Consider the following 123,958-nt stretch of genomic DNA (forward strand, 5'->3'; position numbering starts at 1 on the left):
TACTCTTCCTGGATTAAGAACATAATGGAAGCCAACTGATCCTGGGAATGGACTGCCCTCTTCTGGAAAGCCATACGCATATTTGAAATATGAGACTCCAAGTACTACATCAAAATTATATTAAAATTTAAGAATCAAAAATAAATGCCATCCATTAAAAATTACTGTAAATTAACACTCTGATAAGTAATCAAACTCTCATTTTGTTACCTTTTTTCTGTATGTTCTGTATTTCAGTGTATTCTACAATACATGCATGTGAAGCACACATTCAGAACATGCTGTTCTGTGTAGCTGAACCTCATACATTACTTGTTCTCATGGAAACCTATAGAAAGGTCTCATTGTTCTGGGTCTTTGCATTCTCAATGTTTTCACTGACCTCCTGCATTTTCACATTTTCTCCCAGGGCCTCCATAGGTCATGAAGGCATCAGGCTGAATTGTGGGAGGCAGAGTTTCTTCATAGGTGGGCCTGGGACTTTTGAATGCCTCTTTCAGACAGCAGTACGTGGCTCTGGTAGTCTACATTCCTTGGAATTTACCTAACAGCCACCACGGGGATTGCTAGGCAGCTGCCTATCAGTATGAGGATTATTGTCTCCTCCAGATGCTATGCAGGCAGAGGAAAAGAGTCAGCAAAGAACCCTCCTGTTTGAGAAGTTCCTCATGCTTGATGGTTGGCAGTAGGCAGGATTTTCTCAGCGTATGGTTTGGTGCAAAGGAAAGAGACTTTGTGTGTGTGTGTGTGTGTGTATTCAGAACTGTTAATGACTCTCAGCACTAGAGTACACATGATACAATAAAATACTTGGCTCAAAAACTTTTCCATAAGGCAGGTTGATGCAAGTCTTCAGAGCACTTCAGCACTGTTGCTGACAACCCATTACAGTAAAAAGTGAAAATGACTTCAGATCCTTAGTACCCACCTTCCGTTAGTGTGTAAATATCAGAGGTGGGATTTAACTGTCTAAAAATAGATGCCTGTGGTCATTCAAAAACCTACAGATGCTTGAGATTTGTGGATGGGCTGGCAGAAAAATTACAGGGAGAATCAGTCCTTTCTGAAGTGGCAACTGTAGTCCAGGCAAGATTCCTTAAGAAGTCTAAACTGGCATTACATGCTTTGCTTAAATAAGTCTCAGTTGAGCTGTAAATCTTCTGTCTTAGTTGGGAAGGATTTATATAATAAAGAGGCTAATGAGTTGTTGTTGTTTTTTTTTCCCATTACCTGTTAAGATACATAGATATGTTTACTGCTTGCTCATAATTTAAGCTGTACAACAGAAGAAAACAAATAATATGTAATCTATTGTAGAACAACCCTCTCTATACCATGCTTTATAATATTAAAGTGGTGAACTATCAGATCTCAGTGTGGCTATTTTAATGTTTCATTTTGCACTGGTAGTAGTTCATTCTTCAGTAGCTCATTCTATCATGGTCATCCCTGCATCCAGACAATACTATTTCTCCCTGTGTGTGTCATAGCATTACTTTTCTTTCTGACAATATAATGAAGTTCAATCTTTAAGAAAAAGACTGTCAAGCTATCTAGAAATGTCAATACACTCAAAAAATCATCTGCCATTCATAGCCCGAGGAATAATTTTCACCCTGTTCTTAAATAACAAGCACCCTGGACTAGATTCAAATATCCATTGCACAAGACTTTCATCATCCTGCTCTTCTCCTTGGAGAGCAGAGAATAGACAGGAATCAGTTTTTAAGGACTTCAGGCTGTCTGAGCTGTGAATTTTGCTGCCTGTGGTTTGGTCATGTTAATTCCATTAACTCCATTAACTCTCATATATATATATATATATATATATATATGCTTTTTTTAATTTTAAAAATTTTTTTTTAATAAACTTTGTTTATTTGCCTGCAGAGTCAATACAGGTATCAAAGGCTAACCTGACTTTTATCTTTCCTCTTCAGCATCTGTCTTCTAAATTCCAGTTTAAAAAATATCTGTCTGGAAGAGTACTGTCCTAAAGCCAGTTTGAAGATACATTATCAGTTAAAATGTTATTGTGTCTTTTATTCCATATCCTCATTTACTACCGTTGCTGGTTCAGTAGAGCTGAGAAAGCTTTGGAGCAAATAACCCAGTTATTTCCCACACTAAACATTCTGTACAGACAACGTCAATTGAATATCTACTGCCTAAAAAATTGTGTAGAAGTTACTAGAGTTGTTATAATAAATGCACAATTATGCAGTAGAAAGAGAATAATGGCATAAGACAGGTATTACTATTGAATAAGTTTTCTAACAAAGCAAAAACCTAAGAGTTGAAATCATGCCCTTTATCTTGGCAAGAGCTAAGCAGATGATATATAACAGAAAACATTACAGCAACAGTTCTTTTTCGATCTCACCTATGTGTATCTCTTGATTCCCCTGCTACGACCTTAACTGTTTAGAATTAGAGGTAATACAATTTTTAGTTTTTAAAGATAACATATTTTACCAGCCCAACTGGCATGGCTGGAAAAATGAGATGACATTTTGGGCAAAAAGAAGGGCTCATATGCACAAAAGCTTGACTGATTTTTCCCAATATATTAGTTGACCTAACAGAAAGTATTAACTTTACCTATAAAGCTTATCTTGCCTACGTCCTTAGATCACCATCACAGCAAAAGCAAACAACCAAAAAGCCTTTTCCACCTTTATTTGCTTGGAGTGGAACTTTGTTCCAAAGGATTCTCAGTCTACAAAATGATTTCCACCTCTTTAGAAGATAACTGGACTGACAAATTTTTCCACCTTAATTATTCTGATGTAGTTAAACTGACAAAAATATCCCAAAGTAACCATAGCTACAGATGAGTTCATGCTACTGCAGATTCTGGCTGTGCCCTGTCCAGTGTGAGCTGTACTTCTATGTATATTTTTACTCCTATGTCTGTATCTTTATTAGGGTTTTTACTGGTGTGACTTTGCTAGCTAAGCTTTCTAAAGGAGACCTAGTCATAGCTTACCTGTGACTTTTTGCTTAAGATGCACATAGGTAAATCACTATTCTGACCACTAAAAATAGATCCTCTAAAAGTGGATGAAAAATCCAAATCTTTGCCCAGTACCATGAACAATTTGTTGAAGAAGTCACACAGGTGAGCTGTTGAATTTTGAATAGTTTTTCAGTCCAGCTGTATGCTCTATTTGCAAAGAATATTATGACAGCAATACCCAATACCCTTGACTGTGAACAAAAGCCTGGTTGCTGCTTTAGTAGTAACCCTCCTCCCTTCCTTCCTTCTCTTTTTAGCAGTAGTTAAGTTCATTGAAAGAAAAGCCATTTTTTGAACATAAATAATAGTTCATCTCTCTGTGTGAAGGGTGATTAAACCTAATATGCTTTCTGGAAGAATTCACTAGATGGACAACTAAAACCATTGCTATCCTAATACATCAAGTGGGCTTGTTTTGCATTGTTAATGTGTGGGCCAGGTTCAGAATAGGAATTGCACTTGTGCAACATCTCTGAACATCAAGGCCTCTTTCCCAGGGTACCTAAGTATGCATTTAATTTGCAAATGTAGGGCTAAACCTTAAAAAAAAAAATTAAAAAAAAAAAGTATTTGCAAGCTCACAAATCTGCAAGTTCAATGTTGTATCATGGTCAAATATCTGCAGATTTGCAGATGATTAAGGGATCACACTGTAGAGCTTCTGCTTTCTTCTGCACTTCTGCCTGAGTACTCTTTTCTCCAGGTTTGCTCTCACACCTGGAGGTGAGAGTGCAAGATAAGAGAAGGGGGACATTTTCTGCAACTATCCTACCTTTAGAGAGCCACCTCCCTTTCACTTCAGGCAGACAAATTAGATCCTTCTTTACACAAGTACCTCTAATGCCTCTGTCAAGTAGCAGCAAAGCCAGTGATTTTATTGTTTCAGTATCCTCCAGGAAAAACAAAGCAAAACAAAACAAAACATGATCTCTTCATGGAAATCTGCATAACCTGACAGTCTGAAACTCTACAAGCATGGGAGAGGCCAGAGGAGAACCTGAATGATGGCTGCACAGAGGATAGAAAATCATGATGCTGGGAAGCTGTTTGCTAACTCACCAGGGAAAAACGTGGCATGACCTCACATCAGAAAAGAGAGGAAAATAAAAATAGCTCATTACAGCATGTGTTGGCTAGCATGTCCTAATATAAACGCAAGTAGCTTCTGCCTGTAGGAATTTAGTGTCAAGTTCTTTCCAAGGAAAATAAAATTGTGATTAAAAGGGACTTCATCCAAAAGCACATATTCTAAAGTGGTTTTAGAGATGGAAGAGTTACAGCTCTTTTGATCTCCTAAAAACAGGTCCTTTACAGGAAAGAAGAGTAATTAGGTTTTTTCTTTTTTCTTTTCTTTTCTTTTCTTTTCTTTTCTTTTCTTTTCTTTTCTTTTCTTTTCTTTTCTTTTCTTTTCTTTTCTTTTCTTTTCTTTTCTTTTCTTTTCTTTTCTTTCTTTTCTTTTCTTCTCTTCTCTTCTCTTCTCTCTTCTCTTCTCTTCTCTTCTCTTCTCTTCTCTTCTCTTCTCTTCTCTTCTCTTCTCTTCTCTTCTCTTTTCTTTTCTTTTCTTTTCTTTTCTTTTCTTTTCTTTTCTTTTCTTTTCTTTTCTTTTCTTTTCTTTTCTTTTCTTTTCTTTTCTTTTCTTTTCTTTTCTTTTCTTTTCTTTTCTTTTCTCTCTCCTCTCCTCTCCTCCCCTCCCCCTCCCCTCCCCTCCCCTCCCCTCCCCTCCCCTCCCCTCCCCTCCCCTCCCCTCCCCTCCCCTCCCCTCCCCTCCCCTCTCCTCTCCTCTCCTCTCCTCTCCTCTCCTCTCCTCTCCTCTCCTCTCCTCTCCTCTCCTCTCCTCTCCTCTCCTCTCCTCTCCTCTCCTCTCCTCTCCTCTCCTCTCCTCTCCTCTCCTCCTCTCCTCCTCTCCTTCCCTTTCCTTTTCTGTTTTCATTTCCTTCTTTTCCTTTTCCTTTTCCTTTCTTTTTCTTTTTCTTTTTCTTTTTCTTTTTCTTTTTCTTTTTCTTTTTCTTTTTCTTTTTCTTTTTCTTTTTCTTTTTCTTTTTCTTTTTCTTTTTCTTTTTCTTTTTCTTTTTCTTTTTCTTTTTCTTTTTCTTTTTTTTTCTTTTTCTTTTTCTTTTCTTTTTTTTCTTTTTCTTTTTCTTTTTCTTTTTCTTTTTCTTTTTCTTTTTCTTTTTCTTTTTCTTTTTCTTTTTCTTTTTCTTTTTCTTTTCTTTTTCTTTTTCTTTTTCTTTTTCTTTTTCTTTTTCTTTTTCTTTTTCTTTTTCTTTTTCTTTTTCTTTTTCTTTTTCTTTTTTTTCTTTCACTAGATATCCCAGTTGCCAATAACACTAAGTTTTGAATTTGCTGAAGAGCAGGAGCTGAGGTTGTCTGAGATCATTTCAGGCTTTATGTTACAACTGAAAAAACAATATATTGCTTTCATTTTAATTTACAATGTTAGCTCCTACCTGTGTTCTGAGCTGACTGTTGACAGTGCATTTAAGTTTAATGTATGTAGTCATCACAGTTGTTTGGCATTTATTTTATGCTAGTGAATTTCAGTGATGGATAAATGGCCTGTGACTAGATATGCAGCTGATCACTGTCACTTCTATCAGGGAGAAAGGAGAGGTATGGGTAGGAAATGTTTCCCTCAGAAGAGAAAGAACAAGATTCTCTTTAAAGGGAGGCCATTCTTAGGACAGAAAACTGAATTTCAACACAATACATGAAGAGGCAGGTAGGGGGAAACAAAACAAATGTAGGGCTAAATAGTCCAGACATTGTAGATGTAAGATATTGGCCAGCACTGTAGGTTGCTGTGGTCTAATGTATAGTTTTGACATTTACTTTAAACCCAATAAAACGTACTAATAAATGTCATAGTAGATTATTATCTCCATGGTTAATGAAATGTCCAAGAGAAATGAGTAAGTTTGTCCAAAAGTTTCACGAGGTGATTGTGACAATCTGCCCTGTGCTAGCCCAGTTCCCAGGCCAGAGACATATAGGAAAGGACTTGGTGGACATAAGCATGGAAAAAAATCATGGGAAAGGTCCTTATTGATGCTACATTTGTATATCTGCAGGTGCAGAGATAGCAGGCAGTCAATTGTCCTAAACATTCAACTTCTCCATTGAAAGAAACTGTTTTCACAGACTTTTTCTTTCCAGAAATGCCTCAATTCTTGGATCATTCTCTGCTGTCAATGCTGAAAGCTAGCTTGGTCTGGGAAGAACAGAAAGGCATTTAAAAGATGTGAAATTAGATAGGCTTCTTCTACACAGAAGACATTTATAACAAAAGAAACTGTATTGTGTGGAGAAGTGGGACTTTTAGGTGCAATACAGGTGCAAGACAGAGAAAAAAGCTATTACTTCAGTTCCTTGGACTGTGGTTGTCAGCACCCTGGGGACACTGCCAGCCCTGCCCCAGCCCCAGTGAAGCCACAGCAACACTGGGCTCCAGCTCCCCACAGCCCTGCCCCACCACAGGCCCAAATCCCAGCCCCATGGGTGTGCCTGGAGCTGGGGCTGGGGCTGCCGTGGTGCCCCCTGTGCCCTGCTCCTGGTGGGGCAGGGGCACAGGACAGGCTGCCAGGCCCTGCCCTTACAGACACATGGGCAGCCGCTGCTGAGCCCAGCCCCAGTTTCTTAGGGAGCAGAATGGTTTTCTCCATCGTCTTTGCCATCAGGAAAGTGTTTGTGCCTGTCTCCACACAGTGATTCCCTCCATGGGCAAGGTTTGAGTCCAAGCCAGTACAGGAGAGGATGTACAAGAAGTGGTTGTCTGTACAAGAAGGGCAGGTAGCACGGCTGGCTCGGGTCTTCTGCAAAGCACCCTCCAAGCTGGCTGAGCAGAGCTGCTTCGCGTACTTCAGGAGCCATCTCTCCACATTCACCCCGGTAGTACTTTGTCTCCAGCCCTGTCTGAGCTTGTTTCACAGCAGGAGCAGGTTAGAACCCCACTTGTGAAGTTGTCCTGAGCCAGGTTTTTCTCTGAACCAAAGATCTGGAAGTGTGCCCTTAGCCCAAGGCTTCCCGTCTGTCAGGAGGGTATTTATCACCTGAGGTGTTAGAGCAGGTGCAGAGTACCAGCAGGTCTAGCTTTGGCTGCAGCTATGATGACGGCCCTCTAGGACTGCTTATAGAAGAATAAACATGAACAATATGGGAAACAACAGGGATGTAGCCCTTCTTGCATTGCCTGTGTGCAAACTTTGCTCAGGCAACGAGCAGCCTGACTGGTTCAACTGGACCACAAATGGAGGAGTGGAGTATGGGGACACATGGCATAAGGGTGGCAATAAGACTGTGACTCGGCAGAGGGCTATGAGACATGGTAATCTCAAAAAGGTCAGCTCAGATATTTGCTCTCAAACAGCAGTTTAAGACGTAATTGTTATAGACATAGCTGCTATAGCAATGCTGAAATTTATCATGAATATCTTATGAATATGTAATATGTAGTATGCATAGTTATATGTGTTTTGCTTGAGGTATTCTGTATGTAGTTCAAATCTAACATTGCATCAAGTTGTTTGATTCCACTTCAAAAAACCCACCATTGTATTTGTGTATTGGGCTTATGTGGCAAGGCTTTGGTGGTGGAGAGCTGCAGGGGTGGCCTCTGTGAGCAGAGCCCAGCAGCTGCCCTGTGTCAGATCAGAGCCAGCTCCAGACAGCTCCAAAAGGGACCTGCCGCTGGCCAGAGCTGAGCCCATCAGCAATGCTGGTTGGGCCTCTGGGAGATCAGATTTAAGAAAGGGAAAAAAACTGCTGTGCAACAGCAGCTGGGAGAGAGGAGTGACAACCAGCCCTGCACACACCAAGGTCAGGGCAGGAGGTGCTCCAGGCAGGCAGCAGCAGTTCCCCTTTCCCCTGCGGCCTGTGGAGAGGCCCCTGGTGGAGCAGGCTGTCCCCCTGCAGCCCATGGGTCCCACAGGGAGCAGATCTCCACGCTGCAGCCCGTGGAGGAGCCCCCGGTGGAGCAGGTGGATGTGGCCTGGAGGAGGCTGCAGGGCTGCCAGGAAGGACTTTGTACAGCTGATCCCATTTGAGGGAGGGCAGATGGACTAGGTGGCTCCTGGGGACCCATTTCCAGCCCTTGTATTGTTATAGTAAAGGGCACAAATTCACATTTTGGATGTATGCAGTGCATTTCAAGTTAAACGTTCAGTTGTTTATATCCACATACAGTAGAAGGGAAGATGGTACCAAACAACTGCAGGAGGAAATGTACTCTAGATCTGTGCCTCAAAGGCAGCAAGCTAAAAAGACATATTATTTTGGAAGGAGTTAGACCTAGATAACCAACTGTTTCTGACTATTAACAGGGGCATCATTCTGCTGAGTATGCTCCATCAGAGTGCTCTGTCTTTCAGGTGGGTCTCAATTGTCTAGTAAAATGATTGCAGCTCATGCAGGCTCAAGTGAGTGTCAGCTTCTTATTTAGTGAGGCCATTTTTGTCAAGATATTTTTCTGAAGTCTTTTATTATCTGGTAGTTCATTATCTGGCTGTTCCAGGTGAAGAGTTCTGAGCAGGAGTGGCACTGAGAGCGTGCAGATAACACCCGTGGTGCTGATGCTGAGAGAGGCTGGCTACATGGGAGCCTGAGGCAGGAGAGCAGTGACTGGGTGGGAGCCAGAGCCCCAGTTTGGTGGGTGCTGGGAGGAAAGAAACTCTCCCTCACCAGCTGCGGGAGACCTGGCAAAGGCCAGGAGATCAGGCCTCAACAAGTCTGACTTGCATGTATTTCTCGTCATAGCTGGGGGGCACTCCTGCTAAAAACAATTGAACTATCAAGGTGAGGCAAAACCAGCAGTCAAAATTATGTTGTGAAAAGCAGGGGCAAACCAACTGTGCCCTGCGTGCCCTGGGGCAGGGGGAGCTGTTACTTGAATGGAAAGATGCTCAAAGTTTTATGCTGGAGACATTTTGAGAAAGGAGATTTCTGGACGTTCCCTGGGCAGTCTGGAAAAGAAGAGATCTTCTTACTTTAAAGAGAGTTATTCTGCTCAGGAAGTCTTCCTCAGGCAGGGATTCTGTGTATTGTACTCTTTCTGAAGGAAACTAAAATGCTCTAACAGGTGAGCTGCAGCACTGAACTGCAGCCTGCGAACTGAGCAAGGCATGTGGAAATAACAGGGGTGGTTAACGGGGACAGTGGCAGCAGGAACTTAAGTATGTAAATCTAGGAATTTCTGTGGACTCCTGGAATTTAATTTCCTCTTTTCATGTCTTCAATCTGTGACAGAAGAGCAGTGGAGAAAAAAGGCAGTGAGCAAGTGCAAAGACATCCTACAGAAAAAAAGAGAAGGATTACTGCCACTGGCTTGTAGAGAGTGGTATCACAGCTGTTTTGAGGATTTTTGGGGTCCTAAATCTGATTCACAGAATTAGAGGAATTAGAGGAAAAGGACAACAAAAAGGATTACTTAGTTCAACCATAGTGGGGTAGGAACATGGGGAGATTTGAAATGTCTGTCAACTGTTTATCAAACCTGTTCTTGAAACTTCCAGTGACAAATATACCACAACCTTCCCAGGCAAAATTTCAATGCTTTACTCTCCATAGTGTCAAAGAGATTTATTTTTTTTTCAAATCTTGATCTTAAATTTCTTTTGTATATTTAAATCCATACTGCTTGCCTTATTCTCCGCATTTATGATGAATTGACTAACTACACTTCTTTGCAGTATTCATGTTATATATAAGTATACATATGTTAAAATAGATGTATATTTATACATCTGTATTTGAAGGTTCTTCTGTATTCCTCTTGTGATATAAACTCTGGCCAAAACAACTAACTCTTTTTTATCCTTTTTCCTTTTCTCCAATTTACCCCACACAGCTTCCCAGCAAGTTCCGTTTAATTTGAAGAGTTGTTTAAGTTGGGATGAGGAAGGTGTTGCTGTGACACTCATTTGATTTTTCAGGTGTATAGATCAGGCCTCGTGTCAGACTTATTTACACAACATAAATATTTATACAATCTGTAGATTTTGAACCTTACGTAACTTCTAGCCTGGTAAAAGGATTATGCTTACCACTTATGCAATTTTTTCCTTTTGTCTCCAAAATAAGCCTGGATTTACCTGTCCTCACAACAGAGAGGCAGTGAAGCATGTCTCTGTTTTACAAATAGGAAACTTGCTGCAGTGTTTTGTCCAGGAGACATCATCGATGGGACAGGCGTTAACATGCAGGTGCCTCAGAAACATTCTTGAGCTCCTGGTACACATTAAGCAGAACCATTTCCCCTGGCAGGGAAAACTAGCTTCTTGCCTTCTCCTCATCTCCTTTCTCACAGCCACTCCCTCCTTTAGTTAGAAAGGCAAGCAACAGGCCGTTGTGTCTGGAGCCAAGAGCTTACATCCAACAATTACTGTGGCAGGCAGCATCAGTGTGGATTTCTGACCATGCCACTGCCTGTTCCATGACATTACATTTATTCACCCCTTGCCTGCTTATGGAGTAAACTCTCCAGGGCTGAGACACTCTCATATCTATCTGTAGCACTTAGTGTTTTGACTTTGATTTCAGGTGGAGGCTCTGATATTAATAACAATCACCATCATCACTAATATCCTCTAGCAAAAGTGTTAAGTATCCACTAGAACAAACAAATGATTAGCAATAGACCTCTCCAAAAATAAGGTACCAACATTATAAAGATGTCTTTCACGTGTAGTTGATGAATGGAGCTAGGTCCTGCTTTGTGTTTAGTTTATCTGAACAGTGCCCTGATAGCCCCCTTGATTCAGTTTTGTGTCAATGGAAAAGATTGCTATCAAGCAGGAAACCACTAAAGAAAGTTAGACGATGCTGCATTAGCTCCCCTTGGAAACACGACAGGGGTTGAGAATGCTGCTGCTGTGACTAAACAGCTGAATATAAAACTGAAAAACAACAACAAAAAAATGGCCAATAAATACAAAAGCTGTGCCCACCACTCACTATCCACTCAATGACTTCTTGTAGCTGATTTTTCGCTTGCTGCTCCAGTTAATGCATCTTTACCAGGAAAGAACAACTAGCGATTAGGGAAAGTACAAAGCAGTTTAGAAACTGGTTCTTCAAAATGTATTTGCATCTGATGGGAAAACCATAACTTATCCATATTTCGTGGAGGTCATGACACATGTAATTTGGTTCAAGAAAGTATAAAGAGATGGGTTTCAGAGAAATTACTCTGTTATTATTTCCTTGTAGAAGGAACTGTCCTTGATGATGGATGCTTGATTTCTCACTCACTTGTTGGGAGATGCATTCGTTCTCTTTCTGTTCCTGGATTTGTTTTCCTATGAAAGTCTTTAACTTAATTTTAACATTTACAAATCCCACAGGGCCTCTTGAAAAGCCCTCTGAAGTTAGCAGAAATATTTTTATGTCACTGACAAAGTTTACTGAATCAGTGCCTGGAAGTGTGTCTGGTAAATGGACAAGTCTGCTGTGCATCACTTAAGAAAATGTAAACTGGAAGCCAGTGCAGCAGAGCTGCATGATGTTCTTAGTGAAGGTATAAAACGAACAAGCATGCGCAAATCTCTCTCTTTCTTGAAGCTGAAAGCCTTATAAAAGGATTTTACAATTTGACACTAAGCATTCATTTTTTTCTGTTTTTATTACTATGTAGCTTTATAGTGCTGTTTTACCAAATTAATCTAAAAACATTAGTCTCAACTCACAATCCACTTGTTCATTTTATCCATATTTATTTTCCTTTTCAAGGAAATCTTCCTTCTCCTTCTGATTTTTCAAATTTAGGTAAAATCTGCTACACTACCTCATTTTTTGTTGTTGTTGTTCCAAATAGGTGCCTTTATTTTTCACCACATCTTAATCTTTGTTATGTTTTTTAATATTTTACAGTGATAATGTTACATTTGGCTTTTTTTCCCCACTGTTCTTTCTTACTCATTTTTTTCTCTGTTTTTCATGCTTGCATGCTGTCTTTGTTAGAGGGAATATAGCATTGAGAAAATGAAGCTTTTGAGCCTATTAATATTAAATATTCAAACCAATCAACTTTAAGCCTCTTTTATTTCAACAATCAATATCTTTTTCAAAAACACAGAAAATGCAATACTGAAATTGTGTGTTTTGTAGTCTGCAGGAAAAAAAAAAAAAAGCAAACCTTATCAATACTGTTATCTTCCTTTTGTTGGCATCCAGACTAGTGCTGAAGGCTTGTAAAAGCCAGCATGAGATCCTCAGTCTCCTTGGAGGGAGGGACACAGCTGTGGAGGTGGTGGAAAAGGACAAATTTGCCTGCAGAGTTTCTGTGATATGGTGGGGTTGAAGGCAGACATGTTTGCAAGTCTCTCCCTGGGCTGTACAGTTAAATCTTATGACAAACTTTCATGCTCTTCTTCTATCAGCAACTGAACTTTCAGTCTTGAATCATCTATTCCTCTTTTCCTTATCATTCCTTTTCATTGTCTTGGTATTCTACTGATACATTGTGATGGCAAGGGAGGGGGAAAGAACTGAAAATGCAAATAAGAGCATATTTGCATTAGACAGATTTCCTTATGAGTTCTATGAGATAAACAAGGAAATAATAAATCCCTTGAGAATTTTTCAGTTGTATGGACAAACATCTGACACCTTTGCCTGCGCGTTTAGTGTCACCCACTTTTCCAAAAAAGTATCATCTGCTGCACCCTTCTGGACATTACCAGGACAGCACATTCTTCAGAAAATCCCAAACAAAATCAGGTAAAATTACATCATAGCTTTCGTGAGCAGTTATGTGGCTTCCATTGCTTCTAACAGAAAATGTGCACAAAATCACAGAATGGTTTGGATGGGAAGGCGCCTTAAAGACCATCTAATTTCGGCCCCCCTGCCATGGGCAGGGACACCTCCCACCAGACCAGGTTGCTCAAAGCCCCATCCAGCCTGGCCTTGAACACTTCCAAGGGTGGGACATCCACAACCTCTCTGGGCAAAATCTCTCTCTGGTTTTGATTGACCCAAGGTTTAAATTAAATCCAAGAGAAAAGGCTTTGCCGGTATATTTGCCAGCAGATCTAGAGTGGCTTCAGACTTCCTCATTTACAGTCTGTAGCAATTGCTATTTGAGAGAACAGCAAGTAACACTGTTGGTGGGAGAATAAACAAGGTTTGGTTCTGCATAGTTCATATCCCTGCTCATTGTCTCCCCTCTATTTCTTGGTAAGCCCAGATCTCTCCTATATCAAACCGGAAAAACGTTTAGGTCCTCCATGCCTTCCTCACCTACAAATGGTCCCCTAATCCTTCTTCCCATCCCTGTCCCCATACTTCTCTGTGATGCATTCTCACCAGCCGTTAGGACAGCCTATTCTTCCACATGCCTGCCTACAAGGCAGATGTTCCCAGGACTCACCTATGCAGGTACTGTCCTGCTGGTTGGGCACAGACCTTCTGACTGGCCAAGCAGAAATGAATGGTCTTTGTTTCCATGATGAGCCTCCTTGTGGAGAACTAATTTGCGTTTCTTTTCTCTGTGCAACCATTGATTTTTCTGAAGCCTTGTAGAAATGTCAGATTTCTGCCAGGTGTGGTGGAAGCTGAATGATGTACTTAAAACCTGCCAGTGGAGGAAGGGATGTGGATGAACCACAGGCATGCTGGTACATGGACACAACTGTCCATAAAATGGCTAACCAATAACAACCGTTTTCCTACTGATGTCTCTTCTGCCCATCCTGGCTGCAGGCTACACACAGGCTCCTTACTGAGAGCCCCTTGCACTGTCTCAGAACTGAGGAAAAAATGCCACCTCCCCACTCCCTTCCCACCTGTGCTCACCTTTTGACCACTGCTTTTACCCCAGGTGGCCAGTCTAGTCAGCAGTGCTCACAGGGGTGCGGCTGCTGCATGTGCCATTTCCAAAAATGTCATTCTTCCAGCACAGAGGTGAATAGGAAGGATTCTTGCCTTGCTCCTAACTTTGCTTTGTTCTGCCCCTGACATGCCACCCTCAGCTGAAGGCTTTATCCACTCGGCAAACCAGTTGAAACTCCCAAGGGCACGCAGGATGGGATTGTCTGGCTTGACTTGGCTGAGCCCTGTGGGGTGGATGTGTTGCTGAATTGTGTGGGACATCCTGCATGCACCTTGAGGTCTAAGAAGTCTTAAGATTTCAGGAGCTTTACCTGGGGAATAAAAATACATGATACACTGCACCAAAGCAAACCCTGCCTCCCAAGTCACAAACAATCAACAACAAAAACAACCCATAAATGTGAAACAACTGAGGGAAAGAAACTTCTTCCTTTCAGGAAGGAAACTGAAGATTGTTGAAATAAATTCTGAGAAAAAGTTAACATTATCTGTGTCTGGTTTTAGGATGTGGCTTACGAACCAGTGTAAATCAGAAGCAGTTCCAACCTGACCTGTGCAAGTTTGTGACTGAAAATGGCATTGCAACCTGAGGCAGAATACACAGGACTGTGCAGAATTAAAGTATGCCAGGAGATAGTTCCCATACTTTCGACCACCATCACCTCCATCTCTGCTTTAGCAAAGTGAGACCTAACAATTTGAGAACAAAAACATGCCTCACAAAACAGGAAAGTGCCTTCACATTTCCCAGCATCCAATAATACAAATGTCTGAGCCTGATTTGGTAATATATCCAATTCAAGGTTGTTTGAACGTCCACTCCACGGCAAAGGGGGTCACAGCATGGGAGAATGATTAACTTAATCTGCCTGCCTTGTTTGTTTGATGCCGCCTCACTCCAGTGCAAGTCAATAAAACTTTGTGCACTGACACACACAACTTCCAGCACCTTCCAGCTGGGCCAAAATGGGAATTAGCAAAGCTGCCTTGCTCTTTCTTTTTGTGCTCAGCTCAGGTAAGAGTCCTTTGCCTTCCACTTGTGTGGGTGAGATGGGGGCCAAATGCTTGCAAGCTCCGTGTTGTGGAGACGGGTCCCCAAATCCACGTGTCACCACTTACCTGGATGATGGTGGGTTTGGGGCTTGCTGGCCGGCAAGAATTGCTGTTGAACGAAGTGAGAGCTGTGGTTGCTCTGTTGTGTTTGTGAGAGGCACGAGAAGACCAACAACCTTGGTGTATGCATGGGAACAAATGGCCTGTGAGAATGCCATACTAAGTATCAGCATAAGGAGAAAATGGATGTAAGTGGGGAAAAGCCCCTTTGCTGATGCAGGGGCTGGGGTTCCCCAGAGAAAACACTTACGAATTTCCTGTGTCTATAACCGATCTTGAAAAATGAAATAATTTAATCACATCTCTTATATAACTCTGTAGCCTAATGCTGGATATGGAAATAAACTATTGTTAAAATTAGGAACAGAAACATAGAATCTTTACAGGCATAAAAAGAAAAAAAATGATTACGTGGCAAACTTCTTTATGAGCATAAACGTTTTAGAGTTAAACATTAAATCTATAAGCACGTATTTCTACACATCTTATGCATATGTGGCTTTCAGATATAATCATACTAATTGATTTACTAATTTATAACCTCGGATTACTTTGTTGCAACATAGATGCAGCATTACAGATTCATTATTAAGTCTAGCCGAGCCATTGCAACAAAAAACATGGTGACCATTGTAAAAAGGCTATGCAGTCATCTTATGATTGAGATTTCTTGCTCCAGGGCAAGATGGCTGAGGGCAAGCAGCTATTTGGTGACCAGTAAAACTGTAGTGATTGTGGGTTCCATATAGGAGGTCATAATCTCACATCATCCTAATTCATGCTTCTCCAAAACTTTAATATCGATACCTCTTCCCATCGTTCTCTGACTGGTCCCTCTCTCTGCTTCCCGTTACTCTGTTTTTTCACATTTCTTTTTCTCAGTTTCAAACCCATACATAACTCCATTCAGAGCTTCATTTCTGTATCTTCCTTCTGCTGTGGTTTTTTTTTTGTTTGTTTGTTTTGTTTTGTTTCCTATGATGTGTTCCATACAGCTGTGTTCGTGTCTGGAAACAGAAATTTCCTCAGAGTTTATGGCCTTTAACCCAGAATCACGCAAAATAAATAACGACTTCACCTGTCAATGCTATGTGGAAAAGGGGACTTGAAGTCACAGATATTAACTGCAGCATTCTCATTTTTAATGCCTGATTCCTTTTCATCCCTTGTAGTGAAAGGAGATGTACTGGATGACTATTTAAGAACGGATGGTGTTTGGATCCTTACTAGAAATAAGCAGTTTTATGAGACAAATAATGAAATAGAATGCGCAGAGAAATGTGAAGCTGAAAGAAATTTTAATTGCAGGTAATTTCTGTTGAATCTTTAAGCTATGCCTTTGTGGATGACTAATTGATCAATGACATCTTCCCACTGTTGTTCAGAAGTAAGCATGCACACTCAAATTTGGATGGAAAGCAAAACCAAACCAAACCAAAAAAAGCCAACAACAACAAACACACACAGACACAAGCTAAGAAGGTGAATAACTGGGACATGTAGTTGGAAAGAGAAGATTTGGAAGAGGCAAATGAATATTTATTTTATTTTATTTTATTTTATTTTATTTTATTTTATTTTATTTTATTTTATTTTACTTTACTTATTTTATTTTATTATTTTTAATTTCAGCACTTATAGGGAAGTGGGGCATATTTTTGCCAAGAAACATTGTAGTACAATAATACTGAGTCTTCTTCAGCCTTTTTGCTCTACACATCCAACTCAGAAACATGCTACTCAGAAACCAGGATGGGAACTTCAGCATGCGATTTACATGAACACATTTGTGTAAAACAAGTCCAGAGTGCCTGGGGAACACAAGACACTGTCACCTGGGTGTCAGGTCATGGGAAGCTGCTCCTGGAAAGCCACCTTTTTCCTCCATAGGTCAGGACAGGTGACTGTCCAGGCAACAGGAGCTGCCCGAAAAGCTGACGGCACCATCTGCACCCCTTGGTGACCCAGGACAAAGTTAGGAGCCAGGTGCTGCAGCTCTGCCTACAGCAGCATTGCCCATGCCTGTGCCTTTGGCTTGCGGCTTTTCTCCACCCATAAATTACCACAAGGTCAAATAAAGGGTGGATTTACAGTGCATCAGTCTTTCTGTAGTAAATGCCCAATTTCCCGCTCCTATTCAATGCTAACTGGAGAGCTGTTTATGCCTCTTTAGCTGTATGCTGCCTTGTTTCACAAAAGAGTGGAGAGATGTTTTCAATTCATTCCAAGGAAAGGCACTAACCTGAGCAGCTAGAATGCCATTGGTAATATTTTGCCAATGCAGTAGCTAGCTTCCACACAATGACTTATTCACATAATTTACATCCTGAAAAAGTCAGACGCTTCAGAGCAGCAGAAAATGTCACTGTCCCTTAGTGTCTCAAGTACTGAATACAGTCTCTGAAAGATGTAAGTGGATATAAGAAGGTGTTATTAAAATAATAATTTCTAGAAAATGACTTACCAATTGCACAATTGGAAATGAATTAAAAACATTGCTTCCTATGTTCTGTGTTCTTCTCAATTTCAACAGGGCCTTCCTATTCACCAGGAAAAAGCTACAGTGTTTAACATTGGCTGAAAATACCAAAACAACACTAACATTCAGCAGCACAGATTCAGTTCTCTATGAGAAGAGAAGTAAGTATGTAATATAACATTATACATTTACACATTAAGCCTGTTTTAACTGCATCCTTGCATTCTCTGGTTCAGTGCTGGAGCAAACAGTTGCAGGCAGTGACAGTTTCAGTGAGGTGGGCTTGCACTCATTATGAACTGGGTTAATCTGCCAGAGAATTTCCCATACAGCATCAAGGATTCTTACATTCGACTTGGACTGGACTCACTCCAATCTCCTTTAGTCACATGTTACTGAGACCAGGCAAAATAAACATGTTCCAAAGCAAAGATAATGCCTTTTTCTTACCATTAAGTATTTAAAGTCCTCTGCTTCATTGAGCTAGCAGAGTCCTTGGTCATACAAAATTTCAAGGCCATGGGATTATCTGCGTACCCACCTGCCTAATTTTTGTGTAATAATTCAGCTGAGACTTGTTTGACTGAAATATTGCATCCATTGTATCTATCAGACAGATCCTATTTTCTGTTGGCACCCAGTGCAGCAGATACTGCAGGCAGCTCTGTCTCAGCTGCAGTTCCCTTCAAACATCCTGGTCTCAGTCATGGAGAACCACAAAGGAGACATAGAAGGCAGCAAAGGATTTGAGATGTCGCTCTCGGCTTGTGTGCATATCTCGTGAACTTCCTTATGAGCCCAGTGTGTCTGTGCACACCTGATATCTTCATAATGGAATAAAAATAAAAAAAAATAAAAAAATAAAAAACTTATCAGGTGATGTTACCATAGCATAGCCTGATATATTTAACTTTTCTGCCAGCTTATCTTTGAAGATAAACCCAAGTAGCTCTGATTCATACTCTTATCTTCATGTCCTGACTTCTGTAATCTTCTGAAAATCACTGCCACCATCTTTGTGAAGTATCTGGATAGTCGTGCTGGAACCTGCTAATGGAGTATCAGTGTTGAAGTGGCAGTGACAAGACTTGTGGGCATTCCAGGGGTACACAGACAACCAGGCAGCAGTTCTCACAAGTGGCACAGTTGGCAAGACATGCAGCATAGATGATGCAAGATGTGTGACGAGTGGCTGAAGTCACTTGGTTTGTTCAGCTTGGAAAAGAGAAGGTCGAGGGATGATTTCATTACAGCCTTCAGCTTCCTCAGGAAGGGGAGTGGAGGGGAAGGGACTGATCTCTTCTCCCTGGAAGGGAGAAGGAAAGATCTCTTGTGGACCCATGGGAATGTCGTGAAGTTGCATCAGGGGAAGTTCAGATTAGATATTAGGGAAAGGTTCTCCACTGAGAGGGTGGTTGGGCACTGGAACAGGCTCCCCAGAGCAGTGGTCATGGAACCAAGCCTGCTGGATTTCGAGAAGCATTTGGACAATGCTCTGAGACATACGGTTTGATTTTTAGGTGGTCCTGCGTGGAGCCAGGAGTTGGACTGAATGGTTATTGGGGGTGCCTTCCACCTTGGAATCTTCTATGATTCCATCATTTGTAGGCCCAGCCACACACTGTGATGGTGATAACCATTGCAAGGTGCCCAAACAAGGCTCAGCTTTCCCTATTATGTTGATCTCATATTATTGTTCCATCATCTCTGTTTTTCATTTGGGGATTTAGGGGGATCCTCCATGTGCAAACAAATTACAGGAAAGGGAAAATGAGGGTCAGTCCCAATGACTGGAGATATTTCAGTAACTTGTCAATAAAAGCATCATCAATGGTCTTTGCATTCTCCCTCTCACGGAATTCCACCAGAAAACATCTGGGGTCTGAGTCTAAGAGGAATCAAAGGTGTCACTTCTGTGACAAACATATTCAGATAACTAAAAATTCTCTGGCTTGAAGGGATGGTTGCATGATACCCATAATGTGAATGTCCTTATGAACAATAAATTTCTATTAATCCTCAGCTGTTGGTGAAAGACCTTTTTTATCCCCGTAATATGATAATATAAAATGTATTTCATACATATAATATATATATATAGTAACTTGTTATATCTGCTTTCCTAACTTGATTTTATTAGCTTCATAATATTCTTCAAGAACTTTCCTCTCTAGTTGCTCAGTCATTTCTAACTATTTAGTTTTAAGATATCTTATGGAATCACATCTCTGTGTTTGAATGAACAAGAGGTTCAAAACATGGGTAAATCTAATCTGATTAATTTCAGAGTTAATTCTGCAAACTCTCAGATTCAAGAGATGCAATGTTGTAACACCACTGAATTAACAAAGCCAATTCCATTTCAGTTTACCTTCTACAATGTAAAAGAGGAATTGGGAAAGACTACAGAGGGACAGAAGCCAAAACTTGGAGAGGTATTCCATGCCAGAAGTGGGCAGAAAAAACACCCCACAATCCAAAGTATGGCCTTATTTATATTTGTCTTCATGTTGTTCTGAATCTTTTACAAGCCTCTCCAACTTCATGTGCATAAACAACTTTATAGCACGTTATTAAAGCCGAATGTCAGGTGACTTTTTAAGACAATTTTCTCTTCATCTGTCTTGTTTCTTCTCATTCTTTTCATTCCACTGTCAGAGAACTGCAATGGTCTGGATAAAGAAAGGCTGCATTTTCAGCTAGAGAAGTGTTGTCTATGTGCTGGGGCTCTTAAGAAGGTGAAATGCTGCTTCCACCAATTCATGATAAAAAATTTTATATTGGTGACAGTGGGGCCAGAATTTCTCTCTTTTGTATGAGGTGTGAAAAATATGAGCAGTGGTGTCTATCCAGCTTTATGACTCCCCTGCTAGCCTTCATTCTAATGAAACTTGGAAGCGCTTATTTAAGTCTGTTGTTTAAAAACCTTTTAGTCTTCTTTGGGAGGACTGCTATAGGTAAAACCATAGGGTCACTTGCTTCAAAGTCTCTGAAAGTTTGAGTCCACTTGCATTTGGTCAATAGACTCCCTTTACTCCACTTTTAAAGTAGTAGCCTTAGGAAAAATAATACATCACAGATCCCCAGGATGCAACTAGCTGACTAATCAGCTGGGTGCATGTATTAAAGACAATAATTTTCTTTGAGATTGGCATAGTTCTTACAAGATCATTCATTAGTGGCAGCTGGGGTCTAGGAAGAGGCTACTAGTAATGGTAGTTACAAAATGGTGATCAGATTTCATTTATGTGTTAGAACAGAGAATCTTTCTCTCATTTTCACTACGAATGAATAGAGCCCAAAGATAGCTGAGAAAGCTGGGTGTTTACCTTCTGTTCTTCTGACTGGATTGAATTAAAATGTAATTTTAATACTATTACAGTATTACACCTGAAAAATACCCCAGTGCAGGGTTGGAGGAAAACTACTGTAGAAATCCTGATGACGATGTAAATGGACCCTGGTGTTATACAGCAGATCCCGCGATCAGATTTGATTACTGCAACATCCCAGAGTGTGAGGGCCAGGTCATGCACACAGCAGAAGCTGCAGAAGGTGCGTTTATTTTTCAGGGAAGGGGCTTTCAAGTAGGTAATATTATTCCTGCTATTTACTCCTACTTTATTCTTGTCAATTGGTTTCAAATGTGAATTTAGATCAAGCTGGAATGTAAAAATTTCTCAACACAAAGGTTGTTTTCCTAACTGGCTCCAGTTTCAAAAAAATTTATAAATATAGGAGAAATTAGCAATTTTAATAATTTGCTGGTTTTGTTCTGCTCTTAACCCTAATAATTTTTTAAATTTTAAAAACAGTAAAGATTGACCCAAGTTCTGTGTTACATATTGAACCCCTGCTGCTATCAGTACGCAGAGATACATGACAAAGCTCCCCCCTGATATATAGATACATATATCCCTAAAGCTTTTAGGGATATATATATATCCCTAAAGTTTAATTCATTTGGATAGGGTGTAACTCATGGTCTTCTGGATTCCTTTCATCATCACCTGGAGCAAAACCCTCTAAGAGAACAGCAAATATTTATTATTTCTCTTTTCCTTTTGATGTAGTCTTTCATGAGTGGATCAGGGTCAGAGTTCAAGGGCTGGTGCAAACCTTGCTTTGTTTTCATTCTGCCTAGGTCCCACAGTGGAGTGCATGATGTGTAATGGTGAAGACTACCATGGAAATGTTTCCAGAACAGAGTCTGGGCTTGAGTGCCAGCGCTGGGATGCCCAAGAACCTCATATGCATGGATATACACTGAAACAGTGAGTCATATCCAGTGGTGAGCTGCCCCCGCTCATTTCCACAGAGACCCTGCCTGCAGACAGCCTAGTTGCTACAGCTAGGCTGACTCACAAACCTATCCTCCATTTTCGATGTGCAGCTTTCCAGGGAAGGATCTGAAGATGAATTATTGCCGTAATCCTGATGGTGAACTTCGGCCTTGGTGTTTCACCACCAGCCCCACTAAACGCTGGGAGTATTGCAACATTCCTCGTTGCAGTGAGTCTGACTTCTTGAGATCACTCCACAGGGTAGCTCTTCTAATTAAAATTATGCAGGGAGGGGAAAGGCAAGAAATGACAGCTGTGAGTATCCTGAGGAAATCCATGTGAATCAGGCAAATTATACATTAATGAGCAGAACCACTCACTGTGTTTCTGTTGCATAAAATCATGTAAGGTCACTGAGAGTGCAGGTGTCACAAAGTGCAACAATGCCAGAGGTGTTATGGAAAAGAGAATTTGTCTTCAACCACCTTATTTTTCAATTTATCTGAGAAGGCAGAGCATTCAGCTTAAATCTCAGGTGGTAGTTTTCAGTTGAATTGCTGACTCATGGAAAATACATAAGCCACCATGGCCATACTGTGATATTTTACCTGGATTTGTCCAGCACAGCCAACACTGTCTTTTTCTTAGTGAGAGATAAATCCTGAGAAAAAAGTTCAGACCTCAGGAGAAAATCTGATTTATCACTGAGCTAGCTTAACGTATTAAGTTGAACACACTAGATCTGGACATTTCCAAGGACTGAATAATGAGATTAGCACTGCCATTAGTAGAACTGTACGGCACTTTGAGAAAAAAAAAATGTGTTTCTATCTCTAGAGCTTGCTTTCTTAACATCTGCTCTTGACAGTGCTCTAAGCAGCAGCATGTGTTTGCTAGAAGTAGTTCACTTCGGCATAAACAATTATAGATGGAAGAATAATTATATAGACTTCTGCATGATGAAGTAGATTGTGAAAGATACCATAGCATCTCCATTTTGTGCTTAAAACATAAAGTTTAAATAGGAGCTATTAGAGTCTTATTTGTCTGCTCTGGAAATTACACATACAATGTATATGCAATAGGCATGCATTGTAAGTTAATTTTCTCTTTGGCTTCTGCAGGTTCTGTGGCTGTAATCATTACTCTTACTTTGATGTTCCCCACATACCAGACAAATTCATTTTCTTTCACACTTTCTTCTGCCTCACTTTCCCAATCCACTGATACTGGAGCCTTACCTCTGAAGACTGTTGTGCTTTCTCTCAGCATTTCTTCTTAGTCCTCATCTTTATCCTTTCTGCCCTTCTACCCTACCTATACATATACTAATGTGCTCCCTTCATCCCATTTTTTTTACAAGACCATAAAGGACTGCTTATTGCCTTTCTAGCTCTGCTCTCAAGGGACTGCAGGCACAGCGTCTGACTTGTCTCAGCAAACTTATTTACTGACTGATGTAAAGGGGCAGACACAAGACACCCATTTGGCAGCCTGAGTTCTTGTGATAACATACACTTCGGCTTTGCAATGGCTTTTCACCAATGTCATCTCTGCTAAAAGAAAAAAATACATGTTCACAATTACAGAAATGAAAGGTGTTTTGATATATTTGAAAGCATTAATTAGCTGTTGTTTTTGTTTGTTTGTTTGTTTGTTTGTTTGTTTGTTTAAATCCTGTTACAGCTATGCGCCGACCAGTTTCTGGCCTGAGCTCCCAGTGTATTTCAGGGCATGGAGAAGACTATCGAGGCAGGATAGCTATCACAGAATCAGGAAACATTTGCCAGCACTGGAACATGCAGTTTCCTCACAAACATGGCTGGATTCCTGACAGATATCCCTGCAAGTATGCTGAGACTCCTCATTTTAATGAATACCCAAGAACATAGTTAGCCCTTAGCCCCTTAGCGAACCAGATGCAGAGGCAAGAGGAGCACAGGTTTTCTGAGTTATGATGATATTTTCTCTCCTTTTGTGACCTTTCATATTGCTGTTCAGGTCTTGCTCCTCTTTTTTTTTTTTTCTTTTTTTTTTCTACGTTCCTTTTTTATTTTTAACCAACAGCTTTGATCTCATGTACTTGTCTCACCTGTACTTGCACTCCTCCTCATCCCACTGCACAGTTATAGGTATTTACTGCTTTTATATTAACAATGTGCTTTTATATTGACTCTGTGCTCTAACACACTTTCAGTGTATTACTCTTCTGAGGAGCATTGCTCCAAAGCCCAAGATGCTCCTAGGTCAGAGGAGCTGGGTCTACAGAGAATTGTCAATAGGCATGGGTAGCTGGGAATGACCAGGCTTTTAGCTTTTAGCTCTGTATTTGGATCCTGCGGGTTGTGAAATGGATTCTGTAAGCTTTCCTGGGCATATGAAACCCTGTCCATCATCACTGCAGAAGGCTGCTGAGAGCAGAGAGAAGCATGCACCATGTGACATCCAGACTTGCCTGGTTCATGCAGTAAGGATCAGGTACACTGTGACTTGTGTTTCAGTATCAGCTTTTACTGCCCTACGTTGGCCTCAAAAACAAGAGCAGAAAGTGTGAGCATTGTAAAAGCTCTTCACATAACATCAGCATTTAAACAGGAAATTCAAAGGCTGTTGGCTGGCCCCAGAACAGTGGTGAGGTAATACATCTGTAGAAAGAATAAATGTAACCTCTGAGTTGAGTTCTGCTTGCAGTAATTGTTAAGACTTGCACATAACCCTTCTTGATTTCCATGAGTAATTTAAAGCCAGTGTTTCTGTTTCAGGGGCTTAGAGGAAAACTACTGCAGAAACCCTGATGGAGAGAAGAGGCCTTGGTGCTACACCAGCAACAGCAGTGTTCGGTGGGAATACTGTTCAATTCCCCGTTGTGATGGGACAGAGCAAGAGAGCGCTGGTATGAGTACTGGAGTGTGCTTGAGATAAAGACTTCAAAGCTCTGAGACACTTCTTGTTTCTCATTGTAATTTCAGTTCTTGTTTCTCCTGGCAAATCTTTTTCAGTCACTTTTTCACAGTTGTTAATGCAGTTGCTCTGCTTGGTATGTTAGAAAACCTGCCAGATATTGGACTTTCAATGGTTAGGAAGTGCAGTGAAGGCTCTAAGTCATCAGCTGACCCAGCAGAAGAATTACAGTATCAAAAAAAATATTATTTTTTATTCCTTTTATTCCTATTTTTTTCCCCCAAAGGCGGGGCATTTCTTGCAAGTTCACTGAAGAATGAAAAAGAGTATTAAATGGATTTTTTAAAGTGTTAAATGAAAGGGAGCCCTATCTTTGGAAAGTAACCATGGAAGAGAGGACAGTAGCTTCCAAAATCCAACAATAATAAAAATCTCATCTGAAACATCCATCCATTCAAGCACAGAAAATAACAAGTGTTAGTGCAATCAAAAGAATAATAGAAGAATAGGAGTTTAATATCATCTATATTTTCGAATTATTTCAGAGACAAAATAGCTAACATCTCTAACCTTTGAGGATTTTTCATTTTCAACTCAAACATTTCCACAAATGCCAAAATGAAACTGAGGAATGCGCCTTCCACCGGCCAGCATCTGACATATAAGGGTAATCTGTGAAATCTCTAAATATCTTTAGAAATGCCCTTCTGTTTTTCACACTGGCCAAGATGTTCTCACTGGAAGCCCTCTGTATGAATGGGTCAATCCTTTTTGTCTTCTTGTGTGTTTGATGTTTTCTTGTGCCTATTCAATATGAACATAAAATCATGATGCAAGGGACCGGTTTCTGCTGTTTGCTGCAGATGTGCCTGCACAGATTCCCCAGGTGGAGGAGTGCTATCGAGGCAAAGGCCTAAGTTATCGTGGCACAACTTCCATCACTGAATCAGGAAGGAAATGCCAAGCCTGGAACTCCAAGTCCCCACACAATCTTGAAAAGATCCTGGAAAAATTCCCAAACGCGTATGTTTATCTTACTTTTTTTTTTTCTCTGACAGTGACCATTGCTGAAAAATTTGCTATCTTTGCACATTTATGCTTTAAAAAACTGATAGGGAATGTACATATAAAAGAGAATTTCTTTCACTATCATTTTACCAAGACACAGAAACATTTTCTGTTAGTCTCATTTTTAAAAGCTTTGTTTAGCTGTAATTTAAATTCTTAGTAAAATACCACTGTAACCCTTTATTCATAGACCTGAGCTGGTGTAACCAAATCTGGGGGGCCTGTAACCAGAGTTTGGGCATCTACTGAATGCCTTCTGATAAGAATTTGAGATGTTCATGGGGAAAACACAGTATTTGTGTTGCAAAATACACAGACAAGTGCATTATGATTAGAATTATCATTTTAGATATTCTTTGTGGTTGTAACTGGGCATCCAGAATTTCATTTAGAGAATCGTTGCACTTGATTTATTTACTTTCTTATTCAGAGTAAAAATATTGGATAAGTAACAACTTAGAGATCTAACCATAACTACTAATGTGCCAGTTGTTAATAAGCATACAAAAGCAACAAGACAATTGCTATGAAATCCATTACTGCTTGGTGGATTACAAGTATGGGCAGGAACTTTAGTACTTTTCTATTTTTTTGCCCTTTTTTTTTTTTAATAATGTCACACTAACTAATTTTATTCGGAGTTTTTCTGTCCTTTGTTGTCATAAAAATAACAACATATTGAAATATACTCAGAGGAGGCATATTTTTTCACAGACATTTAAAAAAAATGAAAAATTGAAATGAAAAAAAATGAAATTTACGTGTGAAAATGTGGAACTTGTGTATTCTGGCATATTTGAAAACAAACAAACAAAAATCATTTCAGCTTTTTTTCAAGATGCGGAAATACCGCAACTCTGCAAATTGTTGGAGAAAAGAACTCTAATTCCCTCTGCCTCAGCAAGCTCAGTCATGGGAGTGTTCTCACTGAATTAAGTGTTGTGGGGTTTGTGTGGTTTTGGTTTTTTTTTGTTTGTTTATTTGTTTTGAAAAAAAAAGAACAAAGAAAAAGTTAATAATAATAATTTGCATGAGTATTTAATTTCCATTCTTCTTCATATGAGAAAGAACCCTCCAGCATTAAAATATATATATATAATCTTCCAGCTTATTTATTGCTAATTTGCACATTCACACAATTGTGTACGCTCATACATATGTGCTTTGAAATAAATTTATTGTCATATCAGGCATTTATGTAACTACTCAGCACATTGACATATTGCAGCCAGAATTTAAACCAGTGGTTGAATTACATTTCCTTATGTATAAATATATTCATGAGTCTGATGTACATGGGAAATATAACTCTCCAGTTGTATCACAGCCATTAATGTTTTTGGTGGTAATAGGGTACCTGGCAATAGTAAAAGAATTAATAAATGTATTTATCTCTGTGTAGTACATATTCTTCTTGGCAAGGTATTCCTATGATTACTTTCAGTCTCATGCGGCATGAATATTTGTACCTATTTTTGCAGGGATTTGAGGGAGAACTATTGTAGGAACCCAGATGGTGATGACCGCCCATGGTGTTTCACCACAGACCCCAACAAGATATGGGAGTACTGCAATCTCAGGAGATGTGATGATCATACAGAAGAGGCCACATCAAATGACCAGAAGGCACAAAGTGTTGGCCTGACTACACCCACCACGTCTGGTAACAGATGGCTATAGCTATCACCTCCCGTAGAGTCTGTGGATAGAACAAATAGCAATCTTCCAGAGTTATTCTTGAGTAGTACTAGAACATAGGAGTTATATCCCTCCTCCAGCTTTCAGAACCGTACTGCTGTCAGATTACACCCTGTAGCTTGTATCATTTTACAGTACTTTCTGTGGGGTATCTTTTTCATTTAGGGGATTGAGAAGAAAATAGACGACAATTTCTGTAGTTGTGTACTATTGAAATAAAATGACACTAAATGTTGTTACGAGAATTTTACTTGTGCTGTGCTTTACGTTTTTGGATGTTGCCCTTATCTTGCTGTATTTTTCATAGGCAACCATGTTATTCAAAATGTATACACCAGCAGAGGAAGGCTTTTGCCCTGTCTTTCATCAACTCTTCCTTAATTAATAGCCCCTGTTGGTCAAAGCAGTGTGACTTTTCAGAATGTTTGGTAGAGCTTTGCATTGAATATTTATTTTGCAAGGGAATTTGGTGGGGTTGGATAAAAGATTCACTCCTAAATGGCACTGTGTACTCTTACTCACATGCAACAGGAGAAAGTAGCTGAAGCAATGCCCTTGGAAGCAGCAACCGCTCTCTCAATGTAATGGGCTGATGATGACCCTTAAACATGCTTTTCTCTTGAAAAGTGTTTACCGATCCTAGGTTAGCAAGTATCTTTGAGTCTTTTCAGATATTTGCAGTATGTTACAGAAAATATTTAGCCTGAAGTTCCTTGATTTTTTTTGCAGTTGAATTACTCTGTATGTCCAGGAAGACATCTGTCTTGACAAACTAAGAGATCACATCCCAGGGTACATTTTTGTCTTTCTACTATAGACAGTAAAGAGCGTGTAAATCTGAAAGTACTTAATCTGGCTTAGTTCTGCTTACCACCACCATATATAGATTCAACAGGTAACAATCATTTCTTTTTTATTTCTTTTATTATTTTTTTTTCCACAGACTGCATTAATGGCAATGGTAAAGACTATCGTGGCACAGTAGCAAAAACTGGAAACGGCAGGACTTGTCAAGAGTGGAGTTCTCAGAGCCCTCATAGCCACAAATACTTCACTCCTCTGACTCATCCAAGAGCAGGCCTGGATAAAAATGTAAACAGCTGCTAATTCACCTGATGTCATTGAACCTTGTCTCCTTTCTCCATGACCCCTCAGTAAACACTTCATATTGAGTCTCTATAGACCAAGCTAAGTGTACCTGGAAGTCATCATGTTGATATCCTAGACCTATAGCAGTGCTGGAGAGGGAATGATGCATTCAACATTACCTAGGATGTTGTTATTTCAAGCACAGATGTACAGCATAAGGCTGATGATGACATGCAAACAATGCAGAAAAAATCATGCAGGGCTTTCCTTATTTCTGCAAGCACCAGAGCAATGCGTTTTGCTGTTTGTCACCAACTGAGTAGGTTTCTGGCATACTCTCAGGGCTGACCTAATTTGCTCTCACTGACTTCAGTAGAAGGATTAAGCCAACAATAGGTGTTTTAGTGCAAAGCACTTAATCATCCCATTTCAAACTTTACTTATCAGAAGACCTTAAAAAGCACTAGAACTAGGCTGACTCTTGGTGGATGAAGAAAATTATAGCAGCTTTGTCATATTTATATAATTTTACTATTGGTTTTGAGATACAGAAAATTAGAATTTTGTGGTTTTTAGTGGCAATAGAAAGCACATAACATCTAATGAAGGAATGGTTGGGGGAAATAACTGAAAAATTTTGATTAACACTTTTTAGAAAGCATGCACACATAAATTTTTTATTCTGTGGCTAACATTTGGAGTCTTCATTCTTTGTTTTTGTAATCATTACAGTATTGCAGGAATCCAGATGGAGATGTAAATGGTCTTTGGTGCTTCACAACAGACCCAGAAAAAAAATGGGAGTACTGTGAAATTCCGCGCTGCTGTAATTATCCGTAAAGACTTCTCTGTTTTCCCTTTCTATAATCTATCATGGTAGTTACAAAAAGTTTTCAGTCCAACAACAAACAACTATAGTAGGCAGTAGCTTTAGATTTGAATTTAGATATGGCATTTTGACAAAACCAGATGCCTGTAATATTCAGCCAAATTTTAGATAGCGTGTGCCAAAATTCGTCAATAAGATTTCATGGATAACAATTCATATGCTCTTTATTATCAGTGAAGCTAAGCACTCAGAGTTGCTAGATGAATTTGAAATATCCAGTGAAGCTGTGGAAAGAGGTGTTCCTTCCCTGGAGTCCTCAAACACAGGAGAGGGTTTCCTTGTTGTGCATGTTAGTCTTTCCATGCACTTTGTGGCAGGACTAATGCCTTGAGAACCTACTAAAACAATTATCTGTTAGTTGAGAGTCTGGTTGTTTCTTTATTCTTAGTTCCTATTAAAGAACATAAACAGTGAAAGCCTAAAGAAGATATAAAACTGCCTTCTCTCTTTCTCTTTCATCAGATTGCACCGTGAATGGCATTACATATGTGCATTAAAACCTTTCATTGTAGCTTTTCTTTTTTTTTTTTTTTCTCAATGCTGTAGCTTCTTCTGATCATGACTGCGGAAAATTTCCAATGAGAAGTGGGCGAATCTGTGAGCAATATGGCATGTGTGATGCATCTCCAGGGTCTTGGCCTTGGCACATCAGTCTCAGGACAAGGTATTGATGTTCCAGACTCTATCACCATTAGTGAGCACCAGGGTTTCACAAGAAACAGGTATCAGGAAGAGACTGGTATGAAACAATGTATATGCTTCTGGAGACTGGACTTGGTTTCTACATAAAATAACTTTAAATTTAAAATTAACTTTTTTTTTTTTTTGGTCATAATGTTGACAGGTACTTATTATTATGTTATTAGCCCCAAACTCTCCCCTTTCTCACTAATCTCTAGAGAGCAAGTTTGAACCACAAACGTTGAACATGCTTTGATTTACTGAAATGGGGAAGGAATAATTCCCACTGAGGATAATGACAGTTATTTGCATTCTGCAATGGGGGACGTAAGCCCAAGAGTGTTCAAATGTAAATTGCTGTTGTGACTTTGCTAGTTGTGCAAAAAGTCATGTGAAGATCACTCTCTCTCTGTATAAAAAAAAAAAAAAAAAAAAAAAAAAAGATTATGCATTTCCACAGCTACAGCGTGACTGGTGACTGAACTGGTGACTGAACTGGTGACTGGTGACTGAACAGGACATGAAGAAGTCCATGCAGAAAGGCTAATTAGAATTTCTATAGAATTGTTGACAATCACCATAAAAAATAATAGCCCAAGAAAAGTTGAGAGTCCATAGCAAGACTTATATAAAGAAGTAATCTAAGACATCCCCACAGATAAGCAGGATGTAGCCTTTTCTTAATTGCTTATCAGGACAAACCCATTACATCACAAGTAAAATTTTTAGGCAATGCAATTACTTGTATTAAATTCCTGCAAGCAAGAGTACACATTTAAACTGGAACATTGTTGCAAAAATGTCACCTGGGTATCAAATTTCTGTCCTTATCTCTCATGTTCTGAAGCAGATGAAGTTTGTCCTTTGAAAATCTGCATTTGATTTCTCTTGCGATTGGCAGGAGACAATCTCTGAGTGTTAAGATTTCAATATGGAGCATATTGCTTGTTTGCCATTGTGCACAGCACAGGTGGTAGAGAATTGACCATGCAGTCTTAGATTAATGTGATTATTGTCTTCTCTATTCTAGTACCAACACACACCATTGTTCTGGCACTCTGATACATCCACAGTGGGTCCTAACTGCAGCTCAGTGCTTGCAAGAGTGAGTATCCACTAGAATGAGTGACAGGCATTCCTTACAGCTGGATGAGAAAATCAACAGAGGTGCAAGATATACCTGAAAAGGCACTTTACTTGCTGACCTTGGAGGACAGTTCCTTGGCCTGTGCAACATCTGCACAGTCTCTGCACGTTAAAACAAGCAAGGAGCATCTCTAATGTCTGAAGTGAGCAACTGTGTGTCTTGGGGAATCACTTAATAAGTTAAAGCCTTAATAACACTGATGACTGATAAAGACAATACATTCTACTGAGGCATGAGAAGTTTATAGAGTAGCAAAGCCACATTCAAAGTAGTAAGTTACCTGATAGCACAGTTAATGTCATTGCAAGCACTGTAGTACGGTCATTTTGGTTTTCACCCTACAGTATGCAGGGTCCTTGTTTTGTTTCCTTTTCTTTTTACTACTTTTAAAAGCTGTGGTTTAACTGCTCCCATCATTCTTTTGGTGATGCAAAGAGAAATAAGCCTTTCCCTCCAAGGCTGGCTAGAGCAGAACCAGGGCTTGTGTCAAGAAATTTCCAGCTGCTTGCTACAGCCTCCCAACCTATATGCCTTACTTCCTGTCTTTTCTTGCCAGCAGGTAGATTTGTCTGCTGCTTCTGTCTCAGTCAAATAGACACAGAGCACTACAGAGGTTACCTCCTCTGTCTGCTGCCTCCCTCACCCCAAAGCATGCTGAAAGTCAGCTGTGATGGTGCTAATTGCACTTGGAAAAATTGTGGCTAGCAGCTGACCCTCAGGGCTTCAGCAGTTATGAACACTGCAAGAAGGTGCCACATTGTTTACAGCTCATGGGATTTTTCATTACTATAAAAATCAAACTGTTAAAAAGATCTCTTTTTTCTCCTCCCTAAGAGTAAATGTGGACATCCATGGTTACAAACAGCAGCCTAGCCATCTTGTTTATTGCAATTCTCCTGGGAAATCAGCAAATTTTATGAGTGACATTCCTGATTCTATGCATGGGTGTATAACCTTGCCACTGTCATTTCTTCCAGGTCAACAGATCCCTCTTCCTATATGGTCTTTCTTGGGATACAGAATCTAAATGCAGTAGAGCCATCCCTTCAAATCCGGAGTGTTCAGAAATTGTTAAAGGAACCAAGCGGAGCTGACATTGCCCTGCTAAAGCTTCACAGGTGCCATTTCAACCCAAGTTTTCCTTTCTTTTCTACATCTTTACTCTGAAGTCATGAGTTACCTTAGCCTAGATTTGTGTGAGAGTCCCTTTGAGTATTAGCTTACACATCTGTTCAAGGGCAAATACTGAGCATCTGTCCTCCTCAAAGACCCCCCTGGCAGAACCTGTGTGAGCTACTTGCACAGTTTAGGAAAGACAACCCCAGTTAGGATGGGAGGGATTGCCATGGGGGATTCCACTCACCACCTTCTAAGTGGTGTCTCCACTGAAACAGGGAGTGTGGAGGTAAACGAAAGCAAAGTTGTGGCTGGAGGACCTTCTCCTTGGAGCCTTTTTCTGCTCGGCCATGAGGGCTGTGAGCACCATCTGAAGTTTTGGCCAAGAAGCACCACGGCTTCTTCACGGAGCAAGTAGAAAGGTCCAGTTTCCCTGCCAGTGCTGCAGGCCAGGTCATATGAATGTTTCATGAGCACCAGATGTGGGCAAAAACCCAGTAAAACCAGGCCCAACTTGTGATATAGTGAAAATTCCTGTGCATAACTGTAATTTCCTGATGCCCTCTTTTGTGTCTCGCTTAGGCATTTGAGCAGTCTGCTCTGAAATCTGTGCAGTTATTTCAGTGTTATTAGTTTCTTTTTGGAATGCTCCCGCAAATTTTCTTCTTAGTCATTAGCTTTCCTCTTGTTCTTATGCTCACCACACATAGATTAAAGAGCATGAAAAGCTTGTGTTTGACCCGAGAGGACATTTCTCTTTAAAACATTCACCATAACATTTTCAGCTTTAATGAATTTAGAACAATTTCACTAAAAATTCAACTCAGGTTCTCTGGTGCTTGATTAATGAAAATTCCACTAATTTCAGGTGAGAATAAGAAACTTGCGCTCCATCAGTTTTCTTCTTGTCCTTGCTTGTAGTTAGTTCATCCATTTCCTCTTCCATTGTGTGCTCTGTGCATGTTTTCACTGTAGATCCATGCATGCTATAGCACTGCAGTCAGTTTTGCATCAGCAGCACTCACCATCTGAACACATTCTGCATGTGAGATGCCATAAATAGCTGATATGGATATGGACACAGATCCATCAATTTCTGGCTTTGGATCAACTTTGCTTATTTTCAACTGCATTAAATCCTCCCTTTACATTTTTCTTCACCTTTCTTTGTGGGTCTCGTTATTTCCAAATCATATGGACCATACCTACAGTGGAATTAGACCTGAGGTGTTAAATACAACCTTGAAGATAAAGGTACTGGACAAAGAGTGATAGAAAACTGGGGGGAGAAGCCACCAAGCTGAGCTTTCTCACTTTATTCTCCTCTTGCCTATCTTGCCTACCAATTTTCAGGATTATTTTTTTTTTTTTGACAAAAATGGGATTTATTGAGAAGTGAATGAACAAGTTTTGGAAACTACAGAACTGAATATCATTCCTAAAAGAATAAGGAATTATGCAGGATTAATTTATGGAACTATGAGAGAGTGGTGGTTAGAAATTCCCATCTTGAACTTCAGAGATCTGGAGGATATAGTTCAAAATGGTCATAATGGCATTGGAACAACTGTAGCTTCAGCACAGGAGCTGGTGAACATCTCCTACCCTTCTGGACTGTTTCATTCAGATCATTGTTTTGAATAAATTTTTACTTTCAAATGGGTCAGAGTCAGTTCCATTTAGTATCTGTTCTCCTGTATCTTCATGGGGTTCATGGCCTTGGCACGGCCTGATTAGGAACAGGGGGATTTATTAGTTCCTTTTAACTGGACATTGGAGATCTCGTCAGCTGTCATGTCACATACTTTGAAAATCATTCTGGGCCTGAAAAGAGGCCATATAAATAAAGGCTCATTTTACTCTGACCCAACATTTGGAGTTCATTCAGGTCCTTTTACTCTCTTTAAAAAGCAGGACCAACCTTTGCAGGGATGGTTCCTGACAGCAGTACATCTCATTTAACAGCTTCTTCAGACGCAGCTTTGCTATACTGAACCTTCCCTCCTCTTATGAAGTCTCTGGAAATATCCACAGCCTCTGAGGCAGGGAGGATCTAAGAGAAGTCAGGCTTACCCCACCTGCAAGGGGTGCTAAGGCTGTGCTTGGGCTTGTACATGTTCCTATTACACTACCTGGGTAACCAGAGACCAGCTTGCTAGCACTATGCTGCAAATACACTCACATTGTAACTGTGCCCACAAACACATCTCAGAGACTTTCGGTTGCTGGTAGGTAACCTCTTATTTCAGTAAGTGACCAGCCACCACCTTACAATCATCTATATAATTTTAAAATGCTGTCATCTTGTCCATCTTTCCCCATCTACCCATTTCCTGGCACAGCCTACTGAATAAGAAGACTGAACAAGTAGATGGTCATTTTTATAAGCATCTTCTTTTTTTCTTTGTTTGTTTTCCAGTCCTGTAAGAATTAGTGACCATGTAAAACCAGTTTGTTTGCCTGAAACAAGTCTGATGGTGGAAAGAAACTCAGTATGTTTTCTAACTGCCTTTGGAAAAACAAGAGGTAAAGCATATTCAGTGAGGCTGAAAACTTAGGAGGGTTTTCAAATCCAAATTCCAAAATATATGTACTTTGGGGGCCTGGAAAAATGAATTTTATGTAAGATCTAACTAAGTCAGAAGTCACTGGGCAACATTATTTGTCCTATTTCTTTCTTTCAGACCATGATCTCACCTCCTCCACCCCCCCCGCCCCCCCCCCCACACACAGATTAACTGAATTCATTAAACAAGAGAAAACAGAGGTAAATGAGACATAAGACTTTACTACTTTTTATCTCTTTTTTTTGGTCTTTCTTCAGCTTACACATATGCTATATTTGCACAAATAAGGACAATAGTCAAGTAACGTTCTTGACTTTAACTTTGATGTTCAGATATAAGTTTTTTAAACATATGAATGAAGCTCGTGCTTGCCTTCCTTTGGTTTAAACATTACTGTCTGCAGAGCCTTCTGCAGGGACCTATGTTCACTCCAGACAGGTAGGACATACAAGCAAGCACCAAACTTAAGGCCTTATTCCTGAAACAAGACAGCATCCCTGGAACTGTGGCTCCTTTCAGTCAGAGCTTACTCAGACCCAGCTACCTTTGGGACACAGGCAAAGGAATTCAAGCTGAAGGTTTTTAATGTCAGTAAAACCTTCATCTGAATTTGTTTCAGAGTCTAGTGACCTATGTGGACTGCTGTTGCCCACCTCTCACTCTACCTGTGCTCAAGGGCTGAGAATACCCAGCCATTTTCCACTCGCTTTTGCTGCAGCATTATCAAGAAGCATTATCATCAGCATTATCAACAAACACTTTTCTCCAGTGCGGAAATTTTTTTTTATTGTTGCTTTTGTTTAGCTTGCCACACGGTGGCAGCTGCTTGCCATGTTCTTGTGATCATAGCCACAAGAAAATGGTACAGGCTAGATTTTTTCTGGTAGTGCATTAGGGTGGGAAAATCAACAGACCATTGTTGCTTTTAAGCAGTAGGAGAGGGTCCTGCCATGTCACACAACTAGTTTCTGAAAGGGGGAGCAGAGCTAGAGTCCCACATCTAAATACACTCTGCTTTGGGAAAATTCAACCTTGGTTTCAAAAAAACTTGCTTATCTGGAAAACACTATCTTTACGCTTGAAAGAATTCAAATTAATGCAAAGTAAATCCACACCTTTCCCCTTTGAAATAAGCATGAAATAATGAAAGCCTACAACAGGCTATGCAGTATGTTTCTGCATACTAAGCATCTGTTTTTATGTATTTTGAAACTCTCTGCAAAGAAGAATAATCACTGCTTATTGAGAGTAGGCATGATCCAATTACAGAAAATTTAAAAGATTTATCAAGGTACTTCAGGACCCCAGCATCTATAGTAGAGCTGGGGACAGATCCCAGTCCTTTCGTTACTCAGGCCTCCCTGCATCACAGTGTCTAGGCTACCATTTACAGGTGCATTTTCTTATTCTTCACAAAGGTACTAATGCAGGCAAGACATTAAAAGACATTGAATTCCCTGTGCTTGAAAACAGAATATGCCATCGCCCTGACTTTTTACATGGGAGTATCAATAATCATGAATTTTGCGGTGGATTTACTTTTGGAAGCGTACGCTACTGCGAGGTAAGAATAATCTAGCTTTGAGTGTGAGCACATCAAATGTCAGTTTTTGTTTTCAAGGCTCAGAAATAGCTTCAGCATTTCAAGGCCTCTGCATGAGGCATGAGTCCTGAGGTATACAGAGCATTTTTTCTTCCCTCACACTGTCAACCAGAGTAGCTGGGAAACTGCATAGGGTAATTTCTCCTTCCTCTCCAAAAGGCATCCTGACATATCCTACTGATAGTAGACCAGGACTGTGAATATCCCATTCCAGCACAAATAAAGCCTGTGATATACTACCTGCACTTTCCTTTGTTCCTAGACTGAGACAGAAAACTAGTGAATGCTTCAGGTGGTGTCCACCTGGTATTGTACCACATTTTTATTTAATCCCCTGATTGCTAATGTTCGAAGTGCTTCCAGCTTTCTAATTTTCACAAGCATCTGAAAAGACTTTTAAAATGTGATTTTCTTAATAGAGGATATCATGTTGGATACTTTTCAATAAAAAGCTGTTGACTACTTGGTAACAGAGTCAGAAAGTAAATGCTAGTCTGTCTGAGCAGGTATTCAGTGCTAGTACAAATGCCATCTTTGAGAGTATGGATGGTACATTCACTGATAGGCACATAAATTACTGCACAAGGTATTCATACCCTACCATGCCTGGATTTTAAGAAATAGCATTATAAGGATTATATTAATTTTGTCTGGAAACAATTAGGTCAGAGGATGTGGAAAATTAAAAGACTTCCTTTTGCTGTGTAATTGGCCTCACAGAGATCTGGGGATATTCCTATATCCATGACTGGTACTTGGGTCTTTCTTCTTCAGACCAAAGGCATGACCTGTGTCCTTGGAAAAAAAAAAAACTTTTTTCCCCCAAATTTTTGTTACAATAGGTAGAAGAAAACACTCTCCCTTTCTCTACAGCCCTCACCTCAACTATATTCTAAGGCCTTCAGAGTTACCACAATGTTATTCCTGCCAATGTTTTGTTTGCATGTCTAGTGTCATCACTAGAAGACTTACCTTATTCTCTCTTCTTGTCCCTAGGCTGAAGTTGGAGGACCTCTGGTCTGCCAAAATAAAGACAGATTTGTCCAATATGGAGTCACCTCTTGGGGACTAGACTGTAGCCAGCCATCAAAGCCTACTGGTTTTGTCCAAATTCCTAGCTTTCTTTCTTGGGTCAAGAATGTAATGGCTGCCCACTGAATCTGGATGCAGGCTAGCTTTTCTGTGTCAGAAATGACAATCCTAGTGTAGTTTAAAAATCAAAATAATTCATAAGAATCTTAAATAAATATTGTTACTGGCTGAGAATAAGTAGTTATCACAAAGCAATAGCTATGTTGACCAATTATTACTGTCTGTCAGCATGTCGGTGTTGTGCACGGGTAAGTCAGCCATGTTGCATGTGGCAGTGGCTGTCAGGTTCCTGCTTCAAACCTCTCCTCTGAGAAATGCTCCAGCTCATGCAAATGACTTCCTTTCTGTTCAGACACCCACCTTTCTGCTTTGTATATGCAAGCAACTGGCCTATTTCTAGGCACTAGGTCTTCCTAAAAACCAGTGCAAGAAACCTTCTCCTAAACAAGCATGTTCCTGTACCCACCACTGTCACCTGTCCCCCTTTCTGCTGCTTCTCCAGGACTGGGAAGGTAACAGCCAAACCCAGACACCACCTTGGGTAAGGACAGGACAGACTACACTGTGACCATGCTGCCAGGAGCTGGTGGCTTTGCTTCTCCCTGGGGCTAATTACCCCCATTCTCACCACCCTAGATGAGCTTTGAATTGTGCAGTGTAATCACCTAAATTTCCTGGGTTTACATGCGTATGGAAAAAATGACTATCTATTCCAGTGGGCAAAGTGGTGAGCTGGATGGCATCTAACATGTTTGTGTGGCACTTGCACAGAAACCCTGTTTTCACTTGCAACACCAACTGTTCATCCCTGACATTGACTTTGGGAATTAAAATTAACTGTTCTTTCTCAGTTTATTTCCAGAAGAGGCAAGGATGTCTCAGAGGGCAGGGAAGCTGGGCAAGGGACGCTGTGCACCAGGGCACTGCTGCTTGACTCATTAGGCTTGGCAGCCCGTGCTCCTGTGTGCTCTGCAGCAGGCAGGTGAAGAAAGCAAGGGAACCACCAGGTTAGTCAAGCCTCCCAGAGCCAAGAGACGTGGCCTGGTTGCCACTCAGAGCTATGGAAGAAGACTGCTATCAAAGCTGTCAAGAAAGCCTGGGTTAGAAAATGTCTCTTCAAGCAGCGACCAAAGGAAATCGCTGAGACGTGTTCCAGGAGCAACAGAAACCCACCTGTCCCATTGACTCCAAGTCAGTTACTGAAGCTAGTTTCAGCATTTGCATACGTTGTTCCAATTTTCTGTGTATCAGTTTAAAACACGCCATTTCCAAGCAGAATATGTACTATCCTAATAGCAGAAGTGTACACCTGTTGGTGGATCTGTAATCTGAACACGTATTTCTATATGTTTTAGTCTTTCCATTGTGTGTCTGATTTGAAGTATACTACAAGTCTATATTCAGTACTTAGGTACTTTATTATTGCTCTAAAGAACTCTTTGGAGATGAGGCTTTTTTTCATTATGGGATTAAAAAAAAAAGTAAAAAAAAAAAAAAAGCAAACATTTGCAAATTCTCTACTCACTCCTTGATGTTTTCTATCAATTCCTCATGGTTTCTATTAAGACCAACTCAGCAATTTCCATTGGTCATTGTGATACTGTTTGAGTAACTGTTCTCTAACACAGTCTTTCTTGACAATATCTTCTTGGATTCCTTCCAGATTCTGAATATTGTCTCCCTCTCCCAGCTCCTGCTCTCCTTCCATCCAGTCTGCCTGTGTTTGTGTACTCCCATCATGGCCACAGGAACAGGCCATCTTTTTTAGAGGATGTGGCCCTAGCATGCAGTTTCTCACACTGCCACAAACCTCTGTGTTCTGACCAAGAGGAGCTGGAGATGGCGGTGGGTCTCTTTCACTTTCCTTCTCTGTGATCAACTGAGCATGTGACAAGCTGTTACAGGATAACATACTTCAGGCTACAAACACTTCTGCAGCCTGTCATTACCATTTACCTAACTTAACAACCTACAAGACATGGTTGGACCAATACTTGAAGTGTGCCCCCCAGGAAGAGTTTGTTTTACTCTGTCACCAACATAACACACTCTCAAGTGGCAAAAGTTTTCTTTTTAAGTATAGTTCTCAGTGTTTCCCTACTTAGTTCTCCTCTGGTAATATAGCCAGAGGAGAATATAGCCTAAGACATTTCTTGAGGTATATGTTCAAAATACGCTCAGTAAACTCGGATGCTTTCAGAATCTGTTGAGTGCAGTCCTTCCTTGAGCACACGAAAGGCTTCCTGCCATCTGGCACTTGCTGTCTATTCCCCATGTACTGGTGTTTTTGTAAGTTCTGCCAGTAGTGCTATTCCTTCAAAAAACATTGGCACAGATTCTCTATAACAACTAGCCAGACCTAGAAATTGTTCCTGTTTCTCCTGGTGCCTGTAAGCCATCCCTCAGTGCCTGTAGGTATTGCCTGTTGGAAGTTTTGAATATTTGATATCTATTGCTGGCATATGCTGAGCTCTGCCTGCTGGTAGTCTGCCTCCCTAAGCAATAGCATTGCTTGCAGAGGCTTTGGACAGTCTGACAGTAATTTGCAGATCACTGCAGCACAACAGACTTGTGCATACCCCACTTGGAACCCAACAACACTGTCTATTTGTTACCAAAATGTTACTGTTGTTTCATATAAACCAAAGTCTATCCTTGATTTCAAGGTTTAAGAAAGGCCATTCTGCCCGGAAGCTCATATCGGAGTACCTCCCAATACTAATTAGTTAGATTTGGGGTGACTTGGGTTGGTGTAGCTCTCCCTAAACACCCTAATAAATATGATGTTTTCATGTGACTATTCATCACATTTGGAAATTGGGTTTCTTTCCCAGAAATCTATGAGATTCATTAGCAATCCATCCTATCTCTGCACTATGCTTTCAGCGGCTGAAACCTCTTCCTAGCCTTCACTTTACAATATTCTCTGGATATGCTTTATCTTCATTCTGCAGCTGAGTCCTTTCTGGATGTCTTTTATTCTTGCTAACTGCATACATCGAATTTTCTGAGGTGCTGGTTGCTTTTTTGTTCTTGTTTGTATGTTTGATTGGTTGGTTTTTTGTTTGTTTTTTCGTTGTTGTTGATTAGCTTTTATGAGGATACAGTCTGGAAATCCTGCATTATTTTCTCCAGATGAGAAAATGACTTTATATTTACAGTGCAACACATTAGTACTAAGACAGGATCAATACATTGTCACAGAAGTTAGGAACATGAACCCTAGAACTGATAATAACACCAGCACTATCATCAGATGGCACAGTACATCCGTGGCACACAAGTACCACCCTTTTTTATTTCATCCATGCTTCTTGTGACTGCTTTGTTGCACTGTATGTTTACTATGTCATACCTGTAAATGTACCACGGGGTCTTGTTTTCTCCAGTATCCTAAGCTTGTAGACAACAGCAGCACTTCGAACCTTCCTGACTGCTAGAAGTATATTTTCTTGAAGTTATTGTATACAAAATGTTATGACTAATGGACAATTGCTAACTAGGGAAGGTGTTGCAGACTTTGAAAGCAAGTTTTGAAAAAAAAAAGTATGAAGATAACTCCAGTTGCTCACAGTATCACCTACTAAAGTTTTCACCCCACTTTCATCCTCCTTCCACCTCATTGTTTGTGATGAATCTTATAATTTTGCCCTTTCTCTGGCAAAAATAGAATACAATATGCTACAGTCTTTTGGACACATTGCATATGTTAATGGCATATATTTCAGAAACTTAATTTACATTAAAATATAGTAGGAGGAAATGATAAAGCTGATCAGCAATTTTTCTATGATTTCTAAAGCAAAGTTCCTTGAGCTTAGCTGAGAATTTTACACATGAAAGTCGGGGGGGGGGGGAGGTGTAAATAAAAAAAAAACATTTCCTGGGCTGCCTCCTGCAAATGCATATTATGGAATCTTTTTGTGATTTTTTTATATATATATATTTTGGTCTTCTTTTTGTAGTGCTCAAAGGATAAAAGAGTTTTATATAACATGTATTAAGCTGGAGCCATCATAAATGTTTTTATAAAATACTTACAAACACAGATGTTACTGCTAGTGTTAGCACTGGAAGGTACCTCTGCATTGATGGTTTAGCAAACACCATATTAATTTGAGGCATTAATTGATGGATCATAGAATCATAGAATCATTAAGGTTGGATAAGACCTCCAAGATCATCTGGTCCAACCATCCCCTACCACCAATGTCACCCACTAAACCATGTCCCTAAGCACCAGGTCCAACCTTTCCTTGAACACCCTCAGGGACAGTGATGCCACCACCTCCCTGGGCAACCCATTCCAATGCCTGACTGCTCTTTCTGAGAAGAAATGTCTCCTCATTTCCAACCTAAACCTCCAGACTTCTGTAAATAACTTCAGACCTCCACAGGTACACAGAGTACAGGACTCTAATGAATGATGTTCATTTTCTTAAATAATAAGGACTAAATAATTAGCTATTGGGATAAAATCTAATCTAATTCCATTGTTGACCTTCCTTTGAAAAGTAGGTTGGATTAGAGAGCACCCAGGGTCCCCACCAATCTGAGTAATTCTGTGAATCTGTGAAAACCACATGGAACACAACCTTGGACTAGGAATGTAGAAGTGTCAGTGCAAATACCCCAGACAAAAATCAATTTCTTTCTTAAACATTCACACATACATAAACACACGTGCTCATACTCATATGTGCACAGACACACACACACATAAAATGTTAATTTTTCTAGCCAAAATAGTTAATTCTGCAGGCAATATTCTTACTCCACTGAAATACTGGTAAAAGTCTCCTTGACTCAAGTGGGTTGAAGTGATCCCACTCAACACAAACCTTGAGTGAAATATAACATCATTTAATAACCCGTTGTCCTGGTTCCAGTTAGGACAGAGTTAAGTAGCTTATAGTAGCTGGTAGGGTGCTATGTTTTGGATTAGGATGAGAAGAGCGCTGATAACATGCTGATGTTTTAATTGTTGCAGAGCAGTGTTTACACCAGGCCAAGGACTTTTCGGCTTCTTGCTCTGTCCTGCCAGCGAGCAGGCTGGGGGTGCAGCAGGAGCTGGGAGGGGACAGACCCAGGACAGCTGACCCAAACTGGCCAAAGGGGTATTCCATACCATCTGACGTCATGCTAAACAATATATAGGGGTGGCTGGCCGGGGTGGGGGGGCCGGCTGCTCGGGAATAGGCTGGGCATCGGTCAGCGGGTGGTGAGCAATTGCATTGTGCATCACTTGTTTTCTTACACATTATTATTGTTAATACTATTACCATTATCACTATTATTATTATTATTGTTATTATTATTTTCCTGTCTTAATAAACTGTCTTTATCTCAACTCACAGGCTTCACTTTCCCGTTTCTCTCCCCCCATCCCAGAGAGGGAGGGGGGAGGGTGAGCGAACGGCTGTGTGGTGTTTAGCTGCCAGCCGGGTTAAACCACAACAGTCTTTTTGGCGCCCAACGTGGGGCCCGAAGGGTTGAGATATCGACAAATCTGACCAGAGTGTGTTAAACTAAAATTGGTATAAGTATTGGACCTGCTTAATAGTTGCTAGTCACGATGTTGATTGCCTTAATCTCCAGTCTGCTGTACCTGTATTCCAAATTGAGTTTTATGGTGCGTTACTTTCTGTATGTGCTCCCTGTTGCACTGTTTATCCTTTCCGGGCCCTGGTTTAAGATTGTTATGGTACTGTGCGGTGTAACAATGGCTTATGAAATGATGAAATATCTGGTCACGACTTTAACCTGGTATTTGTACTCAGCACTGACGTCGACTCTATACTTTGGAACCCATATCTCGGAAACTATTAGCAATTACACCTATTGCCTGTTTTCGTTAGGGAGCCAATCTGTGAAGGGGACAGGGGAAGACATGTTTCCCTACCTGTTCACTCTCCCTTTCTCCTTCACCACCACCCTCTTATCCCCCGAGTTAGTTACGGTGGTTCTCCGAGATGTTGAATATCCTTGGGATACTCAGACCAGCCTGCTCTTGTTGTTATGTCTCCTGAATGCGCTTCAGATTTTGTGGAGGGTTAAACAACTACTTAGGAATCTCATCCGGAGATCTGTCTTGAGGCGGGATAGTTGCGAGTGGCAGGGAGTGTGGGAGGATATGGGCAGGTTTCTAGAGCAGTGGTCACCTCCAGTGTTTTGGACATTCACCCCTGAACAACTGCAAAATCCTAAAAAGCTGGCAGAATGCTTGAAAAAAAGGTGTCATGACTCTGGCAGTTCCAAAGTGACACAAATCACTGTAGCGTGCTGGGGTCTGGCTTGTGCCTATCGAGCTGCAATTGATGTTATTAGCAACCTAGCTCCAGCTCCTGCAGCCGCTCCAGTTCCAGCTCCTGCAGCTACTCCAGCTGCAGCTTCTGCAGCTGCTCCAGTTCCAGCTCCTGCAGCTACTCCAGCTGCAGCTCCTGCAGCCGCTCCAGTTCCAGCTCCTGCAGCTACTCCAGCTGCAGCTCCTGCAGCCGCTCCAGTTCCAGCTCCTGCAGCTACTCCAGCTGCAGCTCCTGCAGCCGCTCCAGTTCCAGCTCCTGCAGCTACTCCAGCTGCAGCTCCTGCAGCCGCTCCAGCTCCAGCTCCTGCAGCTGCCCCAGCTCCTGCAGCTGCCCCAGCTCGTGCAGCTGCTCCCACTCCTGTGGCTGGGTCAGAGAAACGAGCTGTAGCAGTGCAAGTTGACCCCGCAGAGGGTATCCCAACCCCTGTGGCAGACCCTGTGTCTGGGTCAGAGAAACGAGCTGTAGCAGTGCAAGTTGACCCCGCAGAGTGTATTCCAAGCCCTGTGGCAGACCCTGTGTCTGGGTCAGAGAAACGAGCTGTAGCAGTGCAAGTTGACCCCGCAGAGGGTATTCCAACCCCTGTGGCAGACCCTGTGGCTGGGTCAGAGAAACGAGCTGTAGCAGTGCAAGTTGCCCCTGTAGACAAGGTGAAAAAATGGTATAGAGGCTCAGGTCGTTTAAAACGCAGACAGTCTTCTGCTAAGTCTGGGCGAAGTGAAGACGAGGCTGGGCCATCAAAGGGGCAGGAGACTGAAGATGAGGATGAGGATGGCGAAAAATCAACAGTAACTACCCGGACTCCATACCAGCCATCAAAGGTGCAGGAGACTGAAGATGAGGATGAGGATGTCGGAAAATCAACAGTAATTACCCGGACTCTATACCAGCGTGAGCTACGAGATGTGCGAAAAGATTTTGGTCGCTGTATAGGCGAGCAGCTTGTCACCTGGCTGCTCCGGTGCTGGGACACGGGAGCCAATTATGTGGAATTGGAGGGCAAGGAAGCCAGGCGGCTGGGATCCCTTGCTAGGGACGCATGCATTGACAAAGCAATTGGAGATGGAGCACAATCTCGCAGCCTCTGGAGGCGTCTCCTGTCAGCTGTGAAGGAAAGGTATCTCTTCAAGGAAGAACTTGTATGTTTACCAAGCAAATGGACCACCATGGAGAAGGGAATTCAGTACCTGAGGGAATTGGCCGTACGGGAAGTAATTTATAAGGACCTAGATGACGCACAAACATCCACAGATCCAGATGCAGTCCAGTGTACACCACCCATGTGGCGGAAGTTTGTACGGAGTGCCCCATCATCATATGCCAACTCATTGGCAATACTAGCCTGGAAAACGGAGGAGAATCCCACAGTGAATGAAGTGACTAAAATACTCCGGCAGTACGAAGGAAATCTCTCCTCTTCCCTAAAGGCCTGTGTCTCAGCTGTGGAGAAACTCTCTGAAGAGGTCCACCAACTTAAAGAGAATTTATCTTCCCCTCCACCTGAACGAACCAGTGTCCACCAGCTAAAAGAGAATGCTTTGGAGAAACTTTCTGAAAAGATCCACCAACTTGAAGAAAGATTATCTTCCCCTTCACCTGAACGAACCAGTGTCCACCAGCTAAAAGAGAATGCTTTGGAGAAACTTTCTGAAAAGATCCACCAACTTGAAGAAAGATTATCTTCCCCTTCACCTGAACGAACCAGTGTCCACCAGCTAAAAGAGAATGCTTTGGAGAAACTTTCTGAAAAGATCCACCAACTTGAAGAAAGATTATCTTCCCCTTCACCTGAACGAACCAGTGTCCACCAGCTAAAAGAGAATGCTTTGGAGAAACTTTCTGAAAAGATCCACCAACTTGAAGAAAGATTATCTTCCCCTTCACCTGAACGAACTAGTGTCCACCAGCTAAAAGAGAATACCTTGGAGAAACTTTCTGAAGAGATCCACCAACTTAAAGAGAGTTTATTTTCCTCCCCACCTGTACAAACCAGTGTCTCAGCTATTAGGGGTAAACGTTCATCTATGCAAGGAAGACAATATGGTGGGCACACACACCGCGCCACCCTGTGGTTTTACCTACGTGACCATGGAGAGGACATGAGAAAATGGGATGGAAAATCTACTGCGACCCTAGAGGCACGGGTACGTGAATTGCAAAGGAAAACAATTGGGAAAAAGGAGTTCTCTGAAAGGTTTGCTGCTCCAACTTCCAGCAGGCAGTCCTTTAAACACAGAAATGAAGATTCTGACCAGGACTAGAGGGGCCCTGCCTCCAGCCAGGGGGAGGAAAGGGACAATCGAGTTTATTGGACTGTGTGGATTCGATGGCCTGGCACGTCAGACGCACAGAAGTATAAGGCTTTGGTAGACACCGGTGCACAATGTACTCTAATGCCATCAAGCTATAAAGGGCCAGAGCCCATCTGTATTTATGGTGTGACGGGGGGATCCCAGCAGTTAACTGTATTGGAGGCTGAAGTGAGTCTAACCGGTAATGAGTGGCAAAAGCACCGTATTGTGACTGGCCCAGATGCTCCGTGCATCCTTGGCATAGACTATCTTAGAAGAGGATATTTCAAGGACCCAAAAGGGTTCCGCTGGGCTTTTGGCATAGCTGCTTTGGAGACAGAGGACATTAAACAGTTGTCTACCTTGCCTGGTCTCTCAGAGGACCCTTCTGTTGTGGGGTTGCTGAGGGTTGAAGAACAGCAAGTGCCGATCGCTACCACAACTGTGCACCGGCGGCAATATCGCACCAACCGAGACTCCCTGAGTCCCATCCATAAGCTAATTCGTCAACTGGAGAGCCAAGGAGTGATCAGCAAGACTCATTCACCTTTTAATAGTCCCATATGGCCAGTGCGAAAGTCTAATGGTGAGTGGAGACTAACAGTGGACTATCGTGGCCTGAACGAAGTCACGCCACCACTGAGTGCTGCAGTGCCGGACATGCTAGAACTCCAGTATGAACTGGAATCAAAGGCAGCCAAGTGGTATGCCACAATTGATATCGCTAATGCATTTTTCTCCATCCCTCTAGCAGCACAGTGCAGGCCACAGTTTGCTTTCACTTGGAGGGGAGTCCAATATACTTGGAATCGGCTGCCCCAGGGGTGGAAACACAGCCCTACCATTTGCCATGGACTGATCCAGTCTGCGCTGGAGCAGGGGGAAGCTCCTGAACACCTGCAGTACATCGATGACATCATTGTGTGGGGTGACACTGCAGAAGAAGTTTTCGAGAAAGGGAAGAAAATAGTCCAAATCCTTCTGAAGGCCGGTTTTGCCATAAAACAGAATAAAGTTAAAGGACCTGCACGAGAGATCCAGTTTTTAGGAATAAAATGGCAAGATGGACGCCGTCAAATCCCAATGGATGTGATCAACAAAATAACAGCTATGTCTCCACCAACTAGCAAAAAAGAAACACAAACTTTCCTAGGTGTCGTGGGGTTTTGGAGAATGCATATTCCAAATTACAGTCTGATTGTAAACCCGCTCTACCAAGTAACCCGTAAGAAGAATGCTTTTGAATGGGGCCCTGAGCAACGACAAGCCTTTGAACAAATTAAGCAGGAAATAGTTCATGCAGTAGCCCTCGGGCCAGTCCGAACAGGACCAGATGTAAAGAATGTGCTCTACACCGCAGCCGGAGAGAATGGTCCCACCTGGAGCCTCTGGCAGAAAGAACCTGGGGAAACTCGAGGTCGACCCCTGGGGTTTTGGAGTCGGGGATACAGAGGATCTGAAGCCCGCTATACTCCAACTGAAAAGGAGATATTGGCAGCATATGAAGGAGTTCGATCTGCTTCGGAAGTGGTCGGTACTGAAGCGCAGCTCCTCCTGGCACCCCGACTGCCGGTACTAGGCTGGATGTTCAAAGGAAGGGTCCCCTCTACGCATCATGCAACTGATGCTACATGGAGCAAGTGGGTTGCACTGATTACTCAGCGGGCTCGAATAGGAAACCCCAGTCGCCCAGGAATCTTGGAGGTGATTATGGACTGGCCAGAAGGCAAATACTTTGGGATATCACCAGAGGAGGAGGTGGTTCGTGCTGAAGAAGCCCCCCTGTACAACAAGCTACCGGAAAATGAGAAGAAATATGCCTTGTTCACTGACGGGTCCTGTCGTATTGTGGGAAAGCATCGGAGATGGAAAGCTGCTGTATGGAGTCCTACACGACGAGTTGCAGAAGCTGCTGAGGGAGAAGGTGAATCGAGTCAGTTTGCAGAAGTAAAAGCCATTCAGCTGGCTTTAGATATTGCTGAACGAGAAAAGTGGCCAGTTCTCTATCTCTATACTGATTCATGGATGGTAGCAAATGCCCTGTGGGGGTGGTTACAGCAATGGAAGCAGAACAACTGGCAGCGCAGGGGCAAGCCCATCTGGGCTGCGGCATTGTGGCAAGATATTGCTGCCCGGGTAGAGAACCTGGTTGTAAAGGTACGCCATGTAGATGCTCATGTGCCCAAGAATCGGGCTACTGAAGAACACCAAAACAACCAGCAGGTGGATCAGGCTGCTAAGATTGAAGTGGCTCAGGTGGACCTGGACTGGCAACATAAAGGTGAATTATTTATAGCCCGATGGGCCCATGACACCTCAGGCCATCAAGGTAGAGATGCAACCTACAGATGGGCTCGTGATCGAGGGGTGGACCTGACCATGGACACTATAGCACAGGTTATTCATGACTGTGAAACATGTGCTGCAATCAAGCAAGCCAAACGGTCAAAACCTCTTTGGTATGGAGGACGATGGCTGAAATATAAATATGGAGAGGCCTGGCAGATTGATTACATCACACTCCCTCAAACCCGCAACGGCAAGCGCCACGTACTTACAATGGTGGAAGCAACCACCGGATGGCTGGGAACATATCCTGTGCCCCATGCCACCGCCCGGAACACTATCCTGGGCCTTGAAAAGCAAGTCTTATGGCGACATGGCACCCCAGAGAGAATTGAGTCAGACAACGGGACTCATTTCCGAAACAACCTTATAGACACTTGGGCCAAAGAACATGGTATTGAGTGGGTGTATCACATCCCCTATCATGCACCAGCCTCTGGAAAAGTTGAACGATACAATGGACTGTTGAAGACTACACTGAAAGCAATGGGTGCTGGGACATTCAAAAATTGGGATACACATTTGGCAAAGGCCACCTGGTTAGTCAATACCAGGGGATCTGCCAACCGAGCTGGACCTGCCCAATCAAACCTGTTACGCACTGTAGAAGGGGATAAAGTTCCTGTAGTGCACGTAAGAAACATGCTGGGTAAAACAGTCTGGGCTACTCCTGCCTCAGGAAAAGGCAAACCCATTCGTGGAATTGCTTTTGCTCAGGGACCTGGATGCACTTGGTGGGTAATGCAAAAGAATGGGGAGGTCCGGTGTGTACCTCAAGGGGATTTGATACTGGGTGAGAATAGCCCATGAGTTGAATTGTAGTATGTTAATTATTATATAATAATGTATGTCATCACTACCATGATTGCTATATATCATAGATGAAAATGGTGATTAATTAGAATGTATTGGACAGAGTGTAACCTGAGCATGACATAAATGGTATGGAATAAGGGGTGGATATCTGTCCTGGTTCCAGTTAGGACAGAGTTAAGTAGCTTATAGTAGCTGGTAGGGTGCTATGTTTTGGATTAGGATGAGAAGAGCGCTGATAACATGCTGATGTTTTAATTGTTGCAGAGCAGTGTTTACACCAGGCCAAGGACTTTTCGGCTTCTTGCTCTGTCCTGCCAGCGAGCAGGCTGGGGGTGCAGCAGGAGCTGGGAGGGGACAGACCCAGGACAGCTGACCCAAACTGGCCAAAGGGGTATTCCATACCATCTGACGTCATGCTAAACAATATATAGGGGTGGCTGGCCGGGGTGGGGGGGCCGGCTGCTCGGGAATAGGCTGGGCATCGGTCAGCGGGTGGTGAGCAATTGCATTGTGCATCACTTGTTTTCTTACACATTATTATTGTTAATACTATTACCATTATCACTATTATTATTATTATTGTTATTATTATTTTCCTGTCTTAATAAACTGTCTTTATCTCAACTCACAGGCTTCACTTTCCCGTTTCTCTCCCCCCATCCCAGAGAGGGAGAGGGGAGGGTGAGCGAACGGCTGTGTGGTGTTTAGCTGCCAGCCGGGTTAAACCACAACACCCGTTAGCACTTAATTTCAATTAGATTAAACCAGTGAGAACATCCTTCCTTTATGCAAGTTAACGAGTCAAGAACAAGCATGGAAATAAACCTACATGTAAGTGACAAGTAGAAACCACACTGACAATTTCAGTATATGTATATATTGCATGAAAAATGGAGGTGGCTTATTCCTCATTTCTGAGACTGTCATAAAAGCAAGGAGTTACAAACATTCATTCTGTTTCAGTGTTCAGACATTTCTAGACAGCTGATTTCATCATTAGTACTCAGATGCTGAAATCATTGTTAAAAATATACTGCTACAGGGATAATTGTGTAACGTAGCAACTCAATATTGTTGTGTGAGTAGAGAAATACCAAAACAGCACTTTACAAATAGCAGACATTTGCTTGGGTCTTGGAAAGCATTTTGCAATTGTTGGGGAAATGCAAAATCTCTTTCTTGACCACATTACCAATTTTTTCCCACATATTCTCTCTTCTGCTTTTCTTTCCGGAATTGGAAGAGTGGTTATGCTTTTTTTCTTTTTCCTCCCCTTCGTTTTCTCTTCCACATTCCACTTTCAAACAGCCCTACCCCTCATCCAAGGAATACCAGAAACAGCAAACATTTTGAACAGAGTGGTCAAAGGCTTAAGCATTGCTGTTATGTGCGAGAGGAAGGACTGATAAGAGTTCAACAACCCTACCTCCACACAAGCTCCAGAACAGCAGTCACAGCTGGGTCCTGTGATTTGGGGCAGCAGAGACAGGAAATACTTGCCAGCTAAACCCCAAACAGTGTTGCCATGACCCTCCGGGCACTAGTCTTTGAGGAGCCCAAGTGCAAACAGTTACTCTCTTCTTCATAGACTTTTCCAAGAAGAAAACAGAATTAAAAATAAATATAGGCATGCAAGTTGAATTTCAGGCCCTATTATAGGATGCTTCTCCGTTTCTGTTGTGCATCCCTACCTTATGGAGTGACTAGCACTTGAAGGCAGCATAGTATTCTTGTAAAATAACAAATAAATTAAAAAAAAAAAGAAGGTTGCAGGCAGACGTGCTCCCACTCGCAGAAATGTGCAGGAGGCTACAGCAGATCACCAAAGCAGTGCTACTGGTGGGCATCACATGCTGGGACACTCGGGCTGGACTCAAAGCTGCCCACTGGGTCTCTCTGCTGTATGCCACTCTTTAAGCTAGCTATGGATTCTCCCAAGTGCTCTGTCTCGGAAATGGAGAATGATTTTGCCCTCCTACTTGGTATCTTCTGAGTTTGCTGCCCAAAGTACGCTTTGGCTCTGTGACTCAGGGCAAGTGATTTTTGTCACTTGTTCTGCTTGTCTTTCAAAAGAAAGTAAACATATCTTCTTTATTTCCCAAACTCTTCATGAATCTATACCATAGTATTACCCTTTGGAGCTCTTGTATGAGCTCCTTTAAAACTAAACACTCATCCCAGTCTTAAAGCTGTGTCCTTCCTGAGAGCTGCCTTTTCATATTTTTCCCTCCAAACAACCAAATCTTCCCTTTGGTCCTTTCTCCTATTAGCAAGTAACGGATATTTGAGTGGCTGTTTTTTGTCTTTTTCTGATTCTGAAATATAGGTAAATTATGCCTATATGATTTTATTTAATAAGCTGTGACCCGTGTTCTGACGCTGTTTGCAATTTCTTTTGCAGGGGATTTTTCTGAGCTTACAGTAAACCCAATTTCAAGGGTCAACTTCTATTTAAAAAGCCTTCTACTGTTGTTTATATTTTAACCACTGTGCTAACTAAAGTACCCTGACTCTGAAATAAGATCTGATAAACTTCCACCTATGGTAGGCCTCACAGTGGTCAAATAAACGAGAACAAACACTACAGGATCAAAACTGGGGAAAGATTAAGACAATATATGGAACTTATGACAGAAAAGAGGAAAGGAGGAAAGACAAGTAGACAGATAACTCAACAGTTTAAAACAGCTCATTTTAAACATGATGCCATGAGACGTCACTTCCTTGTCACAAGACAGCAGTGAGGATCATCAGCCTGGCTGATGAAACACTTCTTGCATTTTGACATTTTCACATTGAGAACTTACAGAATAAGCATTATTATACCAAAACAGATTTCTGACAATTCTCCCATATCCAGTTTTCCAGTACCAAATCCATTAACATAGAGAGAGATTATCTTTCTCCAAATCTGGATTATCATCCTTGAAAGAAATGGGAATCCAGATTTTCTTTTCTCAGCTGCACCAAAGTAGACACATTTTAACCAGGTTTAATGCAATGAAATTGAGACAAGAGCTACTCCCAAGCCTAAAAAAGGAAACTGCTACAAACCCGTAAGACAATATGTGGGCCTTTAACATGAAGAAGGTTTACAAAAGAGTGCTTGCTTGCATGGTGCCTGAAAATGTTCCCAAACATACGGACTCCTGGATGGAGTGATGTGGCAACACATCTTTGACTACAACAAGTAGTTCTTTTGGTTTTGAAAACTTTTAGGAAAAGCTTTTCTGACTAAAATTCCTAACACATTATGTTTATCAATATTTTACAAACTCAGTTTAAAAGATTTTCAAATCCTCCCCCTTCTCCCAAATAAATTGTTGTTGTTGTTGTTTGTTTGTTTGTAACTCAATCAAACTGAGCCATGGACAGTATAAACAGCTTGCGCGTGAGACCATCAGTCTCACCACCAGCAAAGGGCAGACCAGAGCCAGGCCTGCAACACTTGGTCTTGAGGGCCAGCCAAGATGGATACTTGGAGGGGTTGTCCTCCACCTGCAGCCTCAAGTCAGGCCCAGATGATATAAGATGGTGTGTCAGGCACAGCACTCATCCCACGGGCACTTGCAACTCCCTATTCCCAGCCTCTCCAAACTCTGCCTGCGCACAGAGGCAGCTGAACAACCTGACACTGAATCAGTCCCTGGCAGAAAAATGGGAACTGAGGATGGCCCCAAGGCCCTGCTGGGAGGGCCAGAAAGGTGGGAATCAACTCCAGTGTGCACAGGAGAAACAGCCGCATCTAAGCCGAATATATAGCTCTATTCTTACACCTTAACCACCAGATGGGCACCGTAATGTGGCAACCCAGAGAATACCTCTGGAAATGGAGAATGCAGAGGAGTGGGGAAGATGGCAGAGGCACTGGGGAGGGCAGGGCTATTCTGAGGAGGAAGGAGAAAAGTGCAGCCACAGAGCAGCCATGTCCCACCAAGGCATTGTGCCCATGCAGCAGCTCCAAGTGGCCAAACCAGACTGCACCAAGGCTGTGGGGCAGCACTGTGTCCACCAAAGGTGCCAGCTGCCCCCTCTGTGTGTGGCAGTGCAACTTCAGGAAGGTCATAGGCAAGCTAACAAGACATGAGGATAGGTGAGCACACACTGGCTGGGCTGGGCCAAGGTGGTGGCTGGGGCACCAGGGGTATGGAATGGGTGAGAGGAAACCAGGATCTGGAGTGAGAATGGAAAATGGGGTTAAGATTGTGAATATAATGTGGGACTAAATGAGCCTTCAGTAGCTCTCCAAAGCCTATTTGCCACCAAAGCTTACTCTGTGATCTGCTCCTTCATTTCATCCTTCTTTCCCAATGGTTAATTGTTCCTAAAACTGGTAACCCCAATCCCACATAATCACAAAGCATCTAATTCCTCTCTATCTCTCTTCAAGAGTTTTCCTCAGCTAAATTCAGCTCCCATCACCTCTTCTCTTGGGCCCATCTGCTTTGGTTCCCTGCTGGTCTCCCAAGATTCTACTGATGGCCCATGCTTTGCTGTATTTCACAAGTCACATTAAAATAACATCAAACATAGAAAAATAGATAACACGGTATTACAGCACCCTACGCAAAACTACAAGCAGGACCAGCTCTGGATTTTTCGTAGAACGTGTGAAATAGCAGCTAATCTGGTACCCATTTGTAAAATAGCAGCTAATCTGGTACCCACACTACAGTTTGATCTCATACACATTTACTCCTTCATCCCTAACCTTATCCCAGACTCTCACTACAATGTGGTTTAGACTTAAAGTAGGTGCAAAAAGGTCATGGATAGACTCACTATTTTTTAGATACAGCGCATGATTCTATGAACTTTTTTGCCTTCAGTTGCAAAAGTCTGAATTTCTTGACCCAGGGGTGCACATTCAAGCCTGTTTTCCTCATCCAGCATCCCATCCTGCCTCAGGTGAGTCACTAGCATATTTGATAACACAAATTGTTTTGAAGCTCCACCAGTGACCTAACATGCAAGAGAAGCCATTAAACAGTTCTGCAAGGTAACTTTTCCAAGGCAAAGGCCACTTGGAAATGCAGAGAAGAGCTGATGTTGAAATCAGTATAATAATGAGCAAAGTCTGACACCCTCACTGGATGAGTTTATGCATACAATATGAGGTTAAATGTCTGGAAAGGAAGAACACTAAATAGCTATCTATGGGTCTTAAACATAAAGTTATGACATGCTAGGCATTGAACCAAAATGACCTCTAAGTCTTACTCATAAAAAAAAAAAAAACACCAAAAAAATAAAAATAAAAAATCTTATTTGAATTATTTGATTAAAAAGAAAAAAAAAGAATAAAAGTTATATTAAACCATCTTTCAAGTGTTAATATTGTCTCAATCTGATAATACCCTGAGATTACCCTGAGTGCTTACCCTGAGATTAAATTGAAGTTGGTCCTTACAAACCAGTATAAGTGTGCATGGCTAAAATTACCACTGGGACTCTAGTGTTAAGAAAAAAACAAGTTCTGCCTGAACAAACAATTCCCCATGCTTCCCAGCAACATTGTTCTTGACTATTCTCTAGCAAAGTGAGACCAAACAATTTGAGAACAAAAACATGTCTCACAAAACAAGAAAGTGCCTTCACATTTCCCAGCATCCAATAATACAAATGTCTGAGCCTGATTTGGTAATATATCCAATTCAAGGTTGTTTGAACGTCCACTCCACGGCAAAGGGGGTCACAGCATGGGAGAATGATTAACTTAATCTGCCTGCCTTGTTTGTTTGATGCCGCCTCACTCCAGTGCAAGTCAATAAAACTTTGTGCACTGACACACACAACTTCCAGCACCTTCCAGCTGGGCCAAAATGGGAATTAGCAAAGCTGCCTTGCTCTTTCTTTTTGTGCTCAGCTCAGGTAAGAGTCCTTTGCCTTCCACTTGTGTGAGTGAGATGGGGGCCAAATGCTTGCAAGCTCCATGTTGTGGAGACGGGTCCCCAAATCCATGTGTCACCACTTACCTGGATGATGGTGGGTTTGGGGCTTGCTGGCCGGCAAGAATTGCTGTTGAACGAAGTGAGAGCTGTGGTTGCTCTGTTGTGTTTGTGAGAGGCACGAGAAGAGCAACAACCTTGGTGTATGCATGGGAACAAATGGCAAGCATTTGCCAACATGCCAAATGGCCAGAAATGGTGGCACCTTTGGCAAGTAGCCTTCTACAAGGACATGTGTTTTTCATGTGTAATTGGAAAATATAAAAGGGGTCACAGTTAGAAAAGTGTATGAATAGATTTTAGCAACTAGAAATATTAGAGGCAAGTCCCAGCATAACAAATTCTAGATACTGTTTAATGTCAAGAACAATCATTTTTAAATTCTAGTTTCTAAACTGCGTTTTTCAAAAACACCCTAATTCAAATCAAATACGCTTCTCAAATAAGTAAGAATTATATAAGGAGGTGGAAAATATAGGGTTTTTACTTTTGTCTACAATACTCTATTTCTGCTTGCAAGTCTTTCATTGAATAGCTATAAACATTTGCATTTCTGAAAAATGCAGTAATACATCTTTCTTACACTGAAAAAATCCATAGACTTTGGGAAAGCGGTAGCAAGAAAATGTATTGTGTTTTTATTGTAGTTGCATGTAGTTTCATTGTTTTCTTAAAGTGTTATGCCCTTCCTAACAAGTTATGACCCAATCAATATTTTAAAAAAATTAAATGCTGTAATTATTATGATAATGTTACGTCAAAGTGTCAAAACAGAACAGAATTAAGGTTGCAAGGAGGCTACACCATACAGGGAATTCTTCAGTTCTTCACTTGAATCTCTTGACGTTGTGGAGAGCATTACAGCACCGCTGTGACATTTTATTTTTTTAACCCAGTTTAATGTTTTCATTCACAATTGACTTCATCTAAATATCATTTTTGTTTTGAAATACCTAGTGGAATCTGTGGGTCCTGTGCCTGTCACATGAATTTTTATTGTATCCTTTTCCACTTTATCTTCATTTTATTTTTAACTATGCTTTTCTTTCATGCACACTGTTAAACTGTCACCCCTTAGGGCCACTCTGTCCCATAGTATACTCAGAGAAAAAAACATCTAGTAACCTCTCTGGACTTGCAGTGGTGTGAGAGGAAGTATAGTCTAGCTCTTATGTCCATGTTATCAACTCTACATTGTAGATGCAAATTTATCAGAAAGAGCGATACTCAACTGCAGGCACTCAGTTGAAGGAATTTAACTGTACCAGGAGTCATGCTGCCCTGTTTCACACTACAGAAGAGCATTTCTTAGGGAAGGATGAAGTAGTTGCCTGAAAGAAACTCCTTCAGTATCAAAGACATAATTAAATAGTCCTGTAAAGTCCCTTGATCAGAGTCTATAGGTCTGAGTGGGAGGATGCTGCCTTCTCTCCATCCTGCTGCCATTGGGCAGTGGCTCAGAAGGAAAAGGATTAGAAGATGATGAAGAAAGAAGTTCCTCTTCTTTAGCATGTCTGTCACTCATGAGGGGGAAGCCAGGGTATGATTCATAGCCTGTATGCCTTTTATTCTGCAACTGTGTAAATCAGAACACAGAACAGTGCACAGAGCAGGCCTGGGGTGTGCTGCAAAGACCATGGGCCAAATGCCTGTTTGGAGTTGAAACCATGCAGAATGGATAACTGCCAGAGCCAAATGTTTGTCAGTAGAAGTATATGCTCATCCAATAAAGAAACTGTAAAAAAATCACAAGACTCCTGCAACTCCATGACCCTGCAGCTGTGAGTCATGAAAGTCATAGTCTGGTCAACTATAGCAAAGCATTCAGAAATTGCATAGCTGCAATAGGAAAAACAAACAAACAAACAAACAACAACAACAACAACAACAACAGAAGCACTAAATGGCAAACTCCTTTACAAGAGGATTTTATCTGAGCATTTTTGGTGTTCATTGGTTCACACAAGACTACCTTTTAGTGTCACATATATGGATCATGCAGCTGTAGCTCAGAAGCTGTAAGATTAATTTATTTACTGGTTTATTGTCCTGTGTTCTTTCATTGCAATAGAGGGCAACATCTGCTACCTTAATAATTAGGTAAGATCAAATACAGACTTATTAAAAAAAAAATGATAAACTGAACATGACTACAGTGATAACCCCAAAATGATGGCTCATTTCTTGCAAGAGAATTTAAACAAAGATAACTATGGTGTGACTGATAAAACTGAAATGGTCCTATATGGGTGGAGATCAGCAATAGGCAACACTTTCATATCCTTCCTGAGTCCCACTTCTACACTTTCTCCAAAGTATGGACAACCAATATATTCTTTATGTCTCTGAAAACACACTACTTTCCTTCTGTCGTTTTTCTTTGTTCTGTTCACTTTATACATTAGGTTTGTGTTACTTGCAATGACTTTCAGAATGACACAAAGCACTGTTCAAGCCACATCTCTGTCTTGTTTTCCACTGGGTTTTTAGTGACACCACCCTTTACCATACCAGGCAAGAAAAGCCTTTTTTAATTAATTAATCTGTTAATATCATCATTAACTGATTTATCACTGTAACTAAATGACGATGTTGCTCACCAAGGTGACAAAGAATTTAACATGGAGGTTTGAAATTATCATTTCTGCATTCACATTCTTACCTCTTTTTCTCTTTTTCCTTTTAGTGCAAGGAAGCATACTAGACAGCTATGTGAGAACAGAGGGAGCTTGGCTGCTTAACCCAAAGAAGCAAATTTATAAGACAAATACTAAAGAAGAATGTGCGGAGCAGTGTGAAACTGAAACTAAATTCACTTGCAGGTAATTTCTACTGGTTCCTATATACATGTTTCAGATGGTGGAAACATGCACATGCACAGATGATGGAGTAGTCTACTTTATTTATTGACTGAACTTTAGAGGAATATCCTAGGAGTATGTTCTTCTGAGGTTTGTTGGAAAACCGGAAGGTGTATAGAAAGTCAATGCCTGAGAGACATGGATAAAGACAAACAGAACAATTAAGAAAATTATGTCAGATTTTTATTGGAAAATATTATTCTCTCTTGATGTATAGCTTCACACTCTGAAAACCAGCTTGACATGGTTTCATTAGGACTCTTACATTCCTTTTGCAATAGAATCATAAATAATTGCTTGGGAATCTATGGCAGCAATAATCACATTGCTCATGTTCATTGCCTTACATATTATCCTGAAGACACGTCCATTATTCTGAATTTTACTAGAATTTGGACTTGGGTAACTTCTATTTACTGTGAGAAGGAGACAGGCATCTAAACCTAAGTCATTTTTCTGGCCAAGCACTCTCTCTGTATTTGCATTTAACAAGGCCCAGGGGATTAGGAAGGATGAAAGATGTTAACCAGTCTATACCACCAGCTTTTGCCCAGGGTCCTGTCTTAGCAGAGCCTCTTGCTTTGAGCCTAAGGCTTCTGAGCCTTCCACACCTAAGCCTCAGGAGCCCATTCATTTTATCTCAGCTGGCAACTGGAGTACTGAGGAGAGAGAACCATGACTGCGGTGGGAGGCTGTCCTCCCATGTGAGGCAGGGAGGTTTTCTCTTCTAATCATCATGAGTCCTTGATCTGCCAGTTCTGCAGGATATCTTTTTGAACTCAGAATATTGACTGTCTGCAGCGCTCTTTCCAGCACTTGGTTCTTTTTCAGGTTTTTATCATTCAGGGATATCCTGGTGCTGACTGCTTCATGTGTTTTATAACTTTGTGTTTTAAATCTGAAAAAGGTGAGGACCTGACAGCAAAAGGGAAAATTATGCTTATTCTAAAGAGATGTAATAACCCTAAAGGATGACAGAGGTTTGCTGACAGCATAAAGTTTCACTTACTCCCTTTGATCTGACTCCCCTCTCTGAAAACCACACAGAGAAGGCAAATCTCCAGTAGTACTTAGCTCAGGCAGGTAGGAATGAAGGCAGGGAGAATGGGAGTCTATGTTAAGATTATATATTTACAATTTGTAAGGAATTATTGCTCCCTTTTGGGCTCAATATCATTCCTTAGCTTCTACCTCAGGTCCTTAGCCTCTACCTCATGTCCGTCACCTGACAGTAGAATGACTTTAGGGTGTTTTGTCCTTGCCTCCCTGATTAATTGAGATTTCTTAAGATCAGCAGAGAACAGGGGCTATCTGGCAGGGAAGTGTCTGGGATAAGAAAGGTAAATGTTAAGCAGAACTTTAAGACCAGGCCAGCACAGTCATCTCAGTGCTTCAGACAGACGAATGCAGGCCAATACTTCAGTCTTGTACTTCTGCCTTTGCTGAGTGTTGGACCATGCTTGTAAACTACAACCCTAATGTAAATTTAGCATTACTGAGAGCTCGGCTTGGATCAAGGGGAAGAACTGAGTTCAGTTTTGACCTAGAACAACCAGTACTTCTCAGAGAACTCATGGACTCAGCAGGAAGTTCAGATGTGATCTCACTCCTCTGGGAAGAGGCTGTGCGAACTGAGAAGTACAGGCACACCTGGACCCTGCCAGTTGATCTCAGGGCTACAGAGCAGTTTTGTCATTGTTTAATTGCCTAGTGTAGACCTGCCTGCTTAATGCCATGTTTCTATTGCTCTTCATTGGTTCAGAAAAGTCAACAATAGAAATTACTTAGCCTCCCAGGAGTTTTTCTTAGATACAGTTGTAAAGGTTACACCATCCCCTCTAGTTTTGCAGACTTAACAGCCTTGACACTTACTGAACAAATAGCTGTGTTTTCCAAAGTGCTTACATTGCTGCAAGTAATGATGACTTAAAACATTTATCACAAGTGTTGGTTTGGTGTTGGTTTGTTGTGTTTCACCTGTTCCTTGGTAACTGCTGAATACTGTAGAATATTCTGCTTCTTGAATGAACGCTAATATTTTTGAAACAAGGTCAAGGTCCTTTGTGCATGTATCCTCTTTGACATATTCTCTGGCATTTCTGGTACATTATAAATGTCAGTGGGATTTTTTGTTTTGTTTTGTTTTACCCTAGGCATGATTTCTTCATATAGCTCCCTTTCAACCTAACTTTGATATGGAGACTCAGGAGTCAAATCACCACTGCAAATGGGAGCTGGGATACTAAGTGATTTGTGAAACAGTGGCTGGATATTAAATATTGCTGAAGTGCCGTGCTTCCAAAATGATAACTGAATACTAGAAAGGGTGTTCAGGAAAATAATGCACACGTTCAATTACTGTTTCTTACCTTGCTCTCTCCTCTTAATTTCAACAGGGCCTTCTTATTCACCAGTAAAGACCAACAGTGTTTAACATTGGCTGAGAACACCAAAACAGCAGTGATATTCAGAAGAACAAATGCAGTTCTTTATGAAAAAAGACGTAAGTTTACATTTTGATATTATTTCTCTGAGATATCCTTCTGAGTGAGACTAACATAACGCTATTGTAGCTAGGGCCACGTCCTCACTGGGTCACACAAAGTGGGTAGATCAGCCCTTATCTAATACCAGGTTTCTGGCACATTGCTGGAAAAGCAAGTGTCAGCTTCTTTTCCCAGATTAGTGCTCCAGCAATTTCCCTCTTCCCTAAATTCTGGGGATCCACAGGACACAAAAAAACACTGTTGCTCTGAGAACACAGATAGTGCTAGAAGTAAAGGAAGTGCATAAGGGTCCCTTCTCTCCTTTTAAATCTGCCACTAACCTATCTTCTCTGCCACTACCATCTTCTCTGTCTCTGCTGAGAGTACTAGGAAGAGCTACTTGTGCTGGCAATGATTTCTAAGACAGACCTTTGCCCAGTGGAAAACTGGCAGAAACGACCAAATAATTTCATACGCATCTCTAAAATAATCAGAGTTTACCTCAGGGGTACTCAAATCAATTTTATTTTAGTTTCATGCATTCTCAGAATTATTCATGTGTATGTTATAATTAATTGATGTGGTGGTATTTTGGATTCTGCTTTTGTATATGTTTTTTTTTTGTCAGTTTTGTCATAAATTAAAATTTTTTGACTACAGTCAGTGCATATGATTTCCTATTCTATCTGGCAAGTGCTAAGTCTGTCTTTAAGAAATGGCAACTATCCAATTTTTTTATCATCTCTTTAAAAAAATCTATCACCTTATGCCACAGGCAGACAAATGATTGGGTTCTAAGACTATTTTTGACTTATGTAATCAAGCACTGATCTCTTGCTATATAGAGGGAAGAAGGAATGTATTTCATTTTTAATGTAATGTAAGTTTCATTGTATCATTCTCTGACTTAATAATGCACCAAAAATAGCCTTACCGATCAACCAGACTTGAGATAATCAGCTAACCTTTTAATAGAATCAGTGATGCCCTCTGTTAAATGACTTTGTCATCATTGCATTTCACCATTTGTCAATTTGTAAATTTTAAAAAATATATTTAATACATTTGAGAATGTTCAGAAATTGGAAACTGTGGTAGGTAACATAGATATGGCCCCCTTCAACAAAGAAAGGAAATGAATTGGTCTCTCAGGTGGTGCAAATCATCCAGTGGTCTCAATAAGCCAGTTTCTTAGCAAAAGTCAAGACTCACAATAACTAGACTGTAAATATTAATTTGCTCCACAAAACTGCATTCTTACTCCTCTGTTGACTTGCAAAGCCTCAAAAAATAAGGTAATGTTATGTGATTAGCTCACGTCAGATTTTACACAGTAATTTAATAACTTAATCTAGGTTGCAACTGAGCAGCCAAATGAAATTTTATTCAGATATGGTGGATATAAGTTTTCACAGAAGGGTGGGAAAGCACTGGACCACATTGCCCGGAGAGGCTGTGGAGCCTCCACCCCTACAGGTATTGACTGCACAAAGCTCTCAGCAGCCTCATCCAGCTCAGAAGCTGAATGGGGGTTTGGGCCAAAACCTATGAGGGTCCTTTTCAGGCTAGTATTTTACATGATTCTATGTATTTTTTCTCATGTTTTTATAATCTTTGAGGAGATGTTTGATTTTTTCTCTGACTTTAATGTCAACTCATAATTCAGTTTTGACTGCTCAGGGAGAACTCCCAGAACTACTATATTTAGTAGAACTACTATAATTACAAAATAGAAAATGTAATATTCAGTTACCTTTATTAAATCACTGCCTGGCTTGAAAATCTTTGATGTTTTAAATGGTCAGATCAATATAGGAATTATTTTTCTGGCAGATAATTTATTTTTACCCATCTGCAATAACTAGAGATAAAGCTCTGAAGCCCATAGCCAGTTTCCCTTTTTGTATATATAACTGATAGATAATTCGATGTTTTGAACATAAGATGCTTTTATTATAGCACCAGAAGCTGGTGGGAATTTCCCGGAACCATGATTAAGTAATACTAAACAATCTGCTGCAGTTCCTATTGTAGAATGAAAACAGAATGGATCTATTAGCAAGTAAGAAAATGCAAAAACTGAACAAATAACTTACTTTGAAATACTCCTTAGTGATTTTGTTTCAGTATTGTGATCAGAAGACTGTGATTCTGGCTTACCCTGTCATTTTTGAGACGTCATTTGGATTCACTGGCATTAGAACCTGGATGACAGTCCTGCAATATTCAGAGATAATCTGTTATGGTATCTTTCTGTGATAATAGGCATGGATTTTAGTTTCTTGATGTAAAAAAATACAGTTTTACTGAGCTAGAATGTCAAAAATTTGCACATCTACCCAGAGAAAGCAAAAGATGTGCTTCATTTCAGTTGTTCTGTTTTCTGGTTTATGAGTTTTTGGTTACTGGTGAGGGACATCTCCAAGATTCCTACAAAGCATAATAAAGTCCTAACTATGCATATATATATATGCATGTCTGTGTATATACACATAAGTACAGTGAAGCTGTGGGAAAAACTGTGAAACATCCTTTCTTGGATAGCTTTGAGATATTAGATAATGCGTTAATGTAGCCCTTGGTGTGTATGTGTCAGATAGTTTCTCTGTTGCTCATCTCTTCATTCGGTCTTAATTATGTGTCCATTCTAATGATAACATCATTTAAATCAGTTTAAAAAAAAAAAAGAAAAATGAAGCTTTTACCTAGACAGACCATTTCACTGTCCCTAGGACCTGCTGCCATCTGGATACTTCAAGGAAATTCCTATCACATGACCAGATATTTTTGCAATACAATTGCTGAAGCCTTTATTAATAATAATAGTAATAATAATAACAATAATCACAGAGTTTTCAGAATTATTCTTCCTATGGCATGTGGTATAGAACAGGAATTTAACCTTCTCTGGGTTATAGAAAGAGTCATAAGAATTAAATCTAGTGTTTGGGGATTGCTATGCACATACCTGTTTGTAAATAGTTAACCCAAGGGAACATGGGTTGAGTTTGGGGATCAAAGTTAGTTATTTGTCATCAGACAGAAAGAAACTTAAAGGTTATATAAACGGTCAAAAGTTTATGCAAACAGAAAGAGTCAGTGTTTGACTGATTCAATGTTCAGTTATTCAGGTTTTTAATGTTAATTTATTGCAAAACTGTTTGAGGGTTCCAAATGGCTTCCAGCTAAAGTTTCTAGAGTAAACTTGCCCATATATATACATTGAAGTGAAGGTAGGCCTAAAGGTAGCCTCATAAATCTAGTTCTAAACTACCTGTCAGCCCACAGAAGATCTGGAACTATTTTCAGATTCAAGTGTCAGTTCTTTTCACTTTTGTTAAGGCAGATCAGTGTAAAATGACAGTCTTTCTGCAGGTGTATGCTAATCTTGTGCTTGTACATCAGCTTTGGAATAACAAATGATGAGAAAAGCTGTTGCAAAACTGGATCTCCACAAATGTCTGGTTTGGATGTTGCTTAAAGACATTGAGATTGAAACGAGCCAGGTCACAACCTAAAAGAGAAGTTGCTTTATTGCAGCTAGAAGAGAGGAACTGGCTGATGAAACATATCCTGTGCATAGAAAAATGTTGAATATGAAATATGAATATGAAAATATGAAGAATGCCAAAGTTCCGGGGGGGGGGGAGGGGGGGGAAGAAAAAGAAAAAAAAAAGAAAATTAAAAAAATAGGTTGTTGTTTCAATTCAATCTATATTTTTAAAGTAAAAATGCTTCATGAAGCCTGTCTAAACAAATAAGTGACTAATAAAAGTGATTTATTTCATCTGCTAATAAACACAAAAGGTAATTGCACTAAGAAAAATTTGGGAATCTTATCGCCAACATGTTTGGACTTGGGGGAAGTTGGGGGGGGGGGGAGGGTTATTGATAGATTTTGCCATTTAACCTTTACTGGCTGTTTGAGAAGAGAAAAAAGTTGACATTATTCTCAACTCAGAGACAGTGAATGTACAAGCCCTGAGACTGCACGAGTCTGCACTGTGGACCAGGCTTGAAACAACTTTTTATGACATATTTTTTTTATACATTAATTTTAATGATGGGTTCTGCACAGAGTACATTTTGGAGGAATTGTGCACTAATCAGTGTTTGGAAAAATTAATGAGGGTTTGAAGTTCTGCTTTGCTATGGATGCCTGATATTCCTCACCCATTGCTTTGCTTTTTTTCCCCATAACTTCACTGAGGATATTCTATCGCTATAGACTGTGAGGCTTTTTTGGAAGTTTTCTTTCACGTTAGGTCTTGTTAACAGCATGACCCCGTCAACAGTTGCACTAATGCAGCTGTGCAGATGCTGTGACAAAGCCTTGGGAAAAGAAGATGCAGTGGGGAGCCAGGAATACCTGAAGTCAGTATTGCTGCTGAACCACTGCTTTGGGCAGAGAAGCTGTTGAGTTTCCTGCTTCATTCTCCAAGCTAGAGGACATACTGCCTGGCAGTGACTCTCCCTAAACTGCAGATGCAGAAGCTCCAAGGGAACTTGCAGACATCTAAGTCCATTTTGCTGTGCCTTGGCAGAGCCACCGCTTGCATGCCAGCTCTCATGTCACAGTCATCCGCTCTTTGCTTGGAAAGATGGTTGTTCAGATCCCCCAGAGAAATCTTAAAGGCTGCAGTGGATTTGTGGTTGCTCCCTCCTCCTGCCAGGAAAAAAGTGACAACCTCGAGATTTCAGGTCCAATTTTATGTAAAAGTTAATAATTTAAAAGAATTTAATGTTTTCAAGGATACCAATGCAAACATCAGGTAGATGTCAACATTAATACTCCCCTTGACTAGTATAACGACAGGGTTTCATTGCTAATTCTCTCTCTCCTTTTTCTTTTTTTTTCTTTTTTATTTATTTTTTTATGAAGTGACTACTAAGTTTTGAAAGCTAAGGGTACAAAAACATGTATAATGTGCACTTTCAACCAACTGTCCATTTTATCTTGTATTTTATCTTGAGTTTGAGCATAATATAACAAATTAATTAAATCTCATTCATGACATGGTGAACTTAAATGAAAAAATTGATTCTGTATATGCTAAATTCCAAAAGAAATGTGATGATACTGATTAATTATGCATGTGTCATGTCAGTTTATCTTCTAGAATGCAAGGAGGGGAAAGGGGTGAATTACAGAGGAACAGAAGCCAAAACTCAGAAGGGTGTGCCATGCCAGAAATGGGCTGACAGTATACCCCATAAACCTAAGTATGGTCTTTTCATATTTGTATTTTCATGTTTTTCTTTAATTTTGTTAAGCCATTTATATGTGTTGAGTAGTCTTATAAGCAATGCATTTGGTGTTCAAGTTTTTATAAAATAATTTCCTATGAATTGGAATGCAGACACCTGCAATTGGGGCTGAATGATCAAAGGGGACTTTTTCAGTCTTGGCAGTTGCGTTTAATTTTGTAGTCATTACATGAGCAAAATGATAGACAGGGAAGCTGTTGGTTCTGCTGAAATAAGAATATTTCATTAATCTCAGCAGGATGATTTTTTCTCCTGGCTGAAGGGATAAAATGAGACAGAGTACATCATTCTATCAGTGAATCCATAGACAATCAACAAGGCAGTATTTAATGTATTTAATGAAAAACAACCAGCCAGGTTTACTTAGCAACTGTCTACTGACATAGCATAGCATTCAGGTCAGAGAGAGCTCTCACATTTCAGCAAAGTGCTTCTCATAGTATCTCCTGGAAACATGTGCCAAAGAAGACTTTTCTCTGTGTTTTAAAAAGTACCTTGGCTGAGCAAAAACTACTGGAAACTGGATAGCTGGAGTGAATGCAAGTATTAAAGACTTTGCTGGCTTTAAAAACAACACATTTCCTGAATTATACAGCTATGGCACTGGTAACCCTTCAGTTAAGGCACTCAGTAGCTATTAGGAGACTTCTAATGAATGACGTCTTCATAATGGTCATCAGATACAGATTTCATTTCTAGAGTCCTCAAATAAACAATTGGGTTATTTCCCTTATTCTCTAATCCCATTGTAATTCTTTTTCAGTTATACACCTGAAAAACACCCTAATGCAGGCCTGGAAGAAAATTACTGCAGAAACCCTGATAATGATGAAAAGGGACCCTGGTGTTACACAACAGATCCTAATACCAGATTTGATTACTGTAACATCCCAGAGTGTGAAGGTCAGGATATGTATACAAATTTTTACCCCTTTTTGGAAGATGTGTTCAAGACTTTGAATTTATTCTGATACTTTTATTTTTAATTGAGGATTTGTTCCAAATTTGAGGTTAGTTCAACCTGGAAATTTCCATAAAGTTTTTCAACAGCAACCACAAAGATATCAAAAGACTCCCAAAACAGCTATACGAACAATTTTTACTTAGGCAAAAGAATGTTATAAAAATATATGCTTATATCTTAATCCTAGAATTGAACCAAATGATGGTTGCTAATGCAAAAGTCAATAAAACATGATAGGAGCAAGGCACAGATTTTCAATTATAACTCAGTAGTTTTAATTCATCTCTTTCAAGAACTATAGTCTGTATTGTATTTTTTAAATGGAATACTCTAAAAGTAATCAACTAATTTAAGTCAACTCACCTAGAAAAAGAAGCTTTTACTTTGCCAAATAAGGCTGACTTTCAGCCATGGGTTATGATTAGACTCTTGATTGTCAAGTGAGGTGAGTGTGAATGTTTATGGATTAGTTCACAGGAATTTTCTGTTTCTCTTGTGTTCGTTCTGCCTTGTTCCTACAGTGGAGTGCATGCACTGCAGTGGAGAAAACTATCATGGAGTAGTTGCAACAACAGCATCTGGACTTGAGTGCCAGCGCTGGGACTCCCAGCAACCTCACTCTCACGGATACCTCCCTGAAAAGTGAGTCAGACTCTGTGATGAGACATTTATTATCAAGGTGGCCTGAAGACCACTCTGCCCCAGACAGGCTAATTGTTACAGCTAGCCATTAATGACTTTTTTTTTTTCCTGTTCAGTTTTCCAGAGAAGGATCTGAAGATGAATTATTGCCGTAATCCTGATGGTGAACCCCGGCCCTGGTGTTTCACTACCAACCCAAATAAACGCTGGGAATTTTGTGACGTTCCTCGCTGCAGTGAGTCTGACTTACAGAGTTCTAGACACAAATACATCTAGACACCTTCTGTTCAGGGTGGTGCAAAGAGCTAGAACAAACAGAAGAGCCACCCCCACCCTACCCCCAAAAAAAGAGGAAACAATGAGAAACACTGACTTTTAACTCAAAAAACAGGAAAGTAAGAAAAAAAAATGAAATTACCTTGAAACGAGCCTCTGATAGCTCTTTTGAGGGTAGAGATTTCTGTCATAGGTATTCCTTTTGTGTTCCCTTTTTGATGATAGTTTCATTCTTTCTGAAAAACTTTTGTGTTTGTTGTTTTATTTGTTTGTTTGTTTGTTTTTCACTTCTGGTTCAATTTCCTTTTCCCCTGAAGGCCTGGCCTTGCCACCATACTTTTTGCTGGGACTTCTCACCAGACCTCATCCTTGTTGCCCCTAACTCTCACCAGTTAGAGTACACCTCTTTTATGTTTGCACCAACACCTGTATCTGATGTGCCTGCCAATTTCACCCCAGTTTTCTTCACAATATTACCATTTGCTCACTTTCCAGCTGTGTTCTGATTGGGCTGCTAACACTTTGTTGTGTTGTTTCCTGGCTGCTTGTAATATGTTAAAATTAAAGACAGAAAAGATAAGAAAATATTTTTAGGTATTTTCTGTACATTTTGGACTTCTCACACATTTTCGTCTTCAAACCTTACCTTTCAAAAAAGCTATAAATCTGACCTAGTAAAACTCTGTGTTTAACTCTGCAATAGCAACACCCCCACCAGAACCTGCACCAGGACGTCAGTGCCTATCAGGAAGAGGAGAAGACTATCGAGGCACAATATCTGTTACTGAATCAGGAAATACCTGTCAGCACTGGAGTGCTCAGTCTCCTCACAGACATGCTCGCACTCCTGAAAACTATCCCTGCAAGTAAGTGAAACCTCTCCTGTATTCGCTGCCCATGAGAAGTATCAAGGCGCAGAATGACTTCATTTTTCTTCAACTGTGTTGCAGAGTTTTCAAGCTACACCGGTGTCAATCATCTTTTCAGTTGTTTTTTTTCACAAATTTTCCTATTTTTATTCACTTCTTGGTTTTGAGTACTAGCACGTCCTCTTCTGACTTTAAAGCTCTGCTTAATTATCTTTTTCCCTCTTCAGTTCATCCTTTTACTGTATTGTTGCTTGAGCAAGACTATGTAAAATAAGAAAGTAATTATTATGATACTTGCTTATGGCTAGATACTTTCACTCTATGTTTCTGCTGCACTGTTCTTGGCCTCAAAGTACTACATGAAGTACAATCCTCAAATCATCTACCCATCCAGCAGGTGTCTGGTTTAGCACATCCAAAACATCAGTGCATTGCAATTATTCATCTAGTAAATGGCATCAGTAAATGACTATAGCAGTTACCCAGATGTAAATACAGCAGTAAACTGGGCAGCAAGATACATTCCCTCCTTGTTCATAACCTTTATCAAATTTCCATGAGAGGCTTTTCTCAGCCACGTTTTCTGTTTCAGGAATTTAGAGGAAAACTACTGTAGAAACCCTGATGGTGAGAAGATGCCATGGTGTTACACCACCAACAGAACTGCTCGGTGGGAATACTGCACCATTCCCTCCTGTGATGGAGTAGAGCAAGACACTGTTGGTAAGAACAATGGGAGACATCTGCAGTAGGGAAGTGAAGTGTTGTTGATTTTTTTTTGCAAAAAATCTTAGGTGGCCCTCTGCTGAGTTGTATTATTGCTGTAACTCTCAATAATGTTACCTAGTAGTTGGATTCCTGAGCCCGGTGTGGAGACTGGGCTGGTATGTTCAGTCTGGTGGAGAAGTGCAGAGAAAGTATTAAGCCACTTACTGACTCAACTTGGGAAAAATTACAGTAATAGACTTATTTGTCTTTTACTGGATGGTGGTTCCTTCCCCTTCTAAATTTTAAATGTTCCATGAAAAAGTTAATTAGCTTTACATGCAAGTTCATTACAAATTGAGTTCAAAGCAAAACCTAAGGTAATTTATAAGCACTGTACCTAGGCTTCATTAAAAGCAATCAAAAGGATATTCTCCTTACAGAAAGTAGGCTTATTTCATGTGCAAATGTGTGGTAGTCACAGACATTCCCCTAGTCTGGAGAAATCTTGATCCATGTGTGAATATTTTGATTGTTAGCTGAAATTAATATGCATGCGTGACAGTATAATTGATGTACAACTGCTTTAAATCTAGCATATCGTGAAATTTCACAAACATTTTGGAAGTCTTTTTTTTGATCTACAGTTTGAGAAAGATTTTGTTACAGGGAGCGTGCTGTGGCAGTCAGTGAAGTATTCTGGCTTGCTGTCTTCTGTTGGCTTTTTGTGTTCACATATAAATATCCAAGTATAAAGATTCAAGGGAAGCGTTTTTGTTATTCGCTACAGCTGTTGATGGGCCTGAGCAAGCTCAAATTACTGAGGAGTGCTATCGAGGCAATGGTGTGAGTTATCGTGGCACAACGTCTTTCACTGTCACAGGAAAGAAATGTCAAGCCTGGAACTCAATGTCACCACATCGTCACAATAAAACGTCAGACCGGTTCCCAAATGCGTATGTGTATTTCCCATTTCCATGTTTCCTTCATGAATGACCACTCATAAACACATTTTTGTTTTTAGCACCTTTACACAACAGTGATTTTATAGTTGACAAGGGAGCATTACTTCCTTTTTTTCTTTTTTTTTTTTTAATGTGCAAAGATTATCTTTTAGTATCATCTTGAAACAAAACACAGTTGTTACTATTATGCTTTAGACTGTTAACTAACTGTTTCTATAATGCTTTTAAATAAATTAAAAGTTTTCATAAACTTTCCCTTACACTGAAACAAACTATTTCTATACATTAGTTTATTCCTGAGTCTTTGCTTCCTAGTCTGCAGTTCATTAGAGCTTTGTGGAACGGATGAGTGACTTTCTTATTCCTAACACTTAGTATTTATTTATTCTGAAATTTAAAAAGATATGTCTTCCTAAAAGCTATTACTATATTTATAAAAGTAAAAAAGAATTAGAACTTTAATATACATATCTGCATTTTCTTATCTGGATTTGTAAACAGTATTAGTACTATATGCCTTCAATAGTGAATAAGTACTTGTCATAATTAAATTTTCTTTCATAATTAAATTTTAATTTCAAATTTTTTTTTTCTTGATTTCTTTATGCTGGAAATAAGATTTCTATTAGACATTGTACATGATAAAAGATACACTATCTCTGTTCCAGTCCTGCTTTCTAAAATATTCTTTCAAGTTCTTCTCAGACCTGTGGCATGGATGGGCATACGATATGCTTGCATTTGTAGGGACCTGAAGCAGAATTATTGCAGAAACCCAGATGCTGATAGCCGGCCGTGGTGCTACACCACTGACCCAGGTGTGAGATGGGAGTACTGCAACCTGAAGAGGTGTGATGACAATTTACAAATCACTCTACCGAAACCTCCTCAGACAACTCTGGAACCAGATCCTGGTGAGAATAGTTTCTGCTCCCCTCAGGAATAACAATAAAAAGCAAGTTGCTTTTTATGCAAAAGTCATAGAATTTAGTGAGAATGAAAGAGAATTCTAAATAATTACAGAATTTAATATAATACCTTATCCACTCTCATCACTTAATGAACTTTCTTGCAGAATTTTATAGGATAGTTTCTGTATTCAATTTTATATTAATATAGGATCTTTCATCTATGATATCAGGCAATACTGAAAACACGTGGAAACAAATGGCTGATAGTCTCTACACTCTGGTGGGAGGACTACTAGCAGTGACAATAAATATGGAGGTCATGGCATTTTGCTGGAAACTGTTCCAAGAATATCTTTTCCTGTGCCATGCATTCATATCTCCAGAGCTCCATTTCCCACCAGACGACAGCTGGCCTTTTGAATTCAGTTCAGATACAACTTTGTTGTATCCAGCTTTCATTTTTTATTCTGTCCTGTTTTTCAGGTTGAAAACTAATAATTTTGGCTGACTATGTATTACTGCCTTTTACATACTGTAAAACATGGTGATGAACTGGTATCAGTGCCTATAAGGAAAAGACTTCATGAGTGCATGGCCTTTGTGGTCCTGGCTTATGGAGTCAGAAGGGGTCAGCTGAATCTAAGCTTCTTTAATTTATAATTTTCATAATCATGAAGAAAGCTTTTCAAATGCAAGCAAATTAAAATGTGACTGCTAGAGACCATTGACACTACCTTGTCCTTCTTTCCATGTACACATATTAAGTAGGACGTATAAGTCCTAATAACATTTCCTCAAATTTATTTCTGCTACACCACCATCAAGAATGGATGTGGCCCAATAGCTCACAGCTGACAATCATAACAGTCATTTCCTTTTCCTTTTTCTTCACAGAATGCATTAATGGAAATGGTAAAGATTATCGTGGCACGATAGCGAAAACTGCAAGGGGCAGGACTTGTCAAGATTGGAGGTCTCAGAGACCACACAGCCATGACTATTTCACTCCCTTGACTCATCCAGAAGCAGGCCTGGAAAACAATGTAAGCAGCTGCTCATTTAATACTTGCTGTCATTGAGCTTTTCCTCTTTTTCATGGCCCCTGAGCAAGCATTTCATGCCAGGTCTTTGCAAATTGATTTGTTTTCCTCAGTTTAATCCAAGAACCCAATCACATTAATTTGTGTTGACATGAGCAGTCTGTTCTTCATTGGAACACACAGAGATCCCAGCAGCAACATCAAATGCTTTTGCAGCATAGTCAAAGGACTTCAGATCAGCATTTGCTTCTTGCCACTGCTGAGGACTATCTGGAGTTGGTTTGTGGGCAGTACCTCTGCCTCCTCTGCCAAAAAAAATACACCAGGGTCATAGGTTTCAGTAGCAAGAGTGACAGGTGAGATGTGGGGGGTTCATTGTTCAGTCCAAATTCCTTGAGATATATACATGATGGATTGCAGCCCTAAGCCTTTACTAGTTCCCTTCCCCTACAAAGCCCTCCAACTTCTGCTGCAGCCCGTCATGCAAGGATATACATGCTTCTGACCCGTTCTGTAACTCATTCTCCATCTCTGAACTTCATCTCTAGTCTTAACATGTGTACCCATTAAAAGATCTTATGTTTCCAGCTGTATGTTTCCAGCTTGTAACATCCCACATACAGTACTTGTCCAGTTGTGGCTAGCTGTGAATGCGATATAAAGAGTTTGCTTGATGCTGCCAGCTTGTTTTTGTTAATTTTTTTTTTTTAGTTTGGTTTGGTTTTTTGTTGTTTTGTTTTGTTTTGTTTTTCCAGGTACATGACTTCAGAGCTTGTTTTAGCCATTTCTCTGATAGCATCACATAGCCTGTATTGAATTGCAGCTCAGATTGGGGGAATGCTCTGTGAAAAGCTGCTCACCATAACCTTTTGGCTCTTGCATAGAGTAATTAGTAGGGACTCTTGTAGAAGGGAAGCAATTATCCTCTCCTTTTTTCTAAGGCATGGGTTATAATTCAGAGTATAGTTTCTTCTATAATTAGAAAAGTATCTGGTAGAATTTCTTAAACAGAGAGGAGACTGCAATGGGAAATCAGAGTCCAGGAGTTCAAACTGTTTTCTTTTCTTGTTGCTAACTTCTGTGAGCAATGTGGCAGTCTGTGTCTGTACCCCTTCTCCTCTCCTCTCTGCATTACTTACTGAACGCTAGCTCTGGGCAGGGCACAGAGGGTGAAGATGTTCTGGAAGACCAGGATTGTGTTAAGCCTGTAGGAGTGAGATGCTGCTGCAGGGCCAAGTGGTCTTGCTTGCTGTCTTTTAGGGTGGTCAATAAAGGCATGTGCAGATGGTGGGACATGATTTGAGATGACACTGCCTAAATTCACATGCTTCCATGTGAGAGCTTGCAACTGTATGACGTATCTGTGCTGAGTGGAGATTAGTCAGCACAGCCTGTGAACCCTACACAGTAATTCAGCTAACCCAGCACCCTACGTGTGGGTGAACACTACACCCCTGCCCCTGGGACTCATAGACATCACTAAGTTGTGCAAGATCACCTTACACAATACCTACTTACCCCACAATCATGAAAACAGAGTGGGTGTGAAAAGACCTCAGAGCTGACACTGCTGTTCCTGCTAACCACAGTGGAAGTAGGAGTAGACAATTTAGTGCTTTAGAAAACCTCTAGGTCAAGATCTCCTGCATTTCTTGAGAGGTCAGAAATCCAAGCTTGCTCTAGAGAAGCTTGCTGTCAGGAGACAGCTGAAGAGATTTTGTTTTTACTATCTTTTTTAAAACTCACAGAGAAAATAGAAAAATGAAACTTTTTTTTTTTTAATGAAATAGAAACCATTTATCAGTAAGGAATTGAAATGTATTTCCCAAATTTAACTTGGTTTTATTCTGAAACATGCATTGGTATTTTTTTTTTCTTCCACTTCTTGTTAATAGCTGGTATCTTCATTCTTTGTTACAGTATTGCAGAAATCCTGATGGAGATGTGAATGGACCTTGGTGCTACACAACAGACCCAAGAAAAGCCTGGGAGTACTGTGACATTCCCAAGTGCCGTAATTATTCCTTTAAAGACTAGTGTCTCTCTTTCTTATATGACCATCTTTTATGACCTCTGGAGAACATTCAGTGATTAATCTGAAAGACTATTCTAAGACAGTGAAAGAGCTTTAGATATATTAAGGCTGTGGGGAAGTAATGCTTGAAACCAGTGTCTGAATTCTTAAGAGTAGTGCTTGCTCCTCAAAATCCCCAAGCAGAGCACAAGATTTTCCTGGAACACACTGAAGCCCATGGAGGTTTTGCCAGGTACTTCAAAATATGGCTGTCCTGCAGAAATTGTCCCTGCTCCTGCTTGGTCACCTGGCACAACTGAGTCATAAGATGTGTGTGGCCACGCTGAACAAGGGATACTCTTATCTTAGCAAAATTTTTGCATCCCCTGCTCGTGTGACTCTGGTTCTGACCTGGATGTAAAACAGATTGTCCTTCTTCTGGCCCCCAATATTTAACCAAATTCCGTTGTCTTTTTTACTCTTAATAAAGCAGTTCAGAACTCTGAATGAGGTGGTGTAACAATGTAGATAGTCAGAATATTTTACTGCATTTTGATTTCAAGTCCTTTCATATCCATCACAACAAAAGCCAGGCCAGGAAGTAGTTCCCACTCAAAACAAGGGTGACTTTCTTGACGCTTTATCCTCTCAGCTGCAAGCAACAGAAAATATGCTTATATGTTTACGTACCTCTGATCAAAACCCCAAAATGGAACAAAGAATAAGATGTTCTATAATTTGCACATAGCGTAACTATAAAAGTACTGCTGCATTGAAAGTGTTTGGCTGGGACTCGTAGGGGAAAAAACGCATTTTCACATGATTATTGTCTTCATTTTGAGGATCCAATTTCTTTTTAAAATACTTTTTTTTTTGTTCACTTAAAAAGCAGAGGAAACATGCTTTTTCCTTCAGCTTCATTATTTAGTTCCTTTTGCCGACAAAAACAAATCTATATGCCATGTTGTTAAGAGTCAGTTTTCCATGACTAAGTAAAATCTGCCATTTTTGAATAGTTCAGAGACATCTGAAGCCTGACATAAGAGTGGACAGAATTTTTTTCCACAGAGACAGGGATTGAATTTCATGTGCTGTACCACTAAGTTTAGTTTCAATACAGCTGGCTCTGCAGCTTTTTCATTGCTGCCATTTGTAAGAATACATTTAAAGATGTTGGGAGAATTTATTTCTTCTTTCTGTTTTCTTCTTCCCTCCACTCCTTTTCTTCTACCTCATTGGAGTTTTAATCTTGTATTTTGCTGAAAACCAAGAAGTGTATGAGAAAAAAAAATACCAGACTTTTTTAAGTGTTGCAGGTGAAGGTAACCTAACAAAACATAGATGGTATGTAGTATATAACTGCCTGCAGATCAAAACCTGAAGAGATAAGTATAAGAGGTTCAACTTTTAGTTTTCTGAGTGCAGAGTGAATACATATAGCAAATACTCTAAAGTTCCTCATAGGGAATTCTTTTTTTTTTTTTATTTTTCTTATTCTGTAGCTCCTGCTCAGTATGAGTGTGGGAAATCCAAGTTCAGACAAAAGTTGTGTGCTCAAAGGATTGTTGCTGGTTGTATTTCACATCCACACTCCTGGCCCTGGCAAATCAGTCTCCGGACAAGGTATAGCCATTCCCCATTACACTAGACTTTACAATCAAGGAACTTTTGCATCTCACGGGATGTTATTGTACATGGTTGCAACACTCTAAGGGAAAACTTAATTTGCATTTAAAAATTGTAGAAGGCTTAAATGCCTCTAAACTAAAAATTGAAAATAAACTTTATTAGGCTATTCATTTCTTCTAAATTAGATTGTTTGATAATCTTTTAGAAGGTAATTTAGATATCCAAGAATACTATTTTTTGTGACAAATACCTATAGAATAGACACAATTGCTAATTTGAAAAATGCTGTTATTTCACTAAAAGGAAGAAAGAAGTTAAATCTGTTACTATATCCTGCTGTAGAGTCAGTATCCTACAAGGTGAGGAAACAGTTTGAATTATGGCTACTACAGATCTTGCTTAGGAATCAAGGCCAGTTCCAAAGCTTTCTGACTGGGATCAGAGCTGGATAAAAGCCATGGTCTCTAAAAAAGTATACATCTGTGTGCATAAGGCTTTCCAGTAATAAAAACACTGGTCAATAATAATAATTAAAAAAAAAGCTATTTTCATAAAAATGTCTACACAGCACTACTGTCCTTGTAAGAAATATTGTTCAAGGAAAGTAAAATGTTTGATTGTCAATAAAAACGCAGAATAAGGTCTTTAGTTTGTAACGGCTGTGCTAGAAGGATTAACTGATGAACTGAAGTGATGTACAATTGACTTGCCCACCTTAAACCTATCCCTTTTTCATGCTTTTCTGCTCTATTACAGTTATGGCCTGCATTTCTGTGGGGGAACTCTGATAGACCCACAGTGGGTTCTTACTGCTGCTCACTGCCTAGAAAAGTAAGTATCCATTGTAGTCTGCATCAGAATTCAGTAATATGAGATAGAAAATAAGAGGAGAAACAAAATGGGCCCAATAACCAATCTGAGCTGTCTCTCTGCTCAGCTTGCACATACAAGAATTGAGCCAAGGCTATTCGTCATTCATTAAAGCAGAGTTTTGAATGAAAATCAAGGAGTGAGGAGTGATAAATTTCTCCAGCAATCTTTGATTTTGTGGGCCATAATAAGGGATTACAAAACTAAGCTTATGCTTTACTTTTCTTCTTTTGATAGAAGAAGGTGCCCAACAATGTCATAAGAGTTCTACATCCTGGGTGTGCATTCATCAGCTCACTGTGTGCAATCATTTCCAATAGGTCATCACGGCCATCTGCGTATAAAGTATATCTTGGATTACACAGAGAAAGAGCATTAGAGCCATCGGTGCAGAAAATAGATGTTGAGAAATTGTTCAAGGAGCCACACAGAGTGGACATTGCTCTACTGAAATTGAAGAGGTATCATTTCACCTGAAGTGTTCCTTCATTCTGACAGGACAGTTTTGGTGTGCCTCTATTTTGACTAAACAGTGGTTGGTTGGGGTGTCGTTGAAATGTATATTTCTTTACATGTTGTGGCCCTCTTTTTCTTCCCTTTCTGCAGAAACTCCAGTGGAAACCAAGGCAATTCAGTTGCAGGGCTTCAGAAAGGGAAGGGGCTGCTTTGGGAGGGGAGGATGGCTAGGGATGGTGACACAGGCTGGCAATGCGCTTGGTGCCAGCTGTTGTGAGGCAAGGTGGAGGCAGCAGAGTAGAAGGAGGTTGTGCCTAGAAGAGCTTTCACTGCTGGTCTCTCCCTACACACTTCTACTTTGGTAAGGCAATGAGGATTGAAAGCTGCAATGTTAATATGTGTGAACCCATACTTTTTCCATGATAGAGTGAGGGGATTTCTTCCAGTAGTTGTCCTCTGTGCAGGCAAGTAGTATGAACTTTTAATACAATACCCTTGGTTGGCCCTGCTTGCATATGTTTCCATTGGCATGAAACTCTCTCTAACGTGCTGTGCAATCAAGAGGAATACACCTATACAGCTACAAGATGATATGAACATGTTGTGCTTCTGCTTTTATTTACGTGGGTGTAATGCAAATCCAAAGCATAGCACAATTAGTGTGGCTTCTTAATGGAGCCTAGCTAAGAAGCTGCACCCAAAGGTAAGTCAGATGGACTCGAACTCTGCTTTATGATAACAGTGTCCAGTTTGAAAGTGACTTACAAATAGTCAGATTGGATGCAGGCAGAGTTAGCTAGGCTTTGTTATCTATTCATTAGCCTACATAGACACATTCTCTTGGATTTATTTATTTATTTATTTATTTTAATGTCTAAAGTTAACTGTTCTCCATTTCAAATCTTTTCCTTTTGTGTATCATGTTCTGTGGGATTATAGTCTAAGATAAAGGTGGTTTTGCACTTCAGAAAAAAAGAAAAAAGAAAAAAAAAAAGAACACTTATCTGAAGCTTAGGATTTCAAGGGAAAAAAAGGCTGACTGTATAAAATCTCTTTAGACAACTGAAGGTGCTATGAAGTATAAATGCTGTAATGGTTACTCCTGAATGAGTGTTTTGTTTGTTTCTTTCAGCCCAGCAATCATCAATAATCATGTAATCCCAATTTGCTTGCCTAAAGAAAATTCTGTGTTAGGAGGAAGAGAGGAGTGCTATGTGACAGGTTGGGGAGATACAAAAGGTGAGAGAGAATTAACACACCTGAAAGCTCCATTTTTGGTATATACTCGTGTCCAAAATACATTCACTGTGTACCAAAAACACTCAAAAAAAGCTTGTAGGTGTCCATATTTTCCAACCTAGATGATTCTATAATTCTGTGATGCTTCATCACAATTCATCAGCTACTGCTTTTCTTTCCAGTGTCTCCTGATTTAGATTCTCCTAAATCACTCAGAGTGATGTAAATTGAAACTCCCTAAACCAGTACTAAAAGAGAAGAATCAGACCTAAGGGCATATTTACTCTTATTTCTCAGTTCACTGTGCTTTTCCCCAAAGTGGTCTTTTACGCAGTCAGAAGGAAAGTTTTTCTAGACTTAGGCTATTTCTTAATCACATGAAGTGAGTTTGCTCATTCTCTCCAGTGATTTTTCTCCCAACCAGCCTTGTTCAGGTCTCACTCACATATAAACATGCTCACATTTTCACACCTCCTACTTTGTCTTGTCTGAGAAGAGCATCTTATCTTCTCTGACTCCTTGCTTCTGCCCATCATGCCATTTTCAACTGCCTACTTCCTACCTGCATTCTTCCACAGAGAGAAATTCTCAGATACTGACAAATAAAATGGCTTGGGAATGACTCTCCCAGATATTGTGGATACTGAATCCGTATGGATTTACTGTTGGAGCAGTAAGGGCAAGCAGTGCAATGTGGATTTTGGTGGGTGGTAGAGGATTATAAGTGCCATGATGCTGATAACACTTACTGACTTTGGAATCACTCTATGTTATGCAGGGAAAGTACGTGCATAGTGCATAAACACTACACTTATTTTACTGCTTATTCCTATCACAATGTTGTTTTGCAGAGATGCTCATTTACCTTTGTCATTCATTGTGCTGTTTTTTTATTATTATTTTAATATATATTATTTGCAAAGGAACTGGTGGTGATGGCTACTTAAAAGAAACTGGTTTCCCTGTAATTGAGAATAAAATATGCAACCGCCCTGAATTTTTGAATGGGAAAGTCAAAAATCATGAACTCTGTGCTGGGAATATTCATGGAGGCACAGATAGCTGCCAGGTAAGAAATTCTGTATTGGTTTATATTGTAAACGATTTCAGATCAAATAGTGCATTGCCTTCTGTGCTTTAGAGGCTTAAAATTAGCCTCAGGATGTTACCACATCACCTGGTTTAAGAGCTGAAAAATGCACGTGGATTCTATTCTTTCCTTGCTCCTTCATCTGCTGCTAGGAAGTGGGGCAGGTAATTTTTCAGATACTTCTGAACTACAAAGCACATGGAAATACATGGCAGCCTAAGCCAGGTGTATGGAAACCAGCCTAGAATGACTAATGGTCTGATGCTTTTTCCAGACCACTTTGTTTGTCTCAGTTAGACTAGCTCCAATACTAAAGCTAGCTCAGTTAACAATCTGAGTCATCCCAGTTAGCAGTAAAGAATCGGTAGAGAGGAGTCTGCCATTTAAGCATACCAAAGGCCAAAGGAACAACTAGTTAGCAAGCGTCAATGCCTGTACAAGTCACTCCATGCGAAGCAATCTTCATGCTGAACTTTCCTTTTGCTGAAAAGGAAGAATACGGTTGCAATAGCTCACAATATCTCAAAAGCACAGCATGACGTCTTCTCTGGAATTCTATGTTTTGAAATTTAGTTCTTCGGTTTATTTAAATTCATGAAAAGGCTTAGAAATGCTTAACATACTGAGTCAAAATGAACACTTCTCCTCCCTGAAAAGCTAGAGACGACTCTGGAAAGAAGTCCAAAACCAGCAGATTGCCTGCCTCAGTAGCCAAGTCGACACCACTGCCAACACAGCACAGCTACCCTATACACAAGTAGAGTGATGGTCAAGCAAGCCATTGAGGGATGTGCATTCATGTCTTAATAAATATGTCTTGAATGCATGCACTCACTTGGTCTTTGACCATGAGGCCGTAAACACCTCAGAGAAGAGAGTGAGGAAGGAAGCACAGATTAACAGTTACTAAGGGCAATAAGATTCCTTCTCAACAAATCCCCTTATTTCAAAAATAAATGTTGACATTTATTTGACAAGAAGAGTTGACAAGAAGAGATAACTTTACAGCATGTGTTAGAAAGCTCCTTTCTGGTTAAAGCTCCAGTGCCTTCTTATAACATGTGAAGACCTCTCATGCAAGAGATATTTCTATTTCTGTGCCTCCTGTGAGAGTGCCACTCTTTGCATACTGGTCTTTCATCCTGTTCTTTCTCACTCTGTTTAGGGGGACAGTGGAGGACCTCTAGTCTGTCTGGACCAAGATAAATTTGTCCAACATGGAGTTACTTCTTGGGGCCTTGGCTGTGCCCAACCCATGAAACCTGGAGTTTATGTTCGAGTTTCTAATTATATTCCTTGGATTAGGAGCGTAATGGAAAACAACTGATACTGGGTATGGACTGCCCTCTCCTGGCAAGCAGTGTGCACATTAGAAATACAAGATTCCAAGTGCAATATTAAAGCTACAATCATTCCTTAAAAAAGTAAAATAAATATGATCATCCATTTAAAATTGCTATAAGTTAATGTTTATTGCCAAGAAACCCAACCGATGGTGTGTTACCCTCCTTCTATATATTCTGTGGTTTGCTATGTCTGACAATAGACCTACCCACCTTTGAAATACTTGTCAAAAAAACAACATCAACTGGAACTGGACACCTGCATTTCAATCTTATATGAGACTCTACAATGACTTTTTCTTCTAAGGTTGAATTTCCAAAGATGTCGTGTCTCAAGCAAGGGAAAAAAGGAGAATACTTCTCATTTTCTATGAGTTGTTTCATCCTTTTACCAATTCAGTGACACAAAGCAAAGAAGAAACTCACTGTACTTGTCTTTTATGCCTGTGAAGTTTTATTAGATATTTCTGATAGCATTAAATACATAGAATGGAAGAAAAAGAAGCAAACACATTTGGTTTGTATTTTCAGATTTTTTATTGACATATAAATATGTGTCAGCAGAAGTACAAATGTACCATCAGAGATATAAAACAGTGAATAAAAAAAACCCTGACCACAAAGTTAGTCCATAGTGAAGACAGAGAAATAGCTGATGTCAATCATTACAGCAAGTAATGACAATGCATGTAACATATTATAAACTTTCATTGTCCACAGTACCAGTTTTGTTTCACTATATAACTTTGTCTTACTGTATAATCGTTACTTGTATTTTTTTTTTCTCTAAAAGAAAAGGAAGTACACAGGCTTGTGGTTACAGGAAATGAAATCTGTGCCCATACACCAACATCTCTTAAAATACAGCTACTTCTATGTGGTATTATAATGGCAAATTTCTTCATGATGTTTGAAGGAAAAGACCAGAAAAGACCCCCAAAATTCAGTGTTGATCTGCTGAATATACATGTGCAATTACACACACTAGAGGAAAAAGCCCTCCTGGTCTCTCTGCCAAGCAATGACAAATTTCTGAACCATGCAGCATTTCAGAAGTTACCTCTCCTGTTACCTCTACCTGTTTCATTTTACATTTATTATTTTTTCTTTGTTCTTCATCTATTGTCTGTTTTCTGTTGTCTAAAAAGAGATTTTTCTCCCAAAACACGCCATAAAAAGAACTGATTTCAGTTGTCCAATAAGTTGCTGCTGTTTGTGAATCATGTTGCCCCCCTAGAAATGCATTCACATTTTCCATGTCTTCCCCCAAGAACAAGTGCCCATGGAGGAGATGGGTTGCATTCTAGCAGTTTTGTTTTGTTGTTTTTTTTTCCCTGTAGACTGTAATGGGAGATTATAGTCTGGCTAGAAATGTCCAGGCATGCCTGAGAGGCTACACACAACCCACCTAAATGATAACTCTTTAAAGCATGTAAATTGTGATGTTTTCCTTCTATGAGAGTGTCAATGGCAATATATATCACCACTTATCACTAATTGTACTTATTACTAACCATTTGTAGAAACTAGTAGAAGTTACTAGTTGAATGAAGTTCATTACTAGATGAAGGCAAATTTGGGGACAGGGACACATTTGGACCAAAAAGCATATTCGCCTGTTTGTTGGTCTAAGTAAACATTTTGCAGACAGGAAGAAGTTAGCTCCTGGTTTCCTGTGGTTATGTTGAACTTGTGTCTTTGGCATTGGTAAGGCGATCTGTTGGTGGCTATGCAGATCACATCATTCATTGAGCCTCTAGAATGAGGTGTCTAGCACATGCAAGACAACTAAAACGAGCAACGTTTGCCACTCACCCATGGCTGTGTAACCCCATCATCACCTGGTCGTGCTAACAGGTTACTACCCTTTTCACAACCTTCAAGGGGCAGCCCAAATTCACACAGACACAGAAGGATTCTCCATCTTACAAAATCTACCTGTTATGGGTAAGAGTTAGCACAGGAGCCATTACTGAATATAAACTTGTCCTGAATTTAGACCTCCTGTTGCCATTCATTGTTATTGTATTAAAGTCAGAACACATACACAGCCTTTTTTCTGATGTTCTCTACATAATGAATTTTTATAAAATATATAAACTTAATCTTCTGACACTGCTCCTAGTTAGTTTACATACAGGAATATTTTACCTGTATCCTCTTCCAAGCAACATATGGTGCTATGCAAAACAAAGCACAATCCAAAAGGCTGAAAACAAGCCTTCACCCCCTCTCACTTCTCAAGCACCTTTCAGTCATCTACAAACAGCAACAGCTAGCAAATAATATTGACATTACTTTGTCAATGAATGATAACTTTGAATGATCTTCACTGCCCTTCCCAGACTGCTGCAGTGTCTAAGAAACTGTTTAAAAAAAAATAAAATTCATGAAGGAGAAGCATTAAAGGGAAGAGGAAGGCTTAGCTCATCCAGCATCACATCTGTGCACCTCCCCATGCCTCCCGAGGGCCAGTGGGGTCTGGTTGGCTGCCAAGAAGATAGGGCTGAGCTCTGTGCTCCCACCCCACACTGAGACACAGCGGTGGGTTTGCCCAGGGTTTGCACCAGGGCAGTGCAAGCCCATGGCTTCCAGTTCAGGGCTGGTCTCTGCCAGCCAGCCCTGGGGAGCTTACAACTGTCAGAGGATGATCACATTGGTGTAGGAGGAGTTTCCGCCCCCACAGCAGTAACTCCAGTTTCAGGTCATATGCTAATCACCAATTTGCCAGATGTTATGACACATGCATTTAGGTTCATACCTTCCGATCACTACTGACTTTTGCTGAGCATGCTATTGACCTCCAACTATGCCTTAGAGGAAATTAAGAATAGCCTTGACAGACAGACCTTCATCGCTAACTGTTCAAAGCATGCAAGCTTTAATTTGAGATTACTAATATAGATCCTGTTTTCCTCCAGCATGGTTGATGGTATGGGCAGTTGCTGGGAAAAGGCAGGGAGAGCCAGGAACTGTTGAAATACCTGCTATACTCCTCACCATAGGAAATCCCCGTGCACAGCAGTCTTCTTGTGCTCTTAAGATGATTAGACTGCAGCAGTAGTCATTCAGCTGCACTGACCTTAACGTTAGCATCACTCATTTGTGTTATAAAGCCTTAAAACCCATTCCCATATTTTCTTATGCCAAATATTTTGTTCTGAGCTAATAAAGCCCTCTACAACAGCTCAATGTCTTTCTTTTGTGGTTTAATTCTCCATTGTTAACAGTACATCATTTGGATGCCACTCTCAAGTCCGTAAGGAGTGTATTGACTGTCTGGCTCTGGCCAGGCCCCAACACTTGGTGGAGAAGCTCACAGGGACCAAAACAAAGGCAGGGTGTGCCAGCTGTCTGCTTGCAGAGCCACAGATCCAAACACTTTAGCTACAGGTCAGCTTCAAAAAACTGGGTCCAGTTAACACTTCCCTCCATAACCAAACCTTGTCTTGTCCCTGCTCATTTTCCCAAGACAGCTAAACATCTCTGTCAGCATCTCAGATAACTTATACCCAAGGCAGAAAGATGGCCAATGATGTGGAGAAGAGCAACTCTGCGAGTCAGCTTGGCCCTTGTCAGAGTGAGGTGATTTGGTTTTCAGGAATGGGCAGTGTGTGTAGTTTAGAACAGAAAAAAAATCAGCATGTCTGGCACACAAACCCCAGCAGGGCCTGGGAGGAAGCAGTGATGGGCAGCTGGATGATCTGACCTGCAGAGCTAATGCCCTGTGACAGCTACATAACAGGAGAGGAGGAAGAGGAGTGCTGCCACATCTAAGAAAGACCTTCAATAGGCAGGGCTTTTGTCACAGAGTGTCACTGGGAGAGAGGAGCAGACAGGGGTGAGGATCTCCTGGTCCCATCCCTCCTGACCTGAGACTCTCTTCCCCAAAGTCATCCACATCTTACCATTCCCAGCTGTCCTCACCCAAGGGTATATGCTAACAATAGAAATAAACAAATGGCTCAAATATACAAAGAAATAAATAAGAGCTCACTGAGCTAGATAGTGCATCTTTTTAAGCAGATCTGTTCTACCTAAACCAAAGAATATTCCCTTTCTGGAAACAGCACTTAGAAAAAAACAAATTTATTCCATATTTACAGAAAAATACACTGCTTGTTCTGAATGTCATTACACGTAGAAGAAGAACACGTATTTTTATCCACACTCTGCAGCAAACTTCAAAGTGGCGGCAAGTGGAGAATAAATTCCCAGTGGGAACGTGATTCTTTCTTCAGTGCCATCCTTCAAAGATCATATACAAGAGTTGGTGTCCCGATGTTTCCTTTTCTTGCCACATTTACCATAAGGACTGAAGAAACAGAAGAGGAGGGGCGTAAAGGTGGAAGAAAAGGGAAAACAGAGTTGTAGTCCAAGTTACAGTACTGGTGCATTTATTATCAGCATAGAAAGTTTCCTTTTTCTTTTGTTTGTGTATCAAAGTGGGAAAAAGTTGCTGATGCAGGATCCAAAAACACTCTGTGAAACACTAATCTATGCCACTACCTCCTCAAGAAAAATACTGCCAAGCAAGCCAGTGTGTTCCCTGAACGCCTGCAGTGCAGTGCAGAATCTGGCTTGCTGTTTGCTAGGAGTGGGGAAAGTACGTTTGTATCTCTTCAGCTACAAAATTCATCTCATAGGTGACTTTTCAATGGCTTCACAAACTGTGGAAAAGCTCCCATTATCAAAGGCCCTTCTTCACATGATGCTTTGACTGAGGTAAGGGCTGCTTTTCTTGACCAGAGAGCTGCAGGTTTTGTGCAGACACAACTTTGTGCCCTTATGAGAAATTTTTCTGTATTTACAGAACCTGTCCCCATGGTTTTTGTTTTGTTTTTTTAACAACCTGACTTAGTGGTACTAAAAAGTTCTATTGAGGAAAATATCACATGCTCATTATATCATCCTGATTAGGGAATTTACTTTGACGCTCAAAACACATCAATAATTTATTACAGCTGACAAGCTTGGAGGAGGACACCCTAAGGAAACCTCACCCATGTAAAAGTAAGAAAATACATATCATACCTTGAAAGCTGCTCTACATCCTCCACTGTCTCTGGTAAGGAGATTCCCTTTGTCTCTGGTAAAAGCATTACTAGGATCCCACAGACAACTGCAAGAATACCTACAATGGACATGGAAGAAACAAAAAAGCAATAAAAATGTTATGTTTCTTAGTTTCAGGGTTTATCAACTGAGTAAGTCTTACTCAGATTAAGGCTAAAGTGAGATATTTAAAGTGCAACAGGTATTTCTGATTAACCCTGCTTGTAAGAGCACCTTCATGATAAATTACTTTAAACTATTAAACAAACAAAACAAAAAAAAACAAACCAACCAACCCACCAAGCAAATAAACAAAACCACCTGAGGGCTATGGATTCATTTACAGCCTGAATTACCCCAGAAGGGAGATCTTAGAGATCAAAATTTTATGTCCTTCCCCAGCTGCAGAATTTTAGCATTAGATAATGTGAACACAGTACTTCTATAAATATCTATTCTTGGAATAATGGTAATTTTTTTAAATGTCTTTTGTTTTTCCATTTTTGTTTTCAAGCTAAATTTGTCATTAGCACCATTTTCCCTTCTTACTCTATCTTATCTCTTTTGCTTTTTACCCAGCCACATGTACTTCCTCTAAGTCTGGTTTATTTGCAGACTTCAACTTCCTTGTTGGAAAAAATCTACTTTTTTCCCACAAACTTAATTCATAGGGCTCATTTCTCCAAAATTAAACTGAGGAAAAGAATTTTAGAGGAAGAAGAAGTTGTGGCTAATATAACATCCAGTCATAACCATATATACAAACCAACAAACCAAACAAATAAACAAACAAAAAACAACAAATATTTCTTAAAGGACATCAATGTCCATTGTCCAGAGATTGAGCTTACTTCTCTGCAATTACAGAACTTAGCTGCAACGTTTCTCAGTCCTGAAGCACCTCACATAACTTCTATGGTTTTTCAGCCAAGTTACCAAAGGGGCCCGAGATCTTCCATCGTGTGCTGTGAAACCACCCATACCTCACCCATTTGCTGGTCAGACTCTTTTGCTAGGCATGAAGGTTGGGAGGGGCTGGTTTGAGCAGGAGGTGAGGCCCACTCTACACTTTTGCCCTAAGAAAAAAGCCCAGGTAGGTGAAAAATATATTAACAAAAAGTGTATTTTAAATTAATTCTTACTGAAAATAATTAGAGGTAGCTCCAACCAAACAGCTGCTAATCGGAAAAGCAGGAATGGGGCTATGATCCCACCTAGGTCACACAAACTCGAGCACAGGGAAACACCAAAGTTTCTGAAAAAAAAAAATATAGTGCCAGATATTTGAGAGATGCTTAGCAAACAGATGAGCAGCAGTTTGAGAAGCAGCATGTAGGATTAACTCCAAAATTATCTTGTCAGTATATGCCATCCACACTGATGGGTGGCTTGCTATTCAGTAAGGAAACTCTGAAGAAAAGTGAGTTTTACTGAAAAGCAGTGAAATAGGTGAAAAGCTGAGGGAAAAGTTTCAACTTACCTCAGTATTGTTGGGTATAACTCAGAGTTCACAAGGTAGACGATTTCAAAAGCGATTGTGATGCCCAGCCTTCCCAGCGTGGCCACGGTGGTTTTGAACCATGGGATATCTGTCCGTTCAAAAAGAAACCCTGGTGAGCCGTGCCTTACTGCACCCGCAGCCTGCTGCCAGCCAGCTCTCACTTACAGGGATTTTACTCCGGTACCTGCATTGGTTGCAGCCGAGCATTTCTCAGATATAGGGGCACAAGGAAAGCCTCTGCCCAGTTGTCTGTGAAGTGCAGATCACAGTAAAACATAAGCAAGGGTGAGAAAACCAAAAAAAAAAAAAAAAGCTGTGATAGGTGGTAGAACAAGTCCTCTCTGCCTGCCTGCCTGAGTGACCATGCAGCCTCCTTGTCAGAGGCTGGTTATGGAGCTAGATGGACCACGGGTCTCACTCAGCCATGCCATTTCTATTCTCCTACTCCTAAAAGAATAAGCCTCAAGCCCTGTCAACAAAAACTACAACACAGGAACACTGAATCAGCGCAAGTCAGACTGAGAAACCACTGCTGTAGATATCAATCTATATTGACATTTATTGCTTTCCGACATCATTAGAGATTGCTTTCGAGAATCAGAAATAAATTTCAGCCTAATGATTCAAGGGGCATAACACCATTCTCCTTAGAGCAGGCCAACTATAATTCACTATTTGTTTAGCCATTGCACATTAGACACACTCCTAACGATGTTAATTTTGGGTATCCTCCCTCTTCCGTTCCCTGGAGCATGGCGTTGTACCTGGCACAACCAGCTCTGGGTCACTCTGACCAGCTCTCCCAGCTCTGCAACAGGCACATCTGCACCACAGGGCAGAGTCATCCTGCCTCGCTATATGCAACACCTCAGTAGTCCCCCAGCCCTATCTAGAGAGCTGGTGGCCTCTGGGAGAGCGCCACGAGGAACATAATGAGGACTGCTGCAATGCCCTTGGAAGAGGACAGTCTGCTGTATGGACTAACCATGACTGGGCAGACCGGGAGGTTAGTGAAACAGCAAGCCTGAGCCTGGCACGAAGGGGAGCTCTGCCACCGGAGAGGGCTCTGGCAGTGGCTGTGTTTTCTCAGGACTCCAATAGGAGGAACAAGAAAACATTTCAGTTTTCTCTGAAATGGAAAATGGATGCTTGGATGTTTTTCCCTTCCAAAACAATCAAACAAACCCCCCAACAAATTTCATCACATGCTGCGATACTGCCTTTGCCCTGAAAAGCTCTGTTTTCAAACACTTGCAAGAAAAGCAAAGGCTGGAAAGAACAAAACAAATTCACATTGTCGCCCTGGCACCCCTTCAGCCTGTCGGACCCCTGAGGTGAGGGTGACGCATGTGTGGCTCCTCCCTCTGCCGGGAGACTTGAACTGTGTGAGCACCCCAGGGTGACCAAGCCCTCACAAGCTGCTGCTGCATCTTCTCACATCTGTGCAAACACTTCTCTTGAAAGCAGGACTTGGACCTCAGGTGTCCCATTTGTGAGTCCCCTGGGCTGGGTCCTTTGTTTCTGAATCGCAGTGCCCCACGGCGGGGAGCTGGCAGGCACCCACTCACAGCCTGGTGGCTTGTCAGAGAGGCTCACAGCAGAGGGAACCTGAGTGGTCATGGGCAAAATCCGTCAGCAGAGCAGAGCCAGCATTCACAGACTTCAGTGGTCTAGCTGAGGAGCTCAAATAAGTGAGGACAACACTGCATCATCCCAGGGTGCAGTCTCACAATCGCCAGTGCCAGCACCACAACAGACCGCTGACCTTCCTGCTCCATATCTCTGTCACATCATTTCTACTTCTTCTGAAGCAATGAAGCTCCTCAAACATGCAATACAATTTTAAGTAGTTTTGGAGGAACCCTTTGAAGGAAGCTTAGCTGAGGGAGGTGAGCTAACCCCTCTCTGAAGTATTTTGTTTTGCACTCACTGCAAACCTGCCTGGTCTTGTCAACACCTCTTACCTTGAAGTGGCTCCATGTGGCTCTTCTCAAGGAAAACTATTGTCCCATGATAAAATCTGGAGCTAAAACCTCTAAGGCTAGCCAGGATTGTCACTTGCTTTGACAGGAACATCCCTGGGAGGAATCAGCTTCTCTAATGCCAGTTTGGCTGCCAGTCCCTAGCCACACTGAGGCAAAGCACACTGAAGTAACACAGGGTGCAAAGCACCTTCAGGTGCTTCTCTGGGGATATACACTTATATACAATAAAACAGCTACACAGGAGGGAAAACAATTTAAAGAAAAGAAAGGAGTACTAGGAAACCTTCAAGCGATATCAGACCCTTTGGTTGTCCTTGAAATCAGGTAAGACTGATGTAATTGAAAGTCATACCTTTTCTCTACCCACTTCAGAATTGCCCAAAGCCCTGGGAGGGTAAGGGCAGGGAAACTGTCCTTATTGCCTGCTGCAGCCCCTACTCCCTGTTGTGGTTTGGATGGGGATGGAAGGGCTGGGGTGAATAAGGGTGAGCAGAGCACATTGCAGCCTGACATTGCTGTGCCGCTGGAATGAACGGACAGTGCCGGGAGAGCCATGACACTAGAGGAAGGTCTTGAGAGGTTAGGCCATGTGTTTTTTTTTTCCAGGAATCATTTTGTTTGTGAATGAGGAGAAACCAACAGTGCCTCAGCTAAATCACTGATTTCTTCCATTGTTAAGTGTCTTCCAAGTCAGGGAATATATCTTCCCCTCATGTTTGTATATTCTTCCCTTGCATAAGCCTTCAAAACAATTCAGGGCCTTTATACACATATTTTCCAGGACTACACCCATCTGTTGCTCACTGCCTATCAGAGATCCGGCCATTACATGTCCTAGGACAGTCTATAAGTAAATAAGGAATTGTTCCGTGACTGTGGTGTTGTTTGCATCACCAGCCACCTTTTACTTCTATCTACCATCTTGTGTGGCCTCCATTCCTTGCTTAAGGGGTCAGGAAGAAGACATTGACCTAAAGATCTTGATGTTGGGAAGGGTTGAAAATTACCTTCTGGCAAGAAGGCAGTAATGAGACATGCAATTCCTGCCACAAAGTTGCTTATCGCGAAGGGAAGTCGGCGGCCAAAGCGATCAATTGTCACTAAAATTAGGAGAGCGGCAGGCAGTTCAACAGCTCCTGAAATGAAGAAGTCCAGGTAGAGGTTTCCTCCAACAATTCCTAGGCGCATGACAAGCCCTTGGTAGATCAGGGCACTTGTGAACCTAGACAGCAAAGGGAAAAAATACTGAGAGGCAAACAAATGACTGCAAGCAGCTGGAAAGACCCTAAAAGTCATGAGGGGGTTATTCTTGATAACACCTCACCCTTGTAACAAGGAGCACTGAGGTGGGCACTCACCAGGCATACATCAGGATAAGCGTGTTTCTCCTCATCTGAGGAGTCCTCACCAGATCCAGAAAGGAGGGATTGCTGACCTCTGCGTTGCTAACAGTGATCTGAGGAGAAAGACAAGCAGCAGAGTCAGCTGTCAGATGTCAGGCAGGCGCTGGAGCAGAGTTTCTAAGTAAATGCAGTGCTCAGCAGTATTTCAGTCAAGCGAGCAAAGGTGCTGATGACCTGGTTTGCTGCTTTTAGCACTCCAGAGCAGTGTGCAGTTATGGGAAATAGCTTACAGCTGAATACAGCTGCTGGTTTTCCTTAACAGAGACCATGCAAAAATTGGAAAGAAATCCCAAATCTTGACTGGAGAGAAGAAAAATGATTTCCTCAGAGTAAACTGAGAGAGATTGATCTGGAATGCCTTGAAAGACAATAAATGGCCTTTGCAATGTCATGGTCACTTAGAGTAGAGAATGTCACAGGATGGGCAAAGCAATGGGTTGTGAGAAGGCTGCTGGTAATACACCTGGGCAGCAGAAAGTAAAGAGAAGTATGAGAAAAATCAGATCTGTGAAGGGGCTTGGGTGCTGCAAAACTTAACTGGTGAAATTCAGAGGCACTTAAAATATAAAAGCACTATGATGAGCAAGGCTTTTACCCTAAACAACTAAAAATCCCACAAAGTATGAATTAACAGTTCTCATATGCCTAAGAGTTATGCCCGGCCAGCAGGTTTTAACCATGATGGGTCAAAGGGACACCCTGACCGAGGGGTTCCCCAAGCTGGCCAGCAACTGGGGGAACATACAAGGGGAAGAATCAGTCTACTCCTGTCAAAGATGTTGCCCTTAATTTGTTTCCCAAGCATCTACTACAGGTATTTACAACACATAATAATACTAATACACACGCTGGCAGCCCTTTGGTTATGTTCACTTTGCAGGTGAGGAAGACAAGGAAGAGAAGGCACAGGTGGTTTTAGGCAGAGACCAAAGTGGGTCTGCCCAAGAACTGGCAGCCACAGCTGGGGTTTCCATCAGCTCTCAGAGAAGATGTGGGAAACATGGGGTTAAAACTGATGCGTCATTTTGAGGAGAACTCCAGGCAGCCTGGTTGCTGGGACTCCCAGTTATTGCCCCCTCCTGCGAGGAACCCTAAGAAAGCAGATGGAGGAGCAAGCCCTTCTCTGCAACCAAAGCACCCGCTGCCCTTCTCCCATGCCAGGAGCCCTAGGACACAATCCCAGCCCATGGGGAGACAGAGTGAGAAGACAGAGAGTTATGTGGGATCACACACATCCATGATGAGACAACAGGCAAAGCTCAAGGAATTTCCTGAGGGGCTCCTCAGCCATGCCCACAGCTCTTCTGTGTTGTTCACATCAGAAGATAGCACGGTGAGATTTGGCTGGCTGAATTTAAGCATGACTTTTTCATAACTAAGTGCCACAAAACTTGGACAAAAAGTGGACAGAGAAATGCCACATTTGTTTGAACTTCCTTTCTACTCCCTCTTGCTTTTCTTTTGCAGCCAGAGCCAGAAGTTTTCTTCAAAGCACTGCCACTACTGTTGCATGCCAGAGCGCTTTGTAGGACAGGCTGAGGTTGCCAGGTTTCTGCACTGCTCTTGGACTCTCTCATAATATGGTTATAAAGCTTCCATGACTTGTTTATAAGAGCAGGCTGCCAGCCATCAGCTGTGCCTTTGTGCAAATATGGTTTTAGTCCTCCAAAGGACCGAAGATAAACTCAACATGGCTGTTACCATATATTTTTATGTCTTAATAAAGTCATAATAACCCCAAGCGTGACTGACCATTTTTTATACATGAAGAAAAAAAAAATCACTGTGGAGTCAATGATCTGTTGGGAAGAAAATCCTCTTTTTGTTCCTTGAAGTCAAGGAGAGCTTTGCTATTCACATCACTGCGGCCAGGAATTCTAAGACAGAGCCCATGTTTCCAAGATACACTATCTGGAGACTCTGCAGGAAGTTTTGTAAATAACTTCCATGACATTTTTATGTCCAATCAAATTACATCTCAGTTTTTCTGCAATAATTTTCAAAGGTTCCCCAGAGCACAGACACATAATTCTGCACATGCTTAACTCTGCACAGGAGAGTACATGCATGTATATGTGTAATATTTATGCATGTACATTAATATATATACTAGAAATATCTATGTGTAAAGGGAGAGAGGTTTTTGATCCACAACTCTCTCAAGGAGCAGTCCTTACTCAGCTGGCCACAGCTCAGTCTGCTTTTGGACAGAGACCAAGAGATAATTACAAGCAACTAGAAAAAAAAAAAAAAAACAGTTTATAAAATACAAAAAAAAAAAAAAGGTTAATGAGTTCTGTACAGAGCTGAACTGTACCAGTGTTGTAACTTAGAGAGCAAAATAAAGAAATGTTTATCTGTTTTTATACAAAGGTCATTTGTGGCTTCTGCATGCCAATAAAAACACAAGGCTGTTATGTCCAGAGCCACGCAAGGGAGCCAGCCAATGAAACTGTTCTAGAGGTACTGGAAAATCATAGCCAAAATGCACTGAAGGATAACATCTCTCTCTTCTCCCTGTCCCTCCACACCTGCACCTCTCTGCCTGAAATTCTGGAGTTGCAACATGAAAGAGAACTCTGACGTGACTTAAGGCAAGAAATACACTCGATCCCCCACTAACACGCTTCCTGGAGATGCTCTCTCTCCTCTGGGCACAGCACCAAGGACGACAGACATTGTGTATTGAAAAGGTCCTGGGAAGAGATCCAATGTGAATCTGGGTGTGTGGAGGTTAATCTTCTGCAGCTGTGAGGGGCTTAGGGGCATGAGGTGGAACGCTTCTAAAAGAAATTAAATATGACTTTAAGCAATAAGTAGTGAAAGACACACATCTCCATTCCGATGTGAGGCTCAAAAAATGCTCACGTCTAGCGTGAGGCAGCAGGTGCAGGAGTGCAGGGATGAACATGAAGGGAGAGCTGCAGCAGCACAAATTTCCAACTACATTTCTTGGGCACTGGGTAATGCTGACCAGGACAGGAAAACCTCAGTGAACCTCTAGCACAATGAGCAGATGTAGCCATTTCTCTCTCTTTAGTCAGTCTTTTCAGTTTGTTTCTCTCACTGATTTCAATCTGCAGTCCTCCAGTTGTGCCAGAGGCTACTCGGACATGCCTAGCACAGCTCATTCTGTTTTGTGGGACAGCTGAGGGTGATTTTCTGACCTTGTCTGGTATCACAGTGATGCCCTGATGTTAATAGGAGAAATGTCTCTCTAATTTCTGGCCCAGCCTATTACTCCTCATCAAAGCTCACTCTATCACAATGCTTCACTAATGTACAACAGTCTTATTCTTTATGTCCCATTTCTTGGCTAAAGAAGTAATATATAACTTTTTCACTGACAACTCCTCCCTATCATTAACTTTTGCCTGCTACCCTGAACAACATAACATTCAAAAAAAGCTTCATTTTTGAAGTTTTTGAACAGATCGTCTCATTGATCTTTGTAGTTTTGACTTTTGACTTTACAAAATCATTAGTCCAGATTCACCTATCTTAGGACGTATAGCATAGGTCAGGGCCCAGCTTCTCTACAGAGCCTGTTGTATGAAGTTTAACTTGCCAGAGCTGTTATTAACTGTCATACACTTCATGAAGTGAAAATATAATGGAATATTGGTATAAATAAGCTGTCCGTTTCTATAATACTTCTGTTGTCATATACCTCTTCCTGTGTGCACTTCATGCAAAGTCTATATTTATAGCAAGAATGTTCTTGAATGAGCAGAACTGCTTAGTCTGAGTGCCTAATTTATGAAGCGTTCTTCTTACCAGATAAATAAAATCCTGTGCATTTGGAAACAGCTATCTGGTGTTTCAAGAAGAGAGTTCCAAATGTTTTTGCTTGGGGTTCATCCAGAATTTTATTCTAGGATTTTGGTGAAGCATTTCCACTTTTATTTTTTTATTTTTTTTGATAAGCTGGTATAAATTCTCACTTTCTCCCTTGATAAAGAAGAGCAATGGGAAAGAACTAGGTAAGATATGAAGCTGTGGGAACCCAGGCTGCCAACTACCTGCTACAAAGCATAGACATCATGATGTCCTTTCCTGACAGGACACACCAGTCCTCTCTGAACACTGCCAACCCAAAGTCTTTTCCTTTAGATTAAGTGACGCTCTAATTAAAAGTCACACATGGTAATTTTGTATATGTGTTAGAATGAATGTATACACAAATGCAAGTATGTAGGCTATGCATATGCTACTACTGTGTGCTCATAGATGGCCGTTTTCTGTAACTAGTTTCTTTTCAATATGAAAATAATTTCTAAAAGAGTGTTTAGCTAGTCGCCTTCAGGCTAGTAATCTGCCGGTGTTTTCCCTGTTATAGATAATGATTTCAAAAATTACTGCTAATAGCATTTAATCTCTAAACCTGTTTTTTTCTGGAACAAAACCCCATTCACATCTGTTATCATTAGTCCATGGGGCCAATACAAAGGGAAACATGTTCTACGAGCCAGGATATGCTACCCAACAAAGCGAAGCAAATGTCATAATGACATAAAAGTGTTATGTGAAATGCATCAGTCCTTTCAGCTCTGTCAAGACCACTTTTCAAAGGACTCTAATTCTAACATATACTTTCCTATTTTTAAACAGTGACAGTGCTTCCCATATTTTGAATTTTTCAGCATGTTTTCCCTAATAGGGATGGAAGCAAATTGATATTTAGAGTCATGTTGTCTACACAGTCTTCTGTTTGGGTTGTAGAAAAAAGTTATAGCAAAGGAACCAGGGAAGTGGATCCTTCCATCTCCACTCACTCACTCAGTTTAAACTGTAGCTGCTGTGAAATACCATTGGACCTCAGGCTAGTTTCACATATTTCCCAAAGGTTTTCTAAAGTAGGAGTGTTGCAAATGAAAGACTCAACTCACTGTTTTGCAAAATCCCTTTTTTAGCCTGTATCTTTCCACCCAATATGCTTTTAACCCTCTTGCACATAACAGTGTAGGTATGGGACTGAAAATCTTGTTCTGGTGTGACACTACAAGAGTTTTGCCCACCACACAAATCAAACTGAACCTTCAAAAGATTAGGAAAGCTTAGAGAAAACTCTAGCTCAGACAGATGACAGTACCTCTGAGTAATGTGGTGAGAGATATTTCCCATTGTGTTTTGCAATGTCATGCATGATTTTTAATGCCTTCTCTCCCTTTTTGCGTGTCAGGAGCCAACGTGGAGATTCAGGAACGAACCTGTAAGAACACAGAAGTTATTAACAGGGATTTCATCCATTACTACCTTAAGTAAAGAAAATCCTTTGCCTTTTTCCAGCCTTTATACCCAACACATTGATTTTTCAGTCTTTGGGAGACAAAACTCTTTTCCAGCCAGTCTCCCATACAATATCTCATCCTTGAGGATCAGAAAGGAGAAAATAGACTGTATCAATGCTCTGCAAAGTTGGAAAAGGGAGAAAACTTCTCAGGTGTAAAAGACTTCCCTCCCTTGCTGGGTTCTTTATTTAGATCCACCTGGCCTTCATATCAGGCATTTAAGCCCATCTCAATTTCCACAGCGTACATCAAAAGTACGTCAAAAGATAAAAAACAAAATGACAGGCTGTCTGTAGAACGGCAAGGAACTAATGACAGTCAACATCACCCACACGTAGTAACAAGAACAAGCAGACCAGGAAGCTTCTAGCTGTATCACTATAGGATAAATGCACATGCGCTCAAATATATACATATTTTATAAACTGAACCCAAAGCAAGACTACAGATCAATGTTTCAGTCTCTGCTAGCCCACTGTTAAGATGACTTTCAGTTTAAAAGTGCCATGGCAATGACAGGCAATGTTTGAAGAAGTACTATGTGCAAGAAGAGGATATGAGGCTTAGTTTCTTTGCATTCAGCCCACAGGATTTCTGGAGTCCCCTGGGATGAATGGTCACCTGGGCATAGTGCTCTGCTTTCTATTACCCATACTGCCCGAATCATGGGACCTACAGGGCAAGTTTGAACTGAGTACATAATTAGAAGTAAAGGTGGAAACAACGTCTGATGGGAAAAGCAGACAAGTTAAAGAGGTCTGGGCAAGTTAAACAGAGAAACAGCCAGTCCTGGGCTAAGAAGCAGCAGTGCAGGGTTCTGGGAAGGACTGGCTGTGGCTGATGGCAGAGACAGACCCTGGGCAGAAAAAGGAAAGTGTGTGTCTGTGATTCACTAAAAAACATTTAGAAAGACAAAATCAACAATAGACAGGTGTCTTCTTCCTAATTTACAACATCTTGCACACTAGAGACTTTGGACCACTGTGGGCGCCTCAAGGTGCTCAAATAGCAACAGTAATAGCAACAAGAGCAACGACTGTAATGTTACCAGTAGTAGACCAGGAAAAGGAAGTTGGGCAGTGAAATGGCCAGCTGGATCCCCTGCCAAGTGGGAACCAAGTAGGCAATTCCAGGAAGAATCATAATTCCCAGGGTGAAAAATATCTGTATCACGATCCCAATGATCCGCTGGGAAGAACCAACGATCTCTGTCACTGAGGAGATAGAAAGCGAAAATAAACAACACAGAAACAAGCCTAACTCAAAAGAAGAATATTAGTGGTGGAACATAGGAAAGGATAATACTGTATCAACTCACAAATCTGTCTAGCCTAGCATCTTACATTCAGTTGTTAAAGTGTGTCACTGAAGTTGTCTAGGGCAAGCATGGGTTATACTTCTCCATCAACTCACTCACAGGTCTTCAGACAGAGAGGTCTCTGACTGCATGTTAATTAATTAATTAAACAGGACCAGCACAGGGGTTTGAGACCGCATTATCATCATGCTCAGTGGTAAATTCTTAACAATCTCCCTGGCACTATTTTGGCCCATGCCCCAGAGAAGAGGATCCTGTGGCAGGGGCTGCACCCAACAGTTACTATGGGCAAGACTTCTGTCAGAAAGAGTTTAGCCCTACCATGCTTATTTGCTCTGAGGGCTGAGGTACAGACCACAGCTTGTTTTATTTATGGCTGAAACTTTCCCTAAAATCTGGTGGTCTAATCTGAATACTGCAAAATGAAGAAAGAAGTGTTCTTTTCTTGTAAAATTTGACCCTTTCAAGGAAGTCAATGTCATAAAACATTTTGCTGGTTAGAGCTCTTAATAATGTTGTAGGATAGGAGCTCACTTTAAAATTAGACAATGTTCTTGAAAGTGAAGGGGAAAGCAAATTCTGGACCTTTCACCAGATTTTGAACCTGAGCTGCTCGACAGTGAAACTTTGCCCAGAAAACTTAGGTGTTTCTGGACTTTAGATGGTGAGAGGGCTGAAGGGCTTGGTGGAAGCATGTTAGTACCCATGTCCCCATGATGTTCCCAGGTCTCACTGTAACCCTTTATACCTGTTTGCAATTCTGTTCTCACTCACTGACTACATCCAGGCATTTTAAAATACTATCCCAGGCCTCACAGACTACAGTGATGGTACACATTTTTGTGCTATATAATGATGCTTCCACTGTTGGAATATCACAGTAGATATTGAAGGGCTGATCTTCTTTTTAAGTAAATCTGATGCATCACCTCTAGTAGGATGCTTTCCTTGGTGCCATCTTATTTCATGTTCTGCAAAGGAGCTGGAAAGTCTCCCTTTCTGAACCTGGCAGTCAATCAAAACACCTTAACAATACCCTTTTCTCCTGAACAGCTTGTTATGAAGGAGCTTCATCGCTAAGCCATGACTATAACCTACTAAACAGTCTGGATCCCTGCTGTTTTGATGCTATTTATAAAAAAGCTTCCCTTCCTTCTCCCTTTTAGGAGGTAATAATTCTAATATTTACCCTGGTAGACAGTATGTTCAGCCTGGCACAGAGCAAAGCCTCCCAGCTAACGGATGATGAACAGCCACCTAAGTGTCTGTCCTCCAAGCGTGGAAGAGTAGTTAATGCCTCTGAGCATCTGTGGAAGATGTTCAGACTCTGACAAAGTTAACCATGTCTGTATTTGCACATCCTGTTTGAATCTGGGTTTACTTCATGGATTTTGATAATCTTGGCGATCTTCTATGTAATAAATAATAATAATAATAAACAACTTTATATACACACATTCCACTCCTCTACCTCTTAATTGTTTGTTAATACCCTATCCCTCCCCATTGGAGTCCATAGATTAGATAGCCATAAAAGCCCTCAGATAACATCAGCAGAAGCATTGTACTGCTGCTGAATTGCCTACTACCGGCTGCACACAGTCATATTCAGGAGAGCAGAACCAAGACAGATCTGAAGGATGCGGCACTCTTGCTGGGCCGCCCTTGTGCATTAATTCTTCCTCACTCTTCTCCATTGGAACTCATGAGATCAGGTAGGCAAGTACATCGCTGCTCATGTCTATCTCATATCTGTACTCAGTACTGAAAAGAGTTTGCACTTGCAGCCATTCTCAGAGGTCACTTCTGTATTAGTAAATGAGCAGACATTGCCAGGCAAGGAAACTACCTTGTTTAGCTGCTAGAGGGGTCCCTGGCATGGTTTGGACTCAGGCCAGCGTCTGTTTCCCCAAATACTGAGTTCTGGCATGAGCCCAGACCAAAGATCGTGCCAAGTTACATTTTGTATACAGTCACCTTGTCTTGCAGGATAGTGCATTAAAAGGATGAGCTTGGGTTATTCATCATCTGCTGCCCCCAGGGCCAGTGCTTTGTTCCAAGGAAAAATTATTATCAAGAGCAGACGTAGCCGACTCTTTGTCCTCCATCCCTCAGTCCCCAGCTTTTCCTAACCAGGAAAAAAAAAAAAAAAAAAAGGAAAATAACAACTCTCACCGATCACATAACATGTCATCCAGGTTCCCTTGGCAAACACACCTTGGAGAAAACGGAAGATCAAAAATACAGTAAAGTTTGGCGCAAATGCTACTATGATTCCACATATCCCATCCCCAAGGCAGGAGAGCAGATAGATGAGGATTCTGCCATATCTGTTGAAGAAAAGGAAAAGAAAGTGAAAATCATGATAAAGATTTTTTTTTATCATTTCATTTTAATGTTAGATCCCAAGGTGCCTTTTTGAGACCTACCTGGTTCCAAATAGAGGCTGCCTGAAATTTTGTACTGTTTGCCCCAGGATATGAAGCTCTTTTCCCTATGGTAGTTATCCCTGTCTTGACATCACTGATTTTAAAACTGGTGATGCCCCTTTTATTTTAGAAAACAGTTTATATTTTTGTAGCTGAACTATGGCCTATATGTTTCAGTTCATAATTTTGATACCATTGAATGAGGGAAAATTTTGTTGGAGATTTCTACTTTCATAAATTAGTCTCCTAATCTTAAGTATAGCCAGCTCTGTTAAAACAAGCCATTTCTTCTTTAGTTACTTTATCTGATTTTCCAGTGTTTTGTTTTGGGTTAAGACCACCTGTTTTTCACGTCTGCCTAGCATTTTCAGGAATCTCATCTTCCAGCAAACCGTGTCATAAGCAGGTGAGCTGAAGGTAAGCCATAATCCAAGAAGAAAAAAAAAAAAAACCTTTCCTGTTTCCTGCAATTGTATAGCAACTGTGTCCTTGGAACACAACTAAAATTTCCATCTTGATCTCTTCTGCTGTTGTTATTGTTGCCATTTTAAGAAGAAATTGTGAAAAATTGTGAAAACTGGTGTAGCTGTTTACCATATCAAAAAGTATTAGTGAGAATAGGTTTGTTCATTTTGTTCTAAAGGTTTTATAAGAAGAATTGATATGGGACAAAGACCAGGGTATTTTCCGTCAGGTCAATTTTGTTGAGTGCTGTCAAGGAGTGTCTAATGGACTGGCTGCAGCACATTCCCTGATTACTATCAAGGTACAATGTTCGTAGTTGTACTGTAATTACATTATCATTAATATACAGGTACTCCTAGACATAATATCTTATTTTAATAATTAGCCATAATATCTCTCCATTTGCACAGTCTTAAGGTACCAGTATCATAATTGCACAGCGAGACACTGAGCAGAGATATCTAAAGTTAGCCAGTGCCATGGCATCTCTTCCACCTTCCTATATTCCTTACTCGTATATCCCTTGGAAAAATCAGGTTTTCCTTTAAAGTATTTTTGTTTGGTAGTTCAAAATTTGTTATCTGAGGTGACATTCTGGATAATTCTATAAGCATTCCTTCTTACAAAGAAATCATACTTTAAGTTATTATTATCATTACCACAAATACCAAGGAAAAATAGAACAGCCAGATAGAATGTATTTTATGAAGAAATATGCTCTGCCAGTGAAATCATCAGTGGTGCTCTCAACCAACACATCGTTTGCCTGTCAGTAATCACCAACACAAAGCAGAAGCCAGGCTCCTTCTTTCACTTTAAGAGCAAGGTAGGGCTAGTGGAGGCTCCCAGCTCTGGGGTGGGTTGCTGCCCAAGCCTGATCATCATCCACATCTTTTCCTTAGCATTCATCCAGCCCTGACACATCTAAGGACAGTATGGAGCCATGAACTCAATGGTCGGCGTATGATTCCATCATAGGAAGTGAAGATTACTAGCTGAGTTTTGTTATCTCAGACTGGGGATATTCACCCAAAGTGAACTAAATCTCCAAAGTGGTCAAACATGCTTACTGCACGTCACTACAAGTGACTTCATCTCCCAAAATCTGAAGGACAGCAGTGCTTATACTTTACCTGTCTGCCGCGTAGCCGAGGGTGAATGCACCAGCCAGAAACCCCAGATTGAGGATAGCCTGTGAGAGATCTAGCATCCAGGAGTGGCCACACACAAGGTTATACTGTGGGAACAAGGGAGAGGTGTAAGCACCCCAGGTGGGTTATTCATCACCCCCAGAACAAGGTGTATAGAAACTGCATAGGGCCAGGCAGGAAGGGAAAGGATGGACGGAGGGGGACGGGGTTCACTGGAACTGGAGTTGTGGGCACTGTGGATTCACATGTAGCAACTGGGTGGTTTGGTGCAATGGGGGGGTTTTGTTGTTGTCTAAGCTCCCTGAAGAGGAGGCTGAGGGTATCTGACAAACATTTCTCCTTCCCAATTGTTATCTCCCTCCTGTCTCCCTTTCTGGTCATCTCTGCTGTTTCAAACGTGTTTGTTCAACAAGCGCCAGTGAACCAGGGAAGTGCAGCAGCCTTAGCAAGCTTCAGCACTCTTCAAGCTATTGTTAAGATTGAGGGAAAGCTCTTCCTTGCCAAAACGGATGCTGTATTTCGTGCATCAGTTGCCCAGATAGAGAAAAATAGAGAAAAAATATTGCTCTTATGCAAACCAAACACAACACTCTTAAGACTTGCCAAGGCAAAGGCAAAGCTACAACTTTGTTTAGTGCAGAATAAGGGTGCACAACTATAGCTAACAAAAACTGCAGCTTATAGAAATGGTTTAATTATTTTTCTTATTGCCTCTTGGATAAAAGCAAAAACATGTGGCTGCTGAGAAAACTGAAAGCAGATCTCAGTCAGTTTGGGCATATTAAATATGTGCTTTTTTGGTGTAGCTTTCCCTGACTTTTATATTCGTTATACTGCAGTAGGCATAACTTTACACACTTTTTACTTTTTAACACAACATTAGATTGATGCGTGTTTGAAGAATTCATTAGCAGGGACAGGGATGGGCGGGGGTGGAGTGCAGGGGGATGTGGGGAAGAGGGAGGAAGACAAAGAGACTAGGAAGAAAAACAAAGTGAAACTAAAAATAAATGTTATCCAGACATGTTGTTTGAAATTATTTTAGATGTTTGTTGAGAATAAGTAGAAAGCAACTGCTGCCTGCCAACTTCTGCAGTCCATATGGGAGCTGGGAGGTTTCAATCCATACCTGAGGAAACCTTATAGGAACAGTGCAGCTTCAAGCCAAAGGAAGCGACAGACAATAGTAGCTGCCACCACTTTTGCTTTCATACGTGAGCTGTAAAAAAATATTTCTGTCACTAACAAAGTGCTGAATGTTGGAGCACATGCAGTGTGTCACATTTGTACTCAGCATGATGCATACCTCAACAACAGAGCTCGAGTTCTGTGCCTCGGCAGGGTGGCCATGGGGTGTTTGGAGAGATTAAGAGCCTCTTCTGTCACCCACAATTCTCCAGACTCTGAAATGTCCTGGTGCCAGCCCCAGCTCTGTCCTAGCCCATTTGCCTGTTTTGGTGCCCAGTGAGTACTACCTGGGCCTGGGATTTCAGAGGTGCCTACACAAAGGACACACCAGGCACTCAGATTTAGGTTTCACTGAGCCTGAATCTGGCTTAGTTTTGGTGCCAAACGTAGTATTTGCACTGTCACTGACAGTAACTATGACAGATTTCTGTTTTTAGTTATGATGATTCTACTGGAAGTCCAGGATGTGGGTTTGCTTGTGGGATTCTGCTTTTCTTGAAGTCACAGATCTGGGAAGTTTGTGACTGAGAACTGCAGCTTCCAGCTGGCTCTCACAACCAGCAGGAACTTGGGCCAAGGAAACCCACAGGTTCCCAACCCGATGGATATCCCAGCCCCACCTACTGTACACAAAGTCATGGCTTTGGTGTCAGCCTCAGTGCTCTGGTGAGCCTGACTAGCCACCCCTCAGCAAGTGAGGCCATTAGCATCTGGCTTCCACTTCTGTAAATCTCGACCAGGGGCCGCAGAAAGTTCAGCTTCCTCTGGGAGGAATGAAACCTCTTCTCCGTTATCATATTCAAGAGCTATTGCAATGCTTTCCTAAAATAGCCTAGATATAGAGCAGCACATTCGGACTTCAAATGCTGCTTAACCTCTTGCTTTTTGGAAACTATGGGAGTCCTAGGAAAGAGCATTAAAGGATGTGGCTTTGTAAAACAGTTTGTTGATAAGAATAACCACTAAATTAAAGCAGCAACGCAATTGACTGTGACGGCACATGTTGAGACTCTCAGAGGAGCATCTGAGGCCACCTGCAAAGGTTACCAGAGGGTTAAAAGTTAGCAACAAGTAAGTGCTGGCTTCAAAAGTGTGCTGCTGAAGTGTAACGGGGAAGGAAATGACCACATGAAGAAGTAGGCAGAGAGGGCAAACAGGAAGAGTGGCTTCAGATGAGCTCCAGGAAACCTCTTTGACCTAGCTGTACCAAGCCAGAAACCTCACAGGATGTGTGCCCAGTGTGGGACCCCCAGCCAGGGCCCGTGCTGGCACTGCCATCTACACACCATAGGGACCATCTGGGCAGATGCTGGACTCATTTTACATGTGAAGATGTGTGTATATCGCCACGTCAGCAGGGCCTTGGCACAGCTCCTCTGGCCAGCTAGGCCTACATTTCGAGCACAGCAATGCGTTTGAGCTGGCAGCTGGATGCTGCTGCTCGGCTGAGCTTTGGCACAGCGCAGCCGCTGCTCTCATGGGACCTCAGTCTGCACCTGTGCTCCAGCTCTGAACATGATTTCACATGAACCTTCGCACCGCTTTATTCTCCTTCCAGCAGAAACCTGTGGAGTCAGCCTGGAAGTGTCATTCCCCAAGAGAGACAGAGAGGAGTCCTCACACATCTCTGCTGGCAGTCCTCAGGAAAAACAGAGAGATCGAGCTCGTGGCCTGTGGAGCGAGTAGCCTCTCCTGAAGGTTAAGATCACTCCAGCACCTCACAAACATCTTATCAGCTCCTTGTCATATCAAGACCTTGGAGAGAAATATCAGGCTGGGAGATTGGCAGAGAGGGCTTCATAAAGGAGTAGATGTAAGAGCCCTCACAGGCTTGCCTGAGTGAGAGAGCAAGAGAGAGCAAAAAGTCCTCTGACACTTCTGATTGCTCCTACAGAAGATGGTCATGAGAGAAGATTCACCCTCGTAAGTCAAAACAGTCAAAGAGGAAGCAGGGAACCAATTAAGAGCATTACTGCCTTGCCAGAAACACCCATAAATGAGTGTGAGAACAAAATTAAAAACTCATGTTATAACTGAACTGCTAAAGCAATGTCAAAATGAGATGATGTTTACAAGGACATCAAAATCCATAAATAAAAACATTGAAAAACACTTAAAATCTGTCGTTAATTTCAAGCCCAAAACTTCTAACACCTAAAAGCTGTGTTGGAAGCATGTACTTTTGATCCTTTTTCAAAGTATATTTTTAGTCTTTAAATAATTTGATCCCTTGTCACTATAAACAGGCAGTGAATAAGCAGTCATGAAAGAGGGTGGGAGAACACGTGCCAGAAACATACAGGGAAAAATGTGCTTACTGGAGAACACTCTTTCATCTCAACATTAGTCTCAGATGACTTAGGCGACAGCTGAAACCAGCTCTTGGCTAGCAACACAGTCAATTTTTTGAATATTCTGGGAAGTCGGAAAATACAGGAAACTTATAGGAAGCTATGTGATCTTTCTGAAGAGATTAGTGATGACACACTAACCTGTACCACCTTATTCAAGCTCAGTCAGGACAATGCAGCAGAAAGGGAATGTCACCGTGTACTGCATTCAGTCCCCTTAGCTCCATAGATTTGAAATTTAATTGTAAAGACATTTACTGCAATGGGGAAGGGAAGGGAAGGGAAGGGAAGGGAAGGGAAGGGAAGGGAAGGGAAGGGAAGGGAAGGGAAGGGAAGGGAAGGGAAGGGAAGGGAAGGGAAGGGAAGGGAAGGGAAGGGAAGGGAAGGGAAGGGAAGGGAAGGGAAGGGAAGGGAAGGGAAGGGAAGGGAAGGGAAGGGAAGGGAAGGGAAGGGAAGGGAAGGGAAGGGAAGGGAAGGGAAGGGAAGGGAAGGGAAGGGAAGGGAAGGGAAGGGAAGGGAAGGGAAGGGAAGGGAAGGGAAGGGAAGGGAAGGGAAGGGAAGGGAAGGGAAGGGAAGGGAAGGGAAGGGAAGGGAAGGGAAGGGAAGGGAAGGGAAGGGAAGGGAAGGGAAGGGAAAATTTAGGTTATTTTCCCCTGCTCTGAAGCCTACTTGTTGACATGTGTAGCACTGGCTACATCTAGAGCCTGTTAAAGCCTTGCCATCTCCTCACAGCAATCAAGAGGTGAGCTAGCTCGGCCAGCCAGCCCAGCTAAGGGCACGTCTCCTTCCTCAGCATTTCCCTGCTCTCAGCTAGGTGCCTCACTGCACAAGTGCTCGCACCCAGAACAGCACTGCCCACAGCTTGTCTCGGCATCCTCTGCTCGGAAGGACATCCCAGTGCCACTGGGGGTCTGAGCATTAACATGAAATCCCAGGGCACACCGCCCTGTGATGTGACTGGAAGGAGTGACGCTGGTGCACTTTGCTGATCTCCAAAGCAGCAGCAAACCACCTGAGCTAGATCTCTCTGTGAGAAGGAAGAGGTTTTGCACTGGGCCTCTCTATTTCATTAGTGGAGCAATATTTATAAAAGGAGTGGGAAGTGGTTGAGATGAAACAGAAGAAATGCTCATACATGACTAATGACCTGCAAATATAGCAGCTGTGGCAACCTCTCACTTCCCCATAGTTCTAGCTGGAAGCAAACGTTTTCCATTCCACTTTGATACACAGACTAACAGCAAATTTATAATTCCTTGTACTTGAGAGGACTTATGCACTGAGATAGTCCCAGAATACTTCAGCACACCTCTGCCTGCAGAAATTCATTGCCTTAAAAGACAACATGTCATTGAAAGCTCCTCAAACATTGCACCTTTGAGTAGGAGTTTGGAAGAGCTTTTATTAACTGTCACAATTAAATTTCAAAATGATGGGTAAAACTCTTTATTCAATAAAGAGATCTACAGGGATCCATCAGCCCAGTTCCAACAGCACAGGGAAAACCCACACGTGTTGAGTGGCATCCATACAAGTGGCCAAACAGAGTCTAGTTTATCTTCCCACTCCAAGTGACAAAGATTTTAGGACAGGGTTCGTTGTTAAAGGAAAACTGGGGAGATCCACACAGTAGTTTATTTGTTGCTGAGCAACTTTTCTCCCATCTCTTCCATCCTCTGGGCAGTCAAATTGTTATCTTTTGTTATCATTGAGCCTCCTAGGACAGAAAACCTTCTGTGTCTTTCCCTTTTCTCTACCCATGGCCAAAGGAAGAGGGGGTGGAGAAATGTATCATCTCCTAAACAAACAGCAGTTCTCCAAAATGCAATAAGAAAACTCAAGGCTCAAACCCTCAGCCAGTCTCAGCTGGCTCAACTGCAGTGACAGAAACATGACCCCACTGACGTAGCCCATGCAGGGAACTACTCCAGCCCCTCTCATACAGGGAAGCTTAGAGTTTCATAAGGAATTTAGCAATTGCTTCTCTCTCTGCTCATGTCTGCCCTTTTCCCCTTCGCTTCACCGCTTAATAGTAATCCCTCCCTGACGGTAGAAATAAGGCAGGGTCCCGCTCTGCCAATGACAATCATACTAGATCAGTGCGTTGAGGGTGAATTGTGGTGTTTATTGTGTCAGAGGAGGAGAGCAAAAGGACCAGCTGTTCTTTATCCACCCTGAGCAGCACTGCCACAGTATCCCCTGCTCTGAGGGACTGCAAGAACTCTGAGACAAACATTACTGCTCTGCTTGCAGGTTCCTCTGCAAATGTTGGCTGACCGTCGCTTTCTGAGACAGCTGGCAAGCAGAGAAGTGAGAAGATTTATTCACAACAGGTGCAACAGGATATGTTTGGTTGATCACTTGTCCACCTCAGACCTCACACTTCGGCAATAAATCATCACCAGGTCTCCAAATGACATCATCTGCAGCGTGGAGACTTGCTGCAGACAGGGCACATTGGAATTGGTCCCTTCTGCTGAGCTCCTGCCAGCCGAGCTGCTAATAAGCCCCAACTATGCCAGCTGTGCTGGAGCTGCTGATGAGCGCATAGACTTTCCTCATCCTATCTATCTTCTGCCCAGCCAGACAACCCAGCCTGCAGGTGTGACTGTAATTCATGCGCATGCCTGCACGAGTCATCGTCACCAGAAAGAGTCTGAATAAAATACCTACCACTTTGCAGACTCTTACCTTTTGCAGAGTGCTTGATATTCCCTGCTAGGACTAAAGTGCACAGTGCCAAAGCCCGGCAGTATTAAAGGTCAACGACTCAGCACAGTTTCCTGGGGGAATTAGGTTTATTGACTTCTGTGTGTCCTGTGTACATGCGGCCTTTCATTGCAAGTCTTGCAATGACTGGCTGGTTTTGATCAGATGAGCTGCACTGAATGCCAAACAGTATGACAGCTCACAAAGGTAGTAAACCTTCTCCGAGGCAGTGGGGATGCTCGTCATCGAGCACCACCAGGCTCACCTGGCAGGGGATGGCAGGAAGCACCCTTCAGGTGTTATGGGGTCAGGGGGTGAGCTGGGCCGCTCACTCACTGTCCCCAGGAGGGACAGGGAGAGAGGATCAGAAAGGTAAAAGTGCGAGAACTCATGGGCTGAGAGAAGGACAGTTCACCAGGTAAAGCAAGAGCTGGGCTCACAAGCAAAGCCAAGCAAGGGATCCCCTCGCTGCTTCCCATCGGCAGGCAGGGGTTCAGCCGCACCCAGGCCAGCAGGGCTCAGCGTGCCGAGAAGCTCCTCAGGGGGACAAACTCCATCACTCCCAACTTCACCCCTTCCTCCTCCTTTGCCCCAGCTGTTATTGCTGAGCATGGTGCCCTGTGGTGTGGGACACCCCTCTGGCCAGCACAGCCTGTCCTGGCCGTGTCCCCCCCACCTCCTGGTGCACCCCCAGCCCCCTCGCTGGCAGGGCAGCGCCAGGAGCAGAAGAGTCCTGGGCTCTGTGTGAACACAGCTCTCCAACAGCTGAAACATCGGGGTGTTATCACCACTATTTTCATCAAAAACCCAAAATGTTGCATCATACCAGCCTCTACAAAGAAAATTAACTCTATCCGAGCCAAAACCAGGACACTGATGCATGCAGTGACATCTCCTAGTTTTATGGGGAGCTGCACCAGACCCCACCAAGTTAAATGGGAGCAGAGGGCCGACTGGGCTCAGTCTTCTGCTCAGACCCACCACCAGTGACAGCACCGCATTGGCGGGATCTCTGCCAAGTTTCACACATAGCATAGCCTTTGCTGATATCTCAGAACCTTTAAATCATCCAAGCTCCAGTTTGCTCAACTCTACTTCAGGCACTGCAGTGCCAGCGGGTGACTCCCACCCTGATCTGGGTGCACAAGTAAGGACTTGCTCTCAGGGCCCATTGGAGATCAGAGGATTTTAAGAGGGACCTTTTAGTGTTGCTCTCTCTCTCCTGTCACTAGACCTAGCTAACTGGCTTTGCCAAGCAATGCTCCTATAATAATTTCTTAATAGATTTTGCTCTTCTCAAATGAGGAAGAAGGAAAGCCTTGGTACGCTGCCAGCACCCCGCTGTACCCCATCACTAAGACTCAGGGCTCCCACAGCCACAGGTGTCTCAGGTACTGCTGACAAAGTGGCAGGGGCTTTTTAATCAGTCTATGTTCCCCCTTTTTCCTCTATTTCCTTCTGATGATGGTATTGTAAGCACCTGCTGACAGCTAGCCATCTAAGATGAGATAGCTGCTAGTGAGCAGCATCCTCTGGTTACACAGAAATCAGAGCAGTGACGTCAGGTACTGCAATATCATTCATTTCACATCTCCTTATAAGTCTGTCCCTGCAGCCGTAAGATCTAGCTTCTTCGGGGAGCTCAGGACTGCAATAGCTTGTGCTTCGGCTGCCAGATCTGTGCTGTGAAGTGACATCTTCTTCCAGTGAAGGTTTCACATGCCTGCAATTGCCCTCTGCCTCCCTTGCCATGCTGCAAATCCACACCAGAGCTGTGCTGGCCACAAGCCTGGAAGATCTCCTTCAGTATCCCCTCTTTTTTTTTTTTTTTTTCCTCTCTCTCCCTGAACATGTGCTCTTCAGATTTCCATGTAACTCATCCTTCCTTCTACCTTTCTCTCTTTGGTCACTTGCACTGTTAATTCCGACAGACATAAAGTGCCAGAAATCTTGAGATAATTGAAAGAAACAAACATTTCTGCACACACATGGACAAAATGATGCATTTGCGAGCAGACACTTGGGAAAAGAGAAGACTAGTTTGGTGATCTGATTAAGCAGAGCACAGATCTGCATTAATAACACATTACCAGATATTGAGTTCCTTTCAATAGCTGATTTCAAAGCAACTGAACTGGGATGCGTGTGCCACATGTTTCCTTTTTACATAAAAGAACTGAGCCTCGTGGGATGGAATTTGTCTGGCAAATGTTGCACAACTGTGAACGAACCCAAGTGCCGCAGGCCAAGATGTCCCTGCCACCCCGGTCAGCCGGAGCCCCTCCAGGAGCAGCGGTGACACTGATGGGGGACCTGCTGCCCTGGTGCAGGGGACAGGCAGTCCTACCCTCACAGCCCCGTCCTTTCTGGCTTTGCCAACGTGCCCCTTTGGGAGCAGAGGTGGGGAGCGCTTCCCCGAGTATCCCCACATCTCGCCTCCCCTCCACGTGGCCCTGGAGCATCTCCTGGGACAAGGAAAGGGAGGTGCAGCTGGACAAAAGCCAGTGAACTCTCAGTCTTTCACTCCCATTCACTACAGCAACACAAGCACTGGTTTCGTTTTCTCTAAGCCATACCCAGAGGCTCAGTGCTGCTGGGAAATCACAGCGACTGCTAGATGCACGAACAGCTGCCATAAAAGACAGTGAGCACAACACTTTGGGTGCAACTTACATGCTTCCAGCCACAGCGAGGCTGAAGGGGAATAAATTGAAAGAAAAAAAAAAAAGGTAAAGGAATCGCCTGATCTTTTGTTTTTTAAGCTGTGAGGGGAATGTCTAGCGCAGCTCACCCAGGTAAAAGACACCAGGACGTAAACTCCCCTGACCCCAGCAGAGTTTTTGGGAGGCAGCAGCACAACCTCCTCACCATGGCCCCACCAGCATTTGCCCTCCCAGGGACCAAAGTTTGACACCAGCTCCCCACGAGACTCTTACAGCCCTCAGAGCAGCCCAGATTTCGGCAATGGCACACAAAAACCAGTGCAGGCACTTTACTCCAGGGCCAGCCAGTTGCTCTTATTTAGCATAGAGCCTGCTAAAAGCTGCTCAGATCAGGTGCAGTGCTCGGGGCACAAAGTTTCTGCTCTGAAGAACCTGCAGGCCGCGAGCAGGGGTGTCCTGGCTGGATGTCCTGGGGACAGGCACCGCATTCTGCTTAGTGTTTGCTCAGGACTTCGTCTGCTGTGCCCTGCTCTGTGTCTTGGAGGGCACGGCTCCGGTGCAAGCACCAAGTTACAAGCTAATGCGGGAGGCTCGTGAGACAGGCAGGAGCCAGAGCCCGTGGCTGTGCTGACACATTTTGCAGAGTACCTGGATTGTTTCCGACCCAACCCTTCGAAACACACTTCTGGTTTTTCAGCACCACACCAGTGGCACAGTTACTGTCAGGATGACCTTAAAGCACGTGCTGCTGGTGAGCAGACCGCGTGCTGGAGCCACACCACAGCACAGCCACCACCTGATTGCAGCCTGCACTGGTTACCTCTTAGGTCAGCATCTTCATGGCCTTTCGGTGCCTTATAAAAAGCCACCACGTCTGCCAGCACCTACCGCCAGTGGTAACAGGCAGCCTGCAGTACTCTGAGTGAGACGTTTCAGGAAAAGCAAAGCAATGGCTTTGGGCACAAATGTGTGTTTTTCTTCTTCAGAAAGCACAGCCATCTCCCCTGGCTCCTGTCAGACCTCAGAAGGGTAGCCAGCCACCAGTTTTCATTATTAGCCTCAGCTGCAAGGGCATCACAGTTTTAACCTGACGTCCCCCCAGCGACAGGGCGATCTCTGCGTGGGACGTTTGGCTGGCAGAGCCAGTGAGAGAGACACCGTGAGGCTCAGCTCACCTTTCCCTAGAAGCCTGACCCTGACACTTGATCTTATTCATTCTCCCCATCTGTCTGTGGCTTGGACCAGAGCACACCCGTTAAGAAAAAGCAGCAGCGCCCGAAGCAGAGACCCTTCCCCATGCCTTACAGCAGCAGCCCCGTTCCCCTGCCTCCACCCTGCCCCGGGACAGAGGCACTCACGGGAGGACAGGGCTTCTCCTTACCTCGCTGACGATGGACAAGCGGGGCTGGTGGTACACCCAGCTGCCCTGGCAGGCTGTGAGCCGCGGGCTGCCCGTGCTGACATTGGGGCTGTGGGCGAGGGGGCTGGCACAGCTGGTGGAGGAGTCCCAGGAGATGTCCAGCCGCTCGCACTGCCCGCTGGCCGAGCCGTTCGCCAGGCGCAGGGACAGCAGGGTGAAGTTCTGCTCCTCTTCGAGTGACCAGTCGCATCTTTCACTTAATTCAGCTGCCCCAGGGATTCTGCACCAGTAGTTGCCCGGCGCCTGCCCCAGGAAAACCACGCTGGCGAATAGGAAGGAAAAAGTGACGCCGGTCTGGCAAAGGAGGAAAAAGACTCTTTTCTGAAACCGTCCAAATTCCCCGGCTTCCTTCAACACCTCGTCGAACGAGGGCATGGTGCGAGGCAGCCCGACGTGCCCGGAGGGGTGGCAGGGCTCGCTCCCACGCCTCGCGGTGGCAGCCGGTGCTGGCTCCCCACGGCCGTGCGTGTGTCCTTGCCGCTCATGTGCGCAGCCCCAGCACCACGAGCGGAGCCGTGGCGGGGTGAGGCAGCACCCACGGGTGCACCCACGTCCCCGAGCACGCCCAGCCGGCCACTCGTGGCGTGCCTGGCGGCCTGGGGCTCACAGGCAGCCCGCGAGCAGCGCGATTTAAAGTGCACGAGCATATTGAAGGAGAGGAGGGGCGTGCGTTTCCTTTTTATCCAGAATGTTAAACAGATCGTGTAATAAAACCTGTTAACTCCTTAGGGGTGGGTGAGGCGCTAATGCCCGCTGCCACCCCGGCTGCGGTAAGTACACGGGTGCAAGGGCAAAGCAGAGAGCTGAGTGGGAAGGAGTCCAGGGGCTGCTGCTGAAAGCAGTGGTGAGGGATGCCGCTGCTCTGCGGGGCAGCAGGGACAGAAGGAAAGTTGTCTCAACGTGAGCCACAAAGCCTTTCCTTCGGCAAGTAGAAGTGAGTACTGCGGCGATGTTTATTTACTTTGCCAGAGCTCTACTTCACCCCTTCACCTCCCCCACAGATTTAATTTGCAAGTCTTTCCTTTTTAAAGTGTAATTAAAGTGAGGCTCACAAACTACTCCTGTCCAAAATACAGGAATATTTTTTTTTAAGTTGGCTACACCTATTCAGAAAAGGCTTCTGTATGACCTCGTTCATTTTATTTTCACAAAATCTTCCAAATATTTAAAAGATAAATTATGAGTTTCCCCTTCTCTCCCTCAGAAATGAATGGAAAACAAGTTATTTCACTTTTCTGTTCTGCTGTTTTTTTGAGTCGGGGGAGAAGGGAAAGGAGATCCAAGTCTGGGGTTTATTTTGTGTGCTCATGGGCACATCTTGTTGCCCTGAATGAGATCAGTGGCAACAACAGTTATTTTGCACTTTGCTCGGGATTTTAAGGTCCACAACCCTCCTCTTCCCTTGCAGGAAGGAACACAGGGCCAGCACTGATGAAAGACATCTCCAGAAATCCCTTGTCTCTTGTTGCCTGTAGCTTTGACCATGGATGTCTATGGTTTTGGGTAGAACTAGAATTTCCAGAACAGTTAGATCCCATCTAAGGAAGGCTTTGATCACTGTACAGACTATCTGACATGGATTTTGTAACCACCATGAAGACCAGTGCTGTGGTGTGAGCCTGGCAAAGATGTGTGTTGTAGGGAGAAGAGCTGCTGTGCTTGCATCAGAAGATGCATTCAAGGGAATTTTGTTTGGCTCCTGATTATGCTGTTTTGCAGCAGTCAAACTTAGAGGTCATGAACACATCACCGCTGGGTCCAGGTCTGTGTCTAAGGAAAAGGGACACAGTCTGACGGCTGGTTTCGAACAGGAGAAGCTGTTTTATCCCAACTGAGGGTTGATCATGCTGGGATGTCAAAGGTGAGGTGGCTTATTCTGACAGCTCGCAGTGACCAGGGAGGAGGTCGTCTCTGCAGGGACCTCCACAAAGACAAACAAATGGGGACAGAGCCTGGTGCAGGTGTCAGCGCAGCCTGTGCACTACCCTCACAGCTCCCCTTGAGGGTATATCAAACATCCATGGCTTCTCCGGCCTTTCCCCAACAAGAAATGTGGCTTTTAACCCTCTCAGGTATTGGCTCAGTTCTGAACCATGAGGGCTGGTCCCCTGTCAGCCATGTAACAGCACAGCCACGCTCAGCTTTTACCTGTTTAAGAAACCATCAGTTTCCAGTTAATCGGTGGAGCTAGACCAGACACAGTTGAGTGAGAATTTGGTCCAATATTTAAGCATTGCTTCTGGAGCTACTTTCTTTCCCCAAAGTACGTATGGTCTAGTAGCTGGATCTCAAAATTTCATGGATCTCACCCATTATGCTCCAGTTAGGCACAACATGTGCACCACAGCCTGCCAGAAAATTAGCAGCTGAGGGAGATCAGCGCTGATGTCACAGCAGTGGAAATCTGGGAATGTTCCTAACATTCCCCACTGTAATTGCTCCTGGGAGATGTGAAGGTTCATTCAGTAAAGTCAATTCAATTGTCTGGTATAGACAGTGTCAAAGTGACCTTAAGTCCGTAGTGTTCACTAGCGTTTTCATTTCTTGCTCCAAAAATGGCTTATCAGTATTTGCCACCATATCAATGTGCCGCAGGACTCCGGTTTCTGAAAGAAATTTAAATATCTCAGTGAGAGGTGCATGAGATTATGTATTACTGTTACTCTACAGCAAGCAATTCCCATTTTTGCTGAAGCTTTCCTGGAAGCTGAACTTTGCGTGCTGCGAGAGATGAACACATCTGAGAACTGAAAGATGGTGGGTTTGTATACAAAGTCTGCAACTGTAGCCTCTTGAAAAAATGCTTTTGAGGACAGATCTTGGGGTCAAACCATAATTCTAAGCATTTTATCCTACGTATACAGTAAAAACTTATGCTCTTTGATACTGGGAGATAAGCAAGGGAATAAATAGCTAAGGAAGATGTTGACTGGTGAAGAAGACAGAAGCAGTAAAAATAGATGAAGAGAAGTGAACAGAAAGAGGGAAGGGGAAGAGTGGAAAGGCAGCAAGCCAGGGAAAGAGTAGAAGCAGAAGGAGCCATGAAAGGGGAGCAGAGGAGAAAGAGATATAGAAGAACAACTAGATTACAAACACAAACATCTTTGGAGCTGTTTTTAGACCCCTAAATGTCACACCTATTTCAAAAACAGAATGAAAACTGCGTAGTCTAAAGGAGAAGACACATACGCTCCCTGTCTACTCATGGCACTAGACTACTGTTTATACTAGCCTGGAGAGCTACCCCAATCAAACCCTGGAAAGTTCCAGTTTAAGTGCAACACCATGGATAATTGTTACCAGTACTTCAGAGAAACAATTAAAAACCTCAATGTTCTTCTTTTGGACAACATAAGCAGTGAGGCAGTGACATCAATCAATTTGCAGACACCACCCGAGATTATAGCATCATTTCCATGATAAAATTACACAGAAAAGCACGACCTAAGTTTAGATGTCCTACGGACATATGCCTCTTGCTAAGCAAAAGAAGGCCTGGGAGCGAGACTCTGCAGTTGTCTACTACCCTTCATGTTATGTGACTGCTTGATGCTGCTTCATTTTGCACCAAATTTTTGTCTCGCAGACAAGTTTGCTACAGGCTAGACAGTCCTAAGCAGCAGGGGTGAAAACCAGTCCGTGTCACTTCATCCTAGGGCCAGGAGACTGCCTACACCAGTCTTTCTTCAGCCCTCCATGCCAGGAGAAGGGGCTGCCTTTCTACTGGACCACAACCCTGCATTTCGGGATTGTCTGAGCCTCCGCTCCCTGGTGACCCCACAGCAGAGACCACCGCAACAAACCGGGCAGTAGTAGCTCAAGGTATGTTGAGAAGATCTTACTGGCAAAGCTTGGTTCAAAGCAGAAGATGGCAGGGCCATTTTTTGTTCTTGTCCACTCAGTTCACCTCCAGCTCTGAGAACTAGCTGCATCCCATGGGTCTGGCTGTTCTGTACAGAAAGCATTCTTATTCCGTGCTGAAGTGCAAAACTTCCATCTTCTTCTTTTATCTCCCCTTTCTTTCCCTTCAAGATTTCCTTTTTCTTTCCAAGAGGTGCAAATCTATTCAGTGGAGTATGTCCTTTCCCAGGCCTCCAGGATCAACTTAGCTATCTTCAGGCTAACTGTGAGACATGGGAAAAGTCAGTTCCAAACAACGGGGTTTCCACCTTTTGGCAATCCATGAAAGCAGCACACAACGCACTATACTCCCCTCCCTCACTATTTCCATGGCCTTTAGTCTATTTTTACCATCTTGGTTCCAAGAACAAATATAAATAAATGTAGTTCTAGGAACTGTAGAGTACAACAACCAGGGGGATCTGTACTCATCACTAGGACAGCAGCTGAAACAGCAGAGAAAAATGGGGACACTGGGAGAAAAGGGAAAGCCCAAACAAGAAAGAAAAAAACAAAGCGTAAAGGGAAAAGCAAAACAGAAGCGATGAGGAACACACAGGAGGGGGGGAAGAGAGAGAGAAAGCAGCAGTGACCACAACTGAGACAGCCTGTATTTCTGTCACTTTGAGCACATATGGACCGAAATTACAGCAGGGGAGGAAGCCATCCTCTACCCCCCAGCCAGCACTCACTCCTACACCCGTAGATTTTCCTCTTGCCACCCTGGTGCAGAGGGTGGGAGGTCAAGGGGTTTAGGTACCAAAACTCCAGGGGATCTCATCCCTGCTGCTGGCAGTGGCAAGGGCTCCCTCCCTGCTGCACAAGGCATGCCAGGGCGGCTGCACGCTGTTCCTCTTCGCCTGCCGGAGAAGATCAGGCGCTGGGCACCCAGGTGCCCATGGATACGGTGAACCTATATCCCACTGGCTTTAATCCTACTTCTGTGAGGGAACAAAAAGCGTCACAGCTTCTCCATGACCAGCGGAAGGAAGGACAGCCAGAGGAAAAGGGATTCCTGCACACGCATTTTTACAGTCAGTAAGTGGCTTCCCTTGTCCTTTTCCACTTCACCCGGTCGCTCTGGAGATACGCAGAGAGGCTGCGCTACCTTCCTGTCCAGATAAATATGCCATGATCCCAGAGGACATTTGTCAGGACCCTTGACAATGACTTTGAATAACCGAGCATTTCAGTCACAAGACAGCCCGAGTTTAACAAAGGCTATTTTACACAATGGAATGTACAAGGGCTTCTCCAGAGATGGGTGTAAAGTCCTGCTTAAAAAAAAAAAAGAAAAAGTATCCTCCTGTTATCAGACAGCTGTCAATCACAAGCTTTTCTTCTCTCTCAGCTACCCCTGCCTCATCTCCTGCCTAGAAAGACGGGGAAATTACATCGTTTTTGCTTGTTTTTTTTTTACTGTTGCACACCCCTCCCCTCTGATTCTGTTTCCATCCAGTTTGGAAGCAAGTATTTCTCAATACTAAGAAAAAGGCTGTGCGTGAAAGTTTCCAGCCCAGTTTTGTGACAATAAAGGTTAGATATTTACATTACATCAAGGATGATGTCAGTGTAATTTGGATTTCCAGGGCTGCCACTCAATAGCTGCCTGCTTCTCTAGCTGTTTGTGAAGTGTGACTTCACACACACACACACACACGAAAAGCACAAAAACCCTTGCAAAGTTTCTAGCATTAGTATTTTTAATATACTTCTGTACCATTTCTCAGTTTGCAGTTTTATCAAAAATTGCCAATGAGCCTTATTTTTGGTGATCTTTCTATTGCATAATCTCTCTTTCCGAGAACACTTAGGATCTTTGAAAACCACTCAGCTGGTGAGTGTAACGAGAAAGCTGACAGTCGTACATTTCAGGGAAGGTAATAGAGTACTTCCCTAGAGATCACCACTGATCATCTTATGGACAGCTTTATGTAGAAGAAGCATGACCCAGTATAGAGAGTAACTGAGCTTCAAAATACCCAACAAGCCTGAATATCTAGCTGATCAAAATCAACACAGGAGAATTAATATACATCTCATACTTATGAAAACTAACAAACCAAACAAAACAAAACAAAAGGCGAAAACAAACACAGCAAAAACAAACAAAACAAACAAAACCTCAGTCTTTGTTTCTGCCTTTTTTGAGATACCTTTTTTTTTTTTTTTTTTAAAGCCACCACTGAGAAAGACCCAAGATACAGCCCTGCAGAAAATACAAAAGGCTGCCTGAGCAGGGTAAGTTCAGAGCAGCAGCAGGGACTCAACGCGCTCCATCAGCAAAAGTTGGAATCATCCTGGAAGGATAGATGGGAACAAGTAATTCTTCAACACCTTCCTCTAATCTCCATGTAGTTGTTTTTGGAAGCTCTTAGTGGTAACAATCTATTTATAGTTGACTTTGTTTTTGTAGTTTATCTCTCCTGTAACACAGTGTCCTTTGTCCTAACTGCACAATACTAACCAGAAAGAATTCTTTACAGCTGGGTTCTCACCCCTTGCTTGATGAGCATGCTTTATTAATAGGAAGAGGGACCAAGCCACTTCCATCAGGCTGTTTAGCTGGGCATACACCCTCACTGTTAATGATCCAGCACCTCGTGTGCTACTCAAAATGGGCATCTTTAGATGTGTGGACCTACCACAGCGTATTCCAATTACTCTGTACTTTCTGTTGTTTTAATACTTATTTGCTTTTAAATGTCAGTACATTCATTACACATGATTTATTTTATTTTCCTTTCCCTAGTAAATGTTTCTGAGCATACTGAAGAAAAAATACAAAGATGTAAATGAATGGTGTGGAGACCCAAAGCAAGGCTGATTCAACAAACATTAAAAATCAAGGCGGAAAAGGAACTTTTTACATTGGTCTGAGGTCCCGAAAAACTGAGCAAGCAGATGAGCTGAAACAAAGGGCAGTTCAAGCTGAGTATTTCTGAAAAGCTGCAGCATTCCCATCCATTTTCCTATGAAAAAGTCCTGCAGTGACAGGATGGAAAATCTAACACCTACACCTTTGGAAGATGGACCAGACAAAATAATGCAGATGGCAGATGCTGGGGCTACCAAATGGTGAAGGGACACCAACAGCCATGGGCAAGGGCTGGGACCACAGCTCCAGCCCAGCTCCACGCTGGCCAGTTGCAGTGGAATAGGGAAGCAGGGAAGGACCCCTGCGAGGTGATGGAAACCCTGGGGCAGTGCCATCAGGGCACGTGGCCTTCCCTGGGGACAGGCCCACCCTGAGGCCTGGGGGGCAGCCAGTACTTCCAGTCCTGCCCATCTGCTCCTCTGCACTGAGATGAGGAGGCAGGGCTGGACCACCTCGGTGAGCAAGCAGTTACTGGACTAACACCCAGATCCTTCAAACTCAGATTTAGGAGCCTCGCCCAAACTTGAACTTTATTTAAATGCAATTTAGATGATTAGTTCATACAGCATTTTTAGCAAAATGATAGCTGAAGAAAAGCAGAAGGGGCTTAGTTCAGTTTTGTTTGATAAATGAAAACAACAGTGTTACCACATGATTTCCACATACACATCAGCACAGCTGCTGGCACCACCTGGATCGTGCCTGCGCCAGTTGAGCACAAGGGCTGTCAGTGCTCCTGCATGTGCTCCTCCTCATCGTCAGCAGCACAGCAGCAGCCTGAAGGAGTCGCTGACCCAGGGGGAAAACACTGAGGTGTGCACACCTTTGGCTGAGGCTTGGTGAGGTTCGGTGGCACCACACTGGTGGCTGTCGGTGGCAGCCGGTGGTGGCCAGGCCAGGCCCTGGCAAGGCGGCACAGGTGGCTCCCAGGGGCAGCCAGGGTGCTGGGAGAGAGGGGAGCTGCTGCTTCACAGGTGGCTCTCGCTCCCGGGGGGGTTGTCAGTGCTGAAAAACAGCACCTGTGACAGCTAATGCAGAAGTAATAGTATTACCACCTCAAATGTCCACAGGGAGATGGTTTTTCCCTGCACTCACTCAGCCCATATCACTGGCCACCCCCAGTGCCTGCTTGGGAAACTTAGCTCATTTCCATGGAGCTCATTTAGCTTTTTAGTCACCTATGGCCTTTCCAGACATTCTTCAGCTTCTCGCTTGCTATCCAACAGTTTTATTTAGCAGCTCTAGATGCATTTTTTTTAAGATTATTTTTTCATAGAGTTCACTGTGCCTGGAAACCCCAAGATAACCACAGCAAGGCAGAAGTTTAAACAAAGTTCTTGTGTGCTATCATCTGACTTAAAAGCGTTTCTCTGAACACTTGCCTCCTGCAGTTATCTAAGAGCACATACAACTGTTACAGTAAGTTCTTGATAAGATCAAAGTTTAGGAGCCTGCAATGTATTTTTTCCCTGCTTGGTAGCTGTCAGATTTGTTTTGAACCAGGTACAGCTCTGTGCTGAGGTTTGCATACCCAGCTGCATCTACCCTGCCCAAACTCACTGAAGAAGATGCTGTCTCCTACTTTGCCTGGTCCTTGATAGATGTATTTCTATCTGCTATTCCTCTTATGTCTGTAGAGTTCAAGAAAACAATGTTTCTCATGAACTTAAGCCACATATATCCCAGACAGCAGATGTGTCTGTTGAGTATTTATGCACTGCTGGGAGCAATGGCAGACCTGGAGGCTCTCATAAGTATGGTTGTAAGGCTCCTATCACTGGATAAAAATGATGCCAAACATTGAGCGGGCATGAGCTTGCTTAGCTAATAATGGTTCTCCCAGAAAGTATTGAAGAGACCTTCTGGCTGATGTCCCTCATGTTATGCCGTCATCCTGGGGCTGGCATTGAGACCCGTGTAAAAGCAGAAAGTTGGCACAGACCCTACATCATGTGCGCTAATTCAACAAAGGCATGCGTTTACCCAGAGGCAATTCAGGTCAGCACAGTGTTCTGTGTGACCTGGGAACCAGCACTGGTGTTACTGGTGCGCTCAATTCTGCTGCAGGCCACAGTGGAGGCATACATACCCTGAGATCGGGAAGAAAAGTTGAGATCGTGGCATCTGCTGCTGCCACCAAGGAACAGCTGTAGTTACATATCGACATTGCTGCAATGTAGCTATAGGCTGCCTCCCCACCCACCCACCCACCACTCGTCCCACACCCCATGAAGGGTGTAGTAACACAGTCTTCATCACATATATCATTGTGAACAGTCAGTGACCTGGATGCCCCCCAGAGCATGACTCACTGCCTTGGCCACCCACTGCCAGTCTTATGGATTCATGGAGATAACATTGAGTTCAGACTCCTAATTTCCTGGTGCACTCACAGTCCACCTACTTTTGTGTTTAATCCCCATGGGAATAGCCCAATAATTGAGAAAGTCAATGGGAACCTCTTGTAACGGATGGATGGCTTGCCCAATAGGGCTGTCAGGGCACACATTTTACAAGGTCACTCAGTCCGAAATACCTTTTTGCAGAGCAGTTTGTGCTCTGTAAAACCGCCTGTGCTGCTGGTTTTACCACCTCCACCTGGGAAAGTCACCATGGGCCCAGAGGGAGGTGGTGTTCGGATGTCAGTGCCTGCTGGCCAGGGGCGGCTGTTTGTCCACCACCAGCTCGGTAACACAAGATCCTCCCTGTGCACACACTGCTCCCATGCACTCGCAGTGACACACCGTTGTTGCCATACTTGAATCTGTGGCTCCTTTTGTGAACGCTTCCTGCACTTTGTCCTTGTTTTTATCTTTATTTGACTTGGAGGCCAAGCTTCCGCAGTCACTCAGCTAATGTGCTTGATTCGGCACCTCAGGTCCAGGCCCCCAAGAGGCTGCTCCATTGGGAGCTCCCCTGCCTTCAGCTGCCCAGGTCCTCCTAGCCTGAGAGCAGACCCACTCCAGCCCCGGAGTGGCCCTGCTGTGGATTTACGGTTCACTTGTACAAAACCCCCCAAAATTGGTTGCGATTTCCTAAGCCCTATTCCAGACAGTATTTTCCATTCAATGCTGCCTGGTAGCAAGTTTCCTTGCCCTTCAGCCTGGACAACCCCCAGTTCTCTGACCAGCGTCTTCAGTCTAGCAAAGTCCCACTGCAGTTACAGGAGTCTGGGGATAAAGTGAGGGAGGGCTGTCTGCATTCGTGATGGATCCAGCCCCGTGACTGTTGTCCCTTCTGGAGTTAAGTTACCGGCCATCATTCCTTGGCAGCTTTCTTTATTCTTGCAGACCCAGTGGGATTGCACTTACCTTATCTCATTTGTAGTTGCAGCTGGCCCTGTGTCATCGGTGTGTTTTATTATCTCCCAGAAGTGCAGATGGATGCCCAAATGTTCGTAAAGCCAAACTACAGGATATCAAGCCCCAAAAACTTACAACACAAGCTAAGATGTGTAAATAAAATTAAAGAGCGGGAGCTCTCAGTGTCTCCAGAAGAGAAGAAGGTCCAGAAGAGCACCTACCATGAGAGGCAGGGTTAGATAGCCCCTTCTACAGGGGCAGCAACTCACTTGCACCCATACTGTGCTAGAGGCAGCAGACCAGAGTCGAGCACTGAACCTCACCTATAAATGTGCCTTTTCTCAGCTCCAAAAAGGCGGGTTTTACAAGCAGTTTGAACAGAAGCAATAGCTTCATCTGCTACTTTGCAGAAAGCCCTTTTACGGGGACAAATACCAGGGCTAATAGCATCTGTGTTTGTAAACAAACACTGGCAAGCTACATCACAGCTGTGTGCGTCTGATATTTACTTCCCCAATCATTCAAACTAGCAGAATGTATTTGAACTGCTTTTGCATCCACAAAAAAAAAAAAAAAAAAAAAAATGTCTGGGGAAAAAAAAAAAGCTGGAAAGTCTTTCAATACAGTCTTTCAGCCACCTTAGCAGCTGCTCTGTGATATGCCAGGAGCAGGGCTGTCAGAAATTCAGAAATTCAGAATATCAGGTCTCATAGTGCTATACCACTTTTTTCTCTGTTAGGGCCCGAGACAGCCCAGCACTCCTGTATACTGCTGCCTTGAAGATCCCAAGGGATTTCAGCTGGATGCTCAGGACAAGGGCTGCAGGAGTAGCCAGTGGTTGAGGCAGGGCAGAGAGGTGAGTTAGGGTCTCTAAAGAGGACCAATTGGTCTTGGAGGACAACAGTGCAGACAGCCCATGCTCCAGGCATGTGTAGAAATTGTGTGACTAGATAGGCAGGTAGTTGTGAGAAGAAAAAAAAAAAACAATCACCATCTAAAGAACAACCATGTATTTTTCCTCCAGTGCCAAGCACTCCCTCCAGACTCCGTACCAGTAGTTGCAGCACTGTCTGGGCTCCTTTGCTCCCCTCAGTAACCCGTTATCACTGCCCCACTTGATAAGAGCGGCTACACACACCCCAAGCACATTGCAGGGTGACCTTGCCATCTCCTTGGTGACTCAGGGCAAAGCAACAGGACCCCATGGCATGGGTTCGCAATGCCCTAGGGCTGCTTCCCTCTCCACAGGCAGCACAAGCATCCCTCCACCCAGCCACGGGTGGCCCGTGCACCCTAGTGCTGGTGGCAGAGTACCTCAGGAGCGCTCCCGGCCCTGGTAAAAGCCATGCCCCTGCAGAAGTGCTATGTGCAGAGAGCAAACTCCAGCAACGCGTCATGTTCCATGCTGCAGCAGACGCCAAAGAGTGAGTACTGGGCGCTGAGTTGTCTTTGTCACTGGCAGAGCTACTCCCAGGTTGCACAATACTAGGTGGTAATTAGTGTTCAATGAGGAAATGAGCTCAAACTGTGACTTTTGGATCTAAAGGCAAATAATCCAAAGCTAGAGGAGTTTGCCAGATATAGTGTGATTATCATCTAAGAAAAATATGTTATTAGTACGTGAGCCAACTGTAAGGTACACTTTGTTTCTCTAAGTTATAAACTACCTTCTCATGGTGCAAATAAATACCAAGTACAAACACGTGTTGCTTCTAATAACTTACGCAGCCTAAAACAAAGTGTGTAGGCTCCCTCTATAGCCAGCTCCTAGCTTTTAGATATGTAGCTCCCACTGCTGGGTCTGAAAAGTCGAGATCCCATCATGCCAGGCACTGGTGGACTACAGACTCCAGGGCAGCCCAAACTTGCTTAACCATTTTTGACATGCATCTTTCTCCCAGCAGGAGTCAGACCAGAGCAGGTGCTGCCTGGATGCCCACAGTCAGCGTAACAGTGCAGCCCCACCGTGAGCTCAGCACTTCATGCCCTGGTTCGTTTGCCAGACATGCCTGCATGTGTCAGCACCTCATCTGGGTTAAATTCATGCTGCTT

At 42.2% G+C, this 123,958-nt stretch overlaps 2 protein-coding genes across 2 annotated transcripts; one reads left to right on the forward strand and one right to left on the reverse strand.

The window, feature by feature from the left end:
* The first annotated feature begins 14,721 nt into the window (after positions 1-14,721).
* On the forward strand, positions 14,722-81,007 carry LOC308192934 (apolipoprotein(a)-like). The gene is made up of 39 exons (XM_080587007.1): positions 14,722-14,855; positions 16,126-16,261; positions 17,487-17,593; positions 19,799-19,913; positions 20,815-20,987; positions 21,577-21,706; positions 21,826-21,944; positions 23,402-23,564; positions 24,478-24,608; positions 25,480-25,639; positions 27,166-27,347; positions 28,326-28,474; positions 29,204-29,297; positions 29,907-30,024; positions 31,072-31,146; positions 32,166-32,306; positions 34,724-34,830; positions 36,290-36,435; positions 37,471-37,620; positions 54,151-54,229; positions 55,115-55,192; positions 57,956-58,091; positions 60,527-60,633; positions 65,725-65,839; positions 66,648-66,787; positions 67,370-67,490; positions 67,607-67,725; positions 68,470-68,632; positions 69,228-69,358; positions 70,131-70,296; positions 71,053-71,219; positions 72,111-72,259; positions 74,177-74,270; positions 75,773-75,893; positions 76,656-76,730; positions 77,090-77,230; positions 78,358-78,464; positions 79,388-79,533; positions 80,720-81,007. Exons 1-39 carry the CDS (start codon positions 14,807-14,809, stop codon positions 80,879-80,881), a joined length of 4,962 nt encoding a protein of 1,653 aa, XP_080443133.1. The 5' UTR covers positions 14,722-14,806; the 3' UTR covers positions 80,882-81,007.
* A 411-nt stretch (positions 81,008-81,418) lies between these two features.
* SLC22A3 (solute carrier family 22 member 3) lies at positions 81,419-112,429 on the reverse strand. Its single transcript, XM_080586210.1, has 11 exons — positions 111,788-112,429; positions 101,478-101,581; positions 99,626-99,780; positions 97,181-97,346; positions 95,934-96,051; positions 90,797-90,894; positions 90,446-90,660; positions 87,433-87,541; positions 87,095-87,207; positions 85,932-86,031; positions 81,419-85,212 (listed from the first exon to the last, which is right to left on the reverse strand). Exons 1-11 carry the CDS (start codon positions 112,199-112,201, stop codon positions 85,155-85,157), a joined length of 1,650 nt encoding a protein of 549 aa, XP_080442336.1. The 5' UTR covers positions 112,202-112,429; the 3' UTR covers positions 81,419-85,154.
* Between the last annotated feature and the right edge of the window lie 11,529 nt (positions 112,430-123,958).

The sequence above is a fragment of the Anser brachyrhynchus genome (assembly GCF_964034855.1).
Source record: "Anser brachyrhynchus genome assembly, chromosome: 3".
Classification (NCBI taxonomy): domain Eukaryota; kingdom Metazoa; phylum Chordata; class Aves; order Anseriformes; family Anatidae; genus Anser; species Anser brachyrhynchus.

Bases quoted from the DNA above. Each gene is read 5' to 3' on its own strand.
- LOC308192934 (XM_080587007.1), top strand. From the start codon at position 14,807: ATGGGAATTAGCAAAGCTGCCTTGCTCTTTCTTTTTGTGCTCAGCTCA. The intron at 55,193-57,955 runs GTAAGAGTCCTT...TTTTCCTTTTAG, and splicing joins TCTTTTTGTGCTCAGCTCAG to TGCAAGGAAGCATACTAGAC. The intron at 72,260-74,176 runs GTAAGCAGCTGC...TCTTTGTTACAG, and splicing joins AAGCAGGCCTGGAAAACAAT to TATTGCAGAAATCCTGATGG.
- SLC22A3 (XM_080586210.1), bottom strand. From the start codon at position 112,201: ATGCCCTCGTTCGACGAGGTGTTGAAGGAAGCCGGGGAATTTGGACGG. The intron at 90,661-90,796 runs GTGAGTGCCCAC...TTTGCTGTCTAG, and splicing joins CTTATCCTGATGTATGCCTG to GTTCACAAGTGCCCTGATCT. The intron at 86,032-87,094 runs GTAAGAATTAAT...TGTCCATTGTAG, and splicing joins GCTACCTCTAATTATTTTCA to GTATTCTTGCAGTTGTCTGT.